This window comes from Stegostoma tigrinum, chromosome 6 (assembly GCF_030684315.1).
Source record: "Stegostoma tigrinum isolate sSteTig4 chromosome 6, sSteTig4.hap1, whole genome shotgun sequence".
NCBI classification, from domain to species: Eukaryota; Metazoa; Chordata; class Chondrichthyes; order Orectolobiformes; family Stegostomatidae; genus Stegostoma; species Stegostoma tigrinum.
In genome coordinates, this window is record NC_081359.1 from 107,329,044 (window position 1) to 107,473,222 (window position 144,179).

Consider the following 144,179-nt stretch of genomic DNA (forward strand, 5'->3'; position numbering starts at 1 on the left):
AATATGTGCCAATGGTCAGTTTTCTGGGAACAAAATGTTCAGCAGATTACTGCTGCACTAATCTGACCAACATAGGAACTTAAGGGCAGAACTCGGGCACAGTTCTTAAGAAGAGTCAGACCAGACTCAACCATGGTTAGCAGTGTTCACTCACAGCACCAGGTACCTGGGTTCGATTCCACCCTCGGGCGATTGTGTGGAGTTTGCACATTCTCCCTCTGTCTGCATGGGTTTCCTCCCACAGTCCAAAGGTGTGCAGGCTAGATGGATTGGCTGTGCTAAATTGCCCGTAGTATCTAGGGACATGTTGGTTAGGGTGGCTTATAAGCAGATAGATCTGGGTGGAATGCTCTGAGGGTCAGTGTGGATTTGTTGGGCCGAAGGGTCTGAGTCCACACTGTAGGGAATCTAAGGGGGAAAAAAAATCTGTTTCTGGTTTCTCTCTACAGATGCTGCCAGATCTGCTGAGCTTCTCCAGCATTATCCATGACACACTGCCTCTCAGGCCTCCAGTGTTGGAAGAACAGAAAGTTTCTTCAATGAAATATTGTGTAAACCAAACTCATTGTCTTCTGTCTCTGCTACTAACTCTACCTCCCCCACCCGCCCCCCCATTCAAGACAAGGTCTCATGCTGCAACAAAACATTCACAACTTCTGGACATATTCGGAGCTGCTGATGCTGGAGTCTGAGATAACAAGGTGTGGAGCTGAAGGAACACAACAGGCCAGGCAGCATCAGAGGAGCAGGAAGGTTGACGTTTCAGGCCTTTTTCTGAAGAAGGGTCATGACCCAAACCGTCAGCTTTGCTGACCCATGTGGTCTGGGATGTTTACGTTTTCTATGATGCCCTAAAGTATAGTGGGAGCAATCAAAAAGAGAGTTCATTGGTTTCCTGATTATTACACCATTAAGTACCAATGAATGTGACCTCAAGTCACAATGTAAAAACACAATGTAATCATAAAGCTAGGGGTGGGGTGAATTAGCCGATTCTTTCTGTTTGGCAGCTCAGAATACAACAGCGATACAACATATAATATACAATTGGAAATAGCAGCCAGTGGAATTCAGAAAGGGCAAAGGATTATGGATTGGACAAACCCCATTACTGTTGTCTTGGTGTTGTCAGTAAAGGGTCAGAGAAGGGAATCTCTGATGATTCTGTGCCGTCAGAACTGTTGGCCAAGTGGGAGAATATTTGTAGACATGTGCCTTGTCAGTGTTACCTGTGTCCACAGATGTCAATTTGGCTGTTTGTGACTCCAGAACCAAATCAATTGAATGGAAGGTGAGAGATAGAAGAGGTATTGCTATAAAATCTGTGAGATTGCCCATGATGCTACGGGAAGTATGAGGTATACCTTTGTTGTGTGCAATATTTCAAATGAAACTTATCTTTTCAAATATCATTCACCTGATATTAATCAAAGAATCTCTACAGTGCATGTAGAGACCATTCCTAATGACTCTGCACTGGCTCTTTGAAGAGCATCACAACTGATCTGCTCCCTACCCTTTCCCTGTGATCTCACATTTCCAATGGCTAATCCTCTAGCCTACATATGTTTAGATTGTGGGAGGAAATTAGAACACCTAGCAGAAATAGGGAGAATGTGCAACTCCACACAGACAGTTGCCCAAGGCTAGAATTGAACCCAGGTCCCTGGCAATGTAAGGCAACTGTGTAAGGCCACAATGCTGTCAATGTTTGAATTGTGTTGATTTTAACTAGTTTGTTAGAGTAAAGATTTTAAAACATAATTAATGCATTAATTCCTATTGGCTTCATTTTTTCCCCAAAGTTATTATCTCCAGAGGGAACATAACACCCAACCTCTTCTTCTCCATCATTACATCAGCTATCTCCCTGTGCACCAACTCTGTTTTTTTATTCATTCATGGGATGAGGGCATCACTGGCCAGGCAGCATTTATTGCCCCATTCCTAATTGCCCAAATTAAGAGTCAACCCACATAGCTGTGGGTCTGGAGTCACCTGTAGGCCACACCAGGTAAGGATGGTAGTTTCCTTCCCTAAAGGACATCAGTGAACCAGATGGGTTTTTCCCCTGACAATCGACAATGGATTCATGGTCATCATTAGATTCTTAATTGCAGATGTTTATTGAGTTCAAATTCCACCATCTGCCCTGGCTGGACTCGAACCTGAGTCTCCAGAATGTTATCTGGATCTCTGGATGAACAGTCCAGTGACAATACCACTAGGCCATCACCTCCCCTCTGTGTTGCAAATACCCTCCATTCATGCCTCTGTGGCCTCCAGTTTTGCCTATTCCAATGAGGGGCAACGTGAATGAAGGATTAATCCTAAAGCTGCATGCAGGGGCAAGGAGACCTGGGAGTATATGTACAGATAGATTTCTGGAGACTTGTATCTGATTTTCTCTTCATAGATGCTGCCAGTTCTACTGAGTTTTTCCAGCACTTGCAGATTTCTAGCATCTGCAATATTTTTCTTTTGCTGTAATTTCCAGGACAGCTATCTACAGAAAGCGGTAGCAGGACGCAGGAAGGATATTCCTGACGACTGGGGGAGTCCAGAACCAGGGGTCAGAGTCTGAGGATATGGCGTAGGCCATTTAGGAGTAAGATGAGGAGAAATGTCTTCACCCAGAGACTGGTGAGCCTGGGTAATTCACTGTCACAGGAAGTGTTTGAGGCCAAAGCATTGAATGTTTCCACGGAGGAGTTAGAGGTCTTGGGGCGAAACAGAGATCGTAGGGCTATGGGGAGAAAGTGGTAACAGGGGACTGAGTTGGATGATCAGATTGAATGGTGGGACAGGTTCAATGGGCCGAATGGCCGACTCCCGGCTTGGAGTTTCTATGCTTCTATATTTCACACCTTGTCAAGCATAACTGTAGACCAACAACAACTTCAATTGTCCCCAATAGCTTTCTGTGGCACCTGAAGAGAGAGAGAGAAAATGCTTTCAGCTGTTGATGTTAGTTCTTTTTCTTACTGTTGGCTGTGTTCCCAAAGTTGACGTGAAATCTCAATCATTATGTTCGGTCACCTCCCTGGGATCACCTGAAGGGATTTGGTGTCAGTTTTTTGTTTCTCTCTCTGTTTTATCCAGGCTCCTGCGAAGAGATCAAGACGCGAGCCGCGTTGAAGGCGCTACATAAACGTAGCGTCTCGTCAAAGGCGCCGTGCAAATGCAAATAAGCTGTTAGAGACAAATGGGGGCAATGCCGGCGAGAGGATAAAAAACTCAGATACACAGAGATAAGCAGAAACAGAAAAGTCCACGAAACGACAGGGGAGCAATGAAACAGCAATGAATGGATGGCAGAGGTGGGAATGAGAGAGAGAGAGAGAGAGACCGTGTGAGGCAACATCAGCTTTTGAGCTGGAGGCGAGCAGAGAGAGTGGGCTTCAGAATGACAGCGAGGTACGGTAGGAGAAAAAAAACCCAAATAAAAAGATTCTGAAGCAGGGGCACAGACACGAAAGGTTAACTCTGCTATCTCTCTGCACAGATGCTGCCAGATCCGCTGTATTTCTCCATCAATTTCTAAAAGCTTTAGTTTCTGGTTTCCAGCATCCGCGGTACTTTTTTCTCTCACGAATTATAACAGTCGGAGAAACTCAAAATGACAGACATTACAGTCCCAAGATTATGAAATTTCTTGAGAAGTGCTCTTCCAGAAGTTGGTGCATTTTTTAAGGAAACATATATCTTATAAAATGCATTGATCAATCGAAACTCCTCTTGCAACAACTTCAGTCCAAGACATGGGTCCTGTTTGAATGTGAGCCCCCCCGCTACTCAGAAGCAGAATGGGGGACTAACTTGAGTCTGTCTCGGAGAAGTGAGGGGAAGTGGGGTGGGTGGGGGGGGGGAGGTGGTGAAAGGAGAGGGGTGTATGGAACTTCTTCCCATCGAACATCCCACCTCTTTTTCGTTTTTAAGAAAACGCTATATCAGCGACGCCTTTGTTATGTTAATAATCCCCTGACATCATTCGACTTCAAAGGAGGTTGTGGAGTTGATATAACGAGGTTCTGCCAACACATACACACACACACACACACACACAGAATGGTGCTCGGATGAGCCCAGTGCAGAGACAGACTGGGGCTGTGCATCAGAGGACAACTTTCAGCAGTGACCCCCGGACGGATGGGCTCCTTCTGATTTGGACTAAACTGCGAATAATGCAGACGCCCCGGGACTGAAGGTAGGATTCTGAAGAAACAAAACTGTTTCTTTAAGTTTCCAACAACAAAAAGAGGGGCAGAAATAATTTCCAGTTTACTGCCTGTTGGAATGAGAGTGTCTTCTTTATTTAGAATGTATTAGTTTAATTTTTTTTAAAAAGGAGAGCCTGTTACAAATTTCCAATTTGTCAATTTCTGAAACGCTTGTGAGTTTCACAGTAATGAACTAGTTACTAACTGCAGGGCGAGCGGACCAATAAAAAGGCACTTTTAAAATATTAAAATAAATGAATTAATATATTTTGCACGATGGAATGTGAACAGCTACCTGTGAGGTGCAAATGTAAATCTCGCTGGGGTCGACGATTTAAAACATATAATAACTCGCGGGCCCAAAATATAATTCTTTTATTAAAAAAAGACCCGAGTTCTACATCCCGTTTTCAAGCCAAACGATTGGAAGTGAGGTGTTGAACAGAAGGAATCCGCGTGAATTCCGAATGCTCCTTTATTCTTGATGCTAAACTTTTTTTAAAATCGTTGTATCGTGCCTAGTTAAGGCAGTTTGAAGTCGAAAGGAACAGTTATGTGCATTTTTATGTTCACAGAAGCTCACCTTCCAAACCCTCCACCCCCGAACCCACCCCAGGTTAGTTACAAAGGTAAGTATTGATCTATTGTTCGGATTTGATCCGGATTAATTTTTCAAAACAGGGTGCTTGGGATAACTCCGTAATGTAAAATATTTTACAGTACAGTAACATCCACTGCACCCCTCCCCAAAGAGACGGCGCTGGTATGCTTTGAGCTGGCACTGTCATTAAATATGTGTCAACCGTCGCCCAGAATTTACAAAGCTCGCAAGAACCGGATTCATTAATAAAGTTTCAAATCTCTGACCCCCGCTCCCACCCCCCCCTCGCCTACCGGCGGAAATTACTCTCCCCTCGCCTTTTGTAATAAATCACTGCCTGTCAGTTACTGGGGAAGCATTGTTACAGGAAGGAACTGAGCTATTTGGCAGCGAGGAAGAAAAGTTTTAAGTCTTTAGGAGCAAATTTGAATTGAGGGCTAGTATAGACCGCGAGCAGCAGCGTGGGGGCTGAATGGCCTGGAAGTTGAGAGTGCAATCCTGCTAGTTATTCACACCGAGAAGGCGCTACTCCCGGGGGTAGATTCGAAACGCTCTGCGAATGAGCTGAGTTTTTATTTGGAATAAATGCATTTCTGCCCAGCCCCAGAGAGGTCAGTGTGGGAGGCACACGCCTGTCCTGTCGCTCGCTTCCTGCCTTCTCAGGCCGGGGACTTGAAGCTTCTCCGTGATAAGCCCCGCTCTAAACGAGAGCAAGACTAAACATCAAATCCTGACCTACCGCAACCTCCCTGCCCACACACCTGGAGCTCTGAGAGGGAAAGCTTAAAAGTTACAAAGTCTAAAATAGTTACACATTCCGAAAAGAAAATCAAAACAGTGGAGCTCTCGCGGGAGATGGATTGATCCTGCTATGATTTGCTGCCGTTTTCAGAGGCTATTCGACTTCAGGAGGGAAGTGGACGTAGGGGTAGGGTAGTGAGGGAGGTCTCAATCCCTCCCCAAACCACCATTTTTGGGCCACCTGTGGAATCCAGGGCAAAGGAGCTATGGATTGGATTCCCAGTACAGGTACAACAGGCCGAATGGCCTCCTCCAGTAACGCAACGCTTCAGTGACTCTGAGGCAGGACGTTATGTTGGGGGGTGTCAGGAATGTCAGGAAAGACTTCTTCACAAAAGGAAAGGTCTGAAACTCTTCCCCTCTCCCGGCCAACCCTAACCAACACTTTTACAGCTCGATCAAAACTTTTGAAAACAAGATTAATGTTTTTTTAAATTATGCTTACACAAAGTAGCGATCGAATGCCAGGCACACACTAGCACACAACTCGAGTCTCATCAAAAGCAAAAGTACTTATTTTGTCCCACCCTCATCAGGTGAAAAACACAAGAATGCCAAATTTCACTCACAAGAGTTTATCCCACAGGAGAATAACAAAGGGCGTTGATTGGCAAAAGGTGTTGATTGGCCGGCAAGTCAAGACTGATTGGTTGAGGCATTGCCATGGAGAAAGCAATCAATATTTGCTCCCTGAACTCTAGGATAATTCAAAAAGATGCAAAGGTTGAAAGTATTCCCCTTTGTTTGTATTGAATGGGCGGCTACAAGTGCGTCATGAAATGGCTAGTGCCAAACAGACTTAAGATATAAAAACCAAAAGAACTGTGGATGCTGTGAATCAGGAACAAAAGCAAAGTTGCTGGAAAAGCTCAGCAGGTCTGGCAGCATCTGTGAAGGAGAGAACAAAGTTAACGTTTCGGGTCTGCTGACCCTTCCTCAGAACCGAGGAAGTTCTGAGGAAGAGTCACTGGACCAGAAACGTTAACTCTGTTCTCTCCTTCACAGACTTAGGATATGGATTGGCAATGATTTAATATGGCTTGGATATGCCAGTGTTGGACTGGGGTGGACAAGGTCAGATGACACCAGGATACGCTCCAACAGGTTTATTTGAAATCACAAGCTTTCATAGCGCTGCTCCTTTGTCTGATGAAGAACTTCCTCTGATGAGGGAGCAGTACTCTGAAAGCTTGTGATTTAAAATAAACCTGTTGGACTATTAACTGATGTCAGATGATGAATGACTTAATAGGTTTGAGGGGCTGAATGGCCTGCTGCTTCAGTTCCCAGTTTTGTTGGTGGCTTTTGACCTCACATTCTGAAACTCTCTCCTGAAGCCCATTACGATCTCTTTGTCACCTTGCAGCCTTCCTATTTAACCATGATTCAATCACCCTCCTGTTTTCTATTTATTTCCCATAGTAAAATGTAAGATTAATCTGACAATGGGATTTCAAAAAAAGAATTTGCATTTATACTTCAGTTTGTGTAACCTCAGTGTGCCCTAAACACTTGACTGTCAATTAATTACTTTTGAGGAGTAGTTGCCATCATAATGTCAGAAGCTAATTTACACACAGCAATAAAACAGATGACTAAACTCACAAGCAAGAGATTGTAGGCGCTGGGAAATTAAAGCAAAAAAAAACTTCAAAGTGCTGGACATAGTCAGCAGATCAGGCAGCATCTACGGAAAGATTAAAAAAAAGTTTATGCCGGCTTCGTCGGAGGTTCACTGATGATGTTACCTAGAATGGTGACGAAACGTCTGAAAACGAACCTTCCAGCTCAGTGAGCAAACTCACATCCAAAAAGTTTATGCTTCAGGTCATCAGAAACCACACCAATAATGCCTGACTGACTGAGTATTTGAAGCAGCTTTTGTCTCAGATAATGTGATAAGCTGTTTCACTGATGTTGGCTGAGGGCTAACTTTTAGATTGGACTTCAGCGGGGACTCTCCTGCATAATTTAAAACAATGAACCGCAGATGCTGAAATTCTGATCAAACTCGGACTCTTGATGAAGAGTCACCAAACTCGAAATAGTAACTCGACTTTCTCTCCACAGATGATGCCAGACATGCTGAGTTTCACTAGCAAATTCTGTTTCTGTTCCAGGATTCTTGACTTTCTTCACAATAGTCCTCTTAGTACATCTGCCTCAAGGAGTGACAGTGCTTTAATACTATACTAAATTGCCAGTACTTAACTATTTCTGAAAAGGTTTTGTTGAAACGTTTTGACTTAACACTCATCAGGACAATTTGCAAGAATACCATTTTACAGGGGAATAATTTTATTTGCACTGCGTGAGAAGAGTGTGCTTTTGCTGTCAAAGGAGTGTGATTGATAAAGGCATTGTAACAGAGAATGCACCAGCTAAGTGACGACTGACAGTTAATTACCAAGCTTTGTTTAAATATAAATTATTGTCAGCCGAGATTTTGGCACAGTTTTCTTGACCAGTACTTGAATTCACAATGATCCAACCCAAAGGGGTAACCACAGAGCTATATACGAAACATCATGATCCAAAAAGTGACCATGAAACTGTGCTTTGAGAATAAACCCCTCACTAACAGCCCTTAGGGATACTGATCTGCCATCTAAGCTGATGGGTTCTGAGGATCGCTCAACCTGAAATGTTGACTCTGAATTCTCTCTACAGATGTTGCCAGACCAACTGTGCTTTTCCAACAATTTCTGTTTTTGTGTCTATACTTGTCGATCCTGTATTTAACAACACTTCTAAAATTTAATGTGATTCTCTCCTAAGTGTTCTCAAAATTATTATTATTTGATTAACAGCAGTTCCAAATGAAGGGACTAACAATGAACTTAGCTTCACAGGTCAACTTCATTGCCTGGCCAGTGAATTAAAAAAACTAAAGTTTGTGGCTAATCTAGGTTTATGAAGAAAGGTCCAATTGATTTCCAATGTGTAAATGGTTACATAAAACATCGCAATCAAGTTCAAAGCCTCCCCATTGTGAGACTCTGCTTCCCATTTGATGAAATCATTGTCCCTAAGGATGGACAGCAGGGCTCTCCTTCTCCTTTCTAATAGATTCTTAAACTGACAGAAAAATTGTAGCAAAAGGTTAATGGATTTAAAGCTAGGGGGATATGCGTGAGGAAACCTTCAACCTCATAGCCCCCTTGCTGGGCTCATGACTGATTAATATTGTCGTTGACATTACAAAAACGCTTAAAATGCTAGCATCAAATTCCTCACTCCAAATATTTTAACAGAGGCCTTTTCCATTTAAGTTTTTGATTCAGTAATGCAGGCAAGCATGGTAGAAACCTGTTAGGTTAAATAGATGAAAGGGCAGAGAGAGACAGAAAAGAGCTTTGCAATCCTCACCAGTCTCAGTAAACTGGGTGTTTAACCTCTCACCAAAGCAACAAAGAGAGGAACTTAATCTAACTGTTTACATGCAAACATTTTTGAGTATTAAGTAAATTAATGGAAATAAGTCTGGAGCAGGAATTTGGAGTTAAACTGTGAAATCAGCCAGGATCTTACTAAACAGGAGCAGACTCAAGGGACACGATGGCCTACACCTGTTCCTGTTACTTATGTACTTAGTTACATTATCATTACGAATGTAAACCTGTCGAATATAACCTGAATAACAAGGTGTAGACCTGGAGGAACACAGCAGGCCAAGCGGCATCAGAGGAGCAGGAAGGCTGGACTCTTCTTCAGAAAAGGGGGAGGGGAAGGGGGTTCTGAAACAAACAGGGAGAGAGGCGGAGGCAGAGAGAAGATGGATAGAGGAGAAGATAGGTGGAGAGGAGACAGACCGGTCAAAGAGGCGGGGATGGAGTCAGTAAAGGTGAGTGTAGGTGGGGAGGTAGGGAGGGGATAGGTCAGTCCAGGGAGGACAGACAGGTCGAGGGGTTGGGATGAGGTTAGTGGTTCGGAGATGGGTGTGGGGCTTGAGGTAGGAGGAAGGAATAGCTGGGAGGAAGGACAGGTTAGGGAGGCAGGGACAAACTGGGCTGGTTTTGTAATGAGGTGGTGGGGGGGAGATTTTGAAGCTTGAGAAGTCTACCTTGATACCATTGAGCTGCAGGGTTCCCAAGCAGAATATGAACTGCTATTCCTGCAACCTTCGTGTGGCATCGTTGTGGTATTGCAGGAGGCCCAGGATGGACACGTCTGAGGAATGGGAGGGGGAGTTAAAATGGTTCGCAACGCATCTTCTATCCGTCTCCCCCTCTCTCCCTATTTATTTCAGAACCTCCTTCCCCACCCCCATTTCTGAAGAAGGGTCTAGGCCCGAGATGTCAGCTTTTGTGCTCCTAAGATGCTGCTTGGCCTGCTGTGTTCATCCAGCTCCACAGTTTGTTATCTCAGATTCTCCAGCATCTGCAGTTCCCATTATCTCAGAATATAACCGAATATCTTCATTAAAGACAGCCTTCAGCGTGACATTAAGGCACATCTCAGAAAGGGTTCACATGAAATAGAGGCATAGAGATAAACAGCACGGACGCAGACCCTTCTCGTCCACGCTGACCAGATATGCTAAATTAATCTAGTCCCATTTGCCAGCATTCGGCCCGTATCCCTCCAAACCCTTCCTATCCATGTGCCCATCCAGATGCCTTTTAAATGTTGTAACTGTACCAGCCCCCACCACTTCCTCTGGCAGCTCATTCCATACACGCACCACACTCTGTGCAAAAAGGTTTCCCCTAAGGTCCCTTTTAAATCTTTCCCCTCTCACCTTAATCCCTCCCCCCTGAGGTTTTACAATTTTGTACAATGTACTGAATACTGGAGACCAGAAATTAAACACAGTGCTGGAGAAACTTAGCAGGACATAATAACATGAGAAGGACATTCCCGATAATTGGGGAGTCCAGAAGTGGGGGGGTTCACAACCTAAGGATATGGGGTCGGCCATTTTGGACTGAGAGAAGGGGAAATTTCTTCACCCAGAGACTGGGGAGCCTGTGGAATTGTCTGCCACAGAAAGCGGTTGAGACCAAACCTGATGAACCTGACCAAGCTCTGATGAAGGGTCTAGGCCCGAAACGTCAGCTTTTGTGCTCCTGAGATGCTGCTGGGCCTGCTGTGTTCATCCAGCCTCACATTTTATTATCTGAGACCAAACCTTGGATGTTTTTGGGAGGAATTAGATGTAGTTCTTGGCACTAGAGGGATCAAAGAGTGTGAGAGAGAAAGCAGGAAGAGGGGCCTGAGTTGGACGATTAACCATGATCATATTGATTTGTGGAGCAGGCTTGACAGGCCGAATGGCCAACTCCTGCTCCTCAATTCTATGTTTCTGGCAGTGCCTGTGGACAGAGAAACAGAGTTAACATTTTGAGCTCAGTGGGTCCTCTTTTGAGCCCTCCCATGCCACCCTTAGCCTTCCCCTCCCTAAAGACAATAAGAGAGATTTTACAAATTCTTCATTTCTGAAGAAGGGTCTAGGCCCGAAACGTTAGCTCTCCTGCTCCTCTGATGCTGCTTGGCCTGCTGTGTTCATCTAGATCTACACCTTGTTATCTCTAAGGGAGATTTTATAACTTACTGCATGTAACTGCAGTGGGTCCCCCTGCACTCTCTCTGAGGCCTTTCCTTACCTACACCTCGAAATCTGTTTTAAAATGTGGTGCCCAAAGAAGTACACACAATTCTCCAACGGGGCCTAACATGTGAATAAAGTGTATCTTTTCCATGACTTTTGTACTCACTGCTGATAAACTATTGTGTGAACACAGCGCAGGCAACTTGTTCCTATCAAACCAACAAAGCACAGGTCAATTCTTCCCTTTGTCTTTACCTGCCATTATTATGTCCTTTGCCAATGGCAAGTTCTTCATCTGATGGGAATAGCAGCTCTGCAATACACAAACCTTTGCATTTTCATGCAGGGTGCGACACTTTGCACATTGTTAACTAATGGATTTGCAGGTTTGCCTGCATAATGGCATTCAGAAGCACAATTGCAAGACCATGAGGTGATGCCATTCGATTCCTTACTCGCATCTTGCTGGGCAGGAAGTAGCTTGATTAGATTATTCTCATCACTTTTAGCTTTTCAGAATTGCTTCCTTTTCTTCCCAATGTGGCCTACCTTCATTGACTCCCAATTATATAACCCCCTTTGAACTGCTATTTGTAAGGACAGCTTTTGTGCCAAAAACACTCAATCCAATTGAATAGAAAGCCTCCAAAAACAAAATCACAGGCATTGTTGGGCTGCCAGCTCTGGTTTCATATATTCTGGGGAGGCACTGTGACTCAGTGGTTAGCATTGCTGCCTCACAATGCCGGGAATTCAGTTCAAACCCAGAGATAATGGGAACTGCAGATGCTGGAGAATCCGAGATAACAAAGTGTGGAGCTGGATGAACACAAGAGGCCAAGCAGCATCTTAGGAGCACAAAAGCTGACGTTTCGGGCATAGACCCTTCATCAGAAAAGCTTTTTGGGGGGGTTTTTGTGGACGTGATGGGCTGAATAGCCTGCTTCCACACTGTAGGGATTCTATGATTCCTGAAGGTGTAATCATGCGACTGCTGACCAACCTGCCACCCCTTTGTCATTGGTCCATCTGATATTGTCTACAACTATGTGGAAACGAAACAGATTCTGTGTTAGCCAATTGGATTAATCGCAGCGACATCATTACCAACACTTCAATAACTAGTAAAATCTCCAAAGAAAATGAAAAGGAAACATGGTTATGTTGGAACACATCTGATTTTTCTCCTGAGCTTTGATTGTGATGGAAATTTCAATTGTTGGAGATTCCGGGACGATCCTGTAGGTTTGGCAATGATTTCTTTTGGAGGTTCTGCATGAACATACAGGACCAAATGCCTTCATTCTCTGCTGGTAGCCTCCTGAGGTGCATCGTATAATTCTATAATGCATCACTATGCACCTTTATTTCAAAGGGAATGGAGCACAAAAATTAGGGCGTCTTGCTAAAACTTTACAAGAAAACGGTCAGACCATTAGCATAAAACAAAGAACAGAGGAAGTTCGAATTGTGAAACAAATGAAAATAGAAATTACTGGAGAAACTCTGCAAGTCTGGCAGCATCTTTGGAGAGAGAAAGAGTGCTAACATTTCGAGTCCAGAATCCTTCTTCAGAACACTAACCAGACCTCAGTTGGAATATTGTGACGTTTTGAACTCTTTACCCTTTTCCTTTGCCTAAGGAAAAATATACTGGCATTTGAATGTGGTCCAGAGAAGGTTCACTAAGCTGTTACCAGGAATTTAGGGATTTTCTTACAAGGAGAGGTTGAACAGGTTGGGCCAGTAGTAACTTGAGTTTAGAAGAATGAGTGGTGACTTTACTGAAACAAAAGATTCTTAACAGGCTTGTCAGGGTAGATATGGAAAGGTGATTTCTCCTTGTGGGAGAGTCTAGGACCAGGCAGCATCATCTCAGAATAAGGGGTCACCCATTTAAGACAGAGATAAGGAGAAATCTCTACTCTCAGAAGTAGTGAATCTGTCGAATTCTATACCATAGAGAACTGTCGAGGCTGGGTCATTAAGCATATTCAAGGCGGAGATAGATTTTCAGTCAGGGCGGGAATCAAGGCTAATCACAGTGCCAGGGATTTGGGTTCAATTCCAGCCTCAGGCTGTGTGGAGTTTGCATACTCCTTCTGTGTCTGTGTGGGTTCCCTCCGGGTGCTTCAGTTTCCCCCCACAGTCCAAAGATGTGCAGGCTAGGTGGGTTGGCCATGCTAAATTGCCCGTAGCGTTCAGGGAGAATGTGCAAACTCCACACAGACAGTCACCCGAGGGTGGATTCGAGCCCAGGTTCCTCACGCTGCGAGGCAGCAGTGCTAATCGTTGACTGGGGTCAGACCTGGGGTTGGGGAAAATGGCAAACATTGGGTTTTGGTAATGCCCATTTGGCAGCATCCAGAGGACTCTTGAAGATCTTTCATTAGTAAGGGTGGTCATTTCAGCTATCAGCATAACAGTGCCTCAGTAACCAAGAAAAGAGGAAGAAGAACGCTGAAATGAAGACTAAAGTGGCAGCACCATGTTGCAGGTCATCTTGCAACATGTCACCATCTCAATCCTGCCAACAACAGGAACACTTTCAGCTTATTGGCAATGGCTTTGAACAGCCTGAATGAAATAACTGCACAGAGACCAGTATCTTGTCACCGAGTCCCCTTTTTTTCACAAGTGCACAGTACACAGGCTGTGACAGTCAGCTCAGAGTCAGTCACCTGGATGAGCACACTCTAACCCCCGGCTATATTGGTCAACCAGGGCTTTCCTGATTGGCCCAGGTTAACAACCCCAATCATTGACCTTGTAATCAATGTGGTCAAGTGATAATGGGAGCTGCAGATGCTGGAGAATCCAAGATAACAAAGTGTGGAGCTGGACGAACGCAGCAGGCCAAGCAGCATCTCAGGAGCACAAAAGCTGACGTTTCGGGCCTAGACCCTTCATCAGAGAGCCTCTCTGATGAAGAGTCTAGGCCAGCTTTTGTGCTCCTGAGATGCTGCTTGGCCTGCTGTGTTCATCCAGTTCCACACTTTGTAATCAATGTGGTCAACATGGTTCCCATCACTGCACTTACATTCTCCACTTTATCCAAGAAAAGCACCTTATTCTCACAAATTTAAAAAATGCTTTAAATGCCTTCACCTTTATGCACCACAATCTTATTGGGTTAAGTGTTCAATTGGTTTAGAAGTTCATTGCCATTGTATTTTATGATGCACAATGCGGTCGTTCATTCCATTTTGTCTCTGCTGGCTACTTGAAATAAATATCCAAATAACTCCACTTGCCCCTACAACCCTCGTATCTATCCCCCCCTTCAAGTATTTAGAACCATGGAAAAGTTACAGCACAGAAAGGGGCCATTCAGCCCATCATGCCTGTACCCGTTGAATAAACCAGCTGCCCATTCTAATCCCATTTGCCAGCCCCTGCATGTTCCAGCACATCAGGGACAGATCCCCCAGCTCCTTCTCAATGAGTTCCACTGCAAACCCTAAACTGACCAGAGAATTCCAGACACTCACTACCCTCTGGTGAAAACATTTTTTCTCTAATCCTTCCACTAATCACCTTAAATCTGTGCCCCTTGGTAACTAACCTCTTTGCTAGGGGAGAAAGGTCCTCCTTGACCACTTTATTCAAGCCCCTCGTTATTTTGTGGGTCTCAACAAGCCAACCCTCAGCATCCCCTGTTCCAAGGAAAACAACTCTGCCCTATCCAATTTCCCTTTCAATTTTCAAGTCCTGGCGACATTCTTGTAAATCTCCTCTGCACTCTTTGTCTAGATATAACCTTCCTGTAATATGGTGACCAGAACTGTACACAGACCTCCAGCTGCAGCTTACTCTGTGTCCTGTACAGTTTCAGCATTATACCCCAGCTCTTGTATTCAGTACCAGTCAATGAAAGCATCCTGTTTACCTTCCTTACCACCCTATCCAATTCTCTTTTTGGAAGTTACTGTTGAATCTGCCCACAATGCCCTTCCTGGCAGTGCATTCTGGACCACAGTAAGTTCCTATCTTTAAGTGTCAACAAGTCAGGTGTCAGGCGAATTCACTGGCAGCATTTTTCCTTGCAAGCCTGAAGATTGTGGGATTAGGTTGCACTCGGGGCTCGAATGTATGAGCTAAGCGACTATTTCTGGTGCAGCGTTGAGAGGTGCTGCACCGCTGGAGCTGCTGTCCTTCCATTCAGACAATAAATTATTCTAATGCTCAAAATAATCATGGAAATTTTAATCACTTCAGGTTCAGATGATGCTGGGGCCTAAATTAAAGCCCCATCTGCCTGTTCAGCTAAATTAATTCCAGCACAATCTTCCAGAGTCTGGAAAAGCCAGTGAAATTCGCTCGTCATTTATCCCTGAGCTGCACGTGGTGTGGTATGGTTTCCTACATGATAACATAATGTCAAAAAAATAATTAGTTGTCAATAAATCACCTCAAGAAGGTGAAAAATCACTGAAATAGTTACAAAATATTTGCCATTTCCTTCCTTGGTAAGGCAGTGGTGATTCCTGTTCGTTTCCATTGAAATAATTGATATGATTATAGATATAAAAGTTTGATGCAAAAAATTAAAGAAAAGCTTGGTATAAAATTGATTAACAATGTTGGATATAACATTGATATTGCAGTTTGAACATACACATTATTAAATTCAAGAACAAATTCTTCCCCATTGTTATCAGACATGATTGGACATCACAAATTTTCAGGTGAATCTCTCTCCGAACCTTCTCTGGGTCTGTAACACTGTATTTCTGCATTCTGTTCTATCCTCCTGCTGCACTTTGTGCAGTTTGATCAATCAGTATAGACACGAGATAATACTTTTCATTTTACCTCAATACATGTGACAAATAAATCAAATCAAATAAAAATAAACAGTGTTGATCTGAGAATAAAACCAGAGAGAGCTGAGAAAACTGCAGAGAGAAAAACAGGAGTGATTCTGATGAGGCATGTGGGACTGGATATTAAATGTCCCATGAGGGGCATGCTGCTGGTGAGGGGATGTGTTTGTAAAATAGGAAGTTTGGGAGAGAGCACAATGTGATAATGTTACAATTACCAATTCCCCTCCCTTTGGTCATTTTTAGAACATAGAACATAGAACATAGAACAGTACAGCACAGAACAGGCCCTTCAGCCCACAATGTTGTGCCGACCATTGATCCTCATGTATGCACCCTCAAATTTCTGTGACCATATGCATGTCCAGCAGTCTCTTAAATGTCCCCAATGACCTTGCTTCCACAACTGCTGCTGGCAACGCATTCCATGGTCTCACAACTCTCTGCGTAAAGAACCTGCCTCTGACATCCCCTCTATACTTTCCTCCAACCAGCTTAAAACTATGACCCCTCGTGCTAGCCATTTCTGCCCTGGGAAATAGTCTCTGGCTATCAACTCTATCTATGCCTCTCATTATCTTGTATTTTTTCTTCATTTTCAAGTTGTGAACATTACTGGGAAGGCCAATATTAGCTACCCATCTCTCACTGCCTTGGAGAAAGTGGCGAAAAACTGTGTTCTTGAACCACTGCAGCCTGTGTGTAATTCCACAGTTAGAGTACGTTGGAGTAGGTTGTGTAGTTGTGAGTGTCACTTTTTAGGAAGGTTGTAAACGTATTGTAGAGAGAGTGCAGAAACGATTTACAAGAATGGTTTCAGGAATGAGAAACTTCACGAGGACAGGTTGAAAAAGTTTAGAGATAATAGGAACTGCAGATGCTGGAGAATCCGAGATAACAAAGTGTGGGGCTGGATGAACACAGCAGGCCAAGCAGCATCTTAGGAGCACAAAAGCTGACATTTCGGGCCTAGATCCTTCATCAGATCTGATGCCGCTTGGCCTGCTGTGTTCATCCAGCTGTACACCTTGTTATCTTGAAAATGTTTTGACTGTTCTCAGTCATAGAATCCCTACAGTGTGAAAACAGGCCATTCAGCCCAACAGGTCCACATCACCTCTCTGAAGAGCATTCCACCCTGACTCATTCCCCTACCCCTTTCCCTTTCCCATGTCTAACCTAAACATACCTGGGCACAATGGGGCAATTTAACATTGCCAATCCACCCAGCCTGCACATCTTTGGGCCATGGGAGGAAACCCGCGCAGACATGACGAGAATGTGTGCAAACTCTACACAGATTGTCGCCTGAGGGTGGAATCAAATCTGGGCCCCTGGCACTGTGAGGGAGCAGTTCTAACCACTGAGCCACCATGCCACCCTTCCGTTCTTAGGGAGAAGAAGGCTGAGAGGAGATTTAATAGAGATTTTTAAAATCATAAGCGAGCTGGATAGTGGAGATATGGAGAAGCTGTTTTTATGTGATAAAGAAACAAACAAAGAAACCTACAGCACAGGAACAGGCCCTTTGGCCTCCAAGCCTGTGCCGATCGAGATCCTCTGTCTAACCTGTCATCTATTTTCTAAGGGTCTGTGTCCATTTGCTCCCCGCCCATCCATGTACCTGTCCAAATACATCTTAAAAGACACTAACGTGTCTGCGTCTACCACCTCCGCTGGCAACGCGTTCCAGGCACCCACCACCCTCTGTGTAAAGAACTTTCCACGCATGTCTCCCTCAAACTTTCCTCCTCTCTCTTTGAACTCATGACCATTAGTAATTGAGTCCCCCACTCTGGGGAAAAAGCTTTTTGCTATCCACCCTGTCTATACCCCTCATGATTTTGTAGACCTCAATCAGGTCCCCCCTCAATCTCCGTCTTTCTAATGAAAATAATCCCAATCTATTCAACCTCTCTTCATAGCGAGCACCCTCCATACCAGGCAACATCCTGGTGAACCTCCTCTGCACTCTCTCCAAAGCAACCACATCCTTTTGGTAATGTGGTGACCAGAACTGTACACAGTATTCCAAATGTGGCCGAACCAAAGTCCTATACAACTGCAACATGACCTGCCAACTCTTGTACTCAATACCCCGCCCAATGAAGGAAAGCATGCCATATGCCTTCTTGACCACCCTATTGATCTGCGTTGTCACCTTCAGGGAACAATGGACCTGAACACCCAGATCCCTCTGTTCATCAATTTTCCCCAGGACTTTTCCATTTACTGTATAGTTCGCCCTTGAATTTGATCTTCCAAAATGCATCACCTCGCATTTGCTCGGATTGAACTCCATCTGCCATTTATCTGCCCAACTCTCCAGTCTATCTATATTCTGCTGTCATCTCTGACAGTCCCCTTCACTATCAGCTACTCCACCAATGTTCGTGTCATCAGCAAACTTGCTGATCAGCCCACCTACACCTTCCTCCAGATTATTTACATATATCACAAACAAAAGGATCAAGAATGAAAGGGCATTGATTTAAATTGATATGCAAAATAAGCAAGGATGGTGTGAGAAAAATATCTAAATTCTTCCTAAATATTAACGAGGATTTCTGCCTCGATGACTTTTACAGGCAATAAGTTCCAGACACCCACTACTTTCTTGATGAAAAGGAAATCCTTCACATACCCTCTAAACTCCCTGCCCCTTACTTTAATTCTACACCTCCTGGTCATTTATCCCTTCACCAGCGGAAAACGGTTCTTCCTGCCCATGCTGTCTGTGCCCTCAGAAACTACACTTCAAAGGTATTTCTTAAAAACGGTCACTGGATTCAAAACGATAACTCTATTCGCTCCTCACAGACACTGCCAGACCTGCTGAGTTTCTCCGGCAATTTCCAGTTTTGCTTGAAAGGTATTTAATTGGTGCGATGCACTTTTCTGATGAAGGGTCTAGGCCCGAAACGTCAGCTTTCCTGCTCGTAAGATGCTGTTTGGCCTGCTGTGTTCATCCAGCCCCACACTTTGTTAGCTCGGATTCTCCAGCATCTGCAGTTTCTGTCATCTCTGCATAAATTTTGTCATTTTTGGGGGTTCATATCAGTACAATTAACACTTCATTTTTGGACTGAAACCATTTGTCTCAATATGAAAATGCATCAAGTCTAAGTATACTCTTCCTGTGAGTGTATTGACAATTGGCCTGGTGATAATATTGATGGGTGTCAAATAGCTCTGTGCTATTTTTAGTGCAGAGGCTAAAAGAGTTCACATCTTCGTGAATCTACCCTGATTCAACAGGTCGTTAGCTGACCTAAGTTAATGAATGTGTTAAGTGCCTGCAACGGGGATCTTTCTTCTGAATGTGCATTGGTGCAGCTAAAAGTAGTGTCTGGGAAATCAAACCCTCACTATTGTTGCCTTAAACGGCTTTGTAAGGCCGTTCACTGGCTGTGTTTCTGATGACATTCTCAGCTGATGACTGTCTTCCAGCATGGAGTGGAGGGCAGCAGTGAGGGGAGCTGGTATGGTTTCCGTAGCTTGTTCACTTTGGATGAGAGGGACCGGGTGAATCAGTCAGACTGGTCTCCAGTGTTCCATCCTAGTCCAATGCCAAGTTCACTGATCCTTTCGCTATTGACCTCAATGCCTGTGGACTAGCAAGATATAAGGCTAACCTAGTGAGGCTGGAATGTGTGAATGATGACCCCTGGTGTGGATTGAAGTGGTCATAGTGAAGGATAACTAATTGGTGAGTTCCCCAAGAGGGTAACGGTTAATTGGGTAGGTATGGCTCTTGCCAACCCTGGAAAGAATGTCCCCATAAGGAAGGGTCTGTTGATGTTAAAAACATTGATGAATATCCCAGGAAGGCCCTTGAGTTATTTGAGGCCTGTTGTATAATGATCACTGCACCGGGCTCTGAGGTCCCATACAGATACAACTGTCAGACACAGTTATTCCAGCAGCTTGATCTCTCTTTCGCTGCTTCCTCTGTATCAGAAGACATTGTTTTAAAAGCCGGAGTCTACCAGTTTTTCCCTTTCTTTGGCTCTGCGTCTCTCCTAAAGGCAGCAACTCTTCATTCAGCTCTGATGAAGAGTCATCAAGGCTCGAAATGTTAGCTTGCACTCCCTCCATGGCTGCTGCCCGACCTGCTCTTGCCAACATCTCCAACATCTGCAGGAACTTGCTCCTTTGTTAGAATGTGACCCAGTTTGTCCAAATCCCTCTTCTGTCGCTTCACAGACTTGTCAATGATGTATGTATTACTGTCACTTGTTCCTGGGTCAGGGCTGGGTGCTCCAGTCAACTGCCCCATCATTGCAGCCAAAGATTAGTTATCTTTGTTCAGTGACACTGAGACGTGGCATCAAATCCCTGTTTGGAGAGTCTGGAATCTAGGCTAGCACTCCCCGTACTGAGGGAGAGTTGTATGGTCACAGGTGTTAGCTGTTGAATGAGGTGTTAAACGCATGTCCCCATCTGCTCTCTCAGGTCGATGTCAAATTTCCAAAGGTAATGTTTAAAAGAACAGGGAGTTGGTAGTCCCTTGTAACTTATGTAGGCTGTCATAGAATCTCTGCAGTGTGGGAGTAGGCCATTCAGCCCATACCCACCCTCTAAAGAGCATCCCACTCAGTTCCACCCCATCCCTATAACCCTGCATTTCCCACAACTAATTCATCCAACCCACATATCCTGGACAATACAAGCAATTTCCCATGGCCAATTCGCCCTTACCTGCGCATCTTTGGACTGTGGGAAGAAACTGCAGCACCCAGAGGAAACCCACGCAGACACGGGGAGAACGTACAAGCTCCACACAGACAGTCGCTTGAGGGTGGGATTGGCCCTGGGACCCTGGTGCTGTGAGGCAGCAGTGCTAACCACGGGGACACTATGCCAGATCTCATTCATCTGCTGGGACAGTGGGGCATCAAATCTCCGCCACCTTCCTCAGACCATCACAACCTCTTTCACTGCAGCTTCAATGGTGTTTCACTCCGTAAATGCACTTTGCCAGGTCCTTTTTGGCCAGCCTTGTTTTCTTTTGTCATCTGGTGGTGCCCATCCAACTGGCACTGTGGCAGGGTATACATTTGTGAAATACCCACACAACCTCTGTCCCCTCTCTATCACACTGTCCAGTAGGCATCTCTGCCCAGTCCTGTGTAGCTCTTCTTCATTGGTACTGTAATCTCCCCAAGTGATTCCCAGGATCTATTTGACCTGTCTGGAGGAAGGTGCCCAACTTATATGACACTTTTGCTCTTGATGGCTCAGTGGTTAGCTCTGCTGCCCCACAGTGCCAGGAACCTGGGTTCGATTCCACCCTCAGCCGACTGTCTGTGTGGAGTTTGCACATTCTCCCTGTGTCTGTGTGAGTTTTCTCTGGGAGCTCTGGTTTTTCCCACATTCCAAAGATGTGCAGGCTAGGTGGCTTGGCCATGTTAAATATGGAGCTATGGGGATAAAGTAGGAGACTGGGTTTGGGCAGGACAGTCTTCAGAGGGTTGGTACAGACTCATTGGGCCAAACGGCCTCTTTCCACGCTGTAGGGCTCTCTTTTGTTCTTCTCCATGTCTCACTGGATTGTCATTGGTACTACAATGGGTAAGTAGCTCCACGGCTGTGTTGATAGTGTTGGATGTCCATACTGAGTGTGGTCATTGGAAAACTGATTGGACACAGAATTAGCCTTACCGATCAGAATTAAATCTCAATGTTCCCTTTCCCGGAGATGTTCCTCCAAGGAGGGCAAGTGATCAACATCCTGAATGTTGTCTGCTGGTGGTGTGGTAGCAGATCAGGAAGGGCCTTGTTGCTATCCTCGTCACTGTTATGGTGTCTTCTCGCAGCCAATATGTAGACCACCCTTGACAGCGCTCCTCTCAAGTCTGCTGATCATGCCTTGAAGTGTGCATGGGATCTTAAGCCAGTGAAGCGATGTCTCTATGGAATCAAGGTCCATCAACCTAGTGACATGCACACTAGTTTACCCTTTTCAAAAAAAAATCTGCTGAAGTTTCTGATTGGCTGCTATACTTTCCCACATTACAAAAGGGATTACACTTTGAAGTGCTTCATTGGCTGTAAAATGCTTTGGAATGTCCGGCGGTATTGAAAGGCACTATACAAATGTAACTTCATTCTTTCCCTTTTTCATTCTCACATCACATCACTCCCACTGATACCTGGCATTCTCTCAGGGTGAGATGGCAACTGGCACTCCCTGTGGCATTGCCTGCTCTTTGGATTGAGTTTGGTTTCCAAAAGGACCAGGCTTTGACCCGACGAGCGTAAAAATGCTGTAATACCCTAACTTGCAAATGATCAGATCTCTCAACATTGTTTCCAAGTTCCAACAACAACGCACTGGTGTTTCACTCCTTAAATGCACTTTGCCAGGTCCTTTTTGGCCAGCCTTGTTTTCTTTTGCCATCTGGTGGTGCCCATCCAACTGGAATTGCAGGGAGCAGGATAGAAGTATCTGGTAGCATAAACACAGAGAGTTGATGCTGTGTGCTGCTTTTCATGTTCACCTGCTTGGACATGTCATGACACAGCTCTGCACTCTTAACATCTTCAGGTCCAGAGGTAATGGCACTACCATTGCACTCTTATGTGCTCAGTGTCACTGCATACCTTCCTAATAAAGAGAAACCCAGGGCAGTTTCTAGGAACAAGTGTCCTGCTCCTTGTAAAAATAGTACCATTCTCTGAGAGAATGCCAGGTATCAAACGGCCCGAGAACACGACCAATTTTGGCTGTGATGACAAAAGCAGCTTAATTTGAAATTGAGATCAGGTTCTGTATCTGAATGCATTCCTGTGACCCCTTGTACTGTTATCCTCCGCTGAATATAATGTGAAATTCCCCACTTAGCTGAGAGAAACAAGAATGCAGAGTATTTCTTAACTGGGGAGAGTGTGGAAAGTATTGATGTGCAAAGGGCATTCGTGCTCATAATTCACAGGAAGCCAGCATGCAGGTGCAGCAATAAAAAGGAAAGCAAACAGTATGCTGTTCTTTATTGCGAGGGGATTGAAGTACATCTTTCCACAGATGCCTTGCTGCAGCCAGCGACCGTACCTGGAGTACTGTGCAGCTTTGGTCTCCTTAACTAAGGAGCTGTCTCATTAGGCAACTGGTGGTGGTTTAATCCAAGGGTCACCTTGCCTCAAGCAAAGGAGAGATTGGCAAAACGAGGCTGCTGTAGTCAGTTAGCTCAGTTGGCTGGATAGCTGGTTTATAATTAGAGTGATTCCAACAGAGCGGGTTCAATATGTGGATAAACTGCACATAAACCAACATTTTCCCAGCTACCGCCAGTTCTGAGGAAGGGTCACTGGACCCGAAGCGTTAACTCCTGATATTTTCTTCACAGGTGATGCCAGACCTGCTGAGCTTTTCCAGCAACTTCTGTTCTTGTTCCTGATTTACAGCATTGGGGGTTCTTTCAGTTTTTCATTTAGTGTGGGTTTAATTCCTGCACTGGCTGAGGGCACGACAAAGGATTCTCTTTCTCAATCTCTCCCCACACGTGAGGTTCAGTGACCCACAGGCTAAACCACCGTCTAATGAGAGAGCAAGATAATGAAATGTGAGGTTGGATGAACACAGCAGGCCCAGCAGCATCTCAGGAGCACAAAAGCTGACGTTTCCGGCCGAGACCCTTCATCAGACCCTCTGATGAAGGGTCTAGGCTGAAACATCAGCTTTTGTGCTCCTGAGATGCTGCTGGGCCTGCTGTGTTCATCCAGCCTCACATTTCATTATCTTGGATTCTCCAGCATCTGCAGTTCCCATTATCTCTAATGAGAGAGCAGCCTCATTAGCCAGTCTGATAAGATCATGGTGTTTCTACCTTCTAAGGAAGGCTGTAATTGCCCTTGAGGGAGTGAAGCGGGGAGTCACCAGACAAATCTCCGGGTGGTGGGATTGTCCAACGGGGACACATTGGGAAAACTGGGCCAGAGTTCACTCGAGTTCAGGAGAACGAGAGGCAATCTCATTGAAACATTCAATGGTGCAGGAAGGAAGAACTGTTTCCCTTAGCTGAATGGATGTCCAGAACCAGGGCTTACATCCCAGAACAAGGAGCAGGCCATTTGAGGAAGAATCTCTTCATTCAGAGAGTGGTGAGTCTCAATCCCAGAGGACTATGGAAGCCAACTTTGATGTATTTGTAGGTAGTCAAGATATCAAGGGGTAGTAGTTTATAAACCACGGGTACGGAGTATGAACGTGCAAGAAGAAAACTTCAGCGACACACCTCTCCTTTCAGCATCCTTCAAATATTGAAGAAATAGTGGGGGAAAGTGGGGTAGGAAATCTGCCATGAGATCATGTTGAATAGTGGAACAAACCCGATGGGTGGACTGGCCTACGTCCACAAACTTTCAAGTCTGAAAGCATGCAAGAACATATTAATTGGACATTCAGTGCTGATACACTGCAGCTAAAAGCCACATCTTTATGTCCGTTTGTAAGAAGATAAAAAAATGCAAAAGAAGGTCTTGAGTCAGTATCATATGTTCTACAGTCTCAGATTGTCCAAAAGCACTTTACAGTCAATGAATTATGCTTGAAGTATAGCATTGTGTTAATAAAGAAAACACAGCAGGCAAATTGTGCACAGCATAGAATCCATAGATCCATAGAATCCCTACAAGTGTGGAAACAGGCCCTTCAGCCCAACAAGTCCATACCAACAGTCAGAGCATCCCACCCAGACCAATTCCCCAAACCCATCTAACCTGCACATCCCTGAACACTATGGCATGGCCAATCCACCTACCCTGCACATTTTTGGGCTGCTGGAAGAAACTGGAGCACCTGGAGGAAACCCACACAGACACGGAAAGAATGTGCAAACTTCACGCAGACAGTTGCCCGAGGCTGGAATCGAACCCGGGTCCCTGGAGCTATGAGGCAGCAGTGCTAACCACTGAGCCACCGTGCTGAGCAAGCTCCCATAAGGTGCAATAAGATAACAGAAAGATATTCCATTTTAGTGATGTTGGTTTTTGAATAAATATTAATCAGGGCAGTAAGGAGAACTATTTCCAAATGCCAATAGATTTTTTATGTCCATCCAAGTGGACAGATAGTAATTGGGTTTAAGCCATCATCTGAAGATAGGACCATGTTCTGCAATGTGGGCAGGTGAGTGTCATTTCAGGTGATCTGCCAATTTCCTATGGTGGATACCGTACCCTTGAGAACTTGCTCCTGAGTTTATGAGATCTCTGAAGTGTCACTAGTGCATTACTCATTTTCAAAGAATCTTAAATATTTGAATGTTGCTGAAAAGAGAGACAAGTTGCTGAGTCCTTGTGTCTTAAGTGACCCTTGTTGCAAACAGAAGGAATATGTTCGGGCCTCCCTCCTTTTTTGAATTGCCTGGGTGCTTAGGAAGCCTATATTTCCCCTATTGTTTTCTCCATGGCAATGCCTTGGCCTATCAAAATACACTTGTCAACCAATTGGTATCCTTTTCTCCTGTTATATTAGTTGTTGTGATTGCTCGAAATTTGGCTTTCTTGCATTGGATCCTGATGAGTGCAAGTTAAAAAGTTTCAGTGATGTCTCTCATCAGGAATATTCTGCATGTTCTGCACGATCAAGAGACTGCTTGAATTATTGTCTGAATAAACACGTTCTTTAATGTTATTATCAGCATTTTAGGGGAGGCAATGGCCGAGTGATATTATCACTAGACTATTAATCCAGGGACCCAGGTCATGTTCTGGGAACACCTGATTAATGAATAAAAATCAAGGATTAGATACTGTTGTTGGTCATCAGGTTCCAATATGCACATTTGCATATTTGTCCCAAGGAAGGGTCATCAGACCTGAAACGTTAACTCTGATGTCTCTTCACAGATGCTGCCAGACCTGCTGAGCTTTTCCAGCAACTTCTGTTTTTGTTTCTGATTTATAGTTTCCGCAGTTCTTTTGGTTTTTATGGTCATTTACACACTGTGTTCTTGAAAACGTTAATCTTACTGTGTGTTAATAATACAGACAGCAAGTGCTTATAGTACTTATCAGGCCAGGCAATGTCTGAGGAGAGATAAAGAAATATTCAGCTCTATGACCTTCCAATTTGCAAATGCGCCTCCCATCCAGTGACTCCACTAACACTTCCTACTGCCTTGGGAAAGCATCCAACACAATCAAAGACCCCTCCCACCCCAGTTATGCTCTCTTCCACCCTCTTCAATTATGCAGGAGATATAAAAGTTTGAATACACATACGAACGTTTCAAGAACGGCTTCTTCTCTGCTGTTATCAGACTTTTGAATGGACCTCTCAAAATATTGATGCCGATCTCTCTCTCTGCACCATAACACTATAATCTGCTCTCTGTTCTGCGACCCTGATGCACTTTGTATGGCACTACCTCCCCATATAGCATGCAGAACACCACTTTTCACTGTATTTCGGTACATGTGATGACAATAAATCAGTCAATCAATCAATTCCAGCACGTCCAGTAATTGTGCTTGCTCCGTAAGCATTTGTCGCTGAAATCAGTAAATGAGAAACAGCGCGTGAGTTAATTATTATGGGGATTGTTGATTGGTGATGGAGGAAAGTTAAATGACTGCGCTTGTTTGAGGGACATATAACATATAATTATGTTGCGCATGATGCTTTTTCTACTGAAACCAGTCAGTGTGGCAAAAAACAGTGCCTGTTCACTCTGCTTAATGCTACAATTCACTTTTGCCCAACACTGTATTCAGGCAGAACTTGCTGCGATGATGAAGGAACATAGAACATAGAACATTACAGCACAGTACAGGCCCTTCGGCCCTCGATGTTGTGCCGACCTGTCATACTCATCTCAAGCCCATCTAGCCTACACTATTCCATGTACGTCCATATGCTTATCCAATGACGACTTAAATGTACCTAAAGTTGGCGAATCTACTACCGTTGCAGGCAAAGCGTTCCATTCCCTTACTACTCTCTGAGTAAAGAAATTACCTCTGACATCTGTCCTATATCTTTCACCCCTCAATTTAAAGCTGTGCCCCCTTCGTGCTCGCCGTCACCATCCTAGGAAAAAGGCTCTCCCTATCCACCCTATCTAACCCTCTGATTATTTTATATGTTTCAATTAAGTCACCTCTCAACCTTCTTCTCTCTAATGAAAACAGCTTCAAGTCCCTCAGCCTTTCCTCATAAGACCTTCCCTCCATACCAGGCAACATTGTAGTAAATCTCCTCTGCACCCTTTCCAAAGCTTCCACATCCTTCTTATAATGTGGTGACCAGAACTGTACGCAATACTCCAAGTGCGGCCGCACCAGAGTTTTGTACAGCTGCAGCATAACCTCTTGGTTCCGGAACTCGATCCCTCTATTAATAAAAGCTAAAACACTGTATGCCTTCTTAACAGCCCTGACAACCTGGGTGGCAACTTTCAAGGATCTGTGTACATGGACGTCGAGATCTCTCTGCTCATCTACACTGCTAAGAATCTTACCATTAGCCCAGTACTTTGCCTTCTGGTTACTCCTACCAAAGTGCATCACCTCACACTTGTCTGCATTAAACTTCATTTGCCATCTCTCTGCCCAGTTCTGCAGCTTATCTATGTCTCTCTGCAACCTACAGCATCCTTCGTCACTATCCACAACTCCACCGACCTTAGTGTCATCTGCAAATTTACTAACCCATCCTTCTATGCCCTCATCCAGGTCATCTGTAAAAATGACAAACAGCAGTGGACCCAACACCGACCCTTGCGGTACGCCACCAGGAGATGCATCATATTGTTAATCTTCGCTACTTTGGTGTCAATCATGCTGGAGATTTGCCACCATCACGATTCATGTCCTGGGAGATTGTATAACTTCTCTCTCTGTGACATTTACGTCCGTGCAACATGTTTTTGGAATAGTGCAGTTACTACTGATGCAAAAATCTCTCCAATTGTACCTCAACTCATAAGGATATAATCTCGAACTATCCTAAATGTCTCCTCCTTAGAGTTACACTGGCAATAAAATCCAGTCACAAATGTGCAAGCTAAACCTGTACACTGCCTGCAAGGCAGACAGAGGCTAGAGTAGAAGAATCTTTTGAAGACAAACCTCAGGCATACCTAGCGTGGACTGGGAGGAAAAATACACAAGAAAGAAATACAAGGGGGCATTTAGTATATTCAAGGTGGCAGAGATACACAGATCAGTGAGGGAATCAAAAATAGAAGTTGCTGGAAAAGCTCAGCAGGTCTAACAGCAGTTGTGAGGAGAAATCAGAGGTAATGTTTTGGGGTCGGGTGACCCTTCCTCAGAACTGAGGACAGTCAAAAAGGTGGAGTTAAGGACGATCAGAGCAGCCATGATCTCATTGAATGTCGGAACAGACTCGATGGGCTGAATGGCCTACTTCTGCTCTTATGTCCTTATTCTCAAGGAATGAAATGTTTCCTTTGAATTGTAAGATGTGCCGACTACTAAAGACAAAAGCCAAACTGAAACGATTGGACAGTCTCTACAGAATTAATTAATCCTGCCCACAACTGTAATTGGGCTCCACGCCCATTTTCAACACTTACACAGGCTACGCTTCAATCCACTGGAGTTGTGAAGAGTTGATGGACTGATCCGTCAGGGTGGATGTGAAGAGGATTTTTCCTGTTGTGGGAGAGTCTAGAATTAGGGGTCAGAGTTTAAAGATCACGAGTTTAAAACAGAGGCAAAGAGAATTTCATTCTCTCAGAGGAGTGTGAGTCTCAGGAGCTTCTAGAAAAGGTGGGGACAGTAGAGCCTTCCAACATTTGTGAGGCAGAGGTAGATAGATTCTTGTTAAGCAAAGAGGGTGAAAGGTTATTGGGGTTAGGCAGGAGTTTGAAGTTTCAATCAGATCAGTCGTGATCTTATTAAATGCTTGAGTAGATTCAAGGGGCTGCCTGAGCTGCTCCTGCCTCCTCGTCTGTATGTTTATACATAACGCACAACAGATTTAGAGACTGGTTTGGTATTTATTTACTTGTATGCCTGACAACACCCAACTTCCACTTTCCAGGTTCAGCTTGATACAGAGTGGGCCCGGGACCAGATTTGGACAGGGTTTGGGTCGAGGTTCCTTCTGTTGCTTTCGTTCCAACATTGTCAGCAGAATGAGAGTAGCACTTGGCTATGTGCTGGTATCTGTTTGTGCCCTGCTGCTCAACACAAGGGTCTGCCATGCCATTCGATGGCTGTAAGTATCTCTGTGCATGCGTTTGTGTGGTGCGTGTTACATATGTTCGTATATGTGTGCAATATTAGTGTTGTGATATGTGTGTACACATATGTTTATAGTTTGTGTCATGTGTGCATACCCATGTATGGTGTACATGATTAATATGCACATATGTGTGCCCATACAGGGTCAAGGGTCATTTGTGTGTTTTGATTCTGTGTTTATAATGTTTTGGTTAACTGACAGCTACATATTGAGAATTCTTACATCCCAAGTGTCATTACCCAAACCCTCCTTGATAGAACTATGCCAAAATTCAAAGATAATTCACAGCCCATGACCATTTCCGTTTGGAAGGACAGGGGGAGCAGATACATGGGAACACCACCTCCTGCAAGGACCCCTCCAAGCCACTCACCATCCCAACTTGGAAATGTATCCCTCACTGTTCTGGGTCAAAATCCTGGAATTGCCTCCCTTAGGACATTTTGGTCAACCCACAGCACATGGATTGCAGCAGTTCAAGGAGGCAGCTCACCCCTACTTTCCCAAGGGGCTACTAGGGATGGGCAATAAATGCTGGCCAGTCAGTGCCATGGGTAAACAAAGTAAAGACTCAAATGGGAATTTGACTGGGTGTCTATTCTGTGACGCCCCCTGTTAGGGTATAATTATGCTGATTGCTCTTCCAATTCGACTCTCCCACCCCCTTCTCACCACCACTCCTCTTCAGTACTCTTGACCCAATTATTTTGTGTGAGGTGACAATTATTTCTGACCATCTGTGACAAGCACTTTGTACTCAAGAGTATGTAGTTCCATCTGTTTGATTTGAGGCTGCATTTCTGAACAACACGGCAGCTGCAGCGCAATATTGTCTGGCAATTAATTAGATCTCTTCTTATCAAAACCAGAGACTCTTCTACCAGAGATAACACAGTGTGGAGCTGGAGGAACACAGCAGTCTGGGCAGCATCAGAGGAGCAGGAACGTTGACATTCAGGGGGTCCTGGCTCGAAACGTCAACTTTCCTGCTCTTCTGATGCTGCCCGGCCTGCTGTGCTCCTCCAGCTCCACAGTGTTATCTCTGACTCCAGCATTGGCAGTTCTTACTAACTCTTCCACCAAAATTGAGTTTGCAGCAAAATATCACCTCATTGTCTAGATGTCTCTTAAAAAGTATGTTCCAGGTGCCTTTCTTTGGCCTTCTCTTGCCTGCCTTTAATAATAGCCAGGGCACATCTTCAGCTTCAGAGTTTGGGTTTTTTCACATACAGAAAACTTAAAATGCATTTTAGAAGCTTTTGCTTCTGAATAACCTGAGTTGTAAATGCTTAAGGTATTCAAGGCTATCGGCGATGAGTGCTGGAATCCAGGATGAGAATGGTTCACAAGGTGTAGAGCTGGATGAACACAACAGGTCAAGCAGCATCAGAGGAGCAGGAAGGCTGATGTTTCGGGCCTAGATCTCTCTTCAGAAAACCGAAACATCAGCCTTCCTGCTCCTCTGATGCTGCCTGGCCTGCTGTGTTCATCCAGCTCTACACCTTGTTATCTCGGATTCTCTCAGCATCTGCTGTTCCTACTATCTCATGAGAATGGTTAGGTGTTTTGTTTTGACTGGCTCAGACTCAATGGGCTAAAAGACCCTTATGATTCCACTGTGGAGTATTGTGGGGTGTTGGAGATTACTGAAATTGGGAGAGTCAAGCACATTTGAAAAGAAGGGTGAGAATTGTGAAACGAGGACACTCTTTAACCAGGTTCTGTCATGTGCAAGTTTAGTGAGCACAGAGCTGATGGATGAATGGGACTTGGTGTGCAAGTAAGGACCTGGGCAGCAGGAGTCTGGGTGATCTCCATTTAGCAGAGGGTAAAGCATGGGAGCTCACTCAGGAGGCTGTTGGAATATCGGAGACGAGAGGTAACAATGGGTGAGGATTCTGGCAGCAGATAAATGAGGCAGAGATGGAGTCAGGTAATTTTCCAGAGATGGTAAAAGGTGCTTTTAGTCATGAATATGTGGCTGAAGCTCTTCTTTGCATCAAGGTTGCAAACCGGCTGCTTTAGTATCAAGCAGTTGCCAAAATGAGGGATGGTACTGGTGGCCAGCGAATGTAGTGGGATTCAAAGACATTGGCTTCAGTCCTCAACATATTTAGTTTCAGGAAACTGGGACACTTGCCCTTAGCAGGCATGACGTAGATTTTTGAGAGCAGGGAGGTAATGTTGGAGCTGAACATGACTTTAGTTAGACCACATCTGGAGTGTTGTGTGTGGTTCTGATCCCGATACTATAGGAAGGATGTGAATGCACTGGAAGGGGGTGCAGACAAGATTCCCCAGCATGTTGCCTGAGATAGATTTCAGTGATGGCTCGAGGCTGGATAAGCTCGGGTTGTTTTCCTTGGAGCAGAGAAGGTTGGAGTGGGGCCTAATAGAGGTGTATAGGATGATGAGGGGCATGGGTAGGATGGCTAGGAAGCAGATCTTAGTTGACGGGTCAATAAGGAGGATAACACTTTAAGGTGAAAGGCAGAAGGTTTTGAGGGGATATGAGGAATTTCTTTTCACTTAGAGGGTGGTCGGGGTCTGGAATGCTCTGCCAGGGAGAGTGGTTGAGGTGGGAAACCTCAAAATCTTTAAAAAGGCTTTGGGGGACTCAGGAAGTGAGTTACTTGCTGCAGGATTCCTAGCTTCTGACTTGTAATTGTATGATGTTGATTGAGGGGTGAATATTGGCCTAAACACCAGGGATAACTCCTTTGTTGTTCTCTGAAATAGTGCCATGGGATTGTTTACGTCAGCCTATAAGGGCCAGTTTGGGCTTGACTTAACATCTTAACTAAAAGGTGGACGAGCGCTTGAAATGTCCTAACATACAAGGCTATGGGCTAAGTGTGGAAAAATGGGGTTAGAAGGATGGGTCAGCACAGACCTGATGGGCTGAAGGGTCTGTTTCCATGCGGAGTATCTCAATGACTCCATAACTTTATAGCTGACTTCTGAAGACGTCATTTCGGACTGGAAACATCAACTCTGTTTCTCTCTCCACAGATGCCGCCAGACCTGCTGAGCTTCTCCAGCTTTCTCTGCATATGTTTCAGATTTCCAGCATCTGCTGTATTTGGTTTTTGTTGCCAATGTTTCTATGGCTATGGTGAGATAAGGATGGAGGCTGGTGAGAGTGGCCTTGCCCACCCGGACACCAGCAGAGAGACATTGGAGGTGGGTAGGATGGTCACTGCGTCAAAGTCTACAGTCAGAGTTCAAAGCTTAACTTTTTCACCATCATTTTGGAGAAACAGTCACGGTCAATTTGAGAAAGAATAAAAAAAATGCACTATGTGGTATTTGGTATCCAATTACCAAATAGTTTTTAGTGCTACGTTAGCTGAGATCATAAACTCATGTTGCATCTGGGATGCATTTGTTTTCAAACATTATCTAGCTCCTCAGTAGAAATGCACAATTTTAAATGGGATCAGTTGTGAGCAGGCCAGGGAGGGGTCCCTGTGTTCAATGCCCTGGGTCTGCATTGAGTTAGCTGATTTCAGCAGAAAAGAAGGGCTCTTCGCTGTTTGCCTTTTAATGTCCCCGAGATTAATATGGGCCAGGGTTCCTGGTTATCCTGACCGCTACCCACTGCTGACAAAAGAGTGGTTTCCTGGGTTTGTGCCAACTTCAAACCTATCACCTGGGAATCAACCACAGGGCTGCATGCAGAAGGCTTGGTAAAGAAAGAAAGTAAGAAAGAGATTAACATACATCCTCTTATGACCTCAGGGTGTCCCAAAGCACTTTACAATCAAGGAAGTACTTTTGAAATGTTAGAATGTAGGAAACGTGGCAGCTGCTCTGTGCACAGCAAGGTCCCACAAAGTGCAACATGAAATGATCGGTTAATCCTGTGGATGGTGTTAGATGAGAAATAAACAGTAGCCGCACTGTCTTACTCCCCCTTGTAAAAGCATTATCACTCAGTTTACATGATAAGGCACAGAGCTTTGGTTTAATCTCATCTGAAAAGCTGTACTCTCAACACTGCAGCACTCCCTCACTACTGGCATTGAAGTGCAGGCTGGATTGCACTCTCAGGTTCATGTCTGTTGTACTTTTCCAAAGCCACTGGACTGTAAAATGCTGTGAAGCCAATGCAATATTTCTGTTTTGAAACAGAATCACTGTATAATCAGGGACACTATCTGAAAGTGATAATGGGAACTGCAGATGCTGGAGAATCCAAGATAATAAAATGTGAGGCTGGATGAACACAGCAGGCCCAGCAGCATCACAGGAGCACAAAAGCTGACGTTTTGGGCCTAGACCCTTCATCAGAGAGGGGGATGGGGAGAGGGAACTGGAATAAATAGGGAGAGAGGGGGAGGCGGACCGAAGATGGAGAGAAAACAAGATAGGTAGAGAGGAGAGTATAGGTGAGGAGGTAGGGAGGGGATAGGTCAGTCCAGGGAAGAGGGGCAGGTCAAGGAGTTCGGGATGAAGTTAGTAGGTAGGAAATGGAAGTGCGGCTTGAGATGGGAGGAAGGGATGGGTGTGAGGAAGAACAGGTTAGGGAAGCAGAGACAGGCTGGGCTGGTTTTGGGATGCAGTGGGAGGAGGGGACGAGCTGGGCTGGTTTAGGGATGCAGTGGGGGAAGGGGAGATTTTGAAGCTTGTGATGTCCACATTGATACCATTGGGCTGCAGGGTTCCCAAGCGGAATATGAGTTGCTGTTCCTGCAACTTTCGTGTGGCATCATTGTGGCACTGCAGGAGGCCCATGATGGACATGTTATCCTGATGGCTTGTTGCCTTCCAGCCTGGCTGATGTAATGTTGTTGCAGCTATTGCAAGGTATTTTGTAAACTGCGTTGGTCTTAAATGTGACAATGGGAACTGCAGATGCTGGAATCCAAGATAATAAAATGTGAGGCTGGATGAACACAGCAGGCCCAGCAGCATCTCAGGAGCACAAAAGCTGACGTTTCAGGCCAGACTCTTCATCAGAGAGGGGGATGGGGTGAGGGTTCTGGAATAAATAGGGAGAGAGGGGGAGGCGGACCAAAGATGGAGAGAAAAGAAGATAGGTGGAGAGGAGAGTATAGGTGGGGAGGTAGGGAGGGGATAAGTCAGTCCAGGGAAGATGGGCAGGTCAATGAGGTGGGATGAGGTTAGTAGGTAGGAGATGGAGGTGCGGCTTGGGGTGGGAGGAAGGGATGGGTGAGAGGAAGAACAGGTTAGGAAGGCAGAGACAGGTTGGACTGGTTTTGGGATGCATTGTGTGGAGGGGAAGAGCTGGGCTGGTTGTGTGATGCAGTGGGGGGAGGGGACGAACTGGGCTGGTTTAGGGATGCAGTAGGGGAAGGGGAGATTTTGAAACTGGTGAAGTCCACATTGATAGCATTGGGCTGCAGGGTTCCCAAGCGGAACATGAGTTGCTGTTCCTGCAACTTTCGGGTGGCATCATTGTGGCACTGCAGGAGGCCCATGATGGACATGTCATCTAAAGAATGGGAGGGCGAGTGGAAATGGTTTGCGACTGGGAGGTGCAGTTGTTTATTGCGAACCGAGCGGAGGTGTTCTGCAAAGCGGTCCCCAAGCCTCCGCTTGGTTTCCCCAATGTAGAGGAAGCCGCACCGGGTACAGTGGATGCAGTATACCACATTGGCAGATGTGCAGGTGAACCTCTGCTTAATATGGAAAGTCATCTTGGGGCCTGGGATAGGGGTGAGGGAGGAGGTGTGGGGGCAAGTGTAGCATTTCCTGCGGTTGCAGGGGAAGGTGCCGGGTGTGGTGGGGTTGGAGGGCAGTGTGGAGCGAACAAGGGAGTCACGGAGAGAGTGGTCTCTCTGGAAAGCAGACAAGGGCGGGGATGGAAAAATGTCTTGGGTGGTGGGGTTGGATTGTATATGGCGGAAGTGTTGGAGGATGATGCGTTGTATCCGGAGGTTGGTAGGGTGGTGTGTGAGAACGAGGGGGATCCTCTTTGGGCGGTTGTGGCGGGGGCGGAATGTGAGGGATGTGTTGCGGGAACTGCAGGAGATGCGGTCAAGGGCGTTCTCGACCACTGTGGGGGGAAAGTTGCGGTCCTTGAAGAACTTGGACATCTGGGATGTGCGGGAGTGGAATGCCTCATCGTGGGAGCAGATGCGGCTGAAGTGGAGGAATTGGGAATAGGGGATGGAATTTTTGCAGGAGAGTGGGTGGGAGGAGGTGTATTCTCGGTAGCTGTGGGAGTCGGTGGGCTTGAAATGAACATCAGTTACAAGCTGATTGCCTGAGATGGAGACTGAGAGGTCCAGGAAGGTGAGGGATGTGTTGGAGATGGCCCAGGTGAACTGAAGGTTGGGGTGGAAGGTGTTGGTGAAGTGGATGAACTGTTCGAGCTCCTCTGGGGAGCAAGAGGCGGCGCCGATACAGTCATCAATGTAACGGAGGAAGAGGTGGGGTTTGGGGCCTGTGTAGGTGCGGAAGAGGGACCCACTGCACCCCAAAACCAGTCCAACCTCTCTCTGCTTCCCTAACCTGTTCTTCCTCTCACCCATCCCTTCCTTCCACCCCAAGCCGCACCTCCATCTCCTACCTACTAACCTCATCCCACCTCCTTGACCTGTCTGTCTTCCCTGGACTGACCTATCCCCTCCCTACCTCCCCACCTATACTCTCCTCTCCACCTATCTTCTTTTCTCTCCATCTTCGGTCCGCTTCCCCCTCTCTCCCTATTTATTCCAGAACCCTCACCCCATCCCCCTCTGATGAAGGGTCTAGGCCCGAAACGTCAGCTTTTGTGCTCCTGAGATGCTGCTGGGCCTGCTGTGTCCATCCAGCCTCACACACTATCTGAAAGCATTTGTTTTCATCTGTGCGCTGACAACAGCTAGCTCTGCCCCATCAGCAAGTCTCTCAGTAACTCCCCAACGTCAATTCAAAACTAGGGGGCATATTATTTAAGGTTAGAGGCGACATGGGGTGTGGGAGGGGTAACCTTTTCTACTCAGAGAGTGGTTCGTGCGTGGAATGAACAGCCAGAGAGAGTAAGGGATGCAGGTACAGTTACAATGTTTAAAAGATTTGGATAGGTTTGTGAAGAGGAAAGGCTTGGAGGGATAAAGACCGAGATCAGGCACGTGGGACCAGTTTAGTTTGGGAACATGGTCAGTGTGGGCTGGTTGGAGCAAACGGTCTGTTTCCATGTTCTATGACTCTAAATGAACAAACTGATTATCTGACATCCAGTACCGGATGAACAGTCAGTTTAGGGAAACCAAGAGCCAATCCGTATCCAGCAAAGACCCTGTGTGCCGTAATGTGTTAATAAACAGATAATCTGTAATTTATTTGTGGATGTGGGTATGAATGGCTAGGCCAGCAACCGTTGCCTGTCCCTAATTGTTTCTTGAACCGCTGCAGTCCATGTGATGTAGGTAGATCCCCAGTGCTGATGGGAAAGGAATTCCAGGATTTTCACCCAGTGACAGTGAAGGAACGGTGATATATTTCCAAGCCAGGATGGTGAGTGGCTCGGAAGTGAACTTGCCTTTATTTGCTGCCTTTATCTTCCCAGATGGTAGCAGTCTGCAGTTTGGAAGGTGCTTTCTGACTAGCTTTGGTGAGATGTTGCAGTCCATCCTTGAGATGGTACACACTGTTGGCACTGTGTGTTGGCAGTGAAGGAAGTAAATATTGTAGTTGAAAGCTGGATGCCAGCCAAGCAAGCTGCTTTGTCCTGGATGGTGTCGAGCTTCTTGAGTGTTGTTGGGGCTGCACCCATCCAGGCAAGTGGGGAGTATTCCATCACACTCCCGACTTGTGCCTTGTAGATGGTGGGCAGGTTTTGGGGGAGTCGGGAGGGGAGTTACTTGCTGCAGGATTCCTAGCTTCTGACTTGCAAATGTGTGATGTTGATTAGGGCGTGAATATTGGCCTAAACACCAGGGATAACTCCTTTGTTGCTCTCTGAAATAATGTTGTGGGATTGTTTACATCAATCTATAAGGGCCAATTTGGGCTTGACTTAACATCTTAACTGAAAAATATCACTTCCAATGGTGCTGCGCTCCCTCAGTATTGCACAGGAATGCCAGTTTTGGGACATGAACTCAAAACATTGTGGCTTAAAGGCAAGAGTGTTCCTGACAAAGCTATCAATGCAAATGAAAATCAGGTGAATTCTACAACGACAACTTGTATTTACACAACGCTTTTAATATGTAGCAGCCTGGCACTTCCTCACTCTTAAAACAAACTAACAATACGTTTAACACCAGCCCAGCCAGTGTAGACAGACATGACAAATACCCATAGGGAGGAGGTACTGGAGGAACAGGGGGAGGCAAAGGAGGAGTGGAGTGAATTAAATAACAGGTTGACGTGATATAAATTGATTGAAATGTCCCAGGGAGTAGTTTATCTTCTCTCAAGGCTAGGAATGAATATTTTTCCATATTCTCCAACAGTCAGTTTTATTTTTTCAAGTTCCCAACATGACTTGACATCTGTCCATAAATCACTGGGTAGAATTTCAGAAAGGGGAAAAGAAAAATGCCTGAAAACAGGTTTGCGTATGTGAACAGAATCCAGCCAACACCCCAGAGCTAGACAGAGAATGGAGTATGACTCCTCCACTTAAGCATGCTGGGAAAACCGGGCAGAGTAATTCCCAGCACTTTGGCACCTTCCCTAATTGTCCATGTACTTTAGGTCGAAGTGTGAGCATGATCTTGGCATATAACTCTCCCACCTCTGTGCTCGGAGCGATTATCAGGATTGATTTTCCAGAGCAGTCACTGCGGGAGCACTGTGCTGTTGGAGGCATCATCACTTCTGGTGTTAATTCTGTTGTTAAGGTTAAGGATGGACTGACGGAGGGTGTTGATCAAGAAAATATCAGTGAAGGAGGTCTGTGGCACATTGGATAGTGTACCTACCTCTGGGTGAGCAGATCCTAGGCTCAAGTGTCGCCTGGAGACTTTTTTGGCCATGGCAAGTACATTGTAAAGTCACTAACAGGTTGATCAGCAATTTGTGAATCCTTTTTTGTGCCTATAAGAATCCCCTACAGTGCAGGTAGAGGCTATTCAGCCCATTGAGACCACGCAAACCCTCCGATGAGCATCCCACCCAGTCTCAACCCCCTACCCTATCCATGTAATCCTGCATTTCCCATGGCGAATCCATTTAGACTGGACACTATGAGACAATTTCCAATGGCCAACCCTCCTAAATCTGCACATCTTTGGACTGTGGGAGGAAACCAGGAGTCCCAGAGGAAACCCGCGCAGACACGGGGAGAACGTTCAGACTCCACACAGACAGTTGCCCGAGGTTGGAATTGAACCTGGGTCCCTGGTGCTGTGAAGTAGCAGAGCTAACCACTGTGCCACCGTGCCGCCCTATTATAGATGGCAAGAGTGGGAGAGTTTCCTGATCAGCCAGGACAGTGTGGGAGCTGCAAGACAACACCCCCCTTTCCATGTTAAAAGACTCCATGTGCAGGTTCTTGACATGACCAAGTGTCTTGTGCACATATGGACTCTTGTGGTGCAGTGGTAGTGCCCCATCTCTGAGCCTGAAGGACTGGGTTCAAGTCCCACCTGCTGTGGAGATGTGTCATTAACATACCTGGGCAGGTTAATTTTAAAACAGAATACCCTGAGTGCATATAAGGAGGGACTGCCATTGGCGTGGGGGCAGTTACATGCAGCAGGCCAATGGAATGGGTGATTAAACTGGAGATGGATCCCCGGCTGCCTGTGTTTTCTGTGACACTGCAGAGTCCGTAGCTCCATGGAGACACTGGGGTGAACTTGACTGTAGCCCCTGTTTAATTATCTGAGGGATCTGCTTCTCGATGTTTGGTTGTGCCCCAAGAGATCGATGCCCAATAGCATCAAAACCACTGCATTAGAGGATGTCATTGAAAGGATTGTTCATTCTGCCATCAAACTAATACTGTTGTCCTTTATACATTCATGGGATGAGGGCATCACTGGCCAGGCAGCATTTATTGCCCCATCCCTAACGCAATTAGGAGTCACCCTTATTGCTGTGGGTCTGGAGTCACATGGAGGCCAAACCAGGTTAGGATGACAGTTTCCTTCCCTAAAGGTCATTAGTGAACCAGATGGGTGTTTCCCCAACAATCGACAACGGATTCATGGTCATCATCAGGCTCTTAATCTGCCGCAACAGGATTTGAACCCACATCCCCAGGACATCAGAGATAATGGGAACTGCAGATGCTGGAGATTCCAAGATAATAAAATGTGAGGCTGGATGAACACAGCAGGCCAAGCAGCATCTAAGCTTTTGTGCTCCTGAGATGCTGCTTGGCCTGCTGTGTTCATCCAGCCTCACATTTTATTATCCCCAGGACATCATCTGAGTCTCTGGATTAAAAGTCAGTGATAATACCACTAGGCCATTGCCTCCCCATGAGAATGGACAAAAACTGGTAAGGGGATACCTCCCAGTGCTGTCAAGCTCCATTACCGTAGTTGTATGAAGATTGGAAGTCAGATGCTGGTCTATTACAATCTGAGCCAGTGGAGATTGTCTTGTCGAAACCATAGGAATGTCCCTGCTTGCTATAATGTACTGTGTGGGGGTTTGATTTAGCTCAGTTGGTTGAATGGCTGGTTTGCAATGCACCATGGGTTCAACTCCTACACCAGCTGGGGTTACCATGAAAAAATTTCCTTCTCAACCTCTCCCCTTGCCTGGGGTGTAGTGACCCTCAGGCTAAACCACCACTAGTTCTCCCAACACAGTAGGAACTGCCGATGCTGGAGAATCTGAGATAACGAGGTGTAGAGCTGCATCAACACAGCAGGCCAAGCAGCATCAGAGGAGCAGGAAAGCTGACGTTTTGGGCCCAGAAGCTGTAGAGTGCGTGAGCCATGGTTTACAAAGGAGGTGGAATCTCCGGTAAGGAGGAAGAAGAAGGCTTATGTTAGGATGAGATGTGAAGGCTCAGTTAGGGCGCTTGAGGGCTACAAGGTAGCCAGGAAAGACCTAAAGAGAGAGCTCAAAACAGCCAGGAGGAGACATGAGAAGTTGTTGGCAGATAGGATCAGGGTAAACCCTAAGGCTTTCTATCAGTATTTAAGGAATAAAAGAATGACGAAAGTAAAATTAGGCCCAATTAAGGTTAGTAGTGGTAAGTTGCGTGTGGAGTCAGATGAGGTTGGGGAAGCGCTAAATGAATATTTTTCAACAGTATTCACTCTAGAAAACGGTAATGTTGTTGAGGAGAATACTGAGATACAGGCTACTAGACTAGGTGGGATTGAGGTTCACAAGGAAGAGGTATTAGAAATCCAACAGATGGTAAAGATAGATAAGTCCCCTGGGCCAGATAGGATTTATCCTTGGATCCTCTGGGAAGCCAGGGAGGAGATTGCCGAGCCTTTGGCATTGATCTTTAACTCGTCATTGTCTACAGGAACAGTGCCAGATGACTGAAGGATAGCAAATGTGGTTCCCCTGTTCAAGAAGGGGAGTAGAGACAACCCTGGTAATTATACACCGGTGAGCCTTACCTCAGTTGTTGGTAAAGTGTTGGAAAAGGTTATAAGGGATAGGATTTATAACCATCTAGAAAAGAATAAATTGATTAGGGATAGTCAGCACGGTTTTGTGAAGGGAAGGTCGTGCCTCACAAACCGTATTGAGTTCTTTGAGAAGGTGACCAAACAGGTAGATGAGAGTAAACCGGCTGATGTGGTGTATATGGATTTCAGCAAGGCTTTCAATAAGGTTCCCCACAGTAGGCTATTGTGCAAAAATGTGGAGAAATGGGATTGTGGGAGATATAGCAGTTTGGATTAGAAATTGGCTTGCTGAAAGAAGACAGAGGGTGGTAGTTGATGGGAATTGTTCATCCTGGAGACCAGTTACTAGTGGTGTACCGCAAGGGTCGGTGTTGGGTCCACTGCTGTTTGTCATTTTTATAAGGGACCTGGATGAGGGCGTAGAAGGATGGGTTAGTAAATTTGCAGACGACACTAAGGTCTGTGGAGTTGTGGATAGTGACGAAGGATGCTGTAGGTTACAGAGAGACATAGATAAGCTGCAGAGCTGGGCTGAGAGGTGGCAAATGGAGTTTAATGCGGACAAGTGTGAGGTGATGCACTTTGGTAGGAGTAACCAGAAGGCAAAGTACAGGGCTAATGGTAAGATTCTTGGTAGTGTAGATGAGCAGACAGATCTCGACGTCCATGTACACAGATCATTGAAAGTTGCCACCCAGGTTGACAGGGCTGTTAAGAAGGCATACAGTGTTTTAGCTTTTATTAATAGAGGGATCGAGTTCCAGAGCCAAGAGGTTATGCTGCAGCTGTACAAAACTCTGGTGCGGCCGCACTTGGAGTATTGCGTACAGTTCTGGTCACCGCATTATAAGAAGGATGTGGAAGCTTTGGAAAGGGTGCAGAGGAGATTTACTAGGATGTTGCCAGGTATGGAGGGAAGGTCTTACGAGGAAAGGCTGTGGGACTTGAAGCTGTTTTCATTAGAGAGAAGAAGGTTGAGAGGTGACTTAATTGAAACATATAAAATAATCAGAGGGTTAGATAGGGTGGATAGGGAGAGCCTATTTCTTAGGATGGTGACGGCGAGCACGAGGAGGCATAGCTTTAAATTGAGGGGTGAAAGATATTGGACAGATGTCAGAGGTAGTTTCTTTACTCAGAGAGTAGTAAGGGAATGGAACGCGTTGCCTGCAACGGTAGTAGATTCGCCAACTTTAGGTACACTTAATTCGTCATTGGATAAGCATATGGACGTATATGGAATAGTGTAGGTTAGATGGGCTTGAGATCGGTATGACAGGTTGGCACAACATCGAGGGCCGAAGGGCCTGTACTGTGCTGTAATGTTCTATGTTCTATCTATAGTGTAAGTCTTTGTCTTTTTAACCCTTCCCAAGTTCATTACCTCACAGCAGTGAAATTAGGCAGATTCTGCACATAAGGGGCAGGAGAGTGTCCAAACAGCTTTCAATAAGCAATCAATTAACGTTTTAAGGTTGGGTTAAGCAATTTTTTCTGTGGAGTGGCAGAGGCTGAGGGGAGACTTGATAGAAGTCTATAAAATTTTGAGATGCATAGATAGGCTTGACAGTCGGAGTCTTTGCCCCACAACTGAAATGTCTAATCCAAGGTTGGCCATGCATTTAAGGTGAAAGGCGGAAAGTTCAAAGGTGATGTGAGAGGCAAGTTCTTTTACACAGAGAGTGGTAGAGGTCTGGAATGCGCTGCCAGGGGGTGGTGGTGGAGGCAGATATGATAGGGGCATTTAAGGGACTTTTAGATAAACACATGAACATGCAAGGAATGGAGGATATGGACCATGTGCAGGCAGAAGGGATTAGTTTAATTTGCTGTCATGTTTGCACAACGTCTTGGGCCGAAGGGCCTGTTTCGGTGCTGGACAGTTCTATGTTCCCTGTTCTAACTTTTGTTTAGCAGGGCTATTCAGAGATTGTGTGTGGAGTTGGGGAACAGTGGAGGCTGTGTAAAAGGGTTAATGGAGTTAGGTCTCAATCAGCCATCTTCTAACTGAACAGTGGAACAGGTTGGAGGGGCTGAATGGCCACTCGTGTGTTCAGTGTTTAACTTAATGGGAGTGGCCCTCTCCACAACTACCTGGAGCTTGAAGCCTGATTTGCATCACAGGGAGGTCATTTCCAAAGCAATCGTTCATGCTGAGTGATAACTCAACAGGTCTGGGCTCGTCAGTGTCCCACAGACAAAGAGACAGAAAGCTGAGTAGAGCAATTGCTTTGCTCAGAAGGGCTTTCATTTTCCCCGTTCTAGGATGTCTGTTTGGTTCACAGACCGGTGCTCCTGCTGGTGAGCTCATTACTTTCTGAGTGTGGTCTCCGGTGTAAGGAATGAAACGTGCACAGTGCAGCAAGATCCCACAAAGAGCAACCAGCTGGCTGAATCTTTAGTCGCCTTGTTTGAAGGATAAATACGGGAGAGCTCCTTCAGGTTAGAGGACTGATGGAGGCCATATTTGACATCTTGTTGACATGACAGTGTCTCTGAAAGTGCAGCAACGGTCTCAGCGTTCGCCCTGAAATGTCAGCCTCTGGAGGGAGGCAAGAAGGCTACCAATGGATCCATATTGACCTACTGCCCTGCACAGCCAGGAGGATTCGATAAATCCTTGCATTGCATAACCTGTAGACTGCAGCATCCAATCTCCGCAATTTCTCCCAGCCTGGCATTTAAGTTAAACTCTCCTCTTCTGACATGGTGCCTTAATCACTGTTCCTTCTCCATCCACCTTCTCCCATTGTCACCACCAGGACCTCTTAGTGGCAAAATAAAGAGCAGGAGAGTGAGGTTGCATTTGTCCATGACCTTTTACCCATGACCTAAAGTGCTTCACAGGTAATGAACTAATTGCAAAATGCAATCGTTGGCAGATGTGTACGTCCAACAGTATAGGCAGCAGGCCAGCTCGGATGTACGCATCAGTAAACCTGACAAAAGAGACCAGAATTGTCATCGTTAACGAGTGTGACAGTACGAGCAATTGCTCCTGCCATGGCACCAATTTGTGCACTGCACAATCCCACCAAATGGCAAAGACATGCAGGAATGTGCAGGCTGGGTGGGTTAGCCATGGGAAATGCAGGGTCACAGGGATAGGGTAGGGGGCTGAGGCTGGCTGGGATGCTCTTCGGAGGGTCGGTGTGGATGTGATGGGCTGAACAGCCTGCATCCGCACTGTCAGCTTTCTATGAATCATGAAATGTTCTATTTCTATTGCTTGAGGGTGGGTTTTTGGCCAAGGCGTGGAATTCTGAAGAAGTCATGTTGGACTTGAAATGTTCAACTGCTTCTCTCCACAGATAAGAGTGTAAGATGTTGGAGCAGAATTGGGTTATTCGGCCCATCAGGCCTGCTCCAATGTTCAATCTTTCCTAATATGTTTCTTAACCCCAATGTCCTGCCTTCTCCCTGTAACCCTTGATCCCCTTGATCATCAAGAAGCTGCCAAACCTGATGAGTATTTCTGGAACTTTCTGTTTCTATCTCAAATTTCTGGCATTCACAGATTTTAACTTTAACATGGATTGGGAGAGGCAGACACACACCTGTCAGATAAATAGTGAATTTCTGGAATGTTTCTGAGATTGTTTCCTACAGCAATATGTCCTGAATGTGTCAAGGAGACCAACAATTTTTGATTTAGGAATGAGTAATTCAATTAGTTATCCAATAGTGTGTGAACATTTAACAAATAGCGATCATAACGTGATTGAGTCCAATCCAGCATTTGAAAATAAAGCGCATGGATCAGTTACCAGAGTTTTGCATTAAGGTAAGGCTGACTTTAAGAAGATGAGACAGAGACTGACCACAGTAAACTGGGCAGATCTGTTCAGGGATAACGGAAACTGCAGATGCTGGAGAATTCGAGATAACAAAGTGTGGAGCTGGATGAACACATCAGGCCAAGCAGCATCTTAGGAGCACAAAAGCTGATGTTTCAGGCCTAGAACGGTCTAGGCCCGAAACGTCAGCTTTTGTGCTCCTAAGATGCTGCTTGGCCTGATGTGTTCATCCAGCTCCACACTTTGTTATCTGGGCAAATCTGCTAATGGGTAAAACAACTGAAGAACAGTGGAGGATGTTTAAAGAAACATTTAACACAATACAAAACCAGTTTATACCCCAGACACGGTAAAATCTCCACTTGACAGAAAAATTAAACAGCCAATAGAAAAGGGACAGCATAAAACCAGAAGAAAGAGCTTTCAAACATACAAAAAGAACCCAGCACAGAGCTGCTGAATGGGAAAGATACAAAGACCAGCAGGGGGCCCCTTGCGTAAATCCAAATAAATAGCATCCATAGACATTCCCCTGTCCACCATTTCATTCATCGGTTCAAAAAATTTAACAAGGTTTGTCAGGCGTGACCTACCCATCGTGAATCCATGCTGGTTCTCCCTGGTTAATTGAAAATCTTCAAGGTTTTCGGTTACCCCATCCTTAATTATAGAGTCCAACAATTTCCACATTACGGATTTTGGTGGAAGGCAGAAGAATGGTGTTGAGAAACATGTCAGCCATGAATGAATGGTGGACCAGATTTGATGGGCCGAATAATCTAATTCTGTTCCTATATCTTACGGTCTTATGGCTACAAAGCAGTTCATAAGAACTAGTATAGGGTATTATGAAAGGAAACTTGAAAAGGATATCAAGATCGATAAGAAGAAATTTTATAGTTGCATGAAGGAAAAGCAGGTGGCCAGGAGCAATGTTGGCTCATTAAAGACTGAACATGGGGATATAGAACATAGAACATGGGGCTATAGAACATGGGCAGCACAGTAGCTCAGTGGTTAGCACTGCAGCCTCACAGCACCAGGGACACAGGTTCAATTCCACCCTTGGGTGACCATCTGTGTGGAGTTTGCACATTCTCCCCGTGTCTGTGTGGGCCTCCCTTGGGTGCTCCATTTTCTTCCCACAGTCCAAAGATGTGCAGGCGAGGTGGATTTGGCCATGCTAAAGTGCTCATGGTGTTCAGGGAGGGTTATAAGGGGATGGCCCTGGGCAGGATGCTCCAAGTGTCAGCATGCACTTGCTGGGCTGAAGGGCCTGTTTCCACACTGTAAGGATTCTATGATAGAACAGTACAGTCCAGGCCCTTTGGCCCACAATGTTGTGCCAACCTATTATTCTATTGTCAATGATTATGGGGGAGCAGTAAACATGCTGAATAATTAGTTTGCATCAGTATTTAAGATAGAAAAAGGGGAAATTTACTGGAAGTCCTGAATAACTTAGTAGTCGATGGGGGGATCTGAATAAAATTAACATAAAATGGTTCCCATATGGAATGAACTTCCAGAAGAAATTTAGATGCATGTATAATTTAAACATTTAAAAGACATTTGTATAAGCACATGAATAGGAAAGGTTTGGAGGGATAGGAGCGGTTAGGTGGGACTAGTTCAGTTTGGAATTATGTTTGGCATGAACTGATTGGATCATGCTGTTTCCATGCTGTATGACTCTATGAATATATGTATGATTCTATCAGTAATGTTGAAACTATGACAGTTTGCCAGGAACCAAATGGTTTCTATCCAGCCGTGTGAATGGAATGTTGTTTATATACTTTGAGAAGGCATTTGATGCAGTCCCACATAACAGGCTGTTAACTAAGGTAGAGGCCAAAGGAACTGGGGGAAATTTGTTAATACGCCTGGCAAATTGCTTCAGTGGCAGGAAACAGATTTCTAGCACCTGCAGTTCTTTGTTTTATTGAAGATCGTGGGGCTAGGTACTCCAATTGGCAGGATGTGACCAATGGTATGCCAGCAGGATGCACGTTAGTGTCTCAGTTATACGCATTATCAATTAACAACTTGGATAATGGCAGAGAGAGTCATATATCCAAATTTGCTGATGACAGAAAGTTAGGCAGCATTGTTGACAGTGTCAATGGATAGCATAAAATTACCATAAGACCATAAGACACAGGAGTGGAAGTAAGGCTATTCCGCCCATCGAGTCCACTCCACCATTTAATCATGGCTGATGGGCATTTCAACTCCACTTCCCTGCACTCTCCTCGTAGCCCTTTAAGGGGATGTTGATAGATCGGGTGAATAGGATAAACTTCGGCAGATGCAGTCCAATGTAAGCAAATTTTTTTACCCATTTTGGACGAGGAAAGGATATATTGAGGACTTTCTAGATGGCATGAAGTTAAATACTGTGGGTATCTAAAGAGACTTGGAGGTTCAGGTGAGTAGATCTTTAAAATGTCATGAACAGGTGCAGAAAATAATCAAGAAAACTGGTGAAAAGCTGGCCTTTATATCTCGAGGACTGGGATACAAGTTTGCACAGATTATGGATGTGAGTTTGCTCGTTGAGCTGGAAGGTTAGTTTACAGACGTTTCGTCACCATTCTAGGTAACATCATCAGTGAGCCTCCGATGAAGCGCAGGTGTTATGTCCTGCTTTCTATTTATCTGTTTAGGTTTCCTTGGGTTGGTGATGTCATTTCCTGCATTGGTGATGTCATTTCCTGTTCTTTTTCTCAGAGGGTGGTAGATGGGCTCCAAATCAATGTGTTTGTTGATGGAGATCCGGTTAGAATGCCATGCTTCTAGGAATTCTCATGTGTGCCTCTGCTTGGCTTGTCCTAGGATGGATGTGTTGTCCCAATCAAAGTGGTGTCCTTCCTCATCTGTATGTAAAGATACAAGTGATAGTGGGTCATGTCATTTTGTGGCTAGTTGATGTTCATGTATCCTGGTGGCTAGCTTTCTGCCCGTTTGTCCAATGTAGTGTTTGTCACAGTTCTTGCAAGGTATTTTGTAGATGACGTTCGTTTTGCTTGTTGTCTGTATAGGGTCTTTTAAGTTCATTAGCTGCTGTTTTAGTGTGTTGGTGGGTTTGTGGGCTACCCTGATGCCAAGAGGTCTGAGTAGTCTGGCAGTCTTTTCAGAAATGTCTTTGATGTAGGGGAGCGTGGTTATGGTTTCTGGGCCCCTTTTGTCTGTTTGTTTGGGCTTGTTGCTGAGAAATCGGCGGACTGTGTTCATTGGGTACCCATTTATGCACAGATTATACTGCAGCTATACAAAACCCTAGTTAGACTCCACTTGGAGTACTGACAGCAGATCTGGGCACTACACCTTAGGAAGGATACACTGACCTTGGAGGGAGAATGATACCTGGACTTCAGGAGTTATGTTATGAAGAGAGATTCTGCAATTTAGTCCTGTTTCCTCTAGAATTTAGAAGGTTGAGGAGTGATCTGATTGAAGTCTTCAAAATATTAACAATAGAAGACAAGGTAGGTAAAGATTAATTATTCCCATTGGTTAGGAATTTCAGAACTAGTGGGCACAGAATTAGGACCAGACTTGCCCAGGAAAGATGTTAGGAAGCACTTTGACACACAATGGGTGCTAGATGTTTGGAACTCTCCTCCACAAACAGCGGTGGATGCTGGATCAGTTGTTAGTTTAAAATCTGGGATGGGTACATTTTTATTAAACAATGCTATTAAGGCAAATGGGCCAAAGGATTGTTTGCGGAGTTAGGCCACAGATCAGCCGTGATCTGACTGAATGTAAAACAGGCTCAAGGGGATGACGGGCCTATTCCTGTTCCTATTAATCCCAGATTCCTTTATTAATTAAATGTAGGTGGCCACCAGTTGCCTTGGTAGGAGCAAGGTTTTGGTCAGGCAACAAAAACAAAGTTGCTGGAAAAGCTCAGCAGATCTGGCAGCATCGGTGAAGGAAAAGATAGATTCAACATTTTGGGTCCAGTGACCCTTCTTCAGAGCTAAGGATTAAGAACTGAGGAAGGATCGCTGGACCCGAAAAGTTAACTCTGATTTTTTTTTCACAGATGCTGCCAGACCTGTTGAGCTTTTCTAGCAACTTCTGTTTCTGTCCCTGATTTATTGCTTCCCCAATTCTTTCCGTTTTTATTTGGTCAGGGAACACCTGGAGTGCATGCATAGTTTAGGTTCCCAGAAACATCAGCTTTCCTGCTCCTCTCATGCTGCTTGTCTTGCTGTGTTCATCCAGCTCTCCACCTTGTTATCTCACTGGCATTGGACGCTATTCAGAAGAAATTGACCAGGCATATTCCTGGGATAAAGGAGACAACTTATCGAGAAAAATGGAGGAGTTTCTCCTGTTATTCATTTAGGTTTCGAAGAATGAGGACTGATCTTCTTGAAACATGCGCATTCCCAAGGGGACAGGGTAGATGTTGAGGAGATGTTTCCACCCAGGGTGGGGGAAGGATCTTTGAACAAGGGACACGATGATAGAATAAGGAAATGCTTAATTAACACTGAAATGAGGAGAAATTCCTTGTCCCGGAGATAGTGACTATCTGGAACTCTCGAACTCCAGAGAATTGCACAAACTCAATCACCGAAAGTATTTAAAGAGGAAATTGTTAGATTTTTGAAATATTGATGTGTTGAGGGTTCAGAGGAGCTGGCATGGAAGAAGAACCTGGAGTAGGTCAGAAATATAGCTTGTTGGGGTGGGATGGCCTACTCTGGTTCATATCTCTTATTATTCCTTTTGGTAGTGATTTCATATTCTCACCGTTCTCTGAAGAAAGAAGTGAATTCTGTATTTGATATATATTAGTGGTTATATTAAGCTAATGTCCCAGCATATACTGTATTAGACCTGTACAACTATGTCTTTCATGAGACCAGGTTTGGAAACAGCTGACGCTTTGTACTTGCCCTCTGTATAGTGCTCTGGCCAGGACTGACCCAGCAATGGCCTTCAATCAGACCCAGAACTGCAAGCACCTAGAAGGTCTGGTCTCAGCTCAGCAACAACTGTGCAGGAGTAATCTGGACCTCATGCAGAGCATCATCCAAGCAGCTCGAGACGTCAAGAAAACATGCCAGAAAACTTTCTCTGACATGAGGTGGAACTGCTCCTCAATCGAGCTGGCTCCCTACTTCCCACCCGACCTGGAGAGAGGTAAATCATCATTCAGTTCGTAGAATAGATCTTAAATATTGATGTCAAGAAAGGTGATGGTTGCTTTGTGTGTTTTACGACAACTTAAGGTCATCAGTCAGTCTCAAAACACAGCTCGATTACACTGGCTCAAAATCACAGATATTCCCACAGAGAGACGTGTCCTCTTCAGGGAAAGGGTAACAGCCCGGGCATTATACCTTATCTGTTTGAAAGTGTGGTAGAACAGTGCAGCACAGGAACACCTTTGGCCCACCATGTCTATGCTGCCCATGGTGCTAAACTAATACCATCTGCTTCCACTTGTTCCATCTGTCCCTATTCCATCCCTGTTCTTGTCTCTGTCTAAATGCCCCTTAAACAATGCTGTTGTATTTGCTTTTACCACCTCTCCTGGCATCATGTTCTGGGCACTTACCGTCAGCAAAATATCTTTTCAAGTGAAGATTTATGAATAACAAAACTTTTTTTGACTAGTTTAAGTACAGTTTTTGATGCATTTTCCCAGTCTTGATTTGAAGTAATATGCACAGTTTACTTCAACCATTCTCCATCTGCCCCTATCCATAACCCCAAGCATCAATCGCTCTCCTCTCCACATACCCACATCTGTTCATCCATCTGTCCATCTACTCATCCATGATTGCAGGAGCAGGGCTAGGCCATTCAGCCATGTCTAGCCTGCTGTACCATTCTGTAAAATCCTGGTTGATCTGTTTGTGTTGCCTACCCCCGATGACTATTCACTCTCCTGTTAGTCAAGAGTCTATCAATCTGTGCTTTAAGAATATTCAATGATTCTGTCTTCTTTTGGGGGGGGAGAGAGTTCCAAAGACCCACGGCATTATTTTGTTCCAAACCTCACCACTGAGTTATCCTTTGGCACCATTAATGAGTAACAAATTACAAACACGGTCCACTGGAGGCAGAACAACTATAATAAATAGAAGACGGAAGAGTAAGAAAAGAGGGAGGAGTTAAATCAAAATCATGCTGGAGGAGGAAATGATACACTCCAGCCCCTGGGGTGCCCGCCTTATTCTCTCTACGTGCTTCAGGGGTTGGCAGACACAATGTGTTCCGTCTCCAAGGGCACCTGGTTATGGATGTAGTTATGGAAAAGAGGGAGCTGGTCAAAGGCTATGGCTTCCTCCAAGACTGTCCTTGGATCCTCCCGGTCTCCCCTCCATACAGGGTGAAGACCCTCAACCTTATCCCATCCAATTAATCAGCCACACATTCTCATCTGTTCATTCAACCCAAATGATTGCTGCTTGAACTGTCCCAATCATCACTATCTCCCTACATCCCCTCATGTGGCTCAGCATCAAAAACTCTCTGATAATGTTCCATTGCGATCTTTTATTGTTGCAAAGAGTGCTTTGTAAGTGCATCTCGTTGTTGTTGAAGTTGTGGATAATCCCCTCACAGTGTCAGCTCCCTACCTCTCTCTTGTGGGCAGTGGGTTTGATGCTGTACCACATGTGGGTCCATTGACTCTCTCTTCCCATCCCAGGTACCCGAGAGTCAGCGTTCGTCTATGCTCTCTCCGCTGCGGCTATCAGCCACACCATAGCCAGGGCCTGCACCACAGGAGATCTCCCAGGCTGCTCCTGCGGACCCTTAGCTTCCGAGGCTCCCGGGCCAGGATTCCGGTGGGGCGGCTGCAATGACAACCTGAACTACGGAATTGTGCTGGGATCCAAGTTCTCCGATTCGCCAATGAAGATGAAGAAATCCGGATCGCAAGCGAACAAACTGATGAACCTGCACAACAGTGAGGTTGGACGGCAGGTAAACAAGTTGAAGTGCTGCAGGACTCTCTAAGTTATGGCGATAGCCACTCTTTAGGTCGGAACCCATTGGATGGGACTGGTTCTGGAATCATTACATTGGATATGCAGCATAGGAAACAGGCCACTCAGCCCAACCAGTTTACAAACCCATCTGTTCATCTATCCTTCTCCAAATCTATCAGTGTAACCCTCTATTACCTTCTCCCTCATATGCTTTTCTAGATTCTTCTTAATGTGCTTCAATTGCTCCCTATGGTAGTGAGTCCCACAGTCCCACCATTCCATGACTGAAGACATTTACTCAGAATTCCCTATTGGATTTCTCATGAGAACTAAGAGAAGGAGTTGGCCCTTCAGCCCCTCAAGCTGGCTCCACCATTCATTATGATTATGGCTGATCTTGTCTCGGCCTCGAATCCACTTTCCTGCCTGCTTCCCACCGTTTAACCCATTACTAATTAGAAATCTGTCTCCTCCTTAGTCTTATTCAGCAGAGTGTCCACCATAGTCTGTGGCAGTGGATTCCGCAGATTCTGAACTCTTTTGAGAGTGTTTGGGCTATAGGGAGAGGCTGAATAGGCTATTTTCTCTGAAGCATAGGAGGCTGAGGGCTGACCTTACCGAGGTTTATAATAACATGAGGGACATGGATAGGGTGAATAGACAAGGTCATTCCCCTGGGGCCCAAAACTTTGGTTTAAGGTGAGAGTGGAAAGAATTAAAAAGGAACTAAGCAACAACTTTTTCATGCCGAGAGTGGTCTGTGTATGGAATGAGCCGCCAGAGGAAGTGGTGGAGGCTGGTATAATTACAACATTTAAAAAGTATCTGGATTGGTACATGAATAGGAAGGGCTTAGAGAGATACGGTCCAAATGGTGGCAATTGGGACGAGATTAATTTAGGAAATCTGGTCAGCGTGGATGAATTGGACTGAAGGCCCTGTTTCTGTGCTGTATATCTCTGTGACTACATAATTCCTCCTCATCCCTTTAAATCTTCCAGCCCTTATCCTAAAACTATGACCTCTCATTCTAGACTGTCCCACATGAGGAAACATCCTTTCTGTGTCCGCTTTGGCAATCCCCTTTAGCATCTTAGTTACTTCAATTCGATCTCCTCTCATTCTTCTGAATTCCAAAGGGTGTAGGCCTTAAGGTGCTCAATCTCTCTTCATAAGGCAAACCCCTTCATTTCTGGATTCATTCTTGAGAACCTCATCTGAACTGTCTCCAATGCAACTACATCCCTCCCCAGGTAAGTAGATCAAAATTAAATGCAATACAACAGCTGTGATCTTACTGATGCCTTATGCATTTACAGTAACACTTTGCTACTTTTATACTCTATTCCTTCAGCAATAAGTGTCAAAATTCCATTTGCCTTCCCTATTATCTGCTGGACTTGCGTAATCTTCTACAACTTATGTTCAAGGCCAGCCTCTGCACTTTTCAGTGATCATCTTACTTTGCTGTTTCCCACAAGAGGAAACTCTATCTGTCTGTTCATTCAAGGGGTATAGACTGCAGTAGCAAGGCTTTATTTGGGTTTTTCATTTGTTTAAATATAATGATTAGGTTTCCACTTGTTTCAATGGTATTTATAGACTATTCCTTACTTGCCTTGTCCTGACTGAATGCCATCCAAGTACATGGGATACAAAGGAAGGTTTGTTGAAGCTGGACTCCTGAAGCGTACCAAGACCAGATGGTGGATAGCCCATTACCATGCTGTTCAAAGCTATAATTGTTGCTCAAGATGATCGAGAACTGGAGACGTAAATAGGCCAAACAGTAGGTATATAGTCACGTTGGAGAGTGTGCAGAAGCAATTTATAAGAATGGTTCCGGGATCAGAAGTTTCAGTGATGAGGATAGATTGAAGAAGTTGCGAGTGTGCACCTTGGACAGAGGAAGACTGAGAGGAGAGTTGATGGTAGTTTTCAAAATCAAGAGCAGGCTGGATAGAGTGGATAGGGAGAAACTGTTCCTGCTTGCAAAAGAGAAAGGAACAAGAGGGCAGGGATTTAATGCAAACAAAGCAAGGGTGATGTGAGATAAAACTTTTTCGCACAGCGAGTAGTTAGGGTCTGGATTGTATTGCCTGGAAATGTGGTGGGGGCAGGTTCAATTGAGACATTCAAGAGCGGCATTAGATGGTGATTTGGATGGAATTGGTGTTCGGGGGTATGGGGGAAAGGCAGGAGATTGGCACTCAGTAAAAGAACCAGCACAAGTATGATGGGCCAAATAGTCTCTCACCAAGCCGTAACAATTCTGTGATTCTGTGATAATACCCTTGGCCTGGTGCGGTGCAAAAGAATATTTACAAATGTAAGAATAACACTAACTATTTATTTAAGAAACATATTAACTGTGATTTCATCTTGACATAAGACTGCAAAAGAAAAGCAAGGTCATGTGACATTACATCATATCCTGTGATGGTGCATACTGTCGCTCATTGGCATATCACATCTTCAGGTGTAACCTATTATAGTATCGTAGTATCGGGCCCGAAACGTCAGCTTTTGTGCTCCCGAGATGCTGCTTGGCCTGGTGTGTCCATCCAGCTCCCCACTTTGTTATCTTGGATTCTCCAGCATCTGCAGTTCCCATTATCGTATTATTAGTATCGTATAAAAGTGGGATTTCCTTCCAATTTTTTAAAAAACTGATTTCAAAATTTCAAACTGCTATCCTGGGTTGGTGAGGGGGAGATTTAGATTCATCTGCACTACTAGTCTGAGCCTAGTTTCTAGTGTCAACTAAGCAGCCGTGCTTACATTATACTACTACACTACACTAATATCTAAATCCTGGTTTTTGGAGGACAGACACAAAGATAGCTTGTAGGGCCAATTTTGTTTGTTCCTGTGGCTGTGGTCAATATTTATTGACCATCCCTAAGAGTATTTGAGCAGAGTGGCTCACAAGGCCGCTCCACATTGCAGTGCATCGGAAATCACATGCAAGTCAGACCAGGTACAAATAGATTTTCTTCCCTAAAGATCACTGTCGGGTGAGGCGTGTTATGACGAATGAGTTTCATGGTGACCTTATTCATGTTTTTCTACATTCATGGGATGTGGACGTCATTGGCTTGGCCAACCATTTATTTGCACTCCTAACTGCCCTTTGATCTGAATGCCTTGAGTCAATTCATATGGGTCTGCAGTCACATGCATGTCAGTGTAGGTTCAAACAGTAGATTTTATTCCCTAAAGAACAATAGCAGACCAGATGGGTAAGAGTGAATGATAGTTTTATGGTCACTTTATTGATTGAATTTATGTTCTAACAGTGACTGCCATGAGGTTTGAATCCATATCTCCAGTGTCTTACTTTGGGTTACGAGGTCAAATGATATTACCACTTCACCAGCGATTCTTCCGTTGGTGCCATATATCAAATTCCAGATATATCTTCAGATCTTCCCAGTTTAAGTCGCTATGTTCCACATCTGCCAAGGTTCCCACGGCAATTCTTCTGAGGTCAGATTTTATAAAGAAAATCTGTTCAATTCCTTCTCTCGACCTCAGGATGTTCCAAAAATACTCCTCAGCCAATGGAATCCTTTATGGGGTGCAGTCACTTTCCTGTAATGTAGGAAACACACAGCAGCCATTTTGTGCACAGCAAGCTCCCACACACAGCAACATTTTCCACACTTAAGGGCTTGGGTTGGTGAGTTTTTAGCGTTTATTATTTGTAAATTTGATGAGCCAGCCTGCTTTAGCTAGGGTGTTTAAGAAACCATATGGAAACATGTCTTTATCTGTCGTGACATTGATATTAAGAGCAGGGGAGGTGATGATTATTGCTGGATTGTTACTCCAGAAACCCCCGGGTAATGTCCTGAGGACCTGGGTTTGAATCCTGCTGGGGCAGATGGCGGATTTGAATTCACTGAAAATCTGGAACTTAAGAGTCCAATGATGATCATGAATTCACTGTCGATTGCTGGGCAAAACCCATCTGGTTCACTAATGTCCTTTAGGGAAGGAAACTGCCATCCCTTACTTGGTCTGGCCTACGCATGACTCCAGCCCAACAGCAATGTGGTTGACTCTTAACGCACCCTCTTGACAATTAGGGGTGCCAGTAAATGCTGGCCCGACCAGGGATGGCCTCACTTTGTGAATGAATAAAAATAATGTTGGAGCTGTGCAGGACTTTGGTGAGGCCACAGCTGGAGTACTTGGTGCAGTTCTGGTCCCCATACAATGGGAGGAATATGATTGTACTGGACAGAGTGCAGAGGAGATTCACCAGGATGTTGAACGAAGAGTGGCTGGATAAGCTTGTGTTGTATCTTTTGGAGCAGGGAAGTTTGAGGCGTATAAGAGTATGAAGATCATGGGAAAACTGAATAGAGAGCAGCTGTTCCCTTTACTCGAAGGATCAATAGCGAGAAAGCATAATTTTGAAGTCAAAGGTTTAGTAGGGATTTTAGGAAAAATGTTTTCACCCAACTTGGAGACTGGAGAATGCTGTGTGGAAGGGTAGTTAAGGAGGGAAACCTCATAACCATTAAAAAGTACCTGCATGAACACTTGAAATATCATAATCTTCAAAGCTATGGGCCTCATATGAGATCAGTGTAAGTGGTTGTGTAGTTTTGACAGTATACATCAATGGCCGAAGGGCCACTTCTGTACTGTACAATTCTATAATTCTATGAGTCCAGAGGAAATCCTGGCCAGCAATCTGAAACCTGGCCCCTTATGATGATCGTTAGACCCACCTCAGAAGGCTTGGTCCATTTTGACATTGCCCATTTCCAGTTGCTTGGATTCAGCCATCAAGCCATTGATTCCAAAGTCGAGGAAATAATAAAACTCGGTGATTGCTTTCCTGGTGTTCGTGGAATATTGACATAAGGAGAAGATTCTTTGCCAAATAGGGCCGAATGGAATCTTTAATATCCCTGTGAGAGGACAGGTGGGAGATCAATCTTATGCCTCACTTGATAGATATGACTTTGTCATATGGTAGAACTTGAGTATTGCTGGAAAAAATAACACATCTCGTTGAGGATATTCATTTTACACTCACTGAGATACTTAGAAAGAAGGAAACATCAAAAATATGAGCAGGAGTAGGCTATTCAGCCCTTTGAGCCTGGTCCATCTCTCATTCTGATCATGGTTGATCATCCAATTCAGTACTAGCTCCCAATTTCTCCCCATACTCTATAATCCCTTCATCCAAGAGCAGTATATTGGCTAGTGTTGTAGAACAGAGAGACGTTAGGGTTCATATACATAAATCTTTGAAATTTGCATTGTTTATAGACAGGGTGGTTAAAAAGGTCTTTAACACACACTTTTATTGCTCAGACCTTTGAGTGTAGGAGTCAGGGTGTCATGTTCAGGTTGTACAGAACATTGGAGAGGCCTCCTTTGGAGTACTGTGTACAGTTCTGGTTGCCCTGCATAAGGAAGGATATTATTAAACTGGAGGGGGTTCAGAAAAGATTGACCAGGATGTTGCCGGGTATGGAAGGTTTAAGTTTTAAGGAGATGCTGGATAAGCTGTGATTTCTTTCACTGGAGTGTAGGAGGTAGAAAGGTGATGTTATATAGCGATCTATAAAATCATGAGAAGCATGGACAAGGTGAATAGCAAAGGTCTTTTCCCCAGGGTGGGGTACTTCAAAACTAGGGGGCATATTTTAAAGTGAGATGAGAAATATTTAAAAAGGACATGAGGGACAATTTTTTACACAGAGGGTGGTTTGTGTGTGGAATGAGCTGCCAGAGGAAGTGGCAGATGCGGTTGCAATTACAACTTTTAAAAGACATTTGGATAAGGACGTGATTTCTGCCGTAGTTTCTGTTGTAGCACCCAATTGTGGTACAATGTAAGATGAAACATCACCCATTAGAAACTGAATCATTGTTGGACCTACAGGTGTATCATGGCGTTAGCCACCTTTACCACATTAGAAAGGATGGGCTCCAGCTCTGAGCAAGACCCTATGCCTGTTTGTGGAGAGAGGGAGAGTTAACATTTCAAGCCGATTGACCTTTGTCAGAACCTGTTGTACAACCTTTGTGTCTTCGTGAGTTGTTTCTGTAGCGGCAATCTATTAAGACTTGAAACTGAGCACCATTTCTTCTCTAGATCTATCAATGGGAAAGGTTTATTCATAGAATCCCTACAGTGTGAAAACAGGCCCTTTGGCCCAACAAGTACCACACCGACCCTCAGATCATCCCACCCAGACCCATCCCCCTGTTACCCACCTAATCTATACATCCCTGGACATTGAGGTCGGTTGGCTCGTTCAGCTGGTTTGTTGTTCTGCAGATGTTTCGTTACTGTGCTGGGTAACATCCTCAGTGCAGACTCTGATGAAACGTCGGTGTGTTTTCTCACCTGGTTTTTAAACTCTGGGGTCCGTTGCGATGGATTTCCTCACTTCCGGGTTTTCTCCAGAGTGGAATGTATATGGGGCCGAGTTCAATGTGTTTATTAATAGCCTGCTTCATGGAGTGCCAGGCTTCCAGGAATTCTCGTGCTTGTCTCTGCCTAGCCTGTCCCAGGATCTTGGTGTTGTCCCAGTTGAAGTGGTGATTCTCCTTGTCCGTGTGGATTGAGATGATTGAGTCTTTTTGTAGCCATTTGGTGTTCATGTTCTCTTGTTGTTAGTTTCCTTCCTGTTTGTCTGATGTAGAGTTTCTCACAGTCTCTACAGGGGATCTTGTAGATGATATTGGTCCTGTCCATGGTGGGGAGTGGGTCTTTAGTTCGGGTGAGCACTTGTCGTAGGGTTGATGTGGGTTTCTGTGCCACTCTGATGCCCAGCGGTTGTAGAAGTCTTGTGGTGAGTTCTGACATGTTCCTGATGTAGGACTGTGTGATGAGTGTGTCGGGCCGTGTAGAATCTTTCTAAAGCCGTTCCTGTAGGCATCTCCTAACCCAGTTCTTTGGACATCCATTGCCCTTGTACACCTGTAAGAGATATTCCTCTTCCGTTTGGTGTAGTTCCATGTTGCTGCAGTGTGTTGTTGCCCTTTTATACAGTGTTCACACGCATCTTCGTTTGTGTGTGCTGGGATGGTTACTGTTGAAATTCAGTACCTGGCCGTGTGTGTGTGGCTTTTCAGTGTGCTTTCGTTTGCAGTTTCCCATTTGTCCTGGGCTCTACCATGACACCCAGGAACGGGAGTTGTTTGTTCTTCTCCTCCTCTCTGGTGAATTTTATTCCGGTGAGGCTATTGTTTATAAGTTTGTGTGTCTCTTCTAATTTGGTCTGTTTAATGATGACAAAGGTGTTTTCTACATATTGTATCCATAGTTTAGGTTGGATTTGTGGAATGGCACTCCTTTCCAATCTTTGCATCAGTGCTTCTGCTATGAGTCCGGAGATAGGTGATCCCATGGGTGTCCCATTGATTTGCTCGTATGTTTGGCCGTTGAAGGTGAATTGGGTGGTCAGGCATAGGTCCAGTAGTTTAAGCATGTTGTCCTTGGAGATAGTTTCACTGGGGTCATGTTTTTGTTCAAGTAGTGTTGTCATTGTTCCCTTGCTAGTGGTACGTCTATTGACATGAATAGGGCGGTGACATGAAACGATATCATGGTCTCTTCGTCCAGACAGAGGAACCAAACCCAGGTGCCTTGCACTGTGAGGCAGCAGTGCTAACCACTGAGTCACCATGCCACAGGATACGGGCCAAACACAGGGGTGAGACTAGATTTGTTTAGGAACATGGTTGGTGTGGACTCGTTGGACTGAATGGGCTATTTCCAAGCTGTATGACTCTATGACTCTATAACTCCTCCTTGGGAACATTCAATGTTTTACCTTCAACTGCTTTCTGTGGTAGAGAATTCCACAGGCTCACCACACTCTGTATTAAGGCATTTCTCCTCTTGCCAATCCTAAATGACTCATCGTGGTTTCAAATTCCCGCATCATTGGGAACATCCTTTATGGGAGAATACCATTGTAGATGGTTGTATGTTATACAGGGATGTTGGTTGGTTCTCTTCTCATAGAATGTAAAACACTGTTCCCCTTTATGTTGCTATTCTTGAAAATTGTCCTGATGAGTGCAAATGAAAAACTTCTCTCAGTGATATGAGGGATAACAGCTCCCACGGTAAGACACGCCCTTGGCATAATACTGCGTGTGGGGAGCAGTGATATCTCTTTCTCAAGTGTATGTAGAGTGGGATTTGAACCCAGGACTTTGGATGCGAGCGGTGAGTGTGTGAGCCTGACTGAGCTTTGGCTGACGCAATTCTGCATCTTTCAGGCCCTGAAGGCGTCTCTGGAGATAAAATGCAAGTGTCACGGGGTCTCGGGCTCGTGCTCGGTAAAGACGTGCTGGAAGGGGCTGCAAGAACTTGGCAGCATTGCCCAGGATCTCAAGCTGAAGTACCTGTCAGCCACGAGGGTGGTCCATCGCCCAGTGGGCACCCGGAAACAGCTGGTCCCCAAAGACATCGACGTCAGGCCCATCCGCGAGAACGAGCTGGTGTACCTGCAGAACTCGCCGGACTTCTGCACGAGGAATGAGAAACTGGGCTCCAATGGAACTCAAGAGAGGTGAGACAGTCAACAGAAAACACTTGCATTTGTACGGCACCTTTCACCCAAAGCATGAGCAGCCAATCAAAACACCCGTTTTGTCACAATTAGTGCAATGTGGAAAATATGTCAGTCAAGTTATGTTTGCGCACACAGATCGAGAGGCAACAAGCCCTTTCTGTCTCATTGCTGATCTGATTATAATCTCAAATCCACATTCCCACCTACCTTCCTGACCTTTAACCCCTTTGCTTAACAAGAATGGTAGGCCTAACATATGATGAACGACTGAGGATCCTGGGATTGTATTCATTAGCGTTTAGAAGGTTGAAGGACGATCTAACTTACAAGATAATGCATGGCTTAGAAAGGGTGGATGCTGGGAGGTTGTTTCCATTAGGTGGGGAGACTTGGACCCACGGCCACAGCCTTAGAATGAGAAGGGGTCAGTTTAGAATGGAAATGAGGAGACATTTCTTCAGCCAGAGAGTGGTGGGCCTATGGAATTCATTACCACAGCGCGCAGTGGAGGCTGGGACGTTAAATGTCTTCAAGGCAGAGATTGATAAATTCTTGATCTCACAAGGAATTAAGGGCTACGGGGAGAGTGCAGGGAAGTGGAGTTGAAATGCCCATCAGCCATGATTTAAATGGCAGAGTGGACTCGATGGGCTGAATGGCCTTACTTCCACTCCTATGTCTTATGGTCTTATGGTCTTAAGAATCTATCAATGTAACCGTTAGAACATTCAAGCATCTCTACTTCCATTACTTTTTTGAGAAGAACTTACATCTCTGTGAGAGAAAAAGAACATTGTCCTCATCTGTGATAATAAAGTGTGAAGCTGGATGAACACAGCAGGCCCAGCAGCATCTCAGGAGCACAAAAGCTGACGTTTCGGGCCTAGACCCTTCATCAGAGAGGGGGATGGGGTGAGGGTTCTGGAATAAATAGGGAGAGAGGGGGAGGCGGACCGAAGATGGAGAGAAAAGAAGATAGGTGGAGAGGAGAGTATAGGTGGGGAGGTAGGGAGGGGATAGGTCAGTCCAGGGAAGACAGACAGGTCAAGGAGGTGGGATGAGGTTAGTAGGTAGGAGATGGAGGTGCGGCTTGGGGTGGGAGGAAGGGATGGGTGAGAGGAAGAACAGGTTAGGGAGGCAGAGACAGGTTGGACTGGTTTTGGGATGCAGTGGGTGGAGGGGAAGAGCTGGGCTGGTTGTGTGGTGCAGTGGGGGGAGGGGACGAACTGGGCTGGTTTTGGGATGTGGTGGGGGAAGGGGATATTTTGAAGCTGGTGAAGTCCACTTTGATACCATTGGGCTGCAGGGTTCCCAAGCGGAATATGAGTTGCTGTTCCTGCAACTTTCGGGTGGCATCATTGTGGCACTGCAGGAGGCCCATAATGGACATGTCATCTAAAGAATGGGAGGGGGAGTTGAAATGGTTTGCGACTGGCAGGTGCAGTTGTTTGTTGCGAACCGAGCGGAGGTGTTCTGCAAAGTGGCCCTAAGCCTCCGCTTGGTTTCCCCAATGTAGAGGAAGCCACACCGGGTACAATGGATACAGTATACCACATTGGCAGATGTGCAGGTGAACCTCTGCTTAATATGGAAAGTCATCTTGGGGCCTGATATAGGGGTGAGGGAGGAGGTGTGGGGGCAAGTGTAGCATTTCCTGCGGTTGCAGGGGAAGGTGCCAGGTGTGGTGGGGTTGGAGGGCAGTGTGGAGCGAACAAGGGAGTCACGGTGAGAGTGGTCTCTCCGGAAAGCAGACAAGGGTGGGGATGGAAAAATGTCTTGGGTGGTGGGGTCGGATTGTAGATGGCGGAAGTGTCGGAGGATGAGGATGTATCCTCATCTGTATTTGAAATGCGAGACCTCTGATAGTGAAAGAGTAACCATTGTTTAGAGTTGTAGAGGTATACAGCACAGATACAGGCCCTTCAGTACAAATCATTCATGCCCGCGAGCTTTCCCAAATTAAACTAGACCCATTTGCCTGCATTTGGCCCACATCCCTCCAACCCTTTCCTGTCCATTTGGGTTCTAGACTCTCCCACAGGCGGAAACATGTTCCCCACGATCCCTCAGGATCTTACATGTCTCAATCAAGCCGCTTCTTCCTCTGCTAATTCCCAGCAGATACAAGCCTAGCCCAGCCAGCCTTAACTCCTAAAACTTTCCTCCGCTTTCTGGGGCAAGCACAGCAAGTTCCCACAAACTGATTGTGATAATCTGTTTTATTAATTATGTTGGTCGAGGAACGGACATTGTGTGGCAGCATCTTGCAAACCCACAATCTCTGCCCCTGAGAAGGAAGAATGCAGCGAGTGGATGGGAGCATCAGTCCCCACAAATTCCCCTCCAAACCCCTCACGGCACTCTGACATTTTCTAAAAGTTTATTTGTAGGATATGGGCCTTGCTGGCTAGGCTAGTTTATAACCTATTCCTCATTTTAACAGCACTGCGGTGGTATGGAGTCACATGTAGGCCTAAGTACGGGTGACAAATTTCCTTCCCTGAAGAGCACTAGTGAACCAGTTGGGGGTCTTGTGGCAATCAACAATGTTAGCGTAAATTTTGAAACAGCTAGAATACAAGACTAGAGATGTACTACCCCAGCTGTACGAGGCTGTGATCAGATCACATTTGGAATATTGTGAAGAGCTTTGGGCCCTGTATCGAAGGAAGGATGAGCTGTCCTTGGAGAGGGTCCAGAGGAGGTTTACAAGAATGACCTCGAGGCTGAACGGCCTGACATATGAGCAGCGGTTGAGGACTCTGGGTCTGTATTCAATGGAGCTTAGAAGGATGGTAGGTTTTTGTGGGTCAAGGGATCTTATTGAAACTTACAGAATACCGGGAGGCCTGGATACCGAGTGGACGTGGAGGAGATGTTAGTAGGATATTAGGACCCGAGGGCAAGCCTCAGAGTGAAGGGATGACCCTTCAGAACTGAGATAGGTAGGAATTTCCATCAGTTAGACGATGGTGAATCTATGGAATCCATTGTCGCAGAGGACTGTGGAGGCGATGTCATTGAGTGTATTTAAAACCAACAGATTCTTGATTCGTAAGGGGGTCCAGGGTTACAGGGAGAAGGCAGGAGAGTGAGGTTAGGAAACATATCAGCCATGATTGAATGGTAGACCAAACTCGATAGATCAAGTAGCCTAACTCTGCTCCTACATTTTACTGTCTGACAACTGTTATATATGATCATCACTAGACTGGCTTCTTATTGAATTCAAATTTCACCAGCTGCCATGTTGGGAATTGAGTCCAGGTCCCAAGAATGTTAATCTGGAATAGTTGGACTCTCTAGTCCAGTGATATTACCACCAATTACACCATCTCCCCTGGAGCTTGAAACTATATCTCTGTTCCGAAGGTGTCATTGGGTTATAATCCTGGAACTGGCGACCCCCAATCCCCCCACCCCGTGACAGAGCTCTAGGTGTACGCCACATGGACTGCAGTGATTCAAACTGACCAGTACCTCCTCCAGGGCAATTATGGACAGGCAATAAATACTGGCCCTGCCAGTGATACCTGCATCCCATGATTGGATACATTCAAACTCTGTCACTGCCAAGAGTTCTGCTGATTCTCTTCAAAACAATAATGTGAGATACCCGGACACTATAGAGGACCTTCAGCTTGATCCCTTATCAAAATGTGGCTCCTGCCACCAGGAGACCTCCAGTTTCTGAAGTGCGGGGACTTCCACCCACAACCTTCTAACTGAGAAGGTAAGAACCCTACCCACTGAACTATGGCTAACCTTGCAGGAGGTCCTCCTCATTTGATAAAATATTGATTATGTGGTGAGTGTCCAGTCCAATCAATTCTTCCCAATGCATGGGAGAGTCTAGACCAGAGGGTACAGTCTCAGAATAAAGGGGCACCACTTTAAGATTGAGATAAGGAGGAATTTCTTCTCCCAGAGGGTTGTGAGCCTTTGGAACTCCTTGTCACAGAGAGCTATGGAGGCAGAATCCTTGTGTATATTTCTTGATCGGTCGGGAATCAAGTGTTACAGAGAAAAGGCAGGAAAGTGGATGTGAGGAATGTTGGATCAGCCATGATCCTACTGATTAAAGGAGCAGGATCAAGGGGCCGAATGGCCTATTCGCATTCCTATTTCTTTTGGTCCTAAACTTCATTAGAATGATAATGACGATGAGACATTTTAGCTGTGAGGTGAGAATAAACAGGCTGAGATTGTTCTGCCGAGAGCTGAGAAAAAGGAGAACAAATCTGTATGCCAGATCATGAAGGGCTTTAACAGAGTAAATAAGAAGAAACTGTTTCTGCTGGCAGCAGGGTCTGTAACCGGAGGGAACGGCTCAAGTGCCAGATGCAACATTAGGAGAGTTTATTTTACACAGAGAGCTGTGATCTGGAATGTGCTGCCTGAAAGGATGGCGTAAGCAGATTCGACAAGAGCTTTCCAAAGCAAATTGGAGGAGTGCATAAAGAGGAAATTTTTGCAAAGGGCTCTGGTGAAAAGGCAGGGCCAGCAGGACTGATTGAGAGCTCTGCCACATAACGATGGATAAATGACTTCTTTCTGTGCTGCCTCATTCCAGAATTCCCTCAAAGACTGTCAACTCTACCCTGAGGCAGGCTGTTCCACTTGGCGTCAAAGTTGGGCAGCACACTCCTTAAAGGTGTGCAAGGCAGTGGAGGTGTTGCGTGGCCGCCCCCCCACCCTCAGGCCCGTGAAGCCCTTCCATGGCCGGTTAACAGCCAATCGGGTGTCTCGTCACCTCATTGCCTCAGACCGTGCAGCCATCTTGGCAGCTCCCACAGTACAATGATTGGCAGGGTGTAGGGGAGATGATCAGGACCACCTTTGCAGGGTTGCCCCTGTGACCTCAGGAACCAATACAACACCCCCTCCCTCCACTCCCAAGATCACGCCACCTCTTTAAATCCCGATCCCACCCTGAGACTAGGCCCCCGAGTTCCTCACTGCCAACAAATGCATGAAGGAACAAGGGTAGGCTACTCGGCCCTTTGAGCTTGTTCCACCACCCAATGGCCGATCTCATTTTAACACAACACTACATTCCTGCTATAACAAGGTGCGGAGCGGGATAAACACAGCAGGCCAAGCAGCATCAGAGGAGCAGGAAGGCTGAAGGATCTAGGCGCGAAACGTCAGCTTTCCTGCCCCTAAGATGCTGTTTGGCCTGCTGTGTTTATCCCGCTCTACACCTTGATATCTCAGATTCTCCAGCATCTGCAGTTCCTGCTACCACTACACTCCTGCTTTAAGGCTTTTGCAAGGATCTATAGCTCGGGTTGTAGGTGAGCTTGTTGACTCGCTCGCCATGCTGGCTTGTTTTCATTCAGATGTTTCATCACCATTCCAGGTGACATCATCAGTGAGGCCTCCAATGGTGCGGAAATGACACAATTCGCCATAATGGAGCAGACACTATAAATTCAAGCGAGGTAGAACAACATCGCTTCATTAGAGGCCTCACTGATCCTTTATTCATTCACAGGATGAGGGTGTCACTGACCAGGCAGCATTTATTGCCCATCCCTAATTGCCCAGAGGGCAGCTCAGGGTCAACCACCATGCTGTGGGTCTGGAGTCACTTGTAGGCCAGACCAGGTAAGAATGGTAGTTTCCTTCCCTAAGGGACATTAATGGACCAAATGGGTTTTTCCGAAAAACGGCGACCAATAGGTGCAGTGGGGAAATTCGGAATAAACTTCTTTACACAGAGTCATGGAGTCATAGAGTTATACAGCACTGAAGCAGGCCTTTTGGCCAACTTGCCTGCACCATCTGCACATTCCAGTCTGACCTGGTCCCATTTGCCAGCATTTGGCCCATATACCTCTAAACTCTTCCAATATGTATACCCATCCAGAGCTTTTTAAATGCTGCAGTTGCACCAGCCTCTAATACTTCTTCTGGCAGCTCGTTCCATACAAGCACCACCCTCTGCATGAAGATGTCACCCATTAGATCCCATTTAAATCTTTGTCTTCTCACCTTAAACCTATGCCCTCTGGTTTTGGACACCCCTCCCTAGGAAAAGGACCTTGACTATTCACCCTAATGATGCCCCTCATAATTTTACCAACCTCTATAAAGTCAGCACTCAGCCTCCGACACTCCAGGGAAAATAGCCCCAGACTATTCAGTCTCTCCCCTATAGCTCAAACCCTCAAACGCCAGCAAAATCCTTGTAAATCTTTTCTGCATACTCTTAGGTTTAGCAACTCCTTTTTATAGAAGGGCTACCAGAATTGCACTCAATGTCCCAAAAAAGTCCTTACCAATATCCTGTACAACCACACTATGATGTCTTAACTCCTATATTAAATGTTCTGACCAATGAAGGCAAATGCACCAAACGCCTTCTTTGGCTGAAGACAGTGTGTAAATCATGCTTTAACGTGGACTGGTTAAAGTGAAATGTTGTAACACTTAAGGTGATGGGTTAAGTGTTGGGAACTGAGATTAGTATAGAAAGATTGGCACAGACTCAGTGGGCTGAAGGGCCTCATCTGTGCTGCTTGACTATGACTCTTTATATGGATAGAATAAAGGGAATTCAAAGTAAGCAAATGAGGATGGAACAACTAAAGGGACATGGCGTGGAGCTCAGGAAGAGCCTAACCACCACACAGCCTTTCAGGCTAAATGGCCTCCTGCACACTTTAAGTTGTATGTAATGGAAGTAAATAGGTGCAGAGCAAGACCGGAGAACTGGTTTGAGACCGAATAGTCTGTATTAATTGACCCACTCTATACAGACCATTAGCAACCTTTTGTCACTGGGCAATAATATCACAATGATACCAAATGCTGGTTAAATCACTCATTGTTAGTGATATTTTAATTAAGGCCTTTCATATGGGAAGGTAGTGATTAAAGAGACTTTTCTATGCATTAAGGGATATCCTGTTCCTTCTGTTAAGAAAGGAAAACCTAACGATGGATCTGAACCCCCAGGTCAAACAAAGGAACAAAGAAACCTACAGCACAGGAACAGGCCCTTCGGCCCTCCAAGCCTGCGCCGATCATGATCCTCTGTCTAACCTGTCATCTATTTTCTAAGGGTCTGTGTCCATTTGCTCCCTGCCCATCCATGTACCCGTCCAAATATATCTTAGAAGACACTAACGTGTCTGCATCTACCACCTCCGCTGGCAACGCGTTCCAGGCACCCACCACCCTCTGTGTAAAGAACTTTCCACGCATGTCTCCCTTAAACTTTCCTCCTCTCAGTGGGTGTTTTCACTCACTCGCAAACCAATTTCTTTTCTGCTTCCAATTGTGCCATCTCCTGATTGTCCACTTAGGAAATAGCATCATCACCTCTGAGTTGTACAGTCTAAGGCCCTTGTGGCACAGTGGCAGTGTCCCTACGTCTGAACCAGGAGGCCTGGGTTCAACTCCCACCTATTCTAGGGGGCTGTCATGCGCAGGATGAATGGAAAGTGTCTACAAGTCAATTCCCCCAGTCCAGGGACTTGTAAAAATGTATTTTTTTCATGGGATATGGGCATCACTGACAAAACAAATGTTTGCTGCCCCTTGCTAATTGCCCATGTATGGAGCAGAGATAACAAGGCATAGAGCTGGCTGAACACAGCGGGCCAAACAACATCATTGGGGCAGAGATAATGGGAACTGCAGATGCTGGAGAATTACAAAGTGTGGAGCTGGATGAACACAGCAGGCCAAGCAGCATCTCAGGAGCACAAAAGCTGACGTTTCGGGCCTAGACCCTTTATCAGAGCTCTGATGAAGGATCTAGGCCCGAAACGTCAGCTTTTGTGCTCCTGAGATGCTGCTTGGCCTGCTGTGTTCATCCAGCTTCACAGTTTGTTAATATCATAGGGGCAGGCAAAATTTCCTGCTCCTCTGATGCTGCTTGGCCTGCTGCGTTCATCCAGCTCTATACCTTGTTATCTCAGATTCTCCAGAGTCATAGAGATATATAGTACGGAAACAGACCATTCAGTCCAACTTGTCCATGCAGACAAGATATCCTAAATAAATCAAGTCCCATTTGCCAGCATTAGGCCCATATCCCTCTAAACCCTTCCTATTCATGTACTCATCCAGATGCCTTTTAAATGATGTAATTAGGAGTCAACAACATTGCTGTGGGAATGGAGTGACACATTGGCTAGATTGGGTAAGGACAGTGGATTTCCTTTCTCAGAGAGCAGTGGAGGGAGTAAGGCCGCTGAATACTTTTAATGCAAGAATAGATAGGTTTGTAACCAACAAGAAAGTCAAATGCTGTGAGGGCAGGTAGCTCGTGTGTGGATTTGAAACACAGTCAGTTCAACTATGATGGAGTAAGCTCGAGGGGCTTTAGTGATGTACTCCTGCCCCTACTCTGTATGTTCCTACAGTCAATCTATTAGATTTTTGATTTTGATTTTGTTGTTGAGTGTATTTTACGGGAAAAATAGGGAATCAAAAGAAAAGATGTACTTTGAAGACAGTCCGTCAGTCCTGAGCCAGCTCATCACTGTCAACCACACGCCTACACTGCCTGACGTCCCCTATTAGTCCCCTGTTCTAGTACCTCTCTCCAATGAAAACAGAAATTGCTGGAGAAACTCAGCAGGTCTGGCAGCATCTGTGGCAAGAGAAACAGAGTTCATGCTCTGAGCCCAGCATGACTCTTCTTCAGAACTGAATGGGGCTGGACAATGATAGACTTTTTTTAATGCCAGTGACAGAGTGGGAGGAAGGGAATCTCTCTAATATCGCTCTTGTGTTGCTTAGCGTCACGGTTTTGATCAATTCAGTGCAAACTGCAGCTCAGTGCAGGTTGCTACTACACACAGCACTGCCCTCGGAACGCCCATTGTGGGTTACAATGACAATAACACAAACAATGAGTTGTAATTGAAGGCTTGTCTATATATTAATGAATGATCAGTCAATAGAGACACGGCGATTCAATGCACTAGGTCAGTTGTGGTAAATTGGTAAATGCAGAAAGATTGTGATGAAAGTGGAAAGGCAAGAAGATGGGTCTTGTTGATGGTCCGTTGTTCAGTCATTAATGATTTTTAATCATTTTGCTTTTACAATAAATAAGGGAGGTTGATAATGCAGTGCTAGTATTTCTGCCTCTGAGCTAGGAAAGCCATGGTTCAGGTCCCACCAGCTCTGGAGATGTGTCATAATAGTTTTTCTTTTGAAAAATGACACCAGTTCTTGTAGTGTAGTGGTAGTGTTCCTATATTTGAGCCAGGAGGCCCCAGGTCAAGTCCCACCTGCTCTAGAGGTGTGCAGTAACAACTCTGAACAGATGGATTCAAACAACCTTGTGTGAAATTCTAGGGTGTGTAACCACACGTTCTAAATTTACGTTGCCTATTGAGAAAGGGGCACTTCTAGTATACCTGCTGAATTTCCTCTGAAGCAGTTTCACGAAAAATGAATAAAGGTGAAATTCCACAATGCTGGAAAACTGTAATGACCTGAAAAGTGCTGGAGAAACTCCACAGGTCTGGTAGCATCTCCGGAGAATTGAAAAAGACAATGTAACGTCTCAATCAAATAAGATTTCTGTCTGGAAGAGAGAGGTAGAAATGTAACGGGTTGTACACTGTTGAATGGAGAAGTAGAGTGCCTGGGAGAGATTAAATAGCAAAGATATCGTAGAACGAAAAGCAGAGGGAACATTAGCATGAATGAGATGAGTAAGGTTGAAACTTGGAATGATGCAGTACCTTTCACAACCTCTAGACATCTCATAGTGCGTTACCACCAAACAAATACTTTTGTCGTAGAGATAGTAAGAACTGCTGATGCTGGAGTCTGAGATAACAGGGTGGAGTTGAGGAACACAGTAGGCCAGGCAGCATCAGAGGAGCAGGAAAGCTGATGTTTCAGGTCAGGAGCCTTCTTCAGAAACGGGGGAGGGGAAGGGGGCTCTGAAATAAACATAGAGACGGGGTGTGGTGATAGCAGGTAGGGTGGGGTTTGGTCAGTGAGGTGGGAGTTCTGGATATACGGGAGAGAAGATGGGCATGTCAATGAGAAGGGGATTGGGGGGGGCGGTGCTGGTCTTAGGGTGAGGTTGGGGGTGGGGAGATTTTGAAGCTAGTAAAGTCCACATTGAGACCATTGAGTTGCCGGCTTCCAAGGTGGAAAAGGAGTACGTTTATAGTGTTGTCACAGCTTGAACAGAGAAGGTTGTTGGCGGCAGGGTTGGGCAGTGGGCCGGGGGATGCGGGGCTGTGGTTGGTACCTAACTGAAGTGTGCAAAGCTCTGAGGGGCATCTAAAAATCACTGCCTTAAAGGGTCACACAGCAGGGAACCCACAAGATATTTCTTGATAAACACTTGAAATGCCACAAGGCTATGGGCTGAGTGAACCATAGGATCCTCACTGTGGAGAATGTCGGGTAGAGTCAAAACGGAATCTGGGTTTTTACAGCACTGCAAGAAGCCCTTTGGCCCATCAAGTCTGCACCATCTCTCTAAATGGCATTCCAGCCAGATCCCAACCCCCAATTCAGCATGGTCAATCCATGTAGCCTGCACATCTTTGGACTGTGGAAGGAAACTGGAGCACCCGGACCCCATGCAGACACGGGGACAATGTACAAACTCCACATAGGCAGCCACCCAAGGGTGGAATCGAACCCAGTTCTCTGGTTCAGTGAGGCAGTAGTGAACCATGCAGTCCAAGTGCTGGAAAATGGGGCCAGCAGGGTTGAATATTTGATGACTATTGCAGAGATGATGCACTGAAGGGCCTTTTTCCATGCTGTCAAAACTCTTGACTCTATTTTTTAATTCAAGGAACGCAACTGCAAATCTCTGTAACAAGATCCCATAAATAACAATGTGAAACTGACGAGATAATCTAACTTTCTGATTTTGGTTGAGGTAGATGTTGGTTGGGACATGGGGTGGAGGAGAGGGGAGCAGGGTAGTGGGATGTGGAACACTCCCCTGTTCCTCTTTGTCATGGTAGTTTTAGAATCTTTCATGTTTACCTGAGAGGGCCAGTCAGGAACTGGGTTCAACATCTCACCTGAAGGATAGCTGGCACCTCTGCCCATGCAGCTCCCCCTCAGCACTGGAAGTGCCAGCCTGGATTACATACCCAGCTGTCTGGAGTGGGCTAGACCTTGCTCAGGGACGGGAGTGCCAGCCTCAGTTTGTACAATACAAACTGCGGGCCACCTTGTATTTCTATGAGGCGTGTTTCTCAATGCCCGTACATCACCCTGCCTTTGCGCAGCGAGATGCCATTTGAAGCCAGCACATCTCAGGTCAAGAGAGATCTGCGCCAGAAGGGAGAGTGCAGATTTCAAAACTACTCACTTCCCAGAGACAGGTCCCAAACCTAACGAGGGTCACAGGGTAATAATGTACCAATCTTTGCCAAGGCACGCTCTATATGATCTGAACTTTCTAGAAAACATTGATATGATTTGCCAATTTGTAAATATTCATTAATATCTATCATCCAGCAACTCAACCGAGACAAAAAACACAATAGAAAATGCTTTTGCACTAGCATACATTCTAGACAGAACATAATTAAGATTTCAAAACCCATATTTTTAATTTGAGTGATTGACATTTCGCAGCAGTTTGACCGTTTTCCAATGACTGAGGTGGGGCAAGTTAGCAAAAGAAAGCTGTGGATCCTGGGAACTTGAAATGAAAGCAGGTGCTGGTGTGGTGACATCTGTAGAATGGGTTAGGAGTCCCCACCGACAACTAATCCCACCTCCACCCTCCACTTCTCTCCACTGAGTTTCCCTGGCATGCTGAGCGTTCTCAAGAAAAATACTCAAGGAAGAGACCGAATATTTTTAAACATTAGAGGAGACGGGGAGAAAACTGGAATACAGTGTTGAGATAATAGGATTAGTCATGGTTGTATTTGAATGATGGAGCAGGGTCAAGGGGCTGAATAGCCTACTCCCGCTCCTAGTTTCTATGGACCACGTTTTCAAGCATCCTTTTGCCTTGCAGACAAGGTGCCCCTCATTCCAGAGTATTTTCAGTGTTGGCTTGGGGTTACCTGAGGATATGATGGGAGAGGCCCACCAGATTGGTAGGCTAGACTTGCTGAAGACTTGTATCTCTGCATCAATTTGTTTGAAATGATTCCGAACCTTTAAAAGCTGCATATGAATATTCACCTATTAAAAATGGAGAAAACAAGCTGTCGGAAATGGGTGTTACCATCAGAGCTGCCAATCATTGCCCATCTCCAGTTGCCTTGAGAAGATGGTGGCGTCTTCCGAATACTGAGCCTTTTGATGTAAATGAATGATTTGCCCTCAGTTCTGAATGATCTGGGCTTTCTGAAAACCATTGACATGATTTGCCAATTTGTAAATGCTGTTTTATACCTATCATTCAATAACTCAACTGAGACAAAAAACACAATAGAAAATACTTTCACAAAAGCATCTATTACTGACAAAACTTCATTAAGATTTGAAAACCCATACTTCTGATTTGAAAGACCTGGCAGCAGTTTGACCATTTTCCAATTATTGAGGCGGGGAAAGTTAGCAAAGGAATGCTGCAGATGCCGGGAACCTGAAGCACATCAGGCACTGGTCAAACGACTGTGATTCAGAGGGTAGCTGGGACAAACTGTGTTGGTGTGGGACTAGAGACACACGTAGGCCAAATCTGATCTGGGCAGCAGGCTTACCTGACCTAACAGATGTCGTTAAACCAGTAGAGCAGGAAAGCTGATGTTTCGGGCCTAGACCCTTCTTCAGAAATGATGTTTACAAGGATGTTGCCAGGGTTGGAAGGTTTGAGCTACAGGGAGAGGCTGAATAGACTGGAGTATTTTCCCTGGAGTGTTGGAGGCTGAGAGGCAACCTGATAGAGGTTTATAACTTCATGAAGGGCACAGAGAGGGTGAATAGTCAAAGTCTTTTTCCTAGGGTAGGTGAATCCAAAACTGGAGGGCGAAGGTTTAAGGTGAGAAGAGAAAGATTTAACCGAGACCTAAGGGGTAACATCTCCACGTGGAAGGTATTGTGTGACCTGCTGAATTACAGAGCTCCCTGTACCTCCATCTCCCTCACTAAAATAGCTCATTAGCACGTTGCTGCTTGTGAGATTTTACAACGAGCAGATTTCCTGTTGCATTTTGGGGCGGCACAGTGACTCAGTGGTTAGCACTGCTACCTCCCAGTGCCAGGGACCCAGGTTCGATTCCACCCTCGGGCGACTGTCTGTGCGGAGTTTGCACATTCTCCCCGTGTCTGCGTAGGGTTCTTCCGGGTGCTCCGGTTTCCTCCCACAGTCCAAAGATGTGCAGGCTAGTTGGATCAGCCATGCTAAATTGCCCACAGTGTTCAGGGGTGCGTAGATTAGGTGGGTTATAGGGGGATGGGTCTGGGTGAAATGTTCCAAGGGTCGGTGTGGATTTGTTGGGCCAAAGGGCTTGTTTCCACACTGTAGGGATTCTATTCCATTCTTACCCCTGCTCTGGTGACTATACTTTAACTGTCAAGCACCTTGAACAAACTTGTATCCTGAAGAACTTCCTTTTACTGCGAAGTATTTAAAAACCTTGTCTCTTGAACCTGCGGTAATTAAACGCCAGCTTTGATCACGAGGAGGTAACTGAGCTGGGAAACTCAGCAGGTCTGGCAGATTCTGGGAAGAGGCAAACAGAGTCAAGACTTCATGTCCAATACGAGTCCTCTTCAGAACAATAAAAACCGAAAGAACTGCAGATGTTGTAAATCAGGAACAAAAACAAAGTTGCTGGAAAAGCTCAGTAGGTCTGGCAGCATCAGTGAAGGAGAAAACTAAATTTCAGGTCCGGTGACCCTTCCTCAGAACTGTTGGACTTTGTTTTTTGTCACTGGACCCGAAACATTAACTCTTGATCCTTGCCCAGGTGAATGAAACAGCTGTAATGTTGTTTCACTGTGCGCAGAAACATGGGGATCAGGCCTACAGTCATCCTTCAAAAGCCTGACAAGTTTTGAGAAGCATTCACACTATGGAAGCACGCAATAATTAGTGTCCAAACAAAACTAGAAACAGTGGAGTGGGACACCAGCCCTCAGAAGCCGCCCGGAGGGTTTACAGGTGATGATTTGGGAACTAAAGACCATTTCTGTCTCCTGCTTCCAGGGGTTCATTAAGCGAGTGAGCAGAAAGCAGGCTGCTCGTTCAGACATACACAAAAGGTTATTGCAGTTTTGCCCCCGACCATCCCAATTGACCAGGCTGACCCACTGAGTCGGAGCAGCTGTTCCAACTCTAGGAATTTTATGGGAATGCAAAAAAAAGTTAAGAAATGTAGCGACCCTGGTTGGCTATTGATTATGGGTGAAGTCTAACGTATGCTTCAATGACACATAACAGTTTGTTTGTTCTGAAGTTTTTATTGAATTCAGCAACTTTTATCCATTTGTTCTGGTCATTCTACAGAACACTAGGAGATTTTACATTGTTCGGTGTATTGGTGTGCTAAGATGGTACAACATGACATTAACAGTAATAAACCGTTTGTAATGCTATGCGTAATTAGAGTCATAGAGATATACAGCACAGAAACAGACCCTTCGGTCGAACTCGTGTATGCCAACCAGATATCACATATTAATCTCGTCCCATTTGCCAGCATTTGGCTCATATCCCTTTAAACCATCCCTATTTAGATACACAGCCAGATGCCTATTAAATGTTGTAATTGTACCAGCCTCCTCCAATTCCTCTGGCAACTCATCCTATACAAGGACCACCCATATGAAAATGTTGCCATTTAGGCCCCTTTCAATTCTTTCTCCTCTCACCTTAAAACTTTGCCCTCTAGTTTTGGACTTACAATTGCATCAGAACTTAAAATGCCAAGCATGGGAGGCTATGGGCTGAGTGCAGGCGAACAGGACTAGTGTAGTGTGGTAATAAAATGTGAGGCTGGATGAACACAGCAGGCCAAGCAGCATCTCAGGAGCACAAAAGCTGACGTTTCGGGCCTAGACCCTTCATCAGAGAGGGGGATGGGGGGAGGGAACTGGAATAAATAGGGAGAGAGGGGGAGGCGGACCGAAGATGGAGAGTAAAGAAGATAGGTGGAGAGAGTATAGGTGGGGAGGTAGGGAGGGGATAGGTCAGTCCAGGGAAGACGGACAGGTCAAGGAGGTGGGATGAGGTTAGTAGGTAGCTGGGGGTGTGGCTTGGGGTGGGAGGAAGGGATGGGTGAGAGGAAGAACCGGTTAGGGAGGCAGAGACAGGTTGGACTGGTTTTGGGATGCAGTGGGTGGGGGGGAAGAGCTGGGCTGGTTGTGTGGTGCAGTGGGGGGAGGGGATGAACTGGGCTAGTGTAGTGTGGTGTTTGTTGGCCAGCATAGATATGGTGGGCCGAAGGTCCTGTTTTGATTTAGTGTGACTCTTTAAGAACCTATTTTTTTAATCTATAAGTAACATTATTAACAGGATTAAATCATTGGGACAAGCAGCCCAGTGGCTCAGTGGTTAGCACTGCAGCCTCACAGCACCAGGGACCTGGGTTCAATTTCAACCTCGGGTGACTGTCTGTGTGGAGTTTGCACATTCTCCCTGTGTCTGTTCCCTCCGGGTGCTCCAGTTTCCTCCCACAGTCCAAAGATGTGCAGGTTAGGTGGGCTAGCCATGGTGAAAACCCCATGTGGGTATCTAGGTGGTTTGCTCTTAGAAGGTCAGCGCAGACTCACTGGGCCAGACAGTCTCTTTCTGCAGTATAGGGATTCATGGTTGTATTACTGAATTACCTAAAGGTATACAGGATTAAGGGGTAGGCTGATTGATGTGGTTAAAATAAGACCATAAGATGGAGTAGCAGAAGTAGGCCATTCATAGGCCGATGATACGAAGATAGGTGGGCAGGCAGGTAGTACTGAGGAGGTGGGGAGGCTGCAGAAAGATTTAGACAGTTCAGGAGAGTGATCCAGAAAATGGCTGATGAAATTCAATGTGAGCAAATGTGAGGTTTTGCACTTTACAAGCATGGACTATTTTCTAAACGGTGAGAAAATTCGTAAGGCAGAAGTACAAAGGGATCTGGGAGTGTTGGTCCAGGATTCTCTAAAGGTTAACTTGCAGGTAGAGTCCGTGATTAAGAAAGCGAATGTAATGTTGTCATTTATCTCAAGAGGGCTGGAATATAAAAGCAGCGATGTGCTTCCGAGGCTTTATAAGGCCCTAGTTAGGCCCCATTTAGAATACTGTGTCCAATTTTGGGTCCCGCACCTCAGGAAGGACATACTAGTCCTGGAGTGTATCCAGCGGAGATTCACACGGATGATCCCTGGAATGGTAGGTTTAATGTACGATGAACGGCTGAAGATCCTGGGATTGTATTCATTAGAGTTTAGAAGGTTGAGGGGAGATCTAATAGAAACTTACAAGATAATGTATGGCTTAGAAAGGGTGGACAGGGGGAAGTTGTTTCCATTAGGCAGGGTGACTAGGACCCATGGGCACAGCCTTAAAATTAGAGGGGGTAAATTTAAAACAGAAATGAGGAAACATTTCTTCAGCCAGAGAGTGGTGGACCTGTGGAATTCATTGCCACGCAGTGGAGGCCGGGATGTTAAATGTCTTCAAGGCAGAGATTGATAAATTCTTGATCTCACAAGGAATCAAGGGCTACGGGGAGAGTGCAGGGAAGTGGAGTTGAAATGCCCATCAGCCATGATTAAATGGCGGTATGGACTCGATGGGCCGAATGGCCTTACTTCCACTCCTATGCCTTATGGTCTTATGGTCTTATTCAGCCCAGTGAGTCTGCTGTGCCTGTCAATGAGATCATGGCTGATCTGTTAATCCTCAACTCCACTTTCCTGCTTTTTCCCTATAACCCCGATTAAAACTCTGTCTATCTCAGCCTTGACCCAATCTCGACAGCCCTCTGCAGCAATGAATCCCGCAGATTCAAACTGTAGCTTTCAAACATCAGATTCTGCTGAGTAGAAGCCATTTGGGGACACACGTTGAGAACATTTTTTAATAATGCATACGGTATCCTTTATAATTAGGAGCACTGAGTACAAGAACAATGAGGTGATGTAGAAATAAGTCACTGGTTCAGACTCAGCTGGCGTGTTGTTCTGGGCGACGTACTCTGGGGAGGATGTGAAGGCATTAGAGAAGATGCAATAACAATTCAAAGTGTTGTTCTTGCATTTACTCTGTCTAGACCTGTAAGAATGATATAGATTTCTATGGGGTCTCCCCTTCTGCTAAACTCATGTAAACATAATGACAAGACTATTAATCGAGACTAATGATTTGGGATTGGGATCAGACCTCACTGCAGCAGCTGAAACATTTCAAATAAGTTAATTAAATAAATTCTGAATGAAATTCTGGCACGGTGACCCTGAGCCTTCCAGTTTGTTGTAAAAGACCATCTTGTTCACTAAGTCTGGCTCACGTCCTGAAGAAGCATCATCGAGGATCTGAAACATTAACTCTTGTTGCTCTCTGTTGATGCCACCAGACCTGTTGAGCTTCTCTTCGCATTTGTCTTTGCGTTTGTACTTGATTCCGAAATGTCTGTTTGGGAGCGAAATCTGTATCCTTGCCTTGTCTGGCCTACATGTGACTCCAGACCCAAAGTGACATTGACACTTCACTTTTAAAATAAATACTTTCATTGCTTTGCTGGCAGGGACATCATTGGCTCTCCATTTGACTGGGTAGTTGAAAGTCAATCACATTTCTGTGGGTTTGAGGTCACGTGTAGGGTGAGGAGGGGGTTTCGGATTTTTGATTGGTCTGGCTGACCACTTGTTAGATTCAAGATGGCGGCTCACCACCACCTCACCGAGAGCCGTAAGGAACTGAATGATAAATGCTGGTCTTGCTAATGTTGCCTGCAGTGAATTTTTTTTCGGGAAAACGTGCGATGGTTGGGGGCTGAGCTCGACCTTTAGTCATTTGCTAACTCTGCTCTTCCTTTCCCTTCCCTCCTGGCCCTCTCCTCCCTCGCCCCTTTTGCAGGCAGTGCAACAAGACATCCAGCGGCAGCGATAGCTGTACCCTGATGTGCTGCGGGCGGGGCTACAACCCTTACATGGAGAAGGTGGTAGAACGTTGTCATTGCAAATATCACTGGTGTTGCTACGTGACGTGCAAAAGGTGTGAGAGGATAGTGGAGAGGTACGTCTGCAAGTGACCCCTTCTCCCATTCTCCCCCCCTCACCCCCAAAACCCCCAGCCCCAACCCTCCCTTGCAATCGCTGACCCTCCCCACCACCCAAAGCCCCAATCTTGAATGCTCTTCCGGAAAGATCTGCAGGGACACTGGATGCAATAAATCGACAAGGCACACCTTGATGGTTCTGAATGGGTCAACTCCTAGTTTCGCCTTTCAAGTGGCTCACTGCCAACGTGGCAGATGCTTTTGGAGCTGAGTGCGCTGGATAACATTCTTTTAGAAAGCCCTGGTCCGGCTTCTCTCTCTGTTTGAGGAAGGAGGAGGAGATGGAAGACATCAATAAACGGAAAACAGTTGTTGCGGTGTAGATAACTCTTCAATCCTCCACTGTACAGCCTTCCCCCACTAACCCCACTCCCCTCCAACCACCCTCCCTTCTAGCCCAAAGGGAACACCCAATCACTCAAACTCCTTTGCAGCCACCTCTTCTACCTCTCTCTTTCCCCCTTCCCCTCCCCTCCCACTGCCACATTGATAAAGATGGCTGCGGGCGATGGTGGGGTGAATCCTCAAGTAACTGCTACAGTTTGGCCCAGAGTTGGGTTTCACCTCACAGCTGGAGAAGGAACACAAAGGCTCCTGCTTTCGACATAGCGGGTGAGGGACGTTGGCTGGTGAAGTAGCAAATCGCGGAGAAAATTAGGGAAATCCAGCACGCGGGCAAGGGTGAAGCTGTCAGAATCAGGGTTGCGGGGTGGTGGTGGTGGAGTGGTGGAGGGGTTGCACGGAGAGGTCCAGGAGAAAGCGTACCTGCTACAGAAGATGGAGCTTCGAAGCTGGAGCGGGTATATCCCAGAGAAGCCCAAATAGGTTCTGAGGCAGCTCCATCTCTTTCAGATGCAGGGATTCGGGAAACCCCAGGTATAGGAATCATAGTTTCTCATCAGACACAGACACTTGCCAAGCTCCTGAGCAGTGGTAATGGCAAGGCAGGGTTTCATAGCTCTCTGGCAGTGACTGTACATATGTAATCTGTAAATATATTTTCTACCACTGGCTACAAGATAATTTTTTTTTAAATTCTGAAAAAAAGTAATATTTATGAGACTTTAGAATTCTAAGTTTTTTTTGTGGATACTTAAATATAAAAGGTTTTTGTGAAAACAATGTCCTATGTTTTCCCTCTTAAAAACACTTTTAAATAAAATACATTTTTAAAATGTCCAGTCTGTTCTTTATTTTAGTACATATTTGTAAAATGCCTTTCACATTTATCGATTACCTGGTCGTTCCAGTGTGTGCACATCCTGAACCTCCCCAGCCACCCCTCATCCCTCTAGACATCCCTCCAGGATTGGTCTGGCACCTCATGGAAACAGGGAAATAAGAGCAAGAATAGGCCATTCAGCCCTTTGAGCCTGCTCCGCCATTTAATATGCTCATGGCTGATCGTCCAACTCAGTCCCTTCTTCCCGCTTTCTCCCCATTCCCTTTGATCCCCAACTCTATCTAACTCTTCATAAAAACATTCAATGTTTTGGCTCCAACTGTAGAGAATTCCGCAGGCTCCCCACTCTCTGGTTGAGGACATTTCTCCTCATCTCAGTCCTATTCTGTACGCTTAAACTCTAACCCCCTGGTTCTGGACTCCCTGGTCATTGGGAACATCCTTTCTGGCTCTGGTTGGTATGCTATTTGGAGGGTTGGTGTGGACTCGTTGGACTGAATAGCCTGCTTCCTTATTCCTTTAATCTTCAGTCCCAGCCAATCCAGTCTCTCTTCACTATAACATGAAAAATACATTTTTATTTAATCATTGTCTTTGTCTACTTCTCTTTCAGGTCTAAAAATATTGAAAATGGCCGAGAAAATGGTTGCTTGGTAAACAGACAAACATCACTCCTGCTTCAGTTTTAGTATTTCTCATGGGATGAGGGCGTTGCTGGCCAGGCAGCATTTATTGCCCATCCCTCATTTCCCAGGGGGCAGTTAAGAGTCAACCACATTGCTGTGGGTCTGGAGTCACATGTAGGCTAGACTGGCTAAGGATGGCAGGTTCCTTCCCTGAAGGACATTAGTGAACCAGATGGGGTTTGACAGCAATCGACAATGGTCATCATTAGACTAGTCTTTTACAGAATCACAGAATTGTTCAAGCACAGAAGGAGACCATTTGGCCCATTGTGCCTGTGCCAGTTCTATCCCCTACTGTCAATCTCCTGTCATTTTCTCCACTTCCTCTGCACAACTTTTCTACATAAGGAACAGACGCACATGACCCGTTCCAAATGCTGCAGGTGAAGTTGGTTTTCGAGATGCTATCTGTATTTTCCCCATGCTCTTTTTTAGCATGCAGGCTCTCAACTGTTTTCTCCAATATTGAAACTGGCTTGTTAACTCAGATGTCACCATTCTGGTCTGTCCAAGGTTGTTTCTGCTCCCACAGTTTAGGGCCAAATTTGTAAACGAATCCTTTGGGATGCATGAGCATTAGATTGCGAGAGCAGGGAGGCTAAGATGGAGCTGGATGGGACTTTGGTTAGCCACAGCTGGAGTACCATGTACAGGCCTAGTCACCTCACTGTCGCAAAGGTGTGATTGTGCTGGAGGGGATGCAGAGGGAGATTCACCAGGAGGCTGCCTGGGGTGGAGCATTTCAGCGATGAAGAGAGGCAGGATAAGCTCGGGCTGTTATCTTTGGAGCAGAGGAGGTTGAGGGGGGACCTGATAGAGGAGTGTAAGATTATGAGGAGCATTGACAGGGTGAATAGAAAGCAGCTGTTCCACTTAGTTGAAGAGTCAATAGCAAAAGGGAGAAAATTTGAGGTTTAGTGGGGATTTGAGGAAACACGTATTCACCCAGAGGGTGATGAGAGTCTGGAATGCAACATGGAAGTGTGGTCGAGGTGGGTAACTTCAAAAAATTTAAAAAGCACTTGGATGCCCACTTGAAATGTCATAATATTCAAGGGTATGGGCCTAGTGCGGGAGCATGGGAGTGGTATGGGTGGGAGTGTATTCTTGGCATACAGACTCAGTGGGTCAAAGGCCTTCTTCTGTACTGCATGAGTTTATGAGTCTACAATTCTACGATGCCTTCAGTTCTGGGGACCATCCTTTTGTGAGGATTTACAGAGGGTCCCAAATAGCATCTGGGATTAAATACTTCTGTAACATGGGGACACAAAAGAAACTGGGTTCAGAACAAAGAACGAGGTCATGGGGAGACAGACAGAACACTGAAGTGAATGTGTTCCGACCGACGGGTTAGTCAGAAACCACAGGACACAAATTTTAACGTAATTGGCAAAAGAACTGAAGGGGAAATGATCATAATTTCTTCTTAATGCCGCAAATTATTTTGATCACCTGAAATAGTGGTGAAAACAGGGTCAATAATCTTCAAAATTCAATATCAGAGCAGGAAACAGCTTCGGCTTTGGACAACAAAAAGCATTGGTTACCTTATTTAAGGAAGGTTGTAAATATGTTGGAAACAGTTTAGAGAGGGTTTACCAGACTAATAGAATGAGTGGGTTGTTTTATGAGGAAAGGTTGGACAGGCTAGGCTTGTATCCCCTGGAGCTTGGAAGACTGAGAAATGAAGTAATTAAATCATACAAGATCCTGAGGGAGCTTAGCATGGTGGATGCAGAGAGGATGTTTCCCCTTGTAAGGAGAGTAAGGGTCATTGTTTAAAAACCAGGGGTCACACATCTATAAACAGTGATTACTTTCAGCAGGTCATGAGTCTTTGAAACTGTCTGTCTCAAACCATGGTGGAAGCAGAGTCAATAGTTTTAAGGTAGAGGTGGAGAGATTGTTTTTGAGCAAAGTGGCTGTAAGTTTATAAGGGGTAGGGAGTACTGAGGAGTTAAGGTTACAATGCCTTCAGCCACGGGTTTATTATAAAGAACAGGATGTAGGAATGGCCTCCTCCTGCTGCTAAGTCCCGTGTTCAGTTGGGGAAACAGCAGGCAGGGGGAGGGACTTATTACATTCCCAAAGAGGTGGGATGCAACTCAGTGTAGGATGGACAAAGCTGTCTGCTGACATTATGACCTCCAGGGGGAAAAAAATCTGACCCACCATAGAGGAGGCACGCCTCCAAAAACCTGGATCACTAGCCTCAATTAGCAGTCGAGGGGAACACTGCCAAGAAATTTAATGCTTGAATCAAAAACTCAATAAAGAAAACTGTGGTTCAAAATAATTGATTGGAGACCTATGAGGCACAGCTCATTTAATCAGTCATTCAGCAATCTATCAATAACAAAGCCCAGGCCACTGAACACATGCAGATAAATGAACATAAACACACACACACGCGCACACACACACACTCTCTCACACGTGTACATACACATACCCACATTCACGCACATATGATATGTACACACAAACACATGCACACACACAGACACACACACAGACAAGTACAGACATATATGCACACACATACACACAGACAAGTACAGGCATATACACGCACACATATATACGTATACACACACAGACAAGTACACACATCCACATGAGTACTTATACAAACTCACGTGTATGTAAAACATATACGCACACTTACACATGCACTCAGACGCACGCACACCCACACATACTCATGCATGCAGATGCAAAGGCACACACAGGTAAGTAGACTCTCACACATGAATGCATATACACAAAAGTACACACACCTTGCTTTGGCTGTTTTTGAACACAGGACAACCACAGGATGTTTGCAGATTGCAACAGATTTTCACAAGCAACTCACCTGCCTGGAGTTACAAATTCCATTCAGTTAACTGGTGTGGGATAAAGTGGTCTGTCCCAGGAGAGCTCCATTTCTAATGTCTGTAATGAATCTCCAGTTCCCATCTCACTCTGGGACATTCACAGCCCGGGCTGACTCTTCCAGTCAAGAACTGAGAAAGTGCTACACAGGGACAGGTGAAAGATCCCATGGCACTATTCAAAGACACACTGGGTGATTACCAACATTCAGATGACAATGAACAGAGAAGAACTCTCTTTCCCATTGAGCCTGCTCCACACAATTCCATTTGATACCTTGTCCATCATAATATCGTCACTCCTCAATTATCCAATTCAATACTTTGTTCCCTCTTCTTCCTCATATCCGTCGATCCCTTTAGCCCTAGGAACGATCTCTAACACCTTCTTGAAAACGTTCAATGTTTTGGCCTCAACTGCTTTCTGTGACAGAGAATTCCACAGACTCCCTACTCTCTGGGTGAAGACATTTCTCCTCAGCTCAGTCCTAGATGGACCACCCTGTGTCCTTAGACAGTGACCGCCTGGTCCTAGATTGTCCTTAAACTTTACAAGATGTGATCTGGACAAACACATCCAACTTTTATTTGAAAGAGTTAAACAAGTTGGTGTCAGCAGCTCATTCGGGGTTCTCTGGGGAAACAGTCACCCACTGCCTCAGACCCAACTCAGATCTGGCCTGAGCACAAACTACTGATTAAGAAGTTGGGCTCTCCTAAACCATTCCGTTGGGGGAAAAGAAATCTACCAAGGGGAATGCAAAACATGCGTTTCATTTTCCCGTGAGCCTTGATCGATGTTTTCTTAAGGCTATGCTCAAACGTGGAATCCCAGCTCTTTCAGCCCATCTTGATAAGTAATCCTTCCTCCTATTGGATGCCCTTTATACCCTTTCCAAAGCATTAAAGCTTTTCTCATGTGGGGCGACACGGTGTTCCAATAAACCCTGAACAAGGTCAAACAATTAGTTTTCCGTCATAGATTCATACAGCACGAAAATAGACCCTTCGGCCCAACCAGTCCATGCTGAACATAATCGCAAAATGAACTAGTCCCACCTGTCTGCTCCTGGCCCATATCCCTCCAAACCCTCCCTATTCATTGACTTATTTAAGTGTCCTTTAAATGTAACTGTGCCTGCATTCACCGCTTCCTCAGGAAGTTCATTCAATACCATCCTCTGTGCAAAACATTTGCCCCTTGTGACTTTGTTCAATTTTAAATCTCTCTCGCCTCATCTTAAAAGTATGCCCCCGAGTTTTGAAATCCTCCATCCTAGGGAAAAGACACTGACTAAATGAATTCCATTTGCTGACCAGTCAGCACTCTATCTCATACAGTTTCAAATGTTGCTTTTTCTTCACATTGGAATTCTTGTGAATGATCCTGATGTACACAAAGTGAAAAGCTTCAACAAAACATATCACCCTCAGCAAAACTTAAGTTATGTTGCTTTGCCTTATTAATCAATTGTTCAATAGAGCTACCTCAACACTTTATTCACTGTGAACAAAAAAGCAGAACAAAGAGCCGCAGATTTGGAAATCTGAACTTTCAGAAAAAGGGTCACTGGATGTGAAACTTTAACTCTGTTCTTCTCTCCACTGATGCTGCCAGGCCTGCCGAGTTTCTCCAGCAATTTCTGCTTGTGTTTGTGACATTATTCACTCGGCCTGCTCATGAATCATTACTGATTGTTGCACCATTAGTTACAGAATCATCCAGCTCTGAATGAGGTCGTTCGGCCCATTGTGCCAGATCTAAAATATCTGTTTAATTGGTCCCACACTCTTCTCCTGTTTGTACTGGCCCTGAAAACATTTCCTTTTCAAATTTTTACCCAATTCCCTTCTGAAAGTTGTTGTTGATTCTGCTTCCATCTCCATTTCAGGCAGTACATTCCAAGTCACAACAACTGACTGGATAAGCGCATTTCTCTTCGCCTCTCATTTTTCTGCCAGTCATCTTGACAGAGTCCCTACAGTGCAAGTGACGGTCATTTGTCCACACCAACTCTCCAAAGAGCATCTCACCCAGAACCAACCCCCCTCTCAAATTTGCATGGCCAATCCACCCTAACCTGCATATCTTTGGAGTGTGGGAGGAAACTGGAGCACCTGGAGAAAACTCCACACAGACAGTCACAGACAGGTGGGTTCAAACCCGGATTCCCACCACTGTGAGGGCAGCAGTGCTAACCTTGAGTCGCCACGCCACCGAATCTGGAGTGGTTATGTGGTTGGCTGAGAGTACCAATAAATTCCAGGTATTCCTACTTTTCGGTGTAACATCTTGGGTACAGCATGCATGTCAAGCTGTGAACTAGAATGCTCATATCTCTTCCCCTCTCTATTTTCTTTCATACCTCTCCCTGAAGGGTGTGCCCATATTGAGCATTCTCCCTGCTCATGGGTCCAATCCCCAAATATATCATAATCTGCCTGAGCCTATTGATAATGCTGCACTGATCTCAGTGCCATCGGCAAATCCTTCATTATTTTTGTTGGCACCATTGTCATAGTGGGGTTATTGGCAGCATCTTGCTTCCTCTCAGGCCTTCTCCAAACCAGCCTTAGTCCATGCCTCAATGTTACCTACCCAGCTGATTTATCCTCTATGGTAATCCTCATTTCTGCTCCAACTGTTGCCAGGTCAAGACTTGCTGGTGTTTTTGACATCAGCCCAGGATTACCTTTCTAAGAAATTAGACATAGATGCAGACGTGGGCCATTCAGCCCATCAATGCTGCCCCATAATCAATAAGATCATGGCTGATCTGATCATCCTCAGCTCCACCTTCCTGCCTTTTCCCCCGATTCATTTACTGAGTCAAATTCTATCTCAGGCTTGAAGACATTTTATGGCCCAGTCTCTGCATCCATCTGCAGCAAAAAATTCCACAGATGCATTACTCTCCTCATCTCTGTCTTAAATGGGTGACTCCTTATTCTGAGATGATGCCCTCTGGTCCTAGACTCTCCCCAGGGGGTAACAACCTTTCCACATCTACCCTGTCAAGCCCGTAAGAATCTTGTATGTTTCAATAAGTTCGCCTTTCATTCTTCAGTGTCCCAACAAGCCCAACCTACTCAACCTCTCCTCATGAGACAGTCCCTCCATCAGACTGAAATCAGCCGAGTGAACAGTTGCTGGTCGGCCTCTAATACCAGTATATCTTTCCTTAGATAAACTCCTTTTAGCCATCCTTTTGAATCCTGAACTTTTAATCTTGATCTACGCCATTCATCTGGCTTACTGCCCATTCAGCTGATTCTGAACACTCATTGCCAAACCCTCTTTCTTTAGAGTACAATCTTACATCTCCACAGAGTGGGAGTGCGACACTCCACAGTAGAAAATCAGGGAGTGAGTAGTGACAGGCTGTATTCCGATAGCTATATTCATGGACTGGTGACTACAAACATCTCCAGTTGTTTGGCTCAGTTGACTGGCCAGCTGGTTAGCAATGCAGAGAGACACCAACAATGGGCACCCAAGCCTACGACACTGCTCACCTGAACTAAAGACCCACTCCCCGCCATGGACAGGATCAATGTCATCTACAAAATCCCCTGCAGAGATGTGAGAAACTCTACATCAGACAAACAGGAAGGAAACTAACAACAAGAGAACATGAACACCAAATGGCTACAAAAAGACATGACCAATACGCACTCATCTCAATCCACACGGACAGGGAGAATCACGACTTCGACTGGGACAACACCAAGATCCTGGGGCAGGCTAGGCAGAGACAAGCACAAGAATTCCTAGAAGCCTGGCACTCCACGAAGCAGGCTAATAATAAATACATTGAACTCGACCCCATATAGATTCCACTACTGAGGAAACCCGGAAGTGAGGCAATCCAAGACAACAAAGTGTGTAGCTGGATGGACACAGCAGGCCAAGCAGCATCTCAGGAGCACAATCCATCTCAGCGGACCCCAGAGTTTACAAACCAGGTGGGAAAACACACCGACGCTTCATCGGGGGCTGCACTGAGGATGTTACCCAGCACGGTAACGAAACGTCTGCAGAACAACAAACCAGCTCGGCGAGACAATCAACCTCAATGCCCACAACCCGAGCTGCAGATATACAACAATGTGGGTTCAATTCCTGCTCAGGCTTCCTGTGAAGGCATAGTTAACCCTTTACTTCACACTAGTGACTGCATTGACATCTTTAAGAAGAGATTTGGCTCTGAACTCCCACGGCTTTCCATCATTCCAGGTGTAAAAGGTACTGGCATGAAAGCCAGGGTAACAGAGATTTTTCTTGAGCTTTATCACCCTCCGGAATCTTATATAAAGACAAAATGCCTCCAACGCATGGGAGCAAAAATGTAGCCTGATGTTTGCATGACCCAGCAAAACAGCCTTTTTGAAATCCATTGGCATAAACAGCAACAAAGTTTATTATAAATGAACTGAAAACTGGAAGGCTAGAAAAATCTTCTTATATACTTATGTAAGGTACCATTTGGCTGAATAACCTGCAAAACAATACTTTTTGCCATATCTCAGCCTGTGGTAACAATCAAAGCAAATCAAATCAGAAAAAAGAGACAAAAGGATGAGGTGCGACTGAGTATTTGTTCAGAAGGCATGGATTTGTCAATGAGTTCCCATTAGCATCCTACTTATTTAAACATTCACTAGAAGCTAACATTTACATCTCACTTAAACAAACCCAGAGGAAACACAAAGACATCTCTGTCTTTCGGTAACTTGTGACCCTAGAGAAGAATCTCAAGTGGCCATTTCAGCCAGGGTGACCTCTACCTCCAGTGCAATGTATAAAGGATCAAATTAGTCATTTTATGAGCAGTCATACAACCTGTTTCTGTGCAGGAAAGGACTGCTGAGAATGTTTATCTTGGCATTAACAATGTCTTTTGGAAGGACATTCAAATGCCATTTGCCCTTTGCTGCTGTGTTGGTGACTTTATTATACAGAGGGGGTTTACTTTGTAAAGTTACAAGCCCCATTTATATGTTTGGGGAAGTTGGAAAAGCAGTGAATGAGCAGGAGCTGGGGAGGTGAAATTAAATCATTCCCTTTTTCAGTGTCACTGTTAAATCTATCCACAAAGCCTACAAACACCAATTATCAGTGTACGCTGCCCCCACAACAAATATAACAGATGTAAACAATGGACAAATGGATGAAGAGGAACCAACCCCTTCCATTGAAACACATATTGGGGAGCGGCTGCTCTATCATCTAACCAGCCTTTTAATCCCTTGCTCAAGTTGACCAACCACTTGTAATATTGATGGCGATCTAGAAAATCCTGAAGTTCAGAGGCAGAACGAACAAACCCTTAAGAGTCCAGTTGAACATTTACAAGCCATGATGTTGCATTGAGGTCCTGTGTAATTTGCTGATGACACAAAGTTAGGCAGCATTATAGTCAGTGTAGATGATAGTAGAATAGAAATAGAATTGAATTAGATTTATCGTCACATGCACTCAAAAAGAGTGTGGTGAAAAGTGTACAAGTCGCTGTAAGATCCCTAGGCACAGCTTTTTCAGCTACTGTTCTTGAAAAAATGGAGAAGTAAAAATGTCCAGCATTACAAGTTTAGGAATAAATTATAAAATGGGAAAAAAGTGTTCAGGACAACGCTTTTCTGACAGAGTATAAAATTACAAAGGGATATGCAGATGCATCACAGCTTAGCGTGGTGACTGCTCCTCCTTGGACTTCAAGAAATTACAAAGAATTGTGAACACAGCCCAGTTCATCACGAAAACCAGCCTTCCTTCCATTAACTCCCCAACAACACTTCCTGTTGCATTGGGAAAGCAACCAGCATAATCCTCCCACCCTGTTTATACTCTGTTCCACCCTCTTCCAACAGGCAGAAGATACAAAGGTTTGAAAGCATTTAGCAACAGATTCAAGGAAAGGTGACGTTTTGGGTCGGGACACTTCTTCAGAAAAAAGGCTTCTACTTTCATGCCTCTCTGATGCTGCCTGGCCTGCTGCGCTTCCCTAGCTAGGACGTGACGGCCTAGTGGTATTATCACTAGATTGTTAATCCAGAGACCTGGTGGACCTGGGCTCAAATCCTGCCATGGAATTTGGTGGAATCTGAATTCAATAAATATCTGGAATTAAAAGTCTAATGATGACCGTGAATCCATTGTTGATTGTTGGAAAAACCCATCTGGTTCACTAATGTTCTTTAGGGAAGGAAATTGCTATTGCCCCCTGGTCTGGCCTATGTGAGACTCCAGACCCACAGCAATGTGGTTGACTCTTAACTGCCCTCTGAGCAATTATGGAGGGGCAATAAATGCTGCCTGGCTAGTGGCATTCTCATCCAGTGAATGAATAAAGAAGAGCTCCACACTGTGTTATCTCTGACTCTAGCATTGGCAGTTCTTCCTATCCAACAGATTGAAGAACAGCTTCTTCAGCGCTATTATCAGACTTATGAATGGATCCTCCCATATTAGAGTGGGACCTTCTCTGTAGCTGTAACGTGATATTGTGCTTTCTGTTCAATTACTCTGATGTACTTACACAAGGTATGATTTGTCTTGTTAGCATGCAAAACAATACTTTTCACTGTATCTTAGTACACGTGCCAATAATAAATCAAATCACAATCTAAGGATACAGGGTAGACCAGTTTGGACTGAGATGAGGAGAAATGTCTTTACTAGAGAGTGGTGAGTCTGTAGGATTTTCTCTCACAGAAAGCAGTTGCAGTTAAAACATAGAGATAACAAAGTGTGGAGCTGGATGAACACAGCAGGCCAAGTAGCACCTTAGAAGCACAAAAGCTGATGAAGGGTATAGGCCTGAAACGTCAGCTTTTGTGCTCCTGAGAAGCTGCTTGGCCTGCTGTGTTCATCCAGCTCTACACCTTGTTATCTCAGATTCTCCAACATCTGCAGTTCCCATTATCTCTGCAGTTAAAACATTCAATGTTTAAGAAGGAGCTAGATATAGTTCTTAGTGTTAAAGGAATCAAAGGGAATGAATTGAGAGTGGGAACAGGGGATTAAGTTGGATGATCCGCCATGATCATATTGAATGGTGGAGATGGCTTGAAGGGCTGAATGGCCTCCTCTTGCTCCTATTTCCCATGTTTTTATGTTTCTAAATACAATGAATGAAACAGAAATCTGCCTCTGATTGTCTTCAGAAAATGTCGCTTGCTTGTGGAGGGCAAACAATGGTGTTACTCAACCCATACTCCCTCTATCTCTCTCACTCACACACACACTCTCACACACACAAACAGACACAGATACAGACACACACATACACACGCGCGCGCACTCTCTGTCTCTCACACACACACACACACACACACATACAGACACAGACACACACACACACTCACACACACACACACACACTCACATACACATACAGGCAACACACACTCTCACGCAAACACACACATACCAATGCACAGACACACACACACACATACAGAAACACAAACACAGATATGCATATACGCACACTCATACAAACATACACAGACACACACAAAGACAAACATGTGAATGCACGGACAAACACACACTTGCACACACAGATGCACACTCACACACACTCACTATGGTTTGAACTTTCTCACCACCAAAACACTTTCATTTTAATACATCAAAAATCAAAGAAGTGAGGAATGTCAACAGTGAGAAATGTAACATATTTTCCGCCTTGTATTTTGTATCTGGCCCTTTGAATCAAAGTGTAGTCCGGGTAGTCTGAGAGTAAAGCACCTTCGTACGAGGGGAACTGCAGGTTTGCTCCACCACATTCTGACACAGTTGTGAGGATTACATTTATGTAGCACCTTTCAGCACATTTTTCTGATTCATTCATTGGTTGAAGGCATCATTGGTTGCACTAACATTTATTGCTCATCCCTAGTTGCCCCTTGAGAAGGTGGGGGTGAGCTGCCTTCTTGAACCGCTGCAGTCCATGGGTTGACCCACAATGCCATTAGGGTGGGAATTTCAAGATTTTGACCCAGCGACAGTGAAGGAATGATGATATATTTCCATATCAGGATGGTGAGTGGCTTGGAGAGTGGATGGTCTTCCCATGTATCTGCTGTCCTTGTCCTTCTAGATGAAAGTGGTTGTGAGTTTGGAAGGTGCTGTCTGAGGATCTTTGGTGAATTTCTGCAGTACATCTTGTAGGTGGTACACACTGCTGCTACTGAGTGCCGGTGGTGGAGGGAGCGAATGTTTGTGGATGTGGTGCCAATCAAGCGGCTGCTTTGTCCTGGATGGTGCCAAGCTGCGAAGGTGTTGTTGGAGCTGCACTCATCCAGGCAAATGGCTATAAATGAGTTTATACCGAAAGGCAACAAAGTGCTTTTGTACTACAGACTTTGGTGTACTGTAAGCAACATGGCAGTTAACTTTTACACAGCAAGCTCCCACAAAAGGCAATGTGACCGGGTTATCTGTTTCAGCAGTGTTGGTTGGGACGGGATAAATATTGACCAGAGGCACTGGGTGAAAGCCCCCTGTTCCTTACTCCAAACGGTGGAGTCAAGATAATGTACAACTGCCTGCTACAGGAAGCAGGATCTCCGCTTAACACCTCACCTCCAGCTGTGCAACACTCACTCAGTACTGACACTGGATGGTTAATCAAGATTGTGTGCTCAAGTCTTGGATTGGAGCTTGTAGCCGTGGCTTTCTGAATAAGAATTGGGAGTGCTGCATCCCACTGAGAAATGGCTGACATCAACGGTGGCATCGAAACAGACTGAAAATGGAAGGCAAATATATTACAGGGTCAGGAACACAGAGAATGCTGAAGAAAGTCAGCAGGCCTGGCTATATTTGTGATGAGAGAAATAGAACAGATGCTTCAAGCCCAGCTCCTCTTCAGAGCTGCAAACTGTGTACAGTTGTGACTGCAGCAGAAAACCCATACATCGCAGCCAGAAAAGAAATTTTGGTGAAAGTGTATGACAAGGCAGAGTCTAAAGGTATTTTCCCAGACGACCACATCAGGAACCTTGTGGTATCTGCCACCTCCAACAGGGCGTAGAGTTGGGATGTTTCAAGTTGCCCGCTGCCATAATTATTCCTTTGTCATATAGAGTCACAGAGCCATACAGCACCGAAACAGACCCATCAGTCTAAACAGTCCATGCCAACTGTAATCCCTAACTAAACCAGTCCCATCTGCTTGTGCCTAGTCCATATCTCTCTAAACCATTCCTATCCAAATGTCTTTTAAATGTTGTAACTATACCTGCATCCACCACATCCTCAGGAAACTAATTCCACACTCAAACCACCTTCAGTGTAAAAATACTCCCCCCATGTCTTTTTTTAAATCTTTCTCCTCACACCTTAAAAATGTGCTGCTTGGCCTTGAAACCCTGTCCTAGGGAAGAGACAACTGCCATTAATGCTATCTACACCCTTCATTATTCTGTAAACTTCTATAAGGACAGCTCTCAATCTTCTACTTTTCATGGGAAAAGTCCCAGTGTATCCAAACTTTCTTTATAACTCAAACCTTCCATACCTGGCAATATCTTGGTAAATCTCTTCTGAACCTTCTCCAGCTTAACAATATCCTTCCTATAACTCTTGGACCTATTGAATAACTGGTGGGTAGAAGATACACCATCATAGAATATCTTCAGAAGAGGCACTGTTCACTGAATCGCAGAATTGTTATGGTGGGAAGGAGGCCACTTGGCCCATCGTTTTTGTTCTAGTGTTAATCTCCTGCCTCTTCTCAAGAAGAAGTTCGATGAAGGGATCAAGAATATGGGGAATGAAGATGGATGATCAGCCGTGATCATATTGAATGGTGGAGCAGGCTTGAAGGGCTGAATGGCCTATTCCTGCTCCAATACTCTATCTTCCTATTCCTGCGCACAATTTCTATCCAAATAATCACCCTGTTTTCCACCTACCCCACCATGTTTTCAGAATCTGGTGCATTCCAGAATCTAACTGTTAGCTGTGTGAAGAAAATTTTTCTCATGTTACCTTGCTCTGTTTGCACATTATTTTAAGTCTACGCATTCTCATTCTTTTCTCTTTTATAAGCGGGACAGCTTCTCTCTATCTACTCTGTCCAGCTGCTTTGGAAAAGCTCTATCCAATCTCCCTGGGCCTTCTTTTCTCCGAGGAGCACGTTGCCAACTTCTTCAATCTATCCCCTTCGCTGTAGTTAGATATGAAGGATTATTGCATGAATGTAACAAGTACAACTGTGTTTAGTCAGGCATTAGGGCGAAGAGGATCAAAGGGTTTGGAGGAAAGCAGCTGAGCTGGAGGATCAGCCACGATCACATTGAATGGCAGAACAAAGTTTAAGGGCCAAACAGCCTACTCCTGCTCCTAGTTTCTAGTTTCTTTGATGACTGGGATTGTAGGGAGCTGGTACAAATATATCTGTTCCCTTTGAAAGTTAACATAAAACTCCTGGTCAACACTTACCAACGTACAGTTTCTGGGAGCCTCTGTTGCACACGGACCTCAGGGAAAGATTAGGTACAACGACGCTCCTGGTGTCTACACTGACTAGGTGTCACATCATAAGACAATAACAGATAGGAACAGGAGTAGGTCATTCAGCCCCTCAAGCCTGCTCTGCCAATAGGATCATGCTTGTTCTGACATTTCTAACTTCCACTTTCCTGCCCTTTCTCCATAACCCTTGATTCACCACTGATCAAGAATCTATCTTTCTCAGCCTTAAATGTACACAACGACTCTGCACTCACAGGTCTCTGTGACAGAGAGTTCCAAGGACTTCCCTAAAAGAAGAAATTCCTCCTCATCTCAGTCTTAAATTGGTGCCCCTTTATTCTGAGACTATGCCCTATGGTCTTAGACTCTCCCATGAGGTGAAACATCCTCCCAACATTTACCCTGTCAAGCCCCTTAAGAATCCTATACATTTCAAAGTGATCACCTCTCATTCTTGTGAGTAGAGTTTCAACTCATTTAACCTTTGCTCGTAAGACAATCCATTCATACCAGGGATCATCTTAGTGAACCTTCTCTGAACTGTTTCCAATGAAATGATATCTTTCCTTAAACAAAGGGACCAAAACTGTTCACAGTACTCCAGATGTGGTCTCACCAGCACTTTGAGTATAGCTAACCTGACATTAACACTAACTTTATCAGAACCATTACCTGATACAGGTTTCCTGCTTTTCCCCTTCTGTGCCCATTCTTGTATGTGGGAGGATCCATTGGATCTAACATGGATCTTGCATCATTAAAAGATCCCCAAGGATGTTCTCAATAGCAAGTAAAGGACTGAAACAGTTCACCCTCGTCAAGACCCTTTACCTTGAGGAGTTCCAATTGAGGTACGAGATTTTGAAGAGTGAGGCTGAAGATGAAAGGCAGATAGAGAGAGGTGGAATGGTTATGGAGGGGAAATCCACAACATGGGGCGTTGCTGAATATATAATCACCAATGATTGAGCAGTTGTAATTGGGAACTCTCAAGGCTCCAGCATTAGAGGAACACAGAAATCTCAGAGACAGAAATCTTGAAGAGTTCTGTAATTCAAGGTGGTTACAGAGATAGTGAGGAGAAGGGCCTCAAGGATGTGAGGGTGAGAATTCTAAAATGGTTCATCTTGCCAACAGTAGAGGGCACACTTCCCCACGATAGTTTTGAAGATGGCATAGATGTGCGGAATGGAGTAACTGTGAACTCAGAGCTACGTGGTCATGCTGTGCATGATAAAGTGTCTTACTCCTAGTTATTGAAGTTGGAGAAGCTCGTGCTATTCAAAAACCCATGTGGTTTTTCTCAACAACCTTAAGTTCTTACAGACGAATGAGGAAAATGTTAGATATAATTATGGGCGACATTTACTACAATCGCTACACCTCACTGGGGTCACATGCTGGAAATCAAGATTCCCGCACTGATCATTTTATCCCAGTTACACGAAATTCCCAAATTGATCTGTCTTTTAGACCCAGGTTGACAGAAAACAAAGACCAGGTTTCCATGTTTAACAAAGATGACTATCTATTACAGATAAAAAAGATTCTATCTACAAGTAAACAATTACAAACCATCGGCATTAACAGTACCTATTAAAGGTCTAAGCCTCCCTACACAGACATATAGACAGACAAAAAAATGGATGTTATGGAGGGAGGGAAAGATGGGGAAGGCACTTCAATGGTCTCTGACCATAGTTACCACTGAGACAGTTGTTTTGACTTGTCTACCTTCAGTTGTCCTTCTCCAACTTGCTATTCACTCATTTGCAGGAAGCACACAATGAATAGCCCACAGATGATGAAGTCTCTGATTTATTAGTTAAAGACACAGTACACGGCAACTAATGGGGGAAGATAATCCAACTTTCTTCAGGCTTGAGGTTTTTTTCACTGCTGAAGAAAGGACAGCATTTCCCCTTTTGGAGACTTCTGACTCCGTCATGCACACCCACAAGCTATTCATCGCCCTGGGAGCCAATTGCATGCCTGTTGGCAGGCAGAGGCTTTTGTGAATGACAACTGGGCACCATTCCACAGACCAATCAGCTGCTTGTTGCTGGCTGAATTTCCCTTTGTACACATCTCCGGCTCCAGCCTGAGTGCATTAATTGTGCCCCCACTGCAGCAGTGTAAACATCCAATGAATGTTTGAAAACTTCTTTGAAAAGGAACAGTAATCACTTCCAGGATCACTGTACTTTTTTGAAAGAAACAGTCTATTTCCCATTTCAGTCCTGATTCAAAATACAAGGAAATAATAAGATCTTTACCAAATTGATGTGGGTTCAGCCCCTCCCATTTAGCAGGCCACTGGGAAAGCAGTGTAGTTTTTGGGTGCGGGGGTGAGGGGAGAGATGGGTTATTTAGGGCCTTCCCCAGGTCTCGGGGTGCCGAGATGCAGCCTCACCCCTCTGACAGTGGCTGGCCAATCAGCACTCTGTTACAGGTAGGTGGTGGCCTCTTCCACGATTGAGTGGGTCTGGATGGGCAAGGTTCTCCTCTGTGATAGGCTGAGTTAATTAGCCCAGCCCGATGCGTCCTGATCAAGCCACTGAAACCCCCTGGGAGAAAGCTGGAGAAAATAACAATGATGATGGGCTTGGGAAGTGGGAAGGCAGACGAGGGGTTGTGAGTGAGAGGCAGTGGAGCAACCGACTCAGCATTGGCTAGATGGTTCCCAATGCTGAAGACACGGAGTGCCATATTTCACAAAGGCACAAATCCACACTACCACCAGCTCACAGACATTGGCAGCCAAGGTATGAATGCCAGTCAATATAATAGGCACGCATTATTTCTGTTCTTTGCTGCAGTGAAGGCATCCCTGACTGGGCTGCCACTCTAGCTTCCTCTGAACTCGCTTGGACATTTTGCAAGACAGTGTGGGGTCACCCACACCACAGAATTGTCACAGTGCAGGCTCCATCGTCTGCCCTGCCCCTCCGAATGAACAATTCACTGAGTGCCAGTCTCCTCCCTCTTCCCCTGTAATGTTGCACATGCTCTTTCTCACATCACAGCCTCATTCCATTTGGAGAAACTCAGCTGGAACTGCCTCCCCTGCGCCCTCAGCCAGCACATTCCAGATCCTCACTACTCGCTACGTGAGAAAGATTATCCTCATGTTGTCAATTTATCAATTATGTCAAATCTCTACCCTCTTGTTCTCAATCTATTCACAAATGAAAGTATTTCCTTCCCTGTCCACTCTGCCCAAACCTTTCGTGTTTATGTGAACCTTACTAAGTTACCTGTCAGCCTACCCTCCTCCAAGGAAAACTGTCCTAACTTTTCCAATTTGCCTTCATAACTGGTGTGCTTCATCCCTGCAATCATTCTCATGAACCTCTTCTGCACTTTAGAATATTAGAACATAGAACTGTACAGCACAAGAACAGGCCCTTCGGCCCACAATGTTGTGCCAAAAGTGATGCCAAATTAAGCTAATTCCTTCTGCTTTGGCCCATATACCTCCATTCCTAGCTTAATCGTACGTTTATCAAAAAGCCTGTTCAATGCCGCTATCACACCTGCCTCCAACACCCCCCCCCAGCAATGTGTTCCAGACTCCTACTGGGCTGTATAACAAAAAGCCTGCCCCTCACATCTCCTTTGAACTCCCCCCTCCCACCTGAAACTCATGACCCTCTTTTTAGACATTTGTACTCTGCGAAAAAGGTTCTGATCATTAACCCTTTCTATGCATCTCATAATTTTATACACTTCTATCAAGTCTCCCCTGCACCTCTGTCACTTAAAGAACTTAACCCGAATTTTTCTAGCCGCTCCATGTAGCTCATACCCTCTAATCCAGGCAGCATCCTGGTAACCCAGGATGGCACGGTGGCTCAGTGGTTAGCACTGCAGCCTCACAGTGCCAGGGACCCAGGTTCGATTCCACTCTCGGGCGACTGTCTGTGTGGAGTTTGCACGTTCTCCCCGTGTTTGCGTGGGTTTCCTCCGGGTGCTCCGGTTTCCTCCCACATTCCAAAGATGCGCAGGCTAGGTGGGTTGGCCGTGCTAAATTGCCTGTAGTGTTCAGGGGTGTGTGAGTTATAGGGGGATAGTTTTGCTTAGGATGCTCCAAAGGGCAGTGTGGACTTGTTGGGCTGAAGGGCCTGTTTCCACACTGTAGGGAATCTAATTTAATCTAATCTGCACCCTCTTCAAAGCCTCTACAACCTCCCTGTAATGTGGCGACCAGAATGCAATACTTTAAGTGTGGCCTAACCAAAGTCTTATAAAGCTGCAACGTGATTTCCTGACTCTTGTACTCAAATAAAGTCAAGCATGCCACACGCCTTCATCAGCATCCTGTCTACTTGTGCGACCATTTCAGGGAACCATGGACTTGATCAACAAGATCCTTCTGTAAATCAATGCGGTTCAGGGTTTTACCATTAACTCTATACTCTTCCTTAACATTTGATCTCCCAAAGTGTAGCATCTTGCACTTACCCAGATTAAAGTCCATCTGCCATTTCTCTGCCCATATGTGCAACTGATTTATTTCCTGCTGTATCCTTTGACAGCCTTCTACACTATCAACAACTCCACTGACCTTTACATTGTCTGCAAACTTATTAACCAACGCAACTATATTTTCATCCAAGTTATTTATGTATATCACAAACAGCAGAAGTCCCAGCACGGATCCCTGCGGAACGCCACTAGTCACTGGTCTCTAGCCTGAAAAACATGCTTCCACCACTACCCTCTGTCTTCTATGAGTAAGCCAGTCCTGAATCCATACGTCGATCCCATGCATCTTAGTCTTCGGGATGAGCCTACCAAGAGGAAATTTGTCAAAAGCCTTACTCAAATCCATTTGCACAACATCCACTGCTCTACCCTCATCGATCACCTTCGTCAGCTCCTTGAAAAGTTCAATCAAATATGTAAAACATGACCGGTCCAACACTAAGCCATACTGACTCTTCCTAATTAGGCCATGCTTTTCCAAATGTATGTAAATCCTATCCCTAAGCTTCCTATCCAATAGCTTCCCAACTACCAATGTAAGACACACCTGTAGTTTCCTGGATTATCCCAATTTCTCTTCTTGAGCAGAGGAAAAAGACACCAGCTACTCACCAATCCGCCAGGAGTTCTCCAGCAGCTGATGAGGATACAATGATCCTTCTCCAATGCCTTCACATCCTTCCTGATGCACAGCACCCAGAATTGGATACAATACTCCAGCTGTGGAAAGGTTAGCATCTTATTGCAGGGAAACATCTGTATAAGGAGGAGGCTATTCGGCCCTTCGAGCCTGCTCTGCCATCAAAATGATCACAGTTGATCATGCAACTCAGTCCCCTGTTCCCACTTTTTTGCCCATACCTTTTGACTCCTTTAGCCCTGAGAATTATATCTAATGCCCACTTGAAAACATTCAGTGTTTTGGAGAAGAAGGGTCCTGACCCGAAGTATCAACTTTCTAGCCCCTCTGATGCTGCCTGGCCTGCTGTGTTCATCCAGTTCTACACCGTGTTATCTCAGACTCTAGCATTTTCAGTTCTTACGATCTCTGAGTTAGTTGGCCTCAACAACTTTCTGTGTCAGATAATTCTACAAGCTCATCATGTACAGGTTTAACATAACTTCCCTGTTCTTTACTTTACATCCCTTTACTAATAAAGCCCAGGAGATTCTAGATTTTTTTTATATCAACCTGTTCAGGCATGTTATGCCACATGACTGAGACAGGTGGGATATGAACTCATAGAACATAGAACAGTAGAGCACAGGAACAGGCCCTTCAGCCCATATTGTCTGTACCAACCATGATGCCATTTTAAACTAATCCCATCTGCCTGCTCATGTTCTACAACCCTCTCACAGATAGTAAGAACTGCAGATGCTGGAGTCAGAGATAACATAGTGTGGAGCTAGAGGAACACAGCTATTCTCTGCCTGTCCATGTGTCTGTCTAAATGCCTCTGAAACTCAACCAATGCATCTGCTTCCACAACCTCCTCTGGAAGTTAGTTCCAGGTATCTACCACCTGCTTCATAAAAAACTTTCTTTGCACATCTCCTTTAAACTTCCCCCCCTCGCCTTAAACTTGTTGTGAGCCTGTGGAATTGAGATGTTGCACTTTGGAAAGGCAAATCAGGGCAGGATGTACACATTTAATGGTAGGGTCCTGGGGATGGTTGCCAAACAAAGAGACCTTGGAGTGCAGGTTCATCATTCCTTAAAGGTGGAGTCACAGGCTGTTAGAATAGTGAAGGAGGTTTTTGGTACGCTGGCCTTTATTGCTCTGCGCACTGAGTGTAGGAGTTGGGAGGTCATGTTGCAGCTATACAGCGCATTGATTAGGCCACTTTTGGAATACTGCATTCAGTTCTGGTCTCCCTGTTAAATGAAGGATGTTGTTAAACTTGAAAGGGTTCAGAAAAGATTTACAAGGATATTGCCAGGGTTGGAGGGTTGAGCTATAGGGAGAGGCTGAATAGGCTGGGGCTATTTTCCCTTGGAGCGTCAGAGGCTGAAGGGTGACCTTTTAGTGGTTAAAGAATAATGAAGGGCATATATAGTGTGAATAACTAAGGATTTTTCCCAGGGTAGGGAATTGAAAACCTAGAGGGCATAAGTTTAAGGTGAGAGGAAATAGATTTAAAAAAGACCTAAGGGGCAACATTTTCATGCAGAGGGTGGTGCGTGTGTGGAATGAGCTGCCAGAGGAGGTGATGGAGGCTGGTACAATTACAACATTTAAAAGGCATCAGGATGGGTAAATGAATAGAAAGGGTTTAGAGGGATATGGGCCAAATGCTGGTAAATGAGACGGGATTAATTTAGTATATCTGGTCAGCATGAATGAGTTGGCCCGAAGGGTCTATTTCCGTGCTGTAGCTCTATGACTCTATTTTATACAGTTTTAACATGACTTGCCAACGTTTACACTTTCTAACCCTCCTCTATTTCTCGAACCCTGTAGTCAATGTGCTATAGCTGGCCCCACAATGCCCTTTAGGGAGGTAGTTCCAGGATTTTGACTCAGCGACATATTTCCAAGGACCTCTGGCTCAATGTTAGGGACACTGCCACAATGTGTGAAGAGTGTCCTAACCTGGGATAGATAAATAGCTTCTCCATCCTTCAGTCATAGAGTCCGACAGCACAGACAGGCCCTTCAGCTCAACTGGTCTGTGCCAATCAAAATGTCCATCCATGCTAACCCCATTTCCTTGCACATGGCCCATATTCTTCTAAACCCTTCCCACCCGTGTATTCGTCCAAATGCCTTTTAAATGTTGTTAACGTACCTGCCTCAACCACTTACGCTGGCAGCCCCTTCCATATACTTACCACCCTCTGTGTAAAAGAGTTGTCCCTCAGGTTCCCATGTATTCTTTCCCCTCTTACCTTAAACTGATGCCCTCTAGCCCTTGATTCCCCAACCCTGGGTAAAAGACTGAGTGCATTCACCCTATCCATGCCTCTCGTGTTCTTATACATTTCTGTAAGATCCCCCCCCTCAATCTCCGACAATCTAAAGAAAAAAGTCCTGGCTTGTCCAACCTGCCCCTATACTCCTTCCGTTGAGTCCTGGCAACATCCTTGTAAATTTCTTCCACGCTATTTTCAATTTAATGACACCGTCCTGTAGCAAGGTGACCAAAACTGAACACAATACTTCGATTGCAGCCTCACCAATGTTCTTTACAACTGCAACTTAACTTCCCAATTTGTGTATTCATTGCCCTGACTGATGAAGGTCAATATGCCAAAAGCTTTCTTCATTGCCCTGTCTACCTGTAACTCCACTTTCAGTGCACCTGAACACCAAGGTCCCTCTGTTCTAATATACTCCTTAAGGCCCTACCATTCACCATGAAATTCCTACCTTGATTTGACTTTCCAAAATGCAACACCCCACCCTTTTCTATATTAAACTCCATTTCCACTTCTCGGCCCACCTCCCCAGCTGATCAAAATCCTGCTGCAATTTGTGATCATCTTCCTCGCTGTCCACGATGCTGCCTATTTTAGTGTCATCCACAAACTTACGAATCATGCTGTGTACATTGTCATCCAAATCATTGACATAGATAACAAACAGCAATGGGCCAGCACTGGCCCCTGAGATACATCGCTATTCACAGGCCTCCAGTCCAACAGCATCCTTCCAAAATTACCCTCTGCTTCCTACCATCAAGCCAACTGTGTGTCCAATCTGCCAGCTCTCCCTGAATTCAATGTGATCTAACCTTCCAGAGTAGCCTATCATATGGAATCTTATCAAAGGCCATACTGAAACCTATATAGACTACGTCTTCTACTCTGCCCTCATTAACTTTCCTGGTCACTTCATCAAAGAACTCTAACAAATTTCTGAGGCATGATCTCTTATGGACGAAGCCATTCTGACCACACCTAATCAAAATATGTCTTTCCAAACACTTATATAACTTATCCCTCAGAATCTTCTCAATTAACTTACCTACCACAGATGTTGGGCTTACTGGTCTATAATTCCCAGGATTTTCTTTGTAGTCTTTCTTGAATAAGGGCACTCCTGAGATGCTGCTTGGCCTGCTATGTTCATCCAGCTCCACACTTTGTTATCTTGGATTCTCTAGCATCTGCAGTTCCCATTATCACTGATACAACGTTTGCTACCCTTCAGTTTTCTGGGACCTCACCTGTAGCTAATGATGATGCAAATATATCAGCAAGGGCCCCCACAATTTCTTCTCTAGCCTCTTGCAGGGTTCTTGGATATATCTGATCAGGACCAGGAGATTTATCCACCTTCATGCATTCTAATACTTCCAACACCCCCTCTACTATGATATAGACTGTCCCCAAGATATCGCCAATAATTCACCCAACTTCCCAAGTCTTACTGTCTTTCTCCATAGGAAATACAGATGAGAAATATTCATTGAGGACATCACCCATCTCCTGTGGTTCCACACTTCCAAGTCCACTTTGGTCCTTGAGGCGTCCTATTCTCTCTCTTGTTATTACTTTCCTTTTACTATATTGAAAGACTCTTTTTGGATTCACCCTAATCTTATCAGCCAAAGCTCTCTTTTGCCCCCTTTTTGCCTTCCTGATTTCCTTCTTCAGTAAACTCCCTTATCCCCTATCTACTTTTAGGAATTCCCTTAATCCCAGCTGCCTGTTACTGAGCCATGCCTCGCTCCTTTTTCTGGTCAAAGCTTCAATACCTCTTGTCATTGAGGGCTCCCTACTCCAGCCACCCTCGCCCTTCACCCTCACAGGAACATATCGACTTCGAATTCTAGCTATCACACTTTTAAAAGCCTCCCACTTGCCAGAGGTTCAATTGCCTGCAAATAAACTACTCCAATCAACCCCTGCAAGCTCCTGTCTAATTCCATCAAAATTCACCTGGCCCCAGTTTAGAACTTGAACCTGTGGACCAGTTTTGTCCTTCTCTGTAAATGATTTTAAAATTAATAGAGCTATGGTCATTGGTCCCAAAGTGCATTGTCAGCTCAGTTGCCTGTCCTGCCCTATCTCCCAGGAGTAGGTCGGGCTTTGCCCCTTCCTGAGTGGGACCCTCTACACACTATTTGAGGAAACTTTTCTGAACACATTTAACAAATTCCACCCTATCTAAGCCCTTTACACTCTGGCAGTCCCAGTCTAAGTTAGAAAAATTAAAATTCCCCAATATGACAACCCTATTTGTCTCCACAATTTCCCTGCATTTTTGTTCCCATTAATTCCCATTAACTATTTGGGGGGCTATAGTACAGCCCCAATCAAGTCACCATCCCCTTCTTATTTCTTAGCACCACTAGATGATCCCTCAGATATTTCATCTCTGACTACTGCTGCGATAATCACCTTCATCAAAAATGTAACTCCCCTCTTTCCTTGACCTAAAGCACCTGTACCCTGGCACATTAAGCTGCCAGCCCTGTCCGTCCCTTAGCCAGGTTTCTGTAATGGCTATAATACCCCAGTCTCACATACCTATCCGCGCCCTGAGTTCATCAGCCTTACCTGTCAGCCCTCTTGCATTGAAATAGATGTAATTTAATCCAACAAGTGTTCATTGCCCTGTGCCCTTTTCCCAGCCTGGCCTGTCTCTTCAGCTTGCTGTTTCTGATGCCTGTATCTCCTTCCGGCCTAGCGCTTGCCTCCCTGCTGTTGAGGATCCAACCACCACCCTCTCCCCCCGCCAATCTAGTTTAAACCCTCCCTTGCAGCACTAGCGAATCTGCCCACCAGGATACCGCCAGTTCAGGTGCAAGCTGTCCCTCATGAACAAGTCACCTCTGGCCCAGAAAAGATCCCAATGATCCAGGAATCTGAATCCCTGTCCCCTGCACCCGTTAGCCACACATTCATTTGCCATATCCTCCTGTTCTTTCCCTCACTAGCACGTGGCGCTGGAAGTAATCCAGAGATTACCAGCGACGAGATCCTGGTTTTTACCTATTTTCCTAGCTCTCAGTAATCATTCTGCAAGACTCCCTCCCTATGTCTACTTGTTGGCCAGCGTGCACAATGACTTCAGGCTGGTCACCCTCCCCCTTGAGACCATTCTGCAGCCACTCCGACACACCCTGGACCCTGACACCTGGGAAGTAAGCCACCACCCTGGATTCCCATCTGCAGCCACAGAATCTCCTGTCTGTCCCCCTAACCATCAAGTGCCCTATCACTAAGGTCCTGTTTACCTTTATCCTTTCCCACTATTCCCCAGAGACTGTTGTAGTGCCACCCATCTGGTGACTGGTGCTTTTCCCCTATCAGTCATCCTCCGCAACAGTATTCAAAACGGAATACTCGTTTTCGAGGGGAATGGCCGGGGAGGGGGGGGAATTCCTGCACTCTCTGCCTACTCCATTTACCTTTCCTGATGGTTACCCAGCTCCTCTCTGCCTGCACCTTAGGTGTGATCACCTCAGTCAAACTATTATCTATGATACATTCAGTATTTCGGATGATCCTGACTGCATCCAGCTCCAGCTCCTGAACATGGTCTCTCAGGAGCTGCAGCTGGGTGCACTTCCCACAGGTGTAGTCAGGGAGAATGGAAGTCTCCCTGAGCTCCCACATCATGCAGGAGGAGCATGCCACTACCCTAACTACCATCTCAAACGCTCTAAGACTGAATAGGAAATTAAAAGAACTTTCCCTGCATTTACCTGTGCTTTATGCCGGGCCACTGCTCACTGAAGCCTCCCAAGCCAACGCCTCACTTTGCACTCTGCTACCAAGAAATTTTCAACAACATGTCTCTCTCTCCCTTTTGTTTTGGTTAGAGGAGGAGGGAGGGAGGGAGGGAGGGAAACACTACAGTGGTGTGAAGTGAAGTAATGTGATGTAAACCTGGCGGTCTTTGATGAATTCTGCACCCGGGTCCCTCTGCTCCTGAATCCCCTTTAGAATTGCTGCCTTTCCTCTACATTGTATGTCCAGGTATTTCCGACCAAAATGAATCACTTCAAGCCTCTTCCTGTCCTTTTGAAGTTCTATACCATCCTCTTCACATTTCATGATGCTTGGAAGTTTTGCATCATCCACAAACTTTGAAATTGTGGCTTGTACATCAGGGTAAAGACACATCAAAGTATATGTTACGACAAAGAGGGTTCCAATACTGTCCGCTGGGAAACCCCACTACCTTCCTCCAGCCTGTAAAACTCATTAACCATTCCTCGCCAATTCCTGTCACTCAGTCAATGTGGTATCCACGTTGCTCCTGTTTATTCTATGAGCTATCTCTTTACTCACAGTACTTCCTCTAATTTTCCTACCAGCTGCGAGCATCTCTGAAGCTCATCAACAGAGGAGAATTCTAGAATTGGACGGCAATTTGGCAGCAGATGTGCTATCGCCAATTGTCATGCGTGAAACCTTGGAGTGAAGTATAGAGGGAACGTTGCTCACAAGTCTATTGCATTAGAATTAGAATCAGAATGAGATTTAGAAATAGCTTTATTGTCACATACTCAGATGAGTAGGTGTAAAGTTTACAAGTTGTCACTCTATGGCACCATTTCAGGTACGTGATACCAAGGTGTAGAATCTTAAGTACAACTTCTTAGGGGGAGAAAATTACAAAAATAAAGAAATAAAAGTTCTGAATAACAGTCCTTCCAACCCAGTCACCCCAGCACCTTGCAGGACTTCACTTTGAGGACACAAGTCCATGTTGAGGGCATGTCGATCTGAAAGGCTGCCATGTTGTGCTGTTTTGGGAGTCGACACATGCCACATCAACAACACTGCCTTTATCAAGCCAATTAGCTCTTCAAAACAACTCCAGTCGGTTCGTTAAACATGATTTGACTTTAATAAGTTAATTAATTAATCCATGCTGGCTTTCTGTAATTATCCTACTTTTTTTTATTCATTCACAGGATATGGGTGTTGCTGGCTGGGTCAGCATTTACTACCCATTCGTAAGTTGCTCCTTGAGAAGGTGGTGGTGAGCTTGAACTGCTGCAGTCCATGTGCTGTGGTTAGGCACACAGTGCCCTCAGGAATGGAATTCCAGGATTCTGACCCAGCAACAGTGAAGGAACAGCATCATATTTCCAAGTCAGGGTCATGAGTGGCTTGGAGGGGAATGTTACCGTTGGTGGTGCTCTCATGTTCCCATTAATTTTGTTCCATATAAGTGAAGTGATTGCAATGACGTCAGCCAGGTGGATCCATAGAATATGAGTTCCCTGATTGGGGCTGTCAGTCTGGTTCAAACAGGGAGCCCTGGCTTACAGATAGAAACAGGAGTGTCAGGGGTTCTGCTTTCTGCAGGAGTCCGCTCTAACCCCCCTAACCTAAACATCCATGGGCACCATGGGCAATTTAGCATGGCCTATCTACCTAACCTGCGCATCTTTGGACTGTGGGAGGAAACCCACACAGACTGCAGGAGAGTGTGCAAACTCCACAGACAGTCGCCCGAGGCTGGAATCGAATGTGGGTCCCTGAAGCTGTGAGGCAGCAGTGCTAATCACTGAGCCACAGTGCCGCCCCAGCTCTTTCAAAGAACCAGCATATACATGAAGGGCCAAATTGCCTCCTGCTGATTTTTGTTTATTGACCTGAGTTTGGTGCAACTGAGCAGCTTGCTAGACCCATTTCAAAGAAGAGCCACCCATATTGCTGTGGTTCTAGAGTCACATGTAGGCTAGATCAGTAAAGGTCGGCAGATTTCCTTTCCTAAAGGGCATTAGGGAACCCAACGAAAATCCAATGACTTAATGGTCCATCTTATTGATCCTAGATTTTTAACTGGAGATGGCCGAAAACATACTCCTCCCATATGAAAGCCCAGGGACTGCGCTGGGGAGGAAAGGATGCAGTCACCATCTGGGCAGGGGGGTCTAGCAGGACTGGGTGACATTCCAGGAAGAAAGTGAACACTGACAGCATGCTGCCACGTGTTGGAGGCAGGGTGAGACCTTACAAGTTTGATTTAACTCATTCAACTACTGCAAACAGCACCTATTTACTCAGCAAACAGTCTCTCTGGCAAACTCACAAACTTTGCTTATGAGACAAAATGAGACAAAAACAAACTGAAATGTGACAGAGAAACTTTTATTGCCTGAAACATTTTGGAGTTTTAAAGGAGTTCTATAGGAGTTTTAAAATTCTTTGGTGGGATGCAGAAGGTGATGGTGAGGTGTCTTCTAGGAGTGTTGCTGTTTATATGGTATAGAGATATCCAGGGTTTTGAGATTCACAACCAGTTTGTGTTTTGTCTCCTCAAAGTACAGTAGGCCATGTTGTGAGCAGCCAATGTAGTCGACTAGATTGAGTGATGTGCAAGTGAATCACTTCTTCACCTGGAAAGTGTGTCTGGGGCCTTGGATAATGATATCTTACTAAATATTGTGCCTGGAAGGCTGTAGGGTCTCCACATGGAAAATGAGATGCTGTTCTTCCAGCTAGTGCTGAGCTTCACTGGGACACTGCAGCAAGCCTGAGGCAGGCATTTCACCCACTTACGGTCCCTATTATCAGCTCTTCTTTCTCCCTAACTCACTATCTTCCATATCATTGTCGGCCCCGTTGCCTTTCTCACTCCCTAGACTCCCCTCACTCCTTTCCCTCTCCATCCCCCTTCTCAGCACAGAGACCACCTTTACCTTGCTCCTGCCAGTACTGAAGAAGGGTCAATGGATCCACAACGTTTACTCTGCCTTCTACCTGTTGAGTTTCTCCAACACACAAGATCACAAACCTGACACCAAACCCATGGTCTGCAGTGCTAATGGTCCTCCTGACTTCATCAGAGACATTGGCAATGTACAGCAGATACTGGAAACTTCTTTTCAGGCTGAGAGGAGATCTGACAGAGCTTTTCATAATCATAAGCACACTGGATAGTGTGGATAGGAAGAGGCTGTTCCTGCTTGTAAAAGGAACAAGAATGAGACAACTTAGACTTCAAGTGTTCTGCAAACAAAGCAAGGATGACGTGAGAAATAAACCTTTCCACACAGCAGATAGTCATCCACTGCCTGGAAATGTGGTGCAGGCATTCAAGGGGGAATAGCGTTATTATTTAGCTAAGGGTACAAGGCTAAGGGGTGAAAAGCAAGACATCGGCAGCAGGTAATGATGCTCATTTGCAGGTGCAATGGGCTGAATGGCCTCCTTCTGCATTGTAACAATTTTGTGATACAATCACATCCTTCTTATAATGTGCTCCGGTTAATAAAGATAAATATCCCATTTGAAGACATAACCCCTTTTACTAACTGTTCTGCTATCTTCAGGGATCTGTGGATGCCCTTCTGATCATCAGCGCTTTCCAGAGTCCTACCATTCAGCATGTAATCCTTTGTTTTGTTAGCCCTGCCCAAATATGTTACTTCACACTTATGGTGATATTCTCTGCATTTAACTGTTATTCCCCTCACTATTTATCCTCACTTTTTTTTTACCATCCCACCAATTTTCACAAACCTGTTAGCAAAAGGAAGGAGTATCAAATGGAAGACCACGGGAAGGTCACCGGAAGATTACCGATCAAACATGTCAGAGAGAAAAAACCTGCAAAGAGAATGGTAACAGCAAGGGAGAAAAGACACATTGGTCCAGTGTAGATGTTAATAGTAGAATGTAGGTCTCCTGTGAAAACATCAAAACAAGAAACAGGCGCTGAGGGAGGAGGGGTTAGTGGAGGAGATGGGGGAGATATCTAAGTAAAGACTAATGCTCATGGTCTGAAGTTGCTGAACACAATGTTGCATAGATAAGGTGAATGATGAGGGTCTTTACCCTTGGGTGGGGGACTTCAAAACTACTCAGCATATCTTTAAGGTGAGAGGAGAAAGATTTAAAAAGGACATGAGGGGGCAACCTTTTTACACAGAGAGTGGTTCATGATCAGATGTGCCGATAGAGTAGACTTTTTCCTGGGGTGGAGGTAGCTATTACGAGGGGGCATAGTTTTAAAGTGAGTGGGGGTAGATATAGGGGAGATATTAGAGGTAGGTTCTTTACTCCGAGAGTGGTCAGGGCGTGGAATGTATTGCCGGAGAGGGTAGTGGAGTTGGCCTCATTGGGGGCATTTAAGCAGCATTTAACCCCACCACACCTGGCACCTTTCCCTGCAACCGCAGGAAATGCTACACTTGCCCCACACCTCCTCCCTCACCCCTATCCCAGGCCCCAAGATGACATTCCACATTGAGCAGAGGTCACCTGCACATCTGCCAATGTGGTATACTGCATCCACTGTACCCGGTGCAGCTTCCTCTACATTGGGGAAACCAAGCAGAGGCTTGGAGACCGCTTTGCAGAACACCTCCGCTCAGTTCGCAACAAACAACTGCACCTCCCAGTCGCAAACCATTTCCACTCCCCCTCCCATTCTTTAGGTGACATGTCCATCATGGGCCTCCTGCAGTGCCACAATGATGCCACCCGAAGGTTGCAGGAACAGCAACTCATATTCCGCCTGGGAACCCTGCAGCCTAATGGTATCAATGTGGACTTCACCAGTTTCAAAATCTCCCCTTCCCCAACTGCATCCCTAAACCAGCCCAGTTCGTCCCCTCCCCCCACTGCACCACACAACCAGCCTAGCTCTTCCCCCCCACCCACTGCATCCCAAAACCAGTCCAACCTGTCTCTGCCTCCCTAACCTGTTCTTCCTCTCACCCATCCCTTCCTCCCACCCCAAGCCGCACCCCCATCTACCTACTAACCTCATCCCACCTCCTTGACCTGTCCGTCTTCCCTGGACTGACCTATCCCCTCCCTACCTCCCCACCTATACTCTCGCCACCTATCCTCTTTACTCTCCATCTTCGGTCCGCCTCCCCCTCTCTCCCTATTTATTCCAGTTCCCTCTCCCCATCCCCCTCTCTGATGAAGGGTCTAGGCCCGAAATGTCAGCTTTTGTGCTCCTGAGATGCTGCTTGGCCTGCTGTGTTCATCCAGCCTCACATTTTATTATCTAAGCAGCTATTAGATAGGCGTATGGATGATAGTATGAGGTAGCAGTGGAGGTTAGATAGACCTTAGGTGTAGGGTAAAAGTTCGGACCAACATCTTGGGCCAAAGGGCCTGTACTGTGCTGGAGAGAGAGATAACGGGAACTGCAGATGCTGAAGAATCTGAGATAACAAAGTGTGGAGCTGGATGAACACAGCAGGTCAAGCAGCATCTTAGGAGCACAAAAGCTAACGTCTGTACTGTTTTATGTTCTATGTCTATGTGTGGAATGAGCTGCCAGAGTAAGTGCTGGATGCAGGTACAGTTATAATGATTAAAAGACATCTGGATAAGTACATGAATAGGAAAGGTTTGGAGGGATATGGGCTGGGAGCAGGTAGGTGGAACTGGTTTAATTTGGGGTTATGTTCAGCATGGTTGGACTAAAGGGTCTGTTTCTGTGCTGTATGATACTATGAATCTATGAGTGATGAAAGCTGTGAAGTGCTCGAGCGGAAATGAGGTGTTTTCTCTCTAGATTACATTGGGCTTCACTGGATCACTGCAGCAGGCTAAAGGGTTAACAGGGGAGCAAGGTGAAGCATTGCAATGATAAGGAACTGGAAGGTTGGCATTGTGCTTGACAATTAACTAGAAGCCAGGTAGTCTGCAACTGGTCTCCCCAGTATGGAGACTTTCAAATACTTTAGCATTTGCTGCTCTCAGTAATGTTGATTAAAGGCTATATATCAGACAAGGCACTGGGGAGATCTCTCCTTCAATTAGCACCATGGCACCTTTCAGATCTACTGCTGATGGCTGAGATTTGATTTGTTTTGATTTATTATTGTCACATGGATCAAAGCACAGTGAAGAGTTTTGTTCTGCATGCAGCACAGGCAGAATATAGCATACACAGACACAAAGGTCATGGGGTCTTGGAACACAGCAAGGAATACAAAGTTATGGCTGCAAAGAAGGTGCACAAAAAGCAAGATCAACATTAGATTTGAAATTGGAGAAGTCCATTCAGGAATCTAATAACCGCAGGGGAGAAGCTGTTCCTGAACCTATAGGTATGTGTGTTTTCGCTTCTGTATCTTCTGCCTGATGGAAGAGGTGGAAGAGATTACAAGTGGGCTGGGAGGGGTCCTTGATGATGTTGGCTGCCTTTCCAAGGCAGAGGGAAGTGTAGACGGAGTCAATGGATAGAAGGCTGGTTTTGTGCGATGGACTGGTCTGTGTTCACATCTCACTGTAGTTTCGTACAGCCCTGGGAAGACCAGTTGTCGCACCAAGTCATGATACATCCAGATAGGATGCTTTCTATGGTGCATCTATAAAAGTTGGTTAGAGTCCTTATGGACATGTTGAATTTCCTTAATGTCCTGAGGAAGAAGAGGTTGTTGTGGAGAGATAGTAGGAAGAGGTGTGGTAGAGGTGTTGTTGTGCCTTCTTGGCCGTCGCATCAATGTGGGTGGTCCATGACAGATTGCCGGTGATTGTCACTCTTAGGAACCAGACGCCTTCGACCATCTCCACCTTAGCACCATCAATGTAGACAGGAGATATAACATCTCCTTCTAAGAACATCCTTTGCCCCAGCAACCATCAGTATGGAGAGGTTTCTAAATCTCTGCTCACACAATAAAGTAGATCCATTGTGTTAATATCAATTATAGTTAAAATATGAGAGATACTGACTCGCTATTTACATGAGAATGATACAATGCATTGGTGAGACCACACATGGAGCACAATGTACTGTTTTGGTCACCTCTCTTAAGTACAGGCATTTGTCCTGGAGGTTCAGTAAATTAGTGACCTGGTTGAGATGGCTAGTCTTACATTCCTGGGGTTTAGAATGATTGGAGGGGACATAATTGAAAAGTATATGCTAACTGGGACTTGACAGAGTATATACTGGAAAAAAATGTTTCTGAAACGTGATCACAGTTAGCTCCAGTGAGATGAGGAGAAATATCTTTACACAAATGGTTGTGGAATTCTCCACCCAGGGAGCTGTGGATGTTCAGTTCATTGAGTATGTTCAAGACAGAGGTGAATAGATTTTTGCTGAATTAAGGAATATTGGGATAACCCAGGAAGTTGGAGATGAGGGAGATCAGCCACATTCGTGTCACAGTACAGAGAAGCCTTGAAGAGTCAAATGGTTGATTCCAGCTCTTGATTCTTATGAGCTGAACACTCACCTTCCACAATGACACAAAGTCAAGGCCACGTCATGAGAACAAGGGGCTGGGTTCGGTTGGGTTGCTCCTCATGGGTGATCAGCCACTTGAGAGAGTTGCCGGTGAGTTTCTGCATTTGTCATGCCCCAACAAGAGCCTGTTCCTTCAGAATGGTAGTGGAGAAAAGGAAGACTTACATTTACATAGCATCTTTCATGCCTTCAAAACATCCCAAAGTGCTTCACAAACAATGAAGTATTTTTGAAGTAAAGTTAATGTGATTGGGAATTTATTTGCCTGTTAGGGAATGGCATGGGCTTCTCCCAATTTTTCTCATGCATCCATTTCCTTGCTGTTATTTCTTCTTTTATGAAATTTCCTGTTAATAAACAGGCCCCCATCTGTGCTTTAGCCAAAGTGTGAGATGGATCTAAACACATATGCAGAGCAGATCGACATTTGCTTGCAAACATCTGTGATTTGCAATCTTCAGTACTTTTTTAATCCCACTTACTGTAAACAGAACTACTAAAAGATCCATTTTTAATCAGTTTTGTTCACTGTATAAGCTAGAAGTTGCCAATGTGTTTCTCTCAGGGGCTTGAGAGATATCTTTCCAAAGGACACCCTTGCGCCCTGTCACTGCAAAGTTGAATGCACCTTTAGGTGCACAGTAGCTGCTGATTTGAAATAAAAATCCCATGGAATGGGTGTCCAGCATTTATTGCCAATCCTTAATTTAAAAAGAAATTGTTCAGGGGACGTGGTGTCACTAGTTTGTCCAGATTTATTGCCCGTCCCTAGTTGGCCTTGAGAAGGTGGTGGTGAGCTGTCTTCTTGAACTCTCTGGGTTAATAATTTAGCGATAATACTGCTAGGCCATCACCTCTCCTGGAAAGATCCTGAGGTTACTTGACTGGGTAGATGTGGAAAGAGTGTGTCCTCTTGTGGGAGAATCTGGACCAAGGTCAGAGTTTAAAAACAAAGGGTACCCATTTGACGTTGGTCCGGAGGGAGGAGGGTAATTTCTTCAGGTTAGGCATCCTGGAAGATGCTTCGCAGTGAGGTTAAAATTGTGATCAGAGATAATGGGAAATGCAGATGCTGGAGAATCCAAGATACCAAAGTGTGGAGCTGGATGAACACAGCAGGCCAAACAGCATCTTAGGAGCACAAAAGCTGACGTTTTGGGCCTAGACCCTTCATCAGAGAGCCTCTCTGATGAAGGGTCTAGGCCCGAAATGTCAACCTTCCTGCTCCTAAGATGCTGCTTGGCTTGCTGTGTTCATCCAGCTCCACACTTTGTTATCTTGGGTACCCATTTGATGACATTTTTTTATAAAGAGTTGTGTGCCTTTGGAATACTCTTCCTCAAAAGGCAACAGATCTTGGAATATTTTTGAGGCAGAGGTAGACGGATTCTTGATGACCAAGGGGGTGAAGGATTACTGGGGGATTTGCAGGAATGTAGAATTGAGATAAAATCAGACCAGCTATGAATGGTGGGATAGACTCAAAGAGCTCAGTGGTCTCCGCCTGTCTACATGTTCATAAGTGTCAAGGATCTTTGAATAGCGCAAGAATAACCATTTTGTTAGATGGGTTGACCTAAGTTATATGATGGCAAATTGATTTTAAGATTCTCACCACCATATTGCCTCACCCTGCCCCTCACTGTAATCTCCTCCACATTCAACTGGCCTAATTTCTTTCTCTCTTTCTTCATAGCCCTATTAATGTTACTTCCTTTTCAAAAGTTTATCCATTTCCCTGTTGGAAACTAATGCAAAATGTCTTTCCAGTGCACTCTAAGGCAACACTGTCCAGATCACAGCAACTCACTGTGTTAAGAAAGTCCCTTAACTATCCCCACGCCAGCCCAAAATCATTCGCAGAATTTCGCCGGCATTGCTGGCTGGACCAGCTCTTATTGCATGTTTTTAACTACTGCAGCACTGGCCTAGTGGTATTGTCACTAGACTATTAATCCAGAGACCCAGGTAATTTTCTAAGGATACAGGATCAGATCCTGCCACGGCAGATGGTGGAATTTGAATTCAATTAAAAAAATCTAACGATGACCAAAAATCCACTGTCAATTGTTGGGGACATAAAGACATCAGGTTCACTAATGCCCTTTAGGGATGTAAATCTGCCATCTTTCCCTTGTTTGGCCTACATGTGACTCCAGAAACAGAAATTGCTGGAAAAGCTCAACAGGTGTGGCAGCGTCTGTGAAGAAAACTCAGAGTTAACGTTTCAGGTCCGATGCATTTTTAACACCAATTGACGGTAGTTTCACAGTCACCATTACAGAGGCCAGTTTCCAATTCCATGTGTATGCATTGAATTTAAACACGAGTCACCAGGTCATAAACCAGGGGCTCTGGATTATTGGCCAAGTGGCATTATTACTCTGCCACCATCGTCCCCTAATCCACATTCGCTGGCTACACATTCCTGGACAGTTGAATACTTCTCTGTTTAGTCTGGCTGATCTCATGTTCAATCAATGATTCTGGGTTTATCGAAATCACACATCATTGCATTCTGGGGTCTCATCGTTGAATCTGCTGCTATTTATATCCAGAGCTGTTACAGAGCGCGTTTTGAAATGAAAAATAGTTTTATTGGTTGCAAAGAACATCTGAAGCTGGTGTGAGCTTCAGAGCAGAAACATTTGCTGGCAGGCACAGGGTCATTCTTGTGGTTTCTGATAATCCTTCAAAGTATTCCTCTGTTACCAAACAGTGCATTACTCATTGTCAGCAGCACTCTCTGTTCTATATGTATTCAAATAAAATTTCATCAACTGTGAATGTCACTTGCATGTGCTGTCCAACCCTCAGTGCCCCTTGAGAAGGTGTTAGTGAGCTGCCTCCTTGAACCACTACAGTCCATGTGCTGTAGATAGACCCACAATTTTCCTTAGGGAAGCAGTTCCAGGATTTTGACCCAGCAACACTGAGCAAATGGTGATATATTTCCAGGATGGTAACAGGCTTGGCGGAGAACTTTCAGGCCGGGGAGGGTAGTTTTCCCACCTATCTGCTGCCGTTCTTGTTTTAAATGGTAGTGATCGTAGGTTCAAAGATACTATCTAAGGAGGCTTGGTGAATTTCTGCAGCGTGTCTTGTCAATGGTACACACTGCTGCTACTGAGTGTCGGTGGCAGAAGAGGAAGTAAATGTTTGTGGGTGTGATGCCAATCAAGTGGGCTATTCTGTCCTGGATACTGTCAAGTTTCTTGAGTGTTGTTGGAGCTGCTGCCATCCGGGCAGGTGGACAGACACAGCATTTAAATAACCCAAGAATGAGAGCTCGCTTTAATTACTGTTGAACACACTAGACAAAGTTAGGACTTGTCTAAACCCGGGGAAGTAAGGTGCAAGAGTGCCAGCCTTAGCTTAGGCAATTGTCTATTGTCTTCAAGGGTGTGCAGGCTAGGTGGATTAGCCATGGGAAATGCAAGGTTACAGGGTTAGGCAGGGGATTGGTTCTGGGTGTGATGCTCCTTAGACGGTAGTCGTGGACTTAATGGGCTGAATGGCCTGCTTCCACATTGTGGGGATTCTATGATTCGTCTGAGGTTCTTAGTGTCCTGTCATTCACTGAGTCCTTCCATGTTTCAAAAGTGCATCACCTCACTTTTTTTTCAGGTTTGGATTCCCGCTGCCACAAATCTGTCCATCTACCAAATTGTTCATATGTTCCTGTAACCTAAGGCCTTCACCCTCACTTTTAAACATCTGGACAATCTTTGCACAACCTACAATCTTACTTATCATCCCCCACATTCTCAAATTTTTTTTTATATAAATCATGAACAACAAGGGACCCAGCACTGGTCACTGTGGTACATGTGGTACACTGGGTTCCAGTCACACAAACAGCCTTCTATCATCACCCTCTGCGTCCTGTCACTAAGCCAATTTTAGATCCATCTTAAGATAACAAAGTGTGAAGCTGGATGAACACAGCAGGCCAAGCAGCATCTCAGGAGCACAAAAGCTGACGTTTTGGGCCTAGACCCTTCATCAGATCCATCTTGCCAAGTTATCCTAGATCCCATGTGCTTTTACTTTCTTTTTCGGTCTCCCAAGTGGCACCTTGTCAACGGCTTTGCTGAAATCCACTTAAATTGCATCAAGTGTATTATCTTCACCTACACACCTAATCACCTCCGCAAAATATCCAAACAAATTTATCAGGTGTGGCCTCCCTCTGCCAAAGCCATGCTGACTACTCCTGATCAAATCCTGCTTCTCCAAATGGAGATTAATTCTGAAAGCCTGAAAAAAGACCCAGAAAGTCCCAACTCTCTGCACCATGTCCATTCAACAGTGTCCACTTTGCATGAATGAATGAATGAAAAATGCTATATTGGAACTGAGCACAAGAATTATCCCCAGTCTCCAGCTAATATTCGTCTCTTAATCTGTGCCATAATTAAAAAGAAACTCTTTGCTTTTTCTCAGAGTTTTCTGTGTGCAAATTCAACCAAGGGACATTCTATACGTATCATTCATCTCAGTCAGAGTGGTTGATTTAGAGCACTCTTCAGTTTAATATATGTTCCATTTAAAACTCTTGAATCAATAAGTTTTTCATATAACACTCTCCCCCCGACGATCAACACTCTTCACCCTGTGTTATAACTAATATAGAACACCCTTGTATCACTGAGTGTTCATTAACATAAAACTGACAAATCCATATGAACAAATGAAATAGAACCAGAAGTAGGCCATTCAACCCCTTGAAATTTCTCCACCATTCAATAAAATCATAGCTGATCAGTTTGTGCTTCAAATTTCATATCCTCACCTACACCTGATTATCCTTGATGCTCTGCCCACAGAGAATCTGCCTACTCTAACCTAAAATTATTCAGCAACCTCACGACCCCTGCCTTGGGGAACAGAGCATTCCAAAGTCGCATGAGGGTCTGAGAGAAAAGATTTCTACGCATCCCTGCGTCTAGGGAGCAACTTCTAATTTTAAAACAGTTCTGGACTTCCCTGCATGAGTAAACATCCTCTCCATGTCCAGACTGTGCAGGGTCTTATAAATCCATCAAATCACCCCTGGCTCTTATAAATTCATCTTCCAACATTCTACAGGCTGAAGCAGTTCCTACAAGTTGGAGGGTCATAAATGCATCCTCACTATTTAAAAAGGGAGAGAGAGAGAGGTAAACCAGAATCACACATCAGATGATAAAGATAACGCACATGGGACAGCAGCAATATATTGGCGTGGATGAAGAATTGATTGGCAGCCTGCTTTTTCAAGTAGCAGGTCAAAGAGAGTGGGAAACTGCAAGGATTAGTGCTTTGGTCCCTGCCATTCACAATAATTGACCTGGATGAGAGAACCTAATGCAATACTGCCAAGATTGTTCTTGACCACAAAACTGAGCAGGATTTACAGTTGTGAGCAGGATGCAGGTTCTTCAAGATGAATTAGACAAGTTGAATGAGTTTTTTTGTATTCATTCATGGGATGTGGGTATTACAGACTGGGCCAACACTCATTGCCCGTCCCGAGCTGCAGCTGAGAAGGTAATGGTGAGCTGCAATCGTATGCCAGGTACGGTACCTTGTGACTAAATGTGAAGTTCAATTCAACACAACTTGGTGTGAAAGACAGACAGAAAGAATATTATTTACATGGCAATGTATTGGGAAGTGTGGATGTACAAAGGGATGTAGGTGCCCTTGTACGTAAGTCAATAAAAACAGATGCAGGTGACACAAACAAGGAGGAAGGCAAATTGTTTATTGGCCTTTATTGCAAGAAATAATTTGCACAGAGCCTTAGGAAGACCATACTTAGAGTATTGTTTCAGAGATAGTAGGAACTGCAGATGCTGGAGAATCTGAGATAACAAGGTGTAGAGCTGGATGAGCACGGCAGGCCAAACAGCAGAGGAGCAGGAAGGCTCACGTTTTGGCCTAAAACATAAGCTTTCCTGCTCCTATGATGCTGCTTGGCCTGCTGTGTTCATCCAGCTCTACACCTTGTTATCCAAGAGAATTGTTGTCAGCTTTAGCCTCCCTTAGAGAGGATATACTTCCCATAGGGGGAGTGCAGGAGATGTTCACTACATTGTTACTGGGGGTGGCAGGACTGTCATCTGAGTTCTGGGTCTAAGTTTAGAAAAATGAGAGGGCGGTCTGATTGAAACTTATAAAATTCTAACAGCGCTGGACAGACTAGATGCAGGAAGGATGTTTTCCATGGTTGGGGAATCTAAAACCAGGAGTCACAGTTTCAGGACACAGCGTAGCCTGTTGAGGATTAAGATGAGGAAAAACTTATTCACTCAAAAATTAGTGATTCTGTGGAATGCTACAGAGGCACAGCTGCTGAATATATTCAGGAAAGAGATAGATACTACTTTAGACTTTAAACGCATCAAAGAGCTATGGGGAAAATGCAGGAATATAGCATTGTCTTAGCAGATCAGCCATGATCATAATGAATGGTGGAGTAGGCCTGAAGGGCTGAATGGCCTACACTAAGTTTCTACATTTCTCTGTAAACTCCAGTGGTAACAAGCCCAGCCTGTCCGTCCCTTCCTTATGGGACAACCCACTTATTCTGGACATAAATCTTGTAAAATCTCCCCTGAATTGCCTGCAAACCACTTACATCCTTCCCTAATTAAGGAGACCAAAACTGCAGAAGTATCTGCAATGTGGTCTCACTCATGCCCTGCATATTTTTGTACAAAATGCTGGAGAAACTCATGGGGAGAGAGGTGAGGGGTTTGAGGCAGGGCCTTGGGAATAATGGTCTAATAGGGGCATCAGCCCGGCAGATTGCACTTAGGTCTCTGAGTCATCCCACTCCAGAGACCTGACTGTAAAAAAACTCGCTGACAGAAACCAAGTTAACATTTCATGTCCGGTAAAACTCTCCTGTAGAACTCAAGTTAACTCTGTTTTGCTCTTGACAGCTGATTTTCTGAAGAAAGGTTTAGGCCCAAAACGTCAGCCTTCCTGCTCCTCTGATGCTGCTTGGCCTGCTGCATTCACCCAGCTCTATACCTTGTTATCTCAAATGCCAGACCTGCTGGGTTTCATCAGAACTTTCTGTTGTCATTTATGATTTCCAGCATTTGCAGTATTTTGCTTTTATACACCTTGCTTTTATGTTCAATTCCCCTCGGAATAAAGGCTACCACTCCATTAGCTTTCTGAATCACTTGTTATGAAGTAAAATCTCACCAAAGCGGGAGTTTCATGGCTGGACAGGAAGTTGGGATCACACAGAAATGGGAGATTGGCAAGGGTGACAGAACCATTCCATTAGAGAGTTAAATATTTACAGTTTTACTTACTGGGGCTTGTGTGTTCTTAGTAATGACGTCACTGTGTTCTCAACCTGTCCTGTAAAAACTCTCCATCTGGACTATACAAGTTCCCACTGAGCTCTGGCTCATAAAACAGCAAAAATATATAGCTTATCTGTTTTTCTTACGAGCCAGATTCCAATGGAATTTTTTACAGAGAGACTGTTATGATATTATCTTCTGAACGGCTGATGGCTTTCATTCCAGCGCTGAAAAATGAGACTAAAATAAAACTGCGTCAGAAGATTAAAACATATGGAGACAGGAATAAAATAAAACAGTTTCCTGGTCGAAGGCTTGCACTTTGCCTGAAACTTAAGGGCATCCAACTTCTGTAAATAATCCAAGGATACTGTTTCCATGACTTGGATAGTTACATTTACCCCAAACACCTGCAGGGCATTGAGTGTAGGATTTGGGAGGTCATGTTGTGGCTATACAGGACATTTTTGGAATACTGTGATCGGTTCTGCTCTCCTTGCTAAAGAGAGGATGTTGTGAGACTTGAAAAGATTCAGAAAAGATTTAAAAGGATGCTGCCAGTGTTGGAGAATTTGAGCCATGGGGAGAGGCTGAATAGGCAGGGGCTATTTTTCCTAGAGTGTCAAAGGCTGAGGGGTGACCTTATAGAGGTTTATAAAATCATGAGGGACATGGACAGGGTGAATAACCAAGGTCTTTTCCCTGGGGTAGGGGAGTCCAGAGCTAAAGGACATAGGTTTAGGGTGAGAGAGGTAAGATTTAAAAGGGACTTAAGGGGCCCTGGAGCGTGTCCAGCGGAGATTCACATGGATGATCCCTGGAATGGTAGGTTTAACTTATGATGAACAGCTGAGGATCCTGGGATTGTACTCATTAGAGTTTAGAAGGTTGAGGGGAGATCTAATAGAAACTTACAAGATAATGTCTGGTTTAGAAGGGGTGGACGCTAGGAAGTTGTTTCCATTAGGCGGGGAGACTAGGACCCGTGGGCACGCCTTAAAATTAGAGGGGGTAAATTTAAAACGGAAATGAGGAGACATTTCTTCAGCCAGAGAGTGGTGGGCTTGTGGAATTAGTTGCTACGGAGTGCAGTGGAGGCGGGACGTTGGATGCCTTCAAGGCAGAGATCGACAAATTCTTGATCTCAGAAGGAATCAAGGGCTACGGGGAGAGTGCAGGGAAGTGGAGTTGAAATGCCCATCAGCCATGATTTAAATGGCGGAGTGGACTTGATGGGCCAAATAGCCTTACTTCCACTCCTACGTCTTATGGTCTTATGGCAATGTTTTCACACAGAGGGTGATGCGTGTATGGAATGAATTGCCAGAGGAAGTGCGGGAGACTGGTACAATTACAACACTGAAAAGACATCTGGATGGGTATATGAATAGGAAGGGTTTAGAGGGATATGGGCTAAATGCTGGCAAATGGGTCGAGTTTAATTTAGGATATCTGGTTGACATGGACAAGGTTGGCCAAAGGGTCTGCTTCTAAGCTATATGACTTTGTGATTCTATGACTTACTTCCCTTTATCACTTCCAGATTTATTTTCAATCCAGTTCCCTTCCATCTTATTCAGCCAAGAGATGTGGGCATTGCTAGCTAGACCAGCATTTATTGCCCGTCCCTAATTGCCCAGAGACAACCACATTGTTGTAGATCGGGAGTCCCATGTAGGCCAGACCGTGTAGAGGTGGCAGCTTTCCTTCTGTGAAGGGCATCAGTGAAGCTAATAGGGTTTTCAGGCCAATAGACCTTGTTACATGTTCATACTTAGGCTAGCTTTTATTTAAAACATATTTCACCATTTGCCATGATGTGATTCACAGCCATCACTGTTAGCCTGGTGTCCGGTGACCGTGCCACTGCATACCATCAAATGCATTGGAACATAGTAACTCAGAGCAGAAGTTCATCATTTGGCCGATCACCGTGCTGTCGCGTTTGACCAGCTCATGGTTGATCATCTATGTCAATGCCATTGTCCCCTACTACCCCATACCCCATAACACAGTGTGGAGCTGGATGAACACAGCAGGCCGGGCAGCATCAGAGGAGCAGGAAAGCTGATGTTTCGGGTTGGAACCCTTCTTCAGAAATGGGGAGGGGCCCCACCTCTCCTCTCTCCATTTCTGAACTCTATTCCCCCTTCCCATTTCTGAAGAAGGGTCCCGTCCCAAAATGTCAACTTTCCTGCTCCTCTGATGCGGCTTGGCCTGCTGTGTTCATCCAGCTCTACACCTTGTTATCTCCGACTCCAGCGTCGGCAGTTCATGCTCACCCCATATCCCTTGATTTTGTTCTTAATACTTAGTAAAGAAAATAATGTTCATAATGTCCATTAGGGAAGGAAATGTGTTGTCCGTGTGTTATTTGATGTGTTATCCACCAGCACTCTCTTCTTGAGTGCAGCCATGGCTTATTCGAAAGCAATAGATGATCAACTGCTATTGATCCTTAACAAGAAGGGGTTCTTGGCTGGACAGAATGGTAATTGGTACAAGTTGCATCAATTAGTTATTGTTGTTAAACCAATGAGACGCCTAGATAATTATCTATTGTGGCCCAGAGTCATTCTCTCCATTCCCCCAACCAAGACTATTTGGAGTCATCAGACTCACATCAGTCAGCACAACATCGAGGGCCGAAGGGCCTGTACTTTGCTGCAATGTTCTATATGTTCTATACGACTGGGGATAGCTCAATGTAGCTATCAATGGAAACTCTTTCAGTATTGTACCCGTACACAGCTGGGAGTCAGTTAGTCTGGATGGCTGGTTTGTGACGCAGAGTGATGCCAACAGTAAGGCTTCAATTCCCACACCAGCCGAGGTTATCATGAAGGACTCTCTTTCTTAACCTTCCCCTTCTCCTGATGCATAATGATCCTCAGGTTCAACTGTCACCAGTTGGCTCTCTCTCCAATGAGAGAGCAGCCTTACGGTCTGGCAAGACTACGATGACTTTAACCATTTACACAACAGCCTCAGTTTTAAACTCTGTCCAGTAGTTCTAATCACTCCCGCAAGGCGAAATATCCTTTTGACATCCATTCTGTCAAGTCCCCTGAAGATCTGACACGTCTCAATAAGATCACCTCTCGTTCTTCCAAACTTCGATGGATACAAGACCAGCCTATCTGACCTTTTCTCATGAGATTACCTGCCCTGATATCGAGGTAGGTTTCACACTATTGCACAAGTGTTATAATGCAGAAGGAGATCACTCAGTCCATCATGCCCATGCTGGTCTATTAAATATGTAGCAATACCTAGAGCCAATCTCCCATCTTTTCCCTGTATTCCTGCACACCATTTTTATCCAAATAACCATCCAATGCCCCTCTTGTCTGCCTCTTTTGAACCTGTATCCACCACATTTCCAAGCAGTGCATTCCAGACCCTAACTGCTTTCTGGGGAGAAAGGTTTTCCCCTAATTCATCTTGCTTCACTCGCACATCACTTTACACCCTTCTTGCTCCTTTTATGATAATTTCTCCCCATCTACTCTATTCAGCCCATCATGATTTTGAAAAGCTCTGTCAGATTTCCTCTCAGACTTTCGACTCTCTCCAGGGAGAACAGTCTGCCCTCATCACTGAAGTTCCTCATTCCTGGAACCATTCCTGTAAACCGCCCCTGCATTCCCTCCAAGAGGTTCACATCCTTCCTATAATGTAGGGGCTTGGTTAGATGGAATGTCTTTAAGGAGGAAAATTAGGGAAAGAGTTATAAAAACAAAGTCACTGGAAAAGCTCAGCAGGTCTGGCAGCACCTTTGAAGGAGAAAACAGAGTTAATGTTTCGGGTCCAGTGACCCTTCCTCAGAACTCAGGGTCATCTCAGGGTTAACTCTGTTCTTTCCTTCACAGATGCTGCCAGACCTGCTGAGCTTTTCCAGCGGTGTTGCTTTTGTTCCTGATTCACAGCATCCGCAGTTCTTTCGGTTTTTATTAGGGAAAGAGCTATTTCCCCAAGATTTTTGGGGCCTAGGGAGCAGAGGGCACAGGTGCCAAACATGGGATGAAAGCAGTTGGAGGAGTGCTAGAGGGTTAGGGTCGGAGAAGTATAAAGATCTCAGAGAGTTTTATGGTTGGAAAGGGCACACAGACCCAAGTGAGTTCGAATGAAGAAATTGCTTCCTCCACCGGTATTAATTTCCTGCAGATTGATGAGCGCACATGTACATCAAAAGAAAATTCACACTTGCATTTATGTAAGCATTCCAAAATTTCACTTGAAATCAAATGAGACAGTTTATGTTTCTAAGCGACACAGCGAAAGAAAGAACAGTTGGGATATTCTAAAATTCATTGCTTTTCTGATTAAATCTAAACATTCCGTACCCACAATATAATCAAATTGGACCAAATCACTTTGAACACAGATGAGACAGAGGTATAAAGCAGTCACTGAGTTAGAGAGCTATGCAGTACAGAAGGGGGCCATTTGGCCCATCAGATCTGTTCTGGCCATTACAAAGAGTTGTCTGATTCAAACAACTCTCTTTCCCTGTTGCCTCGTAAATGTTTTCCTTTTCAGCTATTTATCCAAGGCCCTTTTGAAAATTATTGTTGATTCTGCTCTTTTCCCCAGGGTAGGGGAGTCTAAAACCAAAGGGCATAGGTTTAAGGTGAGAGGGGAAAAGATTTAGAAGTGACCCGAGGGGCAACATTTTCATGCAGAGTGTGGTGCGTGTATGAAATGAGCTGCAAGGGGAAGTTCTGGAGGCTAGTACGATAACAGCATTTAAAAGGCATCTGGATGGGTATATAAATAGGAAGGGTTCAGAGGGATATGAACCAAATGCTGGCAACTGGGGCTAGATTAATTTAGGATATCTGGTCGGCATGGATGAATTGGACCCGAGAGCCCGTCTCCATTCTGTAGTATATCTCTACGACTGTATGCTTCCTCCATCCTTACAAACAACGCATTGCAGATCACAAAAATGGCCACACCAACAAATTTCCTCTCACCTCCCCCATTTGGCTTCTTTGCCAATCATCATCAAACTGAAATGTTATGCAAGTGCCTGAGAATCCCAGGGTACCAATAAATTCTTGGTGTTTAGAAATTCCTGTGCAATGTATTTGAAAGAAACAGGCTACAAAAGGCTGAAATATTAACATATCTTTCACAATGCCATTATAGACTTCAGGTCAACTAGTCACTTTTAATCAGCATTGATGAATGAAATGCTATAAAATGGGAAAAAAATTAACACAGCATTAAGAATATTAATGAAAACTTTATGAGTGATGCTGGTGCAGTTTAGAATCTGAGACGCCTGGATAATTATCTATTGTGTCCCAGAGTTATTCCCCCACATGCCTGTTCAAAATTAATAAATAGAAAATAAAATAAATAGTCATTTATATATAAGATCACATGGAATTAGGGGTAATATATTAGCTTGCATGGAGGATTGGCCAACCAAGAGAAATCAGAGGGTAAGAATAACTGGGAGTAAATTACTGCAGATACTGGAATCTGTACTGAAGACAAAAAAGTGCAGCACATCACAATGGGAGAGACAGTATCAATGGAGAGAGATAAAGCTAACATTTCAAGTCTAGATGACGGAGCTCTGATGAGGAGTCATTTGACTCGAAATGTTAGCTTTCCTTCTCTCCATGGCTGCTGCCTAGCACACTCTGATCTCCAAATAATTGAGTCTGCTTCCTAGTTGGCAAGATGTAACCACAGGGTTCGTTCCTTACAGCCCAACTGTTTATACTCTATTGATCAACGGATGCAGGGATAGAAGGTACTGTTGCCAAATTTGAAACCAAAATAGATGAGAAAGTAAGTTGCAATGAAGGAATAAGATATTTACAACGGATATGGGTAAGTGAGGTGAATGAGCCAACATTTGATAGATGAAGTTTAACATAGATAAGTGTGACATTATCAATTTTGCACGAAAGAATGGAAGGACAATTTATTACCTAAATGGAGAGAAATTTCAGAGTGCTTCAGCGTAGAGGAATCTGGGTATCCTTGTGAGTCTGTAGAATTCACTATCCCAGAGTCTGGTGGATGCCAAGATATTGAATAAATTTCAAGAGAAGATAGGTTAGTGGTGGGTTGAAAGGTTATGGAGAGGCAGCAGAAAAGTGGAGCTGAGACCAGCCATGATGGTATTGAATTGGGAAGCAGGCTTCAGGAGCTGACTGGCCTACTCCTGATTCTAATTCTTACGTTATTGCAAAATATTAACTTTGTTCCTCTCTCTCCACAGATGTCGCCAGACCTGTGGAGTTTCTCCAGCACTTTCTGTTTTTATTTCGGATTTCCAGAATATGTAGTATTTTACATTCATGGCCAAGATATTTTGTAAAGTCCTTTTGTAACTCATGCACCAGTTCTGGCTCAGATGACAACACTCTCTTCTGCAATGCAAGGCCTCAGGATCAAGTCCCATTCCAGGTCTGGAGCCAAGACATATTGACTCCATAAATCATTGAAATTACAGCTGATCTGACTGTGACCTTCAATGCACTGCTCTATTGTGAAAGCAGGTGCCAGGAGACGGTAGATTATTTTATGTACGCTCAGCTTGTACCTGCAGAGGTTTACATGAAAAACAGCTGAATTGATTGAAACATAAACAGGGCACATACTAAAAGAATGTGCTTTCTTGTGGGAGAACCTAGAACAAGAGGTCAATGCTTTGAAATAAAGGGGCTGTCCATTTAAAACATTTGCTTCTTTTGCTGATTGTACAAACTTTCATTCCTGATCCTCAGTCAGCGAGTTTTTTATACAGCCAGGTCTCTGGAGTGGGATGACTCAGAGGCCTAAGTGCAATCTGCCTGGCTGATGCCACTGTTAGACCATTATTCCCAAGACCCCTCACCCCTCTCCCATCCCCAGGCTACGGAGACCCCACTCTCGAGACCCAACCAGCATCACCCCACCCATCTCCTCGCACAAGGTCTTTTCGTACAGGAGAATAGTTAACCCCATTATGCTGAGGAGTGCAGTACAACATCAGTGATGCTGGCTGACGGCCTCACCTTCTTGAAATGAGAAGGGGCCAGCACGGTACATGGAAATGGTCATTCCTACCTCACTCTCTCTGTTTAGCTGAAACAGTTTCTGTTCGCCTCTCCCTGTGCAACCTCAATACAAGCCCACAACAGTCAGGAGTCACTATGGCTTACTTCTTACTTCTTACCCTGAGAGATGGACAACCCATCTCTTACCAAAACTGGAACTGTAAGACAGAACACAGTGTGGAGCTGGAGGAGCACAGCGGCCCAGGCAGTATCAGAGGGAGCAGTAAAGTTGACGTTTTGGGTCGGGACTTTTACTGCAGTCTGGTCGGATTTGAACTCCCGGATAGCAGCCTTGATCTCTCAGCTGAGTGAACGGGCAACAGCATGACAGGTGTAATGTTAATGTGGGTATGTGCGAAGTTGTCCACTTTGGAAGGATGGACAGGGATGCAGAGCACTTCTTAAACAGTGGCCGTTTTTGGAGAGTATTGATGTGCAAAGGGGAACTGGGTATCCTTATCCACGAGTCACAGGCAGGTTCAGCAGCAATTAGGAAACAAAACAGTATTAATTCAAGATACCGCGTGTTCTGGAAATCTGAAACAAAACACAGAGAAAGGTGGGGAAACTCAGCAGGTCTGGCAGCATCTGCAGAGAGAGAAACAGAGTTAACGTTTCAAGTCCAGAATGATATTTTCAGAATACTTCTGATGACTAGTCATACCAGACTCCAACCGTTAACTCAGTTTCTCTCTCCACAGATACTGCAAAGCAAACGGTATGTTAGTTTCGTCCACAAGAGGATTTGAGTACAGTGGTTAAAAAAAAAGTCTCACTTCAACACTGGTAAGACTGCACCTACTGCATTGTGTACTGTTCTGGTCTCCACTCTGAAGGAAAGATAGGCTTGCTATAGAGGGAGTAGAACCAGACTGAATCCTGGGACACGAACTATGTTCTGTGATGAGAGATTAGAGAGACTGGGCCAATACTCTCCGGAGTTCACAAGGATCAAAGAACTGCTACAGTTTGGAAGCAGGCCATTTGGCCCATTGAATCAACACTGACCCTCTGAAGAGCATCCCATCCAGACCTCCCCCTTGCATTTCCCATCGCTAATCCACCTAACCTGCACACTATGGACAGTTTTCCACGGCCAATCCACCCTAACCTGCACGTCTTTGCACTGTTGGAGAAAACCCACGCAGACACAGGGAGAAAGTGCAAACTCCACACAGACAGTTGCCTGAGTGTGGAATCAAACCCAGTCCCTGGAGATGTGTGGCAGCAGTGAGCCACCGCACTGACCCAACACGAGGGAATTTCAAACGAGGGGTCTTTAAAGTGAAGTACAGGCACCAGCTGGGCTTTGAGCCCAGGATCCTCCTGCATACTAGGCAAGTGCTTGAACCAACTAAGTCATGGCACCAAACTAAGGCAAATGACCTGCTTCCAGGGTCTAGGCCCAAAACGTCAGCTTTTATGCTCCTGAGATGCTGCTTGACCTGCTGTGTTCATCCAGCTCCACACTTTGTTATCTCGGATTCTCCAGCATCTGCAGTTCCCATTATCTCTGCTTCCACACTGCAGTAGTTCCATGATTCTTTGATCTATGAATGAGGGGTGGTCCCACAGAAACTTACAGAATTCTTACTGGGGTTGACAGGTTAGATGTACGAAGGACATTTCTCCGAACTGTAGTTCTGGAACAAAGGGACAGTCTGAGGATAAGGGGGCAGGCCATTCAGGACTAAATTGAGCAGGAATTTCTTCATTCACAGGGTGGTGAACCTTTAGATTTCTTTACTGAGTATGGCTGTAAAAGTTCAGTCATTGAACAAATTCACGAGGGCAATGAATATATTTCTAGATATGCATAACATCAAGAGTTATGAAGATAGTGCAGGAAAATAGTGTCAGTGTAGATGATCAGCCATGATCTAGAATGGTGGAGCAGGCTTGAGGGGCTGAATGGCCAGCCCCTGATTTTATTCCCTGTGTTTTTATGAGTGCTAATTCCAGGAAGACAATCGCTGAACTGTCATCCCTGCATGAGCAGATGTGATATGAAATATTAAATACAGACTGCAGAACACAACAAAACACAGCATAGGAAATGGAGACAGAGGGATAGCTAGGGAGAAGGCACAGAGATGTGGTTAATAATTTACAAGATAATCTTAATCCCATTCCTCTCCTCCCACTGATCAAATCCTAACTTTACAAACAATGGTGTGAACATTGGTTGCACTGGGGTGGGCAGAAGTTGGAACTGGGGGTATAAAAAGGATTTTTTGTGGGGATCGCAAGGTTTCAGGGGAAATGGTGAGATAATGGCTGTGTGCATTGGTGCAGAGGAAGGTGACACACAGGGCAGAGCTTGGTTTCTTGTCTATCCCTTTCACCTCCCCCCAACTCTCTGTTCGGTCTGGAGATATGTTTGTTCAAGTGCTACCTGTAGTGCTCATCTGTTAAGTTGTGTAGAACAACCTTTGATCCAATGTTAAAATATGGTAGCTGCTGGAAGCTGAGCTTGTGAACTGAATGCAGAGTCCAGCAGAGTGACCGGAGCTGAGATGAATGGTTAGGTTCCCCCCTATGGTGAGAGACCTGAATGGACATGTGGTAGAGCAATCTCTCTCTATTTGTTCTCACTACAAAATGTAACGCAGAGTAACGCCAAACAGTGTGGGTTCAATTTTTGCACTGGCTGAGGTTACCATAGATGCTCCTACTCAACCTCTCCCCCTTCCCTGAGGTGTGGCGAACCCCAGTTTAAATCACGACCAGTTCTCTCTCTCTCTCTCTAATGAGAGAGCAGCTCTATGGTCCCCTGGGACGACAGCCACTTTACATGATACAGGATACTTTGATATTTCAGCAGTGGAGCACACGATCCAAAAGGGAGCAGATTTGCTTGCAACTTTCAAAATGGCATTGGGGACGGATGTTTGAAGAGGAACATAGGTTTGGGAAAAGAACAGGGCAAGTGGACAGCATTTTCAAATTGTGGCACTGGTATGTGACCCTGTCCTGTCTGCTCTCTGAGCACACGGTGGTTCAGTAGTTAGAACTGTTGTCTCACAACGACAGAGACCTGGGTTTGATTCCCAGCAGTCTGCATGTCTGTGTGGGTTTCCTCCCACAGTCCAGAGGTGTGCAGGTTAGGTGGGTTGGCCGTGCTTAATTGCCCCCCAGTATTCAGGGATGTGCAGCTCAGGTAGATTAGCCAAGAGATGTGTAGGAGTGGTTGTGGGTGCGACGATCTTCTGAGGGTTAGTGTGAATACGATGAGCTGAATGGCCTGCTTCCACACTCTAGGAATTCTATAATTCTCTCCTTTACTTATCCTTCCACGAGATGTTGGCACACTGCCAAGGCCAGCATCTGCCGCCCACACCCGACTGACCTCATGAGGTCATTTCAGAGGGTACTTAATGAGTCCACATTGCCGTGGGTAGGCCAGACCACTTAAGGTTTGCAGATTTCCATCCCTGAACGTCAACAGTGAACCAGATGGGATAATGCAGTGCGGAGCTGGAGGAACACAGCAGGCCACAGAAGCAGGAAAGCCGACATTTCGGGTCAGGACCCTTCTTCAGAATTGGGAGAGGGGAAGGGGGCTCTGAAATAAATAAAGGTGGGGGCAACGATAGAAGGTGGATCATGGAGCGGATAGGTGGGAGAGGAGACGGACAGGTCAAGGAGGTAGGGATGAAGCCAGTAAAGGTGAACGTAGGTAGGAAGTGGGGTTGGGGGCTGGTCAGTGAGGAGGGAGAGGCAGATAGGTGGGAGAGAAGACAGACAGGTCAAGGAGGCCCAGACAAGGCAGGTGGGGGCTGGTCTTGGGATGAGGATGGGGGTGGCGAGATTTTGAAGCTAGTAAGTCCACTTTGAGACCATTGGGTTGACGTCTTCCAAGGCGGAATATGAGACACTGTTCCTTCTGTTTTCAGGTGGCATTGTTGTGGCACTGGAGGAGGCCCAGGATGGACATGTCGGCCAGGGAGTGGGAGGGGAGTTGAAGTGGTTCACGACTGGGAGCTTTGTCGTTTGTCACAAACCGAGCGGAGGTGTTCCACAAAGCAGCCTCCAATCCTTCGCTTGGTATCCCCAACGTAGAGGAGGCCACATCGGGAACAGCGGATACAATGGACCATATTAGCGGACGTGCAGGTGAGTGAACATCTGTTTAATGTGGAAGGTTTTCTTGGGACCTGGGATGGAGGTGAGGGGGGTGGAATTGATGCTGTCTTTCTGCAGTTATGTAGGCCCTTGGTGAGACCACACCTGGTGTATTGTGTGCAGTTTTGATCTCCCTACCTAAGAGAGGGTATCGTTTCCATACAGGAAGTATGGCAGATGTCCATGAGGCCAAAACCAGGGACAGCAGGACTGTCCCGTGAGGAGATATTGGTGTGACTGAGTTTGTACTCATTAGAATTTAAAAGGATGAGAGGGGGGTCTGACTGGAGGGCTGGATAGACTAAATGCAGGAGGGAAGGTGTTACCCCTGGATCGGGGGAGTCTCGAACTGGGGTCTCAGTCTCAGAATACTGGGTAGGCCATTTATGACTGAGATGAGGAAACATTTCTTCATGCAGAAGGGAGTGAACCGATGGAATACATAAAGCTGTGGAGCCCAAGTTACTGAATCTACTCAAGAAAGAAAGAGATAACATGTTAGATTTTAAAGGCATCAAGGGGATAGCAGACAAAGGGTTCAGCTGTGAGTGCTGAATGAGCAGGCTCAAAGAGCCAAACAGTTTACTCCAGCTTTGGGTTTCTATGCTCCTGAGATGCTGCTTGGCCTGCTGTGTTCATCCAGCTTCACACTTTGTTATCTTGGGTTTCTATGAGTCTGTTTTGAGAATCACTGCCCTTCATTGCAGTACAGCCTACACTTCACAAGGATAACGGAAGTCTGTTACCATTAGATTCAATACATTGCAAATTCTATTGTAATACAGGGAGAGTCCCTTTGCTCCCAAAAGAGGTCAATCTTCATTAAAAATCTTCATTGCAGTGGTTAAATATTGGGGGAAATAGGTATTTTCTTATTAATACAGTCCAGCTGTTTCACTTTTTCTGACCCCACCCACCCAATACCTGTATGACCATAGACTCCTATTGGCAGTGGGGAATCCTGAGGTCATGAAAGGCGCTATATGAATGCAAGCAGGTGATCCGGGGGCTGCAGCAGAATTCTTTCAGTTCAAAGCCCAGCCTGACCACCGCACCCGCCCCCCCCACCCCCAACAGCGAAGCCCTAATTGTGTTCCCCCGACCCTGTGCCCCGACTCCCCGAGTCAGTGAACAGACCCTGGGCTCCATCCTGAAACTCCCAGAGAGATACAGGGCAGGAGGTGGACGCTCCTACCGTCTCCTGTTTCCAACGTTCCCCCCACACCAAAATTTCCCAACCCCCGGGACCTCCTCCCCGGGACGCAGAACGTAACCCGATCACAGCCTCCAAGCTGTAATGAAGAGCCTGGGGTTTATGAACATGAGCCAGTCGCGGTGACCCATCGCCACCTTTGACACACGGATCCCTGCTGGTACTCCACCTGCCAGTGGGTTCACTTCACTTCTGTTCATAGCAATCTCTCATCTCCCAGTCTCTCACTATTCACAGGCAAGCAGATCAAACGGACGTTTAAACTTGCAGCCAGATTCATCATCATTTAACACATACTTTTGTCGTAATCTGTCAACATAATATCATCCTGAGCTCTGTGCAAACACCAACAAGCAGCTCCACGGGAATATGGGAAGGATTCCGTAGCCTGGAAAACAGAGAGATTATTTTCTCTGATGCGGAAAACAAGGACGGGATTTCACAATCTTGAAGCCGGATTTCTCCTGCTCAGTGGTGATACTGAGAAAGATTTCCCAACTGTTTCAAAACATGTCCAGGTGGGAGTGGTGACAGGATGGGTCTGTCTCTTCCTGGAAGAATCTGGGACTAGGGGCTCACTGCTTCAAAATCAGGAAGTTGCCCATTTTTAACAGGGACCGGGAGGTTTGGTCTCCCTCACAGAAGGCCATAAATCGCTGGAACTCTTCTTTCAATGCCAATGGAAGGAGATTAATTTTTGAATATTTTTTATAAGTTAGAGGTAGATAGTTCATTGACGAACAAAGCGGGGGTGAAAGGATATCAGAGAGTTATAGAGATGTACAGCATGGAAACAGCCCCTCCAGTCTAACGCGTCCATGCTGACTGGATATCTTACATTAATATAGTCCCTGTGCCAGCATTTGGCCCATATCCCTCTAAACCCTTCCTAATCATATACCCATCCAGATGCCTTTTAAATGTTGTAATTGTAACAGCCTCCACCACTTCCTCTGGCAGCTCCTTCCATACACGCACCACCCTCTGAGTTGCCCCTCAGGTCCCTTTTAAATCTTTCCTCTCTCTCTTTAAACCTATGCCCCTCTAGTTTTGGACTCCCCTACCCTGGGGAAAAGACCTTGGAAATTCACCCTATCCATGCCCCTCATGATTTTATAAACCTCTATAAGGTCACCCCTCAGCCTCTGACGCTCCAGAGAATAGCCCCTGTCTATTCAGCCTCTCCCTGTAGCTCAAACTCTCCAACTCTAGCAACATCCCTGTAAATGTTTTCTGAACTCTTTGAAGTTTAACAACATCTTACCTACAGCAGGGAGACCAGAATTGAACACAGTATTCCAAAAGTGGCCTCATCAATGTCCTGTACATTGCAACATGGCCTACCAACTCCTACATTCAATGCACTGATCAATAAGGGCAAGCAGGCCCAATGGGATGGGAAGGTGGGACTGTCAGATCAGCCACGATCTTACTGAGCGAAGGAGCAGGCTCAAGGGACCAAGTGGCTTCCTTCAGTCCAAAAATTTGCGTTGCTTCGCACAGAGGGAATTGGAAAAGTAGGTTCCTCCTATTCAAAAGGCTGAAGATGGCCTGGGGTTTTCAATAGAGGCGCGCAGTATGGAAACAGACGCTTCGGTCCAGCCAGTCCATGCTGCATAGTCCCAAACTAAACTAGTCCTACCTGCCACCTGCTGGCCCATATCCCTCCAAACATTTCCTATTCAGGTACTTATCCAAATGTCTTTTAAACATCATAAAACATAGGGCGGCACGGTGGCTCAGTGGTTAGCACTGCAGCCTCACAGCGCCAGGGACCCGGGTTTGATTCCAGCCTCGGGCAACTGTCTGTGTGGAGTTTGCACATCCTCCCTATGTCTGTGTGGGTTTCATCCGTGTGCTCAGGTTTCCTCCCACAGTCCAAAGATGTGCAGACTAGGTGGATTGGTCATGTTAAATTGCCCATAGTGTTCAGGGGTGTGTGGGTTATAGGGGGATGGGTCTGGGTGGGATGCTTCAAGTGGACTTGTTGGGCTGAAGGGCCTGTTTCCACACTATGGGGAATCTAATCTAATCTAATAACTGTACCTGGGTCCACCATTTCCTCTGGAGGCTCATTCCACACACAAACCACTCTCTGTGTAAAAAACGTTGCCCCTCAGGTCTTTTAAAATCTTTCTCCTCTCACCTTAGAAATAACCTTGAAATCCCCCAATTTAGGGAACTGACCCATGTCATTCACCCTATCCATGCCCCTTGTTTTATAAACCTCCTATGCTGTAGTAAAACAAAGTCCCAGCCTATACAGCCTCTCCTTATAACTCAAACCCTCCAGGCCCACTAACACCCTAGTAAATCTTTAACTCGTCATTGTCTACAGGAATTGTGCCAGATGACTGGAGGATAGCAAATGTGGTTCCCCTGTTCAAGAAGGGGAGTAGAGATAACCCTGGTAATTATAGAGCAGTGAGCCTTACCTCAGTTGTTGGTAAAGTGTTGGAAAAGGTTCTAAGGGATAAGATTTATAATCATCTAGAAAAGAATAAATTGATTAGGGATAGTCAGCACGGTTTTGTGAAGGGAAGGCCGTGCCTCACAAACCTTATTGAGTTCTTTGAGAAGGTGACCAAACAGGTAGATGAGAGTAAACCGGTTGATGTGGTGTATATGGATTTCAGCAAGGCATTCAATAAGGTTCCCCGTATTAGGCTATTGTACAAAATGCGGAGGAATGGAATTGTGGGAGATATAGCAGTTTGGATCGGAAATTGGCTTGCTGAAAAAAGACAGAGGGTGGTAGTTGATGGGAAATGTTCATCCTGGAGACCAGTTACTAGTGGTGTACCACAAGGGTCGGTGTTGGGTCCACTGCTGTTTGTCATTTTTATAAATGACCTGGAAGAGGGCGTAGAAGGATGGGTTAGTAAATTTGCAGACGACACTAAGGTCGGTGGAGTTGTGGATAGTGATGAAGGATGCTGTAGGTTGCAGAGAGACATAGATAGGCTGCAGAGCTGGGCTGAGAGGTGGCAAATGGAGTTTAATGCAGACAAGTGTGAGGTGATGCACTTTGGTAGGAGTAACCAGAAGGCAAAGTATTGGGCTAATGGTAAGATTCTTAGCAGTGTAGATGAGCAGAGAGATCTTGGTGTCCATGTACACAGATCCTTGAAAGTTGCCACCCAGGTTGACAGGGCTGTTAAGAAGGCAAACAGTGTTTTAGCTTTTATTAATCGAGGGATCGAGTTCCGGAATCAAGAGGTTATGGTGAAGCCGTACAAAACTCTGGTGCTGCCGCACTTGGAGTATTGCGTACAGTTCTGGTCACCGCATTATAAGAAGGATGTGGAAGCTTTGGAAAGGGTGCAGAGGAGATTTACTACAATGTTGCCTGGTATGGAGGGAAGGTCTTACGAGGAAAGGCTGAGGGACTTGAGGCTGTTTTCATTAGAGAGAAGAAGGTTGAGAGGTGACTTAATTGAGGCATATAAAATAATCAGAGGGTTAGATAGGGTGGATAGGTAGAGTCTTTTTCCTAGGATGGTGACGGCGAGCACGAGGGGGCATAGCTTTAAATTGAGGGGTGAAAGATATAGGACAGATGTCAGAGGTAGTTTCTTTACTCAGAGAGTAGTAAGGGAATGGAACGCTTTGCCTGCAACGGTAGTAGATTCGCCAACTTTAGGTACATTTAAGTCGTCATTGGATAAGCATATGGACGTACATGGAATAGTGTAGGTTAGATGGGCTTGAGATTGGTATGACAGGTTGGCACAACATCGAGGGCCAAATGGCCTGTACTGTGCTGTAATGTTCTATATTCTATGTTCTAAATCTTTTCTGAACCCTTTCCAGCTTAATAATATCCTTCCTGTAGCAGGGCAACCAATACCGGGCACAGTGCTGTCACCAACATCCTGTACAATGACAGTAGGAACTGCAGATGCCGGAGAAACTGAGATGACAAGGTGTGGAGCTGGATGAACACAGCAGGCCCGGCAGCATCAGAGGAGCAGGAGGGCTGTATTTTCGGGCCTGGACCCTTCTTCAGGAAGGAGGGAGGAGGGTAACTTCTTCAGAGTAGGCATCCTTAGCAGAGGCTTCGCAGTGGGGTTAAAATTGTTTCACAGATAGTAGGAACTGCAGATGCTGGAGAATCTGAGCTGAATGAACACAGGAGGCCAAGCAGCATCATAGGAGCAGGAAAGCTGACGTTTCGGGCCTACACCTTTCTTCAGGGGAGGCAGATAGGGTTTTTGAGGCAGCAGGGTGCGATGAAGCAAAGACCAATAAAGGGAGCTCAGCCACAAAGATAGAAAAGTATCAAGGGCCGAATGGCCTCCTCCTGCTCCCAGTGTGAGCTTCCATCCTGGATTTCCCTCATAAAGAAATAAGATTAAAACACTTCTTTTGCAATATTTTGACCTCACTTCGCCAACCTATTGATTAATTCTCGGAAAGGACTGGCGCCTGGGTATGTTTTGATCGGCCAGTTTGCAACTAATACCCATGTTTGAATTGGCTGACTGGTGCTTAGTGTTCTGAGAAAGTGTGTTTAAATAAGATGCCTGAATTAAAAAGGTATGGGAGCAGCCAGAGACTCACAGAGACTGAGAACGGTGAGCTCTGTTATGGTTATAAATTAGTAAGTTGTTATCATAAGGTTGTCTGTTGAGCTGGAGCTGGATTTGCTTTCAATGTTATGGCAGAGGCAGCAGAATTCATACAAACATAGGAATGGGAGCAGGCCTTTCAGCCCCTTGAGCCTGTTCCGCTATTTAATGAGATCATAGCTGATCTGTGGCCTAACTCCATATTCCTACATTTGGCTCCTATCCCTTAATACCTTCGCTGAACAAAGCCTCTCTCAGGATGTGAGTTTGCTCGCTGAGCTGGAAGGTTAGTTTTCAGACGTTTCATCACCATTCTAGGTAACATCATCAGTGAGCCTCCGATGAAGCGCTGGTGTTATGTCCCACTTTCTATTTATCTGGTTAGGTTTCCTAGGGTTGGTGATGTCATTTCCTACGTTGGTGATGTCATTTCCTGTTCTTTTTCTCAGAGGGTGGTAGATGGGCTCCAAGTCAATGTGTTTGTTGATGGAGTTCCGGTTGGAATGCCATGCTTCTAGGAATTCTCGTGCGTGTCTCTGTTTGGCTTGTCCTAGGATGGATGTGTTGTCCCAATCAAAGTGGTGTCCTTCCTCATCTGTATGTAAGGATACCAGTGATAGTGGGTCATGTCGTTTTGTGGCTAGTTGATGTTCATGTATCCTGGTGGCTAGCTTTCTGCCTCTTTGTCCAATGTAGTGCTTGTCACAGTTTTGTCACAGCAAAACGAACGTTATCTACAAAATACCTTGCAAAAACTGTGACAAACACTACATTGGACAAACTGGCAGAAAGCTAGCCACCAGGATACATGAACATCAACTAGCCACAAAACGACATGACCCACTATCACTCATATCCTTACATACAGATGAGGAAGGACACCACTTTGATTGGGACAACACATCCATCCTAGAACTCCATCAACAAACACATTGACTTGGAGCCCATCTACCACCCTCTAAGAAAAAGAACAGGAAATGACATCACCAACACAGGAAATGACATCACCAACCCAAGGAAACCTAAACAGATAAATAGAAAGCGGGACATAACACGAGCACTTCATCGGAGGCTCACTGATGACGTTACCTAGAATGGTGACGAAACGTCTGAAAACTAACCTTCCAGCTCAGTGAGCAAACTCACATGCAGAACCTCAACTTGAGCTATAAGTCTTCTCAAAACTTGCTAAAACCTCTCTCAGATTTAAAATTAACAACTGATGTATCATTCCCTGCCGTTTCTGGGAGACAGTTCCAAACCTCTACCACCCTTTGTGCTTCCTAACATCTCTTGAACAGCCTGGCCCTAATTCCCAGACTATCCTTCCCAGTTTTGGAATCCCCAACTTATAGAAATAATTATCTTTGTTCTCCCTTTTCCTATAAATAGCTTAAAGATAATATCTTGTGAGATAAGCCAGAGTTAGTCAAATAAACAAATAAAGAAGGAATTGCATTTATATATCATCCTGCCTGACCTGAAGACAACCTAAAGAGTGTCATGGCCAATCAGGCACGTTTTGAAGTGTGGTCCCTGTTGTAAGGTTAAAACTGTGGCGCCAAAGTGTGCACAGCAAGCTCTCATAGAAAGTGGTGGACGACTAAATTGTCCAATTTTGATTTGTAAACCATAGCTCCTGGTCAGAATATACTCGCAGACAGTCATCTGACATAAAAAAGACACGGTAAGTTTGGGGTGAGTGTGATTGTGGTTTTTGTAACTCCTTCCTGTCAAAATGCCATTTTTGCAAGTGGCAGGACAGATTGGTAGATGAGCTGCCTCTTCCGGTCATGGCTGGCATTTTACCAGCTGTGGTTGGCAGGAGGCCCTCTGCCAAGCGGAGTGTGAGACTGTCGTCCTCCCAACGGGCTACAGGGGAGCCCTCCTTTAGGGAAATTCCATTGCCTGTGGGGGAAGAGATATCCATCGTCATCTGTGGGAGCTTACTGTGCACACAGGCAACAGAGCAAGCTGCCCTCTGCTCCAATTCCCACTGCCACTCCCACATCACACCCTCACCTGATTAGCCCTGGTGGCCCTAGGAAGCAACCCCCTTACCTCCACTTTGGGAGCACACAGCCATTGTTGTGTTTCAGCCTTCAGCTGCACTACCAGCAATGTCCATCGCGAGTGGTGGTGCTGCTGAGCTGCCGGTGCTCTTGTGACAGAGAGGACCTTTGCTGCTTCTGCAAAATTCTGACCACTGCTGTGATGCAGGTAATGCATTTCTGTCAAGGAGTTTGGCATCTTTTGCAAATTCTTAGATGTTACAGGTGGTATATCAACATACATGGTTCTTCTTATAAACTGTTCACTAAATACTTTCATCCAGTTTTTTTTCCTTCATTCATTAACATTGGCATCACTGTTAGGCAGCATTTATTGCCCATCCCTAATTGCCCAGAAGGCATTTAAGAATCAACCACATTGCCGTGGATCTGGAGTCACATGTAGCCCAGAACAGGTAAGGATGGCAGTTTCCTTCCCTAAAGGACATTCGTGAAGTAAATGCGTTTTACCCGACAATCAATTCACAGACATTACTGGATTCTCAACTCCATCTACCGTGGTGGGATTCGAAACCAGGTCTCCAGAACATTACCTGGGTCTCTGGATTAACAGCCCAGCGATAATACGACTAGGCCATCACCTCCCCTCTGAGGAGAGATTTTAAATAAAAACTGTAAGAACTGAGGATGTTGGAAATCAGAAACAAAAACTGAAATTCCTGTAAAAGTTCAGCAGATCTGGCAGCATCTGTGAGGAGAACATCAGAGGCAATGTTTTGGCTCAGATGACCTTTCTTCAGAACTGAAGGAGGCTGGGAAACTGTTGATTTTTATGCAGAAGGTAGGGTCGGGGGAGGCGCTAAGGAGCATTCGCTCACACAATGTGGTATCCTCTACATTGGGGAAATGAAGCATAGTCTGGGGGACCACTCCACAGAACATCTGTGTGTATATAACATAGAACATAGAACATTACAGCACAGTACAGGCCCTTCGGCCCTCGATGTTGTGCTGACCTGTCATACCGATCTCAAGCCCATCTAACCTACACTATTCCATGTACGTCCATATGCTTGTCCAATGACGACTTAAATGTACCTAAAGTTGGCGAATCTACTACCGTTGCAGGCAAAGCGTTTCATTCCCTTACTACTCTTTGAGTAAAGAAAATACCTCTGACATCTGTCCTATATCTTTCACCACTCAATTTAAAGCTATGCCCCCTCGTGCTCGCCGTCACCATCCTAGGAAAAAGACTCTCCCTATCCACCCTATCTAACCCTCTGATTATTTTATATGTTTCAATTAAGTCACCTCTCAATCTTCTTCTCTCTAATGAAAACAACCTCAAGTCCCTCAGCCTTTTCTCGTAAGACCTTCCCTCCATACCAGGCAACATTGTAGTAAATCTCCTCTGCACCCTTTCCAAAGCTTCCACATCCTTCTTATAATGCGGTGACCAGAACTGTACACAATACTCCAAGTGCGGCCGCACCAGAGTTTTGTACAGCTTCACCATAACCTCTTGGTTCCGGAACTCGATCCCTCGATTAATAAAAGCTAAAACACTGTATGCCTTCTTAACAGCCCTGTCAACCTGGGTGGCAACTTTCAAGGATCTGTGTACATGGACACAGATCTCTCTGCTCATCTACACTACTAAGAATCTTACCATTAGCCCAGTACTTTGCCTTCCGGTTACTCCTACCAAAGTGCATCACCTCACACTTGTCTGCATTAAACTCCATTTGCCACCTCTCAGCCCAGCTCTGCAGCTTATCTATGTCTCTCTGCAACCTACAGCATCCTTCGTCACTATCCACAACTCCACCGACCTTAGTGTCGTCTGCAAATTTACTAACCCATCCTTCTATGCCCTCATCCAGGTCATTTATAAAAATGACAAACAGCAGTGGACCCAACACCGACCCTTGCGGTACACCACTAGTAACTGGTCTCCAGGATGAACATTTCCCATCAACTACCACCCTCTGTCTTCTTTCAGCAAGCCAATTTCTGATCCAAACTGCTATATCTCCCACAATTCCATTCCTCCGCATTTTGTACAATAGCCTATTGTGGGGAACCTTTTCAAACCCTTGCTGAAATCCATATACACCACATCAACCGGTTTACTCTCATCTACCTGTTTCGTCACCTTCTCAAAGAACTCAATAAGGTTTGTGAGGCACGACCTTCCCTTCACAAAACCGTGCTGACTATCCCTAATCAATTTATTCTTTTCTAGATGATTATAAATCGTATCCCTTATAACCCTTTCCAACACTTTACCAACAACTGAGGTAAGGCTCACTGGTCTATAATTACCAGGGTTGTCTCTACTCCCCTTCTTGAACAGGGGAACCACATTTGCTATCCTCCAGTCATCTGGCCCTATTCCTGTAGACAATGACGAGTTAAAGATCAATGCCAAAGGCTCGGCAATCTCCTCCCTGGCTTCTGCAGAGCATCCGAGGATAAATCCCATCCGACCCAGGGGACTTATCTATTTTCACCCTCTGAAGGATTTCTACTACCTCTTCCTTGTGAACCTCAATCCCACCTAGTCTAGTAGCCTGTATCTCACTATTCTCCTCGACAACATTGTCATTTTCTAGAGTGAATACTGTTGAAAAATATTCATTTAGCGCTTTCCCTATCTCATCTGACTCCACACACAACTTACCACTACTATCCTTGATTGGGCCTAATCTTACTTTCGTCATTCTTTTATTCCTTAAATACGTATAGAAAGCCTTAGGGTTTACCCTGATCCTATCTGCCAACAACTTCTCATGTCTCCTCCTGGCTCTTCTGAGCTCTCTCTTTAGGTCTTTCCTGGCTACCTCGTAGCCCTCAAGTGCCCTAAATTTGCCTTCATATCTCATCCTAACATAAGCCTTCTTCTTCCTCTTGACCAGAGATTCCACCTCCTTCGTAAACCACGGCTCCCGCACTCTACAGCTTCCTCCCTGCCTGACAGGCACATACTTATCTAGGACACACAGGAGCTTTTCCTTGAATAAGCTCCACATTTCTAATGTACCCATCCCCTGCAGTTTCCTTCCCCATCCTATGCTTCCTAAATCTTGCCTAATCTCATCGTAATTGCCTTTCCCCCAGCTATAACTCTTGCCCAGTGGCATACACCTATCCCTTTCTGTGTGTGTGTTTCCTCCGGGTGCTCCAGTTTCCTCCCACAGTCCAAAGATGTGCAGGCTGTGTAGACTGGCCATGCTAAATTGCCCATAATGTTCAGGGATATGTAGATTAGGGGATGGGTCTGGGTGGGATGCTCTGAGGGCTGGCATGGACTTGTTGGGATGAAGGGCCTGTTTCCACACTGTAGGGATTCTACGATTCTCAATGGCACACTACCCATTGTTAGCCACTAATAGTCCGCATGAGCTATTCATTCTCCTAGGCTGACTGTTATTCACTCCTTTGTCTGACCAACTGCCCTTCTCTCTCTTTGGGGTCTATCCTCACCTACCATTTACTCCTTATCCCCACCCTATCTTCTGTATAAAAGCCAACTTTTTCCTGGCTACCATCGGTTCTGAGGAATGGTCACTGGACCCGAGACATTAGCTCTGATTTTCTCTTCACAGCTGCCGCCAGACCTGCTGAGCATTTCCAGCAGTTTCTGTTTTTTGTTTGAGAAAGATTTTAACTTCTTCTAGTGTACAATGAATTGAATTTACAATGCTCTGAGTAAATCACATCTTGTATTTCATAGAATCCCTACAATGTGGATGTGTGGGGGCTGGGGTAAGGACATCGGGACAGGCACCTCAAGCCCTAAAATTGTTGAACTGAGGCCAAAAGGCTGTAGAGTTCCCAAGTGGAAAATGAGGTGTTGTTCTTCCAGTGCTAAGCAATACTGCAGCAAGCCTAACACAGAGATGTTAGCCAGGGAACAGGGAGGTGTGCTAAAGTGGCAGGCAACTGGAAACTTCGGGTCTGTGTGTGACCATTCCTCAGAACCGATGGTAGCCAGGAAAAAGTTGGCTTTTATACAGAAGATAGGGTGGGGATAAGGAGTAAATGGGAGGTGAGGATAGACCCCAAAGAGAGAGAAGGGCAGTTGGACAGATAAACAGTCAGCCTAGGAAAATGAATAGCTCATGCGGACTATTAGTGGCTAACAATGGGTAGTGTGCCATTGAGAATCGTAGAATCCCTACAGTGTGGAAACAGGCCCTTCATCCCAACAAGTCCATGCCAGCCCTCAGAGCATCCCACCCAGACCCATCCCTGAACATTATGGGCAATTTAGCATGGCCAACCTACCCGGCCTGCACATCTTTGGACTGTGGGAGGAAACTGGAGTACCTGGCAGAAACACACACAGGCACAGGGAGAATGTGCAAACTCTGGCAGACAGTCACCTGAGGGTGGAATTGAACCCAGGCCCCTGGTGCAGTGAGGCTGCAGTGCTAACCACTGAGCCACTGGGCTGCCCCTTATGAATAGTACCTTTAGTGCAATAAAATTGTTCCAACGTAAGTATTTTTCAGGGTGCATATTAAACAAATTTTGACACTGAGCTGATGTAAGCAGACTTTAGGAGAGATGGCATAAGACTGAATGAAAGCAGTTAGTTTTAATGTGTAATACAATTGAAGAGAGAGGCTGAGGTGTTTAGGGAGGTATTGAGGATCTAGGAACTGAAGACTTGGTTCCAGTGAAGAATCAGTGATATTGTTGGTTAATTAGTCCAGCGACATTACCAAGATAGCAACAAGAAAATCTGCCTGATATTCTGTGGAGACACTGTGACAAAGGTAGAAAGTCTGAACCTTCTTCTTATTTACAGACACATAAAGAATCAAACCAGGATCTGGTGAAAATTAACCAGCTCATGTTTAAAGAAAGTTGGGGGGGAAAGAAACCATTTGGACACGGGTCAGGCCTTAAATTTTGTAAAGTGTTGTCGTCTAACCTTCTGTCTGTCATTTGAGATTGTGTAATGGAAGAAGGCTTTAAAAATTTGACCTTGCTGTAACGATGGGCCAATAGCAAAAGACCTGAATATCAAGTAAAATAGGAAGGTCAATGGATCAGGTTTTATAGGGAGACAAGATTGTTTCAGCATTTTGATTATCCTTGGCCACCTCCCAAAGTAACCAGTAAAAATCCAACTCACACCTGAGCTGGTCTCAGACTGAAGAATGATTATCTTTGCCAGGCCAAGTCTCGAACCTTTGCTGGCTCAGAGGCAAATTAATTTTGCGCAACCACTTCATAAATTAATATAAACTGTAATGTTGGACAAAGAGTAGTAAGAGCTCCATTTAGGGAATGTCTGACCAGCAGGCTCAAGCGACTGAACGGCTTACTGCTGTTCCTACTTTTTATTGTTTACCAAATGGAAGTAATTTCAGTGCAATTTCACACATGACATTGTTCGTCATCATAGAAACATGGAAACCAGAAGCAGGAGGAGGCCATTCAGCCCTTCGAACCTGCTCAGCCATTCAATATGATCATGGCTGAGCCTCTATCTCAATGCCATATTCCCGCTTTCTCCCCATTCCCCTTGGTGGCTTTAATGTCTAGAATTTTTCTCCCTTTCTACTCAAATCCTAGAGACTTCTCTCCACCTCCTCCAGGTTTGACTCACATTATTGAAATCTCCAAAGATGTAATCTCAGAGAGTCCATCTCTTGGCCCTCACCATTGGCTGCTGTGTGTCTGTATACTGCTTGGTAAACCAATCAGAGAGCGGCAACTTGATTCTTCCGACACACCCTTTGCTTTAGTCTAATATTTGTGTTTGTATCTTTAATCTCTGAAC

The 144,179-nt window shown here is 45.2% G+C and overlaps 1 protein-coding gene across 1 annotated transcript; it reads left to right on the top strand.

Moving 5' to 3' along the window:
- Window positions 1–4,019: 4,019 nt before the first annotated feature.
- On the top strand, window positions 4,020–79,396 carry LOC125453385 (protein Wnt-11-like). The gene is made up of 6 exons (XM_048532892.2): window positions 4,020–4,207; window positions 29,012–29,188; window positions 49,447–49,682; window positions 51,199–51,476; window positions 59,747–60,039; window positions 78,020–79,396. Exons 2-6 carry the CDS (start codon window positions 29,106–29,108, stop codon window positions 78,192–78,194), a joined length of 1,065 nt encoding a protein of 354 aa, XP_048388849.1. The 5' UTR covers window positions 4,020–4,207; window positions 29,012–29,105; the 3' UTR covers window positions 78,195–79,396.
- Window positions 79,397–144,179: the final 64,783 nt, after the last annotated feature.

What these genes read in the sequence shown, in the direction of transcription:
- LOC125453385 (XM_048532892.2), top strand. Translation starts at nt 29,106, where the DNA reads ATGAGAGTAGCACTTGGCTATGTGCTGGTATCTGTTTGTGCCCTGCTG. An exon ending in TGCCATGCCATTCGATGGCT is followed by an intron (nt 29,189 to 49,446) that starts GTAAGTATCTCT and finishes CCCTCTGTATAG; the next exon opens with TGCTCTGGCCAGGACTGACC. An exon ending in TCCAATGGAACTCAAGAGAG is followed by an intron (nt 60,040 to 78,019) that starts GTGAGACAGTCA and finishes CCCCTTTTGCAG; the next exon opens with GCAGTGCAACAAGACATCCA.